This window comes from Cupressus sempervirens, chromosome 11 (genome assembly GCF_028749045.1).
Source record: "Cupressus sempervirens isolate cs-2001-9-10 chromosome 11, ASM2874904v1, whole genome shotgun sequence".
Taxonomy (NCBI): domain Eukaryota; kingdom Viridiplantae; phylum Streptophyta; class Pinopsida; order Cupressales; family Cupressaceae; genus Cupressus; species Cupressus sempervirens.
This window is the reverse complement of record NC_143128.1, coordinates 147,041,195-147,185,373: the sequence shown is the minus strand read 5'-3', so window position 1 is coordinate 147,185,373 and position 144,179 is coordinate 147,041,195.

Below are 144,179 nucleotides of genomic sequence, written 5' to 3'. Positions count from 1 at the left end.
AGAGGAGGAAGAAGATGATGAAGAGGCAGATGATGATGAAGAGGAATAGGGGCAAGGGCCACTAGCATTAACCCAAGGCATGGGTGAAGATGCTGAAGAAGAAGAAGGTGTCGAGCAAGAAGAGGGAGCACCTAAGGTAGAACCCAAGAAGAGGAAATCACATAAATAGCCTACTACAAAGCCAAAAGAGAAAAAGAAGGCTAAGCCAAGCCCAACCAAGCCTACCACAAGGGTACATACAAGAGCTACACAAAAGGTATCCAAGGAACAAGAAAAGAAGAAAGCTACACAACAAGGAGGGCTAGTAGAGAAATAGAGAAGAAAATATGTGGCACTTCCAAAAATAGATGAAGAGAAGATAGAGTCTGATGATAATGAACAATTTAGAGTGGTAAGTAACACCACTAATTTTGACTTCTAAAATATTTGTGATGATATTAGGGATAATGCAAATTTATCTAGATTGAAAATTATTGATTTCAATAAGTTAAGTAGAGAGGAGTAGAACATAGTGGAAGAGTCAATTTACACTATGATGGCCAAGTTCAAGAATACTCCACTTGAACTAGATAATACTATGAAAAAGGAGCTATATTCAATTGTAAAAAATAAATGGCATTATTGTCTAAATATGGAAAAGGAAATAAGAGAGTCAACGTTGGCTCGTGTAATGCCTAAACTGACAAAAGGTCAAATAAGTAAGACAAGTAAGAAACATGGGAGTAAGATTGCACCCAAATATAGAGCCTTCAGCATACTACAAAATAAAATTGAAGATGTTGAAAAGAAGTCCTCACAAATGTGGAAAGTGATTTATGGCCTTCAAATAGTAAAAGAAGGACAAGAATATCCCTTTGAGGGAAGAAATAATGATGAGGAAGAAGAGGAAAATGAAAAGGAGGAAGAAGGAGAGAAAGAAAAGGAAGAAATTACAATGGAGAAGGAAACACAAAAAGGTGATATGGAAATAGCTAAAGAGAAACAATAGGAACAAAGTGTGCAAGACACACAATTGCCACCATCTAGTCCTCCACATGAAACACCTACATTTTTAGAAACAAATATTGTAAAGTATGTTCCTGACACCTCCAGTCAGAACATTAACCCATTGACCACAGAGGATCTCAATAAGATCCTTCACAAAACTACTTTGCAAACATAGTTGTGTACCAATCCAGTCTTGGTGAGTGTAGAAGAACTTTAGAAGATAGTAGCTAAGATAACCAAGGAGAAGATGAATCCACAAGAACCACCTTCACAAACTCCAACAACTACAAGTGGACAACCACAAGAGCAACACACACAAGATGAATTTGCTAAGGTTGATTCCACAGTCATAGTAACTTCAACTATTGAGGACAAAGAAAAAGAGAAAATAGGATAGAAGGATACCTCTACTCCTACAGCACAAAGTTAAGGTGCACCTCCTCTGATCACTATTATTGATCAAGAAAGAACTAACGGAGACAAGGAGGAGAACCCTAAGGAAGAGGAACAAGAGGAAATTTAAGCATTAGTCAATTTTCCTACTAGAGGGACTCTTACTAGAACTACATAGTGATCAGGCATTGATGTAGTACCACTACAAATATCGACACCAAGCTCAAGTTCTACCAAGGTAGCAAGGGTACTTCACTATGGAGACCCTGCACTTGATGAGGAGATAGTCATACTAAGCTATGACTATAAAACAATGAACATAGAATAGATCAATGAAGTGCAAGAGACATTGGAAAAGAAGAAAAAGTAAGAGATACGCAAGAATGAGTATAGGAAAAGGCAAGCATTGATAGAAATCAAAGATATCTTTCTCGATGCATTCAGCTTGCTAGTACCTAATGAGATAAAGCCCATCATGGAGAAATTATCCAACATAATGGACCAGGTACAAAATGAAGACCTAGATGCCAATGCTAAATTCCTTGAATGGTCTAAGAAGAAATTTCAAATGAAGGTAAATGAGAAAATATCTAGTGAGATAGCACTATCTCAAGTTGAACTAGCTAAAAAGGTAGACAAGATGAAAGTAGTACTTGAGAACATATTCTCATTATACTCCAAATTGTGTGATTCCTAATACTTCACACAAGAAACAAGCTAGAGGATATTGAGCTTGGAGAGGAACCTCAAAGTATCCAACACACAGCTGCCAAAGGACCCAGCTCAAAGTGAGAAGCATTTTACCACAATGCTTCACACTCAAAAGGAATTAGTTATACACATAGTAAATGAGGCTAATACTAAGGCCAAGTTGATATAGATACAGTCTACAATAACCCCACACATGAAATTTTTGCACAAAGAGATGGCCTATGCAGAGAATGTTTTGAAGAAAGATCCCAATCTTTCTACATTGGAAGGCTTGGTACACCTTGCAATAGAGACAACCATCTAGCATAAAGCACTAGAAATTTCATTAGACAATTGGGATGCTACTATGAAGATTATTATGGAGGCAAATAAATTTTTTTGGCTAAGTATTCAATTCATTCATAGGACCCTTTAACATAAGTGTCCAAAAAGGGGAGAATTAATTAACTGGTAGAGAAATACATTTTGAGCCAGATAATAAAGGGAGAGATACCCAAAGGGGAAGATAATAAACTTTTGAGTTTTGAGGATAAATAAGGTGATAGAACCAAAAGGATACAAAAATTACAAGGAGATGTGTGAAAGGGGGAGCAAACACAAAGTAGAAATAGAGTAGATAGAAATAGATTAGACAAGAAAAGGAATGACAAGGCTGAGATAAAGAGTATCAAATTAAATAGCATGAGACAAATCCAGCATAAGGATTTTGGATACAAAAATTACACATCAGCTCAGGGGGAGTTACAAGTTTTTAAGGTATATAGTCTTCTACAAAATTTTGAACAAGTTTTTGAAGTTTTCTACATATGTCGAATAAGTTGTGTATTATACTCACAAAGATCAGATTCATAATGTTTAGTTAAGTATTTTTGACACTCATGTCAAAGAGGGAGATTGTTGGTCTCAGATTAGTTTTGACAATTGAATGTCAACACACTTAAGAAAATTCTAAGGGTGATGTCAAGTATAATATACATGTCGAGCTACAGTATGTGCCAAGCTAGAAATTCAATAGGTGCCAAGAAAGTTTTAAGTTTCAAGTGATAAGTGATGGCAAGTTACTATAGATGCTGAAAAAGATAGAGTTACTATAGATGTCAAGCAAGACAATTACTATAGGAGTCGAGCATGACAAAATCCTATATGTGTCAAGCATCAATAATTCGTAAGTGTCGAGTAATATAGAATCAACATATGAGTTTGTACCTTCACAAACTTAGATGTAAACCATTTTTGAGCTGAATCAAGATGAATCTCAATGGATCTAAAAGATAAGATTGAATCTATTACATTTATTATGAAATCAGCATGTAACCAATCAGAAAAATGGAATAAGCATGCAACCATTAGGAAAAGTGTAAAGATTTGAGTGGGAAAAGATGGATGAATATTGATTGTTGATTCATACCTAACCCTAAGTCTTGAAGCCTTTATAAGGAGGTCAAAACCCCATAATTTGTGTGCACAAGAGTTGGGAGGAAGGGTAAAAAGTCATGTGAGACTGCATGAAAGAATGCTAGTGAATTTTTTAAGGAAGAAAAGGGGTGTAAGGACTTAGGGGAAGAGTAGCAATATAGAATCAAGTTGATCAGAACAAAGTATGAGCACTATGAATAGAGATATATAAAATCAAGAAGGATCAAATTAGATTGAGCAGAAAAAAGATCTGGAATTAGCAATTGAAGATTGTAAGTTATCAAGTCAAGAAATTCTACTATACTTTCTAACCATTGTATTAGGAGAATGAAAATCCTATGATGATAGGTTGGTTTAGCATCCATATTGTAAATCCTTAACAGGGTTGTGAAACCTTTAACAAGGTAACATTCCAAGTGAGTGTTTGTCAATCCTCTAACTAGGTCATTTTTAATATGGTGAAATGCCTTTAACATGGCAAGCCTTTCATAGGGTAGACCATTGACAGTGGTCAAACTTTATAATGTTAACTAGTTACATATTGTTGTAGTGATAATTTGTGGGTGTCATCCCCACCCCAGTTTTACCTTCTCATTTTGGAGGGTTTCTGGGTGGCCAAAATCTTGTGTTATCTATTTTCATGCATGTCTTTACTTTCATGATAATTAGAGATGTTAGATGCATGTGATTGATCTCAGTTAAAAAGTTTTAGAGGTTAAAGTTTGTTACTTTTGATTCACAACCCCCCCCCCCCCACTTCCTCAGAAGTAAATCTTTCCACTTGTAAATTTCAACAATATCAAATGTCATAAAATTTGGATGAATTTTGGAAATATCAAAAAATCTCTAAAACCTGAATCTCATGGATGAAATTTGATGAATCCTCTAACATAAGTTGATTCTCTCCTCAACCCAAAATAACTTGTGTTTGCATTACCTAGATTTTCCACATTCATGCTTGACTTCTCACCATTCAAAGATCATAAAATTAATATTCTCATTGAATACATCAACCTTACAATCTGGTCAAAGTACTCAATACCATCCTCATCTATCACTTTGATTGACTCTTGCCTATTAACTACCCATTTACTACCAACTTGATGTATGGGCTATCAATGTTAATTGTAACATTACTCTAGCCCTAAAAAAGACTCAAACCCCATTGGTGCACATTATAACTATGTGAATACCCTCCATTTATTTTAATATAAATTTGAATATCTTCATTCCAAATGTATGAAATCAAATAAGGAATCAAGATGCTTGTCAGGACTGTGTCTTTCATTATCGTTGATAAGTTTTTATAGTGATCTCAAAAAAAAAAATTCTTAGCCAATAAAGAAACCTTTTCTCATCTTCCAAAAGGAATATTCAAATATTTCTTGAAATCATAGAACTCCTTCAATAATTAAGGGTCTCAGTCTTGATCAATTCATTAAAAAACTTTCACAATCATAGGATGATAGACAGACCAACACCTTCTTCAAAAAAGAGAAAACTAGTACATATAATTGATGATTAATTGAAATGAGTTAATAAGTCTCCCTTACACTCTTATTTGTAATCACAAACACTTATGAATATAACATTGAGTTTAAACAATTCAAACTCAATTTTATATGGATCAAGGCACCAACTGTGATAGTCATTGTCATAAAAAAACTACCAATAATCTATTACACGATGACTTATCTCATTTTAATAGAACTTTGTGATGCAACAATAGTTGAATTTGGATTTTTTAAGACCCTATCCAATCCTTAGCACATTGGGAATCAACCAGATTAAGAATTATTCAAATTAATAAAGTAGACTATCACCAATGATGAAAACTTACCTAGTAGCCTTCCTAGAGCATCACAAATATTCTTTAGGAAACCAACATTTAGTCCAAGAACATCACCATTTTGAATAGATCTCAAGGTTCTTCCATAATTCTAGAGTTGTGCTAATTTTGGTTTGTGCATTTAATAGTAATCACATTTTGATTGATCAAGCTCTTGGTGTAAAGGATTATACTAATTTTGAAAGAAATTACTCATCCTCCCTTCATATGGAAATATGGACCCTTAGAATAGTCCCAAATCAAAGTTGATTCATTGTATTTCGATCATCAATTGGTTTTTGAATGCATTAATCCATGAGAGAGGGAAATAGGCAATTGATCAAGATAGAAGACAATAAAGTAATATGAAATTCCTCATTTTTTTGAGTGTCTTCATATCAAACTCACTCATCTAGCTACCCTCGACCCAAAGAGGGTATCTAAAACTTTATTAATCAGATACAACCAAATTTTACTAGTTGATCAATTTCAACATAATTCACAACTTTAACATAAGTTGCATAAGTCATCAATGTAACATTTTTACACCTTTTGACATTTTGATACCTTGACCATACCATGGATATTGTTACATCATATTTTTATCAAAGATATCTTAAATAACTCAAGGATACCTTAAATGAAACAAGAATACCATTTCCATGTTGTTCTACCCCATTTGACTCATTTTCTACTTTGATACATTGTCTTCTAATTGCTCATACAATACAAAATTGGATTATTAGCCTTACAGAATGTCTTCACTTGATTGCAATGAACATCTAAGTGATCCCAAAAGATCTTATTACATATTGATATAAATTCCAAATTTAAAATCACTCATATTTCTTATGATCCATGGGTTCTCCTGCACTTGCTACCCAACCTTTTGTTGGGGGGGCGGGGATACTTGACATTAGTGGGGGAGTTTCTTCTATTAGAATGATGTCTACTAGGAGTCTCTCTTGGATATCTAGTTATGGGATTACTATTATTAGTAGATGTATTTTTTTTCATGTCACCAAATGTGCACCTCTAATGGATATATCTTGACCTATTGATGAAGGTTACTCCCCTTATCAACACTAACACACAACACAATAGAGAAATAAAAACAAATTGCAAGAACAAAAAACTTATTTTCTATTATCTCCAATGAAATGGAATTAAAACGTTTAGAAATATAAAATGCACAACCTTGTTGGCAATTTTTATTACAATATTCTACAATCTAGAACCACTATATACATCCTCAAGACTACCCTAGGTTATCTACATGGCTTATTTATATAGGGGCATTTTAACCACCCAAGAAGGATTTAAAAATTCTAGACCCTAATTTGGAGGCCTAACATTCCTAAAATATATTATTGATCTTTTCTTATATTAGAATTGGCCCCAAATAACTTCTAGGACTCAAATGAGTATTTGAAGGAATCTTATTTTTCTATGTTATGTAGTACAACATCTTAAAGCCATAACTCTTCACTTGTTGACCTAATTGACTATTATAACCCCATTTCAAAATGTATAGGAAACATTCTAGAATGATCTTATAGTGAATTGCTTGTTATATGAGGGTTGAACCCTTTTCAAAGTCTCTAAAACCTTTAAAATTAAGTCCAAAGTTTGTTTATCCTTCATCCAAAACCAATTTTTTTCAATATCTTCAAAATCAAAGTTTGATCATTCGATGAAACTTAATTTAGTATTAAGATTATATAACCAAATTAAAACTCTAGGGAAGAAATTGAAACATTTTGATCTCCAATGAATGACTACTAAAAATAATAAATCTTAAAAAATAGTAAGAATATATATAAATAGAACTTATTAAACACTAGACAATATTTGTGATTGATGTAAGATTTCCCTTACACTTAGGATGCTCCTACATCAGACACCATTGAAAAATGACCTTGTAATATCTAAGATGTTCAAACAAAAATCATGATGATTATCCTCCTCCCTTGAAAACCACAATAGACCTTCAACATGCACTCTTTTCCATTAGACCATCTATTCTTCATATGCCCTATTTCTTGTGCTTATGGCAGCATGTCTATCTAAGATGTCTTCAATCTCCTTTATAGTTGAAGTAGTTGTTGGAATATCCCACTATGCTCTTGTTATCTCATCCTCAACACTTCATTTATGATTCTCTATCAAATTTAAAACATTAAAAACTAGTGAAATATTATGTTCAATAGGAAACTCTACTTCAAAATTTTGCATGATTTGACTTACTTCAATTTCAACTTATTATATGTTTCTACTGAGAATATCTCTTTTCTGAAGTGAGCCATTAATTCATGTCCAATCTAAAATTATTCATGCCTCCTTTTATCATCTATCTTAGCCTTGTATTAAGTATTCATTTTGTAAAAATATTTTCTCATTTCATGTAAACACTTCAAGTGTTCTAAAAAGTCTTATTCTATACCACTACTTGTTTGTTCTTTGTCCAAGATTCTTATTTCTAAATAACTTCTAGAACTACTTCCATACATCATATAGAATTATGATTTAATAATATTCCTATTGAAATAATGATTGTCTGAAAAAAATTCTTATAAAATTAAGTCCTATCCTTTCAGTTTATCTACAACCAAATATCTCAACAAATTTCCCAAACTCCTATTTACTTCTTATGTTTGTCCATCAGTTTGTGGATGATGTATTTGTTGAAAATAATTGATCAATTGTATATTGTCTTTGATGTTGCAAAAAATGTCATATTTTTACTAGTGAGTGTATGCCAAGCTCACTCAGGTGATGAAGATAGTTTCCCATGTCTATCAAGCATTCCAGTATTTCCCAATTTCATAATATAATGTATGTTGAGTTATCTCAGGCATCAAAGAAAAATTAGTAGAATTTGAGTATTAACCAAGCTCACTTAGTTAACAAAGGAAAGTTAGATGGAACTAGTACTAACTGAGGTCACTTGATTACCAAAGGAAGTTAGTGAAGATGTAGTGTTAACCAAGTTCACTTGGTTAACACAAGAAAATCATTTCTAAGTTAGTGTCTACTAAGCAATGTCAGCTAATGAAGGATTTTCTTGTTTTGGAATATTGAGTTTAATGGATTTGTTTGTTGGTTCTAGGTGACTGAAGAGATGAATATTAATTATTCTAAGATTTATTCAAGTTGACTTGATAATATATATGATATAAGTATAACGTCAAGTTGAGGATTGAGTGTGTGAGTGTATGGAAGAATAGAAGATGCTTAGAGGAAAAAAATTTGAAGGATAAGAAGAATATCCTTGAGGAGCTACAAAGATAGATTCAATCAGAAAGAATCAAGTATTCAAGCCAGAATTGAAATATGAAATCAACATTTCAGTTGCATCAAAAATCAAGTCATGTCATTATTACTCTCTAACCATTGTAAAAATGAACTAAATCTCTTAACAATGTTGGCTTAACAACTATTTGTAAATCCTCTAACAAGGTAACATTTCAAGATTGAATTATTTGAAGAACTCTAAAAAAGCCACTCCTAATAGGGTGATTAAATCATCTAATAGGGTCACACCTAACAGTGTATTTTGTAACCTTTAATAGGGTTGGCTTCTAGTAGGGCTCACTTTAGAAGAGTAAAAACTAGTAACTAGTTGCAACTGGTGGTTTTTCCTAAATTGGGTTTCCACGTTAAATCATGGTGTCACTTGTGTTCATGCTATTTATTTTACGTGTATGCAACAAAGTTAATTAAGACTAATCATAGATAATATGTTAAGTTTTGCATGTTCATTATTTGTTGAGTAATAGTTATTATTTCAGTGGTTATCGAGTTATAACATATTGTTAGTTGTAACCAAGTGCCTGTGTGTTAATTGAGTAATAATAGTTTTAGAAGAGACTGTGTTTTATATTGACATCTAAGGGATCTAGAATTTATTTTAGTGGTAACTAATTCACCCATCCCCTCTTATTTACTCCTCTTATATTTCCAATAGTTTTGAGATGAACTTAAAACATATATTTGAATTCTTCCATATTATCCTCCAAAAGTATCCAAAAAACTTATTGTCTTAGTCTAAAACTAAACTTATTAGTAGACCATGTAGTCTCACCATCTCTTTGAAAACTATTTTTTTCATATGAACAACATCATTATTGTTCTTGGAAGGAATAAAATGTGTCATCCTTGAAAACCTATTTATTACCACAAAAATTAAACCATGCCTTCTTTGAGTCCATGGAAATCCAAGAATAAATTTCATACTAATAACCCCTATGGTATCTCTTGTACATGAAATGGTTGATAAAACCATGTATTCTTCTTGGCTTCTTTTTCTATCAATATATTCTACAAATTTGCACAAAATTCATAACATATTATTGTAGTCATGGCCAATAATGTTTTATCTCAACCAAAATGTCCAACCAATCCTCCACTTTTATTTTGTTTGATTATGTTCTCCCTCATGTAACTCCTTGGAATACAAAATTAGTTGGCTTTGAATAAGATAAGATCATGGATTATAAATTCCAATCATCCTGACTTGCCTAAATTAATAGGTTATATATAATCTCTCCATACCTCACCAAAATCAAGATCCTTAGGGTAAAAAGTCTTCAACTCCTTGAATCCAATAACTTCAATCTACACTTTTGTAAAAAAATTATCTCCTACTAAGGGAAATTGTAACCCTATTAGACTTTCCAAACTTGTACTTTAAAAAAAGTGCAACTGTACAAAAAAAATCAACCCATTTCAATTTCCTCTAATTCAACTTTATTATTATTATTCAAATATTGTAAAACTTGATGACTAGTAAATAAAACACACTCTATAGGAAAAAGAAAATGTCTCCACTTCCTCAATTCCTAAACTATAACATAAAATTCTTGATCATAAATAAAATAATTTATTTTAGCATCATTCAGCTTATCACTGAAATAAGAAAGGGGTTTACCTTCTTGACTCAAAAAAAATCCAATAGTATTACCAATAGCATCATAATCTACTTGAAAGACATTGTTAAAATCTAGAAGTGCTAAACTAAACTTATCTATAACTTTTCTTTCCAACAATTTAAAACTCTTTGTTACTCTTGCACTCAACTTAAACTCTTTCTTATCTATAAGAATTTTTGTAAGGCAATAATTCAATGACAAGATCAAGAAGCTAAATAGATAGCACAAGAGAGACAAATGATAATCAAATGAGAATGGATATTAGACAATTGGATTAATCAGATAATTGGATGAATACATCATAGAAGAGCCTTGTATATAAAGGCAATCAAGATGACCAGGAGTCATGCAAAGAGATAATCATCACAAATAAGTACATGTCCACCAAGAGTGGATTATTCTCCATTGTTAATGAATGTACATGAAACAATGAGAGGATGAGAATACAAAGATTTATCTCATAAAGAGATGTAGTAGACAACATGTGCTCAATTGAAATGCAAACAACTGTCTTGTCTACATGACAACTCATATGAATATGAAAACTCCTAGGTGTCTACATGACAACTAATAAAAATGCATTATCCTAAGTAAAGTGCAAATAGTAAATACTTATTTACACCAACACTATCCCCTTTCATTACTTCTGTCAAGGGTCTAATTAGCACACACAATTTCTTTTTGATTTTTTCTCCATGTAGTATATTTCAAGTTTATAATGTTTTGGTAAATCTTTTTCGATCTATCTTTTTCTTCATATCATTAGTCTATAAATTATGAGAGTGGTTGAGATATATATTTTGGTGAATCCATAAGAATAGTTAATTATGGATTGTGCATATGTAGGATTGAATCAAAGGAGAAATATCAGTTGGACAATACATATGTGAGGTGGCTCTGGAAAATTGACCATTAGTTGGACCAGTAAGGTTTAACATTAATACAAGGTAGTGAAACCATAATCTTTGGCTTTTGAACCATATTGATAGAGTACAGATATAGTCATATCAATGGCTTTTTGTATTTTTAGTGGGAGTCATCCAAATAAAGAATTAATAAGAAAAGAACTAGAAGATGATCACAATAAAATCTAAGAAAATAAATGTATGAACCATATGTATGAAAATGACTTTAAAAAAGAAATAAAGTACCATTTATTGACATAGCACACACTAATTAGATTCATCTTTAAAAAATCTAGTAGAAAAATGAATTTTGTGTTTTACTGATAGCCGATTAGGCTATTGATGAAATTTATACCTATAAGTATTCAAATATTGAAAATGGTTTCATAAATGAGGGTCATAAGGATAACTAAAGTAGTCAAAATGCAACAATTTGAGTCCCAATGATACTCAAGAAATACATAAGAGTGACAAAGGGTGATACAAAATAAAAAAGGCTATTGTCAGTGTTGGAAGTCTTATTGGGAAACTAAGATACTAAGGGGGGGGGAGTGAATTAGGATCAATAAAAAATTTACCCTTTAAAGCAATCTAACTACATTCACAACATTATCCATCTTAATTCTAGATCATGCATGATATATAACTTCAAGTGCTATAATAGATCTAATTATGAATCACATCCATCATGAAAATGTAAACACATAACCAAAAGATTTTGGTTACCCAAAAAACCTCCAAGGTGAAGGTAAAACTAGGGTGGGGATGACACCCACAAATTGTCACTATTGCAGTAACAAAGTTACCCTATTAGGACTACAAGTTTTATCACTTGTAATGATCTACCCTATAAGGGGTCTACCCTATTAGGAGCTTTACAATACTGTTAGGTGTACCTTGATTAAAGGATTTAACACGTATAATGGAGTAAGGACTCTATTAAATGATCTACAAAGGCCTATCAAGACCACTCTATTAGGATATTTACCTTGATTCAATCTACCAAAATTGATTCAGTACTTGATCCTTTGGTTTGCACTTACAATGCTAATTACAGATCTCCTCTTTCCAATCTTTGATCTGATCACTTATTTGATATATCTTCAATCTGTCCTTCACCGCTTCATTAGGTTGAAAACTCTATTTCTTCATGAATTTCTCTTACAACCTTCAAAACCTAACTCCTTCACACAATACTTTGCTTCTTGGCTCTTCTTATGCACACACTCTATAAAATAGGGTTTGGATCTTCCCTTTTAAATATATCTATAGAATCTACTAGAATAAGATCAATGATCTAGATGTTTCCCTCTTTGCCTCTTTTATTTGATTGGTTGTCCTCCCTTCGTAGAGATCAATGATCCACATAAAAGAATGTAAAAATCATTGTAAAAAACTCTACAATCATTAAATATTATTTGCATGTTGGTTTAAAATAGTTTATCTCTAACTTTGAACCATTTAAGATATTCTTGTTCACTTAGTGTTACTCGACACATACTATCTATGATGCTTGGTCATAACTATTCTTCCTTCTATTACTTGGACTTAACTAACTTGGTTACTTCTGTATGACTCAACATCATATGCTCTATCTTGGCATTTACTAAACTTGACTTATATAGGAATACTAAATGACAAAAGAATTTCTTGGCTCCTATAGAGCTTGACATACACATGATTATTTACAAGTATTTACAAATACATATCTTGACCTATGTAGACTAACTCAGTCCTAGTGATGACCAATTGACTCTACCTTATATATGACTACATGTTTGACATTAATATACAACAAAACTTAGATTGCATTTGATCTCCTTTGATTATTTCTTTCTTATCTATGCCCCTTGATTTTGACACTTATGTTTGTTATTAGGGTTGATCAGATGGAATCAAACCATATTTGTCAATGAATGGTAAGTGTGTTTAGATAATCATGGAAAGAGCATGATCCCATGTGGTTCTTACTAATTCCAAAATGTGAATCTTTATCTCCAAATTTGTAGCTAAGTCAATTACACTATCAACAATAGAAAGATTATGATCTTGTTTAACTAGATTCTTTAATGAAGCCAAGTCTCATTGGATAACCTCTAAATGAGATATCAATATTGAATGGATGGACATAAGCTTGGACCACAATTTGCTATCTATTGTATGTAGCTCAACCAACCTCTCTTGTGCAAAAAATAATCTATTGTAGTGCATGGAACTTGATTTAGCTAACCAAGAGATGGAGTTTACTGATAATTTCATATCAACCTAAGTTTTTTGAATGCTAGTTTGAAACTCATTTGTGAATCTGGGAATGTCACAAAGAATATTGTATAGATCTTGTATTTTCTTCACAATTTCTTCTAGATTTTGTACCAGTGTCAACAATTCAACCTTCCTTACTGCAATCATAGTAGAAAATTTCTCCAATACTTTCTCAAACTTTTTCTCTAACTAGGCCATGAGTTTTTCATTTGCTTCTATATCCTCACTATTGAATTTTTCAACAATCTACACTAGGTAAGAGATAATAGCAGCCTGATCATCAATGTTTTGAATATAAAAATCATCAAAAAATATATCTTTGATATCATGTAATATTTTTCTTTGTTAGTGCTCTCTTCTCATTTTCTCTTGTTGTTTCTTTCTTGCCAAAATGTCTTGCAAGATTATAGTCTATTCAAATGTGAGATTCTTCAATCTCAATCCATAATTTTAATAATTCCATCCAATGTAACAATAGTACTTGGAGAACTAACCTTCTTCTTCTTCATTTGTCCCTTCTTTGGAGTATTGTTACTTGATACAGCTAGGGCTAGAGTAGGTGAAGGGGTTTCACTACTCGGTCTAACTTGTGTATCACTACCAAAAATAATAGTAATAGAAATTGACATGAATTGATTAGTAGGTGCTTGTGCTTGATGTGTAGATGTAAGATCTGATATTGCTGAGAGTGGAGTGTGAACTAGTACACTTGGCATTGTTGGTCTAATTTTTCACAGTATAAAATAATTCCTGATAGTTAGATGAAGGATGATTTAAATCTTCAAATTATGTAGTTTAGGGTTTTTATCTCAAGTGATTTTGAAAGTTTTTAGATTTCTCTAATTGTGCCCTGTTCCATGTGTTGTATTTTCCTATTAAATTCTTAGGGTTTGTCTCTCAAGTCATCCATGAAAAAACCCTAAGTATGTGAGAAACCCTTATGCTTGTGTTCTGTGTTGCCCTAGTCTTTGAAAAATTCAAAAGGGTATGATTTCAAATATATTTTGGCGAGGCATGTTTATCCTAAAGGTTTATTTATGACAGAATAACCTTTTAATCTTTTGATAAACTTTATAGAGTTGTTTTAATTGCTTCATTTTATTGAAAGAGAGGCCAAGTCGCAGTATTTTTCAGCACCATAGATCTTCTCAAGATCAAGGTTTCCTGCATTCCCGCATTATGAAGTTGCAAGGTTTTTAAAAAATGTGAGGAAATGCATTTGTGACACATAGCCCCTGCTAATGTTCAATACTCAGTATGCTGCAAAAGTTCTTGTTTGTCAGAATTGGTCAGAAACTTTTACGAATTGGTCAGTACCCTATGCATGTTTTATTTTCTTGCACTGTCATTGGGTGTTCAATTGACAAAAAGTTTTACCTTATGATCAAAGTTCACCAACCATGGATCTTGTCTAGATCTACGGTTACCACATTCCCACATTATGAACTTGTGCAATATTTAAATAATGCAGGGAAGCGGGCATTTGACATGTTGCACAGAGTGACATCATGAGCTTGCCTTTCTCAAAAAAGTAACATCAGTGTATCTTTCATGGCAAGCTGTCAGATGACATGGAACATAGAGGAAGTTTCTTATTGGTCTGATCAATTGACTAGATGTGTAGTCATTTCAAGATTTGATCACCGTCGATTAGGGTAAGATAAAAAAAGCTCACATTCCTGCAATATGGAACTACTCGATATTTAAATAATGTGGGAAAGTGGGCATGGTGGGACTTGGACTAATCTTTAGAAAATATGCTAACTCATGCCATGCTAGAAAGGATTAAATGTAATGAAGCACGCTCATTGGTGGTGGGTGACAGGTGTGCCAAGTGGAAGTGGCAATGTCATGGGCGCAGAAACTTTAATTACTATCAGAATACATGGGCTAAAAGGTAATTTTTCATTGGTCAAGTTAGTTTAGTGGGCTGCCAAATAAAGAGATCTTGGTTCACCATCGATCAGGGTAAGATTGACAGTGCCCGCATTCCCACATTATCAAGATGGGAGTTTGATATTGGAAAATTAGTAGTCCCCACAATTTTCTTCGATAGTGATTTATTAGTGGATTTGGCCAAGAAGTATGATCCAATTAAAGGGTGGGTAAAGAATCATGCTAGAGTGAACCTCTTTAGGGTTTGCCCTAAATTAATTAGAGAAGTCTTCAATCTTAACCCTAACCATGTTGTGCATGAAACTATTAACATGGGTGACTTTCAAGCAAGGTATGATGCATAAAAAATCTACTTGAAAAAGGGGCCACTATAGGAGCATGCTGCTAAAATTGGTACTTTGTCTATGATTACTACTGGCACCCCAGAGCCACTATTGAAAAGACATTTTAACACTAGAGCTCAAGCATTATATATTTCTCTTTGTAAGATTTTTGGAGTGGATGAAGTATAACAAATCCCTGGCTCAATTGTCCTCATAATGGTTCAAACTCTTCAATTTGGAATGAGCACTATTCTGAATTTTGTAACATTTCTTGCAAAAGAGATTCACAATGGCTTGGTGGGGATAGCAAGGGGAAAAGTAGATAAACCTTTCTGTGGGTATTCAATCCTTATGCATATATGTTTTCATAAGGGACTTTCCTTCTTTTCTAGGGGTACGGAGCTGGAGACAACTAGGGATGGAAAAAAGAATCTAGTGTAGTTGTGGAGTGTGGATATGACCTTAGAAGCCACAGGTGCTAGTTATGTGAGGTTTGATAGGTATTTTGCATCAAAGCTTAGATTTTTCTTGAGAGAAGACAACCCTAGAATTCCACAAGCATTGTTAGAATTGGTCAGACCCAAGGATCATGCTAAAGGGCTACTTGTCAGTCATAACTGGGGGGATATAATTCCCTACAATGTTTCAACAGTGATAAGAGTATATGGATTTTTGGGAAAGCCTCATGTGCTACCATTTCATGTGCCTTTGAAGATAGGAATAGCTGAGCTGTTATGGCAAATAGGCACCATAGATGAGAGGGAGTTGACTAGGAAGGGCACATTTTTTCCAATTGTTATTGTGACCCATGATTTTGTCTTTGTAAGGAAAGGGTGGAAGCATCTGAATTTGTTTTTAGATAGATATAACATGGCAAAATATCATGCTAGATTTATTGATCCTGAAGGATTCTATGATGTATTCAGGGAGAGAATAAAAGCTTCCCGCATGGTGCAACAAGTTTACTATCCTGAGGATGTAATTAGAAATGTTCTTACTTTACAAGAACAAGAATTGAGAAAAGAAAAATGGATAGTATTTAGCAAAACGCTTGAATTCATTAATGCTTTTGACCCCCACTATGATCCATTAAAAGAAAAGAAATATTGGGGAGCCAAGATGTAGGCCTTGATGAATAGTTTTGCTGAGATAATACAAGCTATGAATGAAAAGAAGGCTACATATGTTGAGACATATCCAGATAGGGTTGCAGAAGTGCAGAGGAAAATCAACAGTAAAAACATAGTAGCTCCTAGCCAATATACCTTACAAAGAAGGTTAGGATATGTGATGATTCAGAATGTGCAACAGGGTCCTCTTCATCAAAGACAAAGGCTAGGAAGTCCACCTACAACTAGTACTCCAAAAAGGTAGAAGTTAGAACAAGGGTCTTCTTCTTCTCAGCTAGAACAATACTCCTCGAGCCAGTCTTTAATCTGGATAGATGATGAAACATCTTTAAGGGAATGACTTAGACAAATTGGTGGAGAAGGGGATGTAATAGTTACTTCCACAAATCTGGAGATTGGGGAACTGCAAGAACCCCCTACACCTTCCTTGGAGCTCATTTTTGCTGATTATCAAGATAAGAAAATTGATCCTATACTTGCCCAAGCCTCTGAGAGGTTTATAAATGATGAAAATTTTGTGAAATCTAGGGCATTTGCACAGTTTTTGTGGAGGTTAAATATAGGAAATTTTGAAAAGGCTTGTGAAAAGATAAGAGCAGAGCAACCCGATAAACTAGACTTTGTTATTAAACAAGAGGTAAAATCCAAGTTTTTGAGTCATTTTTCTCAATTTACACCTGAGGTTGGGAGGCAATTAGTTAAGCAATCAGGAGTCCTTATCTTACCTGAATGGGATATAGTGAATGCTATGGTTTTTTATTCAATAAGAAAACAAAAGAATGTCTAGTTAAAAACTGAAGAAGAGATACTACAGGCTCATAGAGGAGTCAAATTTAGTGATGACCACCAAGCCCTTGTAATATGGTCTATTGAGAAAAGGGATAAAACAAGGATACAAGAAATCTCTACTACAGAGCATACTGGCGCATTGATAGTCTTCAGGGCTAGTGAAGTTGGTAGTAAAAAGATAATTGGGATGGCTTCAAAAATGCTAAAATTTGGCAGTGTGGTGTCTGGCCAAGAAGAGGATAGATTTTCCTAGCTAAATGCTAGATTTAAAGAAGTACTAAAGGCATATGAAGAAAGGGGAACATAGATACAAAAACTGGAGAATCGGGTATCTCAAATGGAGAAGATGCTGGGGAAAAGAAAAATAGAAGAGTCCAGTAGACCCATAATTGTATACCCTTCTAGTCCACCTATTGAGCCTTTCAAATCCACTCCAATTATTGAGGTACCTAATATCCCTGAAAGGCCTCAATTCTATACCACAGAGGATTTTGAAGAGGAGAAAACCAAGCTTTATGAATTGCATGTAGACTTAAAAAATCAATATGAAGAAAAATTGAGGTAGGGTGTGATGTATTTAATGGATAGGATAGAATGGTTAACCTTTTTTGATTAATTGGCAAGGATTGCATCCATTAGGGATGAATTGCAGAGAGATGAGGATAGGTTGAGGCCTCTTGTGCAGAAATGGAGGAAAGAAACAATGATATTACAATTATGTGCATATCTGTCATCCAACTGCCTTGTCATCAAATAGAGAAGATTTTTGATTTATTGAATAAATTAGAAGGTTTTGATGACAAAAGAGATGCTTTTTAGAAAATATTAATAAATTGTTTTTCCAAATATATGGTTGAAAAATTTAGTCTATTTCCTTGTGCTTTAAAGACTATTGACAAAATAAAGGAAGAAGAAGAATTGAAAAAGGAATTGGATGAGATATCTTGTGAAAGAATGAATAATATTATTAATGAAATTGGCTATTGGCTATGGGAAAAAACAACTGAGGAACTGGTGAAAGTGAAGCTATTTTATAATGCCATCATAAAGAATTTTGTTGATTTAGAGGTAGTTGCAATTTCTTTAATAATTGTACAAAGAGAGGCACTAAGTTTTGATTGGCAAGAGGATACTGCTTATGATCAGTGGAGAAACAAATTTATGTCAGAAGAGCAGTTGTTACAGGATGATGAAGTGGAAGAAGAGGAGGAGGAAAATGCAAAAGTAAAAGTTACCTTCATGATTAATGACGAAGACAAGGAAAATCCCCAGATTAAAGTAATTTTGCAGGTAATCACAGATGATTCATCACTTTCAAATTTAATGACCACTTACTCTGAGGATGAATAATAAATAAAAGAATTAAAGCTCTTGTCTCAATCAATGAAAATATAATAGAAAGGGACCCACCAAGGAATGTTCAATGTGATAGCCTTTCTGTTATGCACAATTTTGACCCTTTCTTATAGATGTATGTAAAAATCATTTGAAGGACACATGTCAGTCCCAATTGCCCTTTGCTTGTTGCAACTCATGCTATATAAATGAGTTTTCAAGGCATTGTGAGGGTCTGAGACTTGTATAATTTTTGTTTTCTCTGAAGAAAAGTACATTGAGTCAGTCCAATAGAGTGTAGCTAATTTGAGTTTTTTTCCATTGTACTTTCTAATAACATATTGAATAATAGAAATAGCAATCTATTATGGGCTTTCAATTGGTTTTCTATTGGTCACTATATTAGTCATATGAAAAGGATAATACAAAAGGGTATTTACACTATATTTGTGTCATCAATTTTTGTCTCCAATTTATGGGTTTGTTTACTTTGAAGTCATTTAAATAAGGTTTAATTGGTTGAATGCAATCTGGATGGGTTGTATACTATTTTCATTGTTTCTCTTAATTCAAGAAATTATATAAATGCTTCAGTGAATCAATAGGGTTTGTGAATTCATAAAGGGATTTTTCATAAGAATGGAGATGGGTGATTACAATTGATTAATTCATTTACACATTATTTGAATTAGATCTCCCGCTAATAGCTAATTCTTTGTCCAATGGATAAGGCATTGGTCTCATAAATTAGAAGCAAGCAAGGGTGAATTCTAAAGCTGCATATCAATTCATTTTATTATAAAATCAAAACCATATTTCCATTTTGTTCAAAGTTATGAATGTTGGTCAATACTTATTTATATCTATTCTCTGAGTCTTAGGTAGCTGCTATTTCCAGGAATATTTGTAAATCTTAAGAGAATTAGGAACATATCTGCAAATAAGGGATACATACAAGTTTGAAAATATTGAAAGAGTTGAAGTAAACTGCACATATGTTAGTGGGTAATAGATGAGAATCAGAATGAAACTAAAAGAATCTCTACATAGTAGTTTGCACTAAAAATTATCCCTAGGTACACCCAACTTGGTTTAGCAGAGCCAAAAGAGTAGGAAGCCATCCTTTGGTTTTGTTGAAGTTGGGTCCAAATGGTTTACTCATGTAGCTAATAATGGGAATTAGTTGATCCTCAGGTTGTATGAGTGTTATCATTTTGGTATTGAATAGTTTTTTGTTCAATAGTTTTAAAACACCAACAGGCACTATCTATGAACCTTTTTTCTCATATTTTTCTTTGTATTTTTCTTTTTATCTCTATATTGTCTCTTATTTCCCTCATCTAGATGTCTTGAGACATGTGGTCCTTCTTGACTTATATTATATTGGTCTACATGTAATTCCTTGTCTTACTTATTTTGTTCTAACTCCTTTTCTACCTCCTCATCTTTTATTACTAATGGTTTGGTTTGTGAGGCTTATTGGAGTTGTTGCTCAATCTATTTTACTTGTTCATTAAAATCAACAACTTGTTTTTATATCTCTCCTTTATTTTTTGAATCATAGGAGTGTCTAGTGTGGTAGAATTAATATGAGATATATTTCCTAGTGGACTCGACACACCTATATATTCTTTATTATTTTGATTGTCTTAAATAGTTACAATGTTCTTTTCTTTCTCTCATTCAACTCCTTTACCTTTGACATATGTAGTTAGTCCAAAAATACTTTGTCACAATAATTCATTTTACTATACAACAATGTCAACTTCATTTTTTAAAATCATGAAATGTTGTCTTTTGCTTAGGTGTAAGCTCAAGCATAATTTTAGCTAATGCACCTTCTCTTATTTTATTTTGAATTGATGTTTCCTATTTCCACTTGACATCAATTCTATTATAGAATTTAATAGGAATCTTATTTTCTATCCCTATAGGTGTTATTTTGTACTTATCCTTGATCTCTAACATGGCCTCTTCTACCTTAATTTTGTTAGTAACACTTAATGTTCCATACTTGATAAATTTGAAACCTAATAATCATGTATAGTTTCTAATGTTGTCACATACCTCATCAATATTATTAGGCTTAGTATGCATAGTGACTCGATGGTGAAATGGTTGATTAGATTTAGCCCTGTCTGCATCTTCCTCTTCAACATCTTCTTATGTTTTGAATTTCTCCTCTTTGTCTCCCTTGCTAGCTAGAAAGTTTCCTTTTACTACACTTGTGCCACTAGGTTTGGTAATATTTACAAAACCCTTTTTTAATGGTGGCTTAGCACTAGCTATTATTTCTGCCCTAGTTCTTGATCTTAGTGGTGTAGGAAGAGAAGGGCTTGGATGTTACCTTCTTTACATTCTTCCTCACCTCAAGCTTAATTATTTTTATTATTTTGGCCCTACTTAGCTAGTGGGGTGACAAGTGTTAGTGATTTTCCTTGTTTCTCTACACTTTCTCTCTCCACCTTTGCATCACCTTCACTTTCTTGGTCTTCTCCAAGTCCTTGTGTAATCATCAACTATTCTTTTCCTTTAGTTTATGTTCATAGCTTCCCTTCTAGTTCTTTAATTATTTTCTTTCTCTTCTTTTCAGTAGAAGCAATCATAAGATCCATAGTTATTCTTTCATTTACTTGTTCATATTTTCCAAAGGGCTCAGCCTTTGCATCAACTTCTTCATTGAGTAGTGTAGTAATTTCTACACTCACATCATCAATATCAATTTCATAACTAAAAGTTTGGCTATCCTTGACTTAATTGCCTATACATATGTGTGTATATGAGCAATGTTAGTATGCTAATAGAAACCAAATTTAAATAAAGCTTCTACAAACTAAAAAAAATTCATAAACTTCAAGATAGACTAAGATGAGCTCTCAATTGAGAATATGATCCATTAATGGACTCTCTCAATAAGAAGCTCTCTTGTTGAGTGGCTTTGTCTAAATAGATAGGATATATGCTCAAGCTTATGCTTCAAAAAGGGCTTCAAATGGAGTTGAAATTTGGGTGTGAGTGTATGGTTTTGATGTAAAATGGCTTCTTAAAATAGCATTATGACTTTACTTCATGGATTGTGTTATTTTGCAAAAGGGAAAGATCCAATTTATAGGCAAGAGGCTTGAGGGATTGAGGGCTAAGATGAAAGGATGGGAAAAAGCTCATGGAGGGATCAAATTGCATGAGAAGAGAGCACATGAATTGTGCTTCCTTACATCCAATCAGGGAGTGACACATGTCACAGGGTGAGAGGATGGAGGAAAGGGGAAGGATGAGTCAACAAAGGAGGCTCAAGGGATAAAATCTTCATAAAGACCCTCATAATGGCTTGTAAGAGCAATAAAAGGGCTTGGAAGAGTCATTTATGGCCTAGTGGATTTCATAAAGTTTTATGGTTGAGATATTTTGAGGGAGATGAGAGAAATTTTTACTTGGGCTTGATTAGGAGGGTTTTAAGCGTGCTTAGGCTTGTGCAAATGATTAGAGGATGGATTAGGATGGTTTAGGATTAGCTTAGAGATAGGCAAGTGGATGGCATTTAATGAGGGTGGGTGAAGGAGGAGATATTTGTTAACTTTGGCTTGGGTTAGTAAAGTCTTAACCCATTTTTAGAGAATGTGACAAGGTTAGGAGGGGATTAGGATTAGGTTTAAAGACATCTTCTAGAAGAGTCTAGACTTTGGATGAGGATAAAGACTTTCTAGAATAGTCTAGAATTTTCTAGGATGAGGATGAAGACTTTCTAGAAGAGTCTAGAACTTCTTAGGATGAGGATAAATTAGATTTTTAGGAAATAAATAAAGTTTTATTTATTTCAAGGGTTTGGGTTGAGGAGATATTTATTAAAACTTTTTTAATAAACATGAGGATTAATATTTAATCTTAATTAAATATTTTGAGTTGGGATTAGGGGTATGAAATGATGGGATTAGCCTTTAATCAAAATTAAAGAAGGATTAGAAGATTTTGGAAGAGGTTATTGGTCTTAAGGAAATTGGCCAAGTTTTGGGCAAAAAATAATTTATTTATTTATTTTGGGTTTTTTGGTCAATTTATTAATTAAATAATTAATAAATAAGGAAATAATGTTTAAATAAGATTTAAACATTTTTGGGAGGGATTCCTTAATTAAATATTTTTTAATTAAGATAAAGGGATTTAATGGCATAAAAATAAATTAATTAATTAATGATGATGTCATCAGGAATTTTTCAAAAAATAAAAATACTTTATTTTCTAAAGGTTTTTAGGTGTCTACATTTTGCCCCTCTTTGATGTGATGCCGCAAGTGGCATGGCATCAAAGATAAGAAAATAAGATGCCCAAGGCTAGAGCAGAAGAAAAGAGAATGGACTTCAAGATGCCCCCTCAAGAAGGCGGCAGGGAGAAAAAGTGAGGCTCGACGACTTCTTGAAAAGTACAAGAATCCAAGATGAGCAAGAAGACTCAGATTGGCTTAAGAGAAGAGGTTTAGTTAACTCAAACTCTCACTATGGGAGAATGATAAAGGAGAAACAGAGGCACAAGAGGAAGCAAGCTTAAGATCTCAGGGATTGCAGAGGATGAAGGAGTGAAGCACTATAAAAGGAATCCAGGATGGGGAGATGGATGAGGGGATTAAAAAGCTGATGCAACAGGATTTCAAAGAGTCAAATTGGCGAAAGATGGGTTTTGGAGATCCCTAGGACTAGGATTGTGGATCTCAAAAGATGAGGCTTGGTGGATTGATTTGGATTGGTGGATCCCTAAGACTAGGATTGTGGATCCCTAAAGCTAAAGGTGAGGAGTGATTCAAAGAGATATAAATGCATAAGCTGGGGTAGGAGAGACGGATGCTGGATATGGATGGGGGACAATGGAGATGAAGGAAAACCATTGGAGCTTTTTGAGCAGGGGGATACTTCAAAGAGAAGTACCACCATGTAGTTGAGCACTAGATTTGCTATAGGACTATTGGTTAATTGCCAAGGTTACCAAGAACATCAAGGCCTTTTCACCAACTGTCCAGAGGACTGACAAACTGACTCAAAACAAACACACAAGGATTGCCCCAGTATCACACATGAATCCCAGAGGAAGCAATGTGGAAATGACACTAGGTAACCCACAAGCAGAAAAGAAAACAAGAAAAAGACATGATCAAGACCTTACGCTCTGATTGCCCCATTCACAGTATACCATGATATGGAAGATCATGGCAACCTTGAGGAGGGAAAAAGGAGATTGCTTGGAAAAGATATTTCAAGACCCAACAGGGAAGAGTCCAAATCAAAAGAAAGTGAAAATCCAAAAGAGAACCATTTGCCAACGAGATGGGTAGGACGAGGTACTAATGGACCAAGATCAGACATGAGGAAAGCTATATCCTACAAGGACCTATTGGAGGGCACCTAAGCTAGTGGATTTGGATGAGTGATGCGTCTGGCAAGCTGAACTAAGAAAGATAACACTTTGGTGATAGGAAATCTAGCTAAAGGATGCATTGGAATAGCTAACCAAGATGTGCAATGGGTGCAAGATGCTGATCAAGGATGAACTAACACAAACGCTGGATAGATACAATGGTACTAAGCTAAAGAGAATGTACAAGCTGATGGACCAAGATATGTTACAAATGTACAAGTTTGTTCATGTTTTGGTCTTTGTGAGATGGAAATATTTTTGAAGGATGGGATGTTTATAATAGGTGATAGGTGGATAGGTAGATGGTTTGCGAAAAGCTTAAGTGAAAATGGGGTTTTGTGTGTGCACGTGATAGTATACAAGCTAGGATACAAGATTATTTACAGGCTGGAATATGGTACAAACTTTGGACAAGATTTAGATATACAAGGTATGGTACAAGATTTACAAAGTATAATACAAGCTTTGGTACAAGATTTTACAAGCTGAGGTACAAGATTTTACAAGCTGTACAGGAGGTATTTACAAGCTCCATTAGATTTTGGATATTTGGTTGGAACACCAAGGGAACAAGTAGGTGTTTTATGGGATGGTGGGTGAATGGATGAGGGATAGGATAGTGATATATAATGGATTAGTCTTAGTACACAAGGCACTTGAATTACCAAGTTTTCACCAAGGTACCTATCCAAGGCGCTTGAATTGCCAAGTTTTCACCATTGCACACTTATTTCTCTTTACTATTTTTTTTTTTTTTTTTTTGTATTTTTCAAAAGCTGGGTATACTAAGGAACTTCAAGCATAGAACTTCTTGAGATGAATGATGTTAGTAGGATCATTCAAGAGTTCTCCTTCTAGTGTAGATAGCTAATAGGCTCCGGAGCCAAAGGAAGCAGTGACAACATAAGGACCAAGCCATGTAGGTTCAAACTTGCCTTTCTTTTCTCGATCTTCTTGGACTTTCATGTTTTCTTTGAGGACCATGTCACCTGGCTGAAAGTATCATGGAAGCACCTTCTTGTTGAAATTCCTTTTGAGACGAGTTTGATAGACTGCGAGATGATCATAGGCTTGTTGTCACTTCTCGTCTAAGAGATCTAGTTGGGTGAGTCAAGCTACTCTGTATTCTTCATCTGATATTTGCCCTTGCAAAGATATGCACAAGGAGGGAAGTTCAACCTCTATAGGTAGTATCGCTTTGCACCATAGACTAGGGAGTATGGAGTTGTTCCTGTGGATGTAAGGAAGGAAGTTCGAAGGGCCCATAGGGCTAGATTTATTTGTAGGTGCCAATCATGGCCGGAATCATTGACAACTTTCTTTAGGATTTTGAGGAGGGTTTTGTTAGTTGTCTCTGCCTGGCCGTTACCTTGTGGGAAATATGGGCTAGAAAAGTGGTGATGGATGCAGAGGGAAGTGCATAATTCTTCCATGTTGAGATTTTCAAAGTTACCTCTGTGGTCAGTGAAGATGGTGGATGGGATGTTGAAGCAGCAAACAATGTGGTACAAGATGAACTTGGAGACCTGAACTCCTATAGCTGAGACTAGTGGGACTGCTTCCACCCATTTAGTGAAATAGTCTATAGCTGTTATTATCCATTTATGTCCATCAGATGAGAGGGGTGTGATAGTTCCAACTAGATCAAGGCCCCAACAAGTGAAAGGCCAAGGTGGTGCAATAGGCTGTAGATCCTATGTTGGAGTGTGCACAAGATTTGCATACTGTTGACATGTGAGACACTTTCTAACAAAGTCACAGGAGTCTTCTTCAATGGTAGGCCAATAGTAGCCTGCTCTAAGGATTTTTCATGCTAGGACAATACCACTCATGTGGGCACCACAAAGTCTAGAGTGTACTTCCTTTAACACCATCGCGGCCTCATTTTGGTCTAAACATCAAGAGAGAGTATCGTGATAACCCCGATGATACAGGGTATTGGCTATGATAACATAGCGGGATGATTTTTGGATGAGGTTCTGGCGTTGGGTATGTGTGAGGTGAGGGGATATGATACCATCGTTAAGGTAAGCGTGAATCTCATGGTACCAAGGGGATTGGGGACCAACCAAGATACAAACACGATTTGAATCCTCATTCGCATAGGCGGGTGTGAGGAGCTGCTCCACTAAAAACTCATACTGTGTAGCTACTTGGGGAATTTCCAAGAGTGAGCCTATAGTAGCCATAGCATCTGCTGCTTTGTTCTGTATTCGAGGCACTTGTGTAAACTGAAGCCTTGTAAAATGCTGGGTTAGCTGATCAACTAGCTCTTTGTAGGGTAATAGCTTTTCATCTTTGGTTTGATATTCATTTAGGGCTTGCTTGATGATGAGTTGAGAATCGCCAAAGATTTGTAGCTCAGCAATGTTCCATTCTGCAGCTATCTTTAATCTTGCTATGAGGGCCTCATATTCAGCTATATTGTTGGTGCTAGGGAATTGTAGCTTGAAGGCTTTTGGAATGTGATCTCCTTGAGGTGTGACCAAAAATATTCCTACCCCTCATCCATGAGATGTGTATGAGCCATCAAAATAAAGTTTCCATGGGGGTTGTTCTTCAATTAGACAAATATGCTCATCTGGAAATTCTATGATCAATGGATAAGCATCTATTAGAGGTGCATCAGCTAGGTGATCTGCTATAGCTTGCCCTTTGATTGCCTTTTTGTCCACATATTGGATGTCAAATTCGCTAAGGAGCATAACCCATTTGGCCAAACGGCCTATAAGTGTTGTTCTGGAGAGCATATACTTGAGAGGGTCGATCTTGGAGACTAGTTGGATGGTATGACTTAGCATGTAATGGTGAATCTTTTGAGTTGAGAAAACAACTGCCAAACAAGCTTTTTCCATAGGAGTGTAATTGAGTTCATAACCAACTAGGGTTCTACTGATGTAGTAGATGGCTCGTTCTTTGTCGTAGTCATCGAGCTATGCTAGAAGCACCCCTAGAGTAGTAGGTGTTGCTGATATGTACAAAATCAAGGGACGACCAAGAACTAGTGGAACCAAGATAGGGGGATTGATGACATACTGCTTGAGATGGTCGAAGCTATGCTAAGATAAAGGATCCCACTTGAAGTTCTCATCCTTCTTCAGTAAATGTGAAAATGGTGTACACTTATCTGCAAGTTGGGAGATGAAGCACCAAATAGATTGAAGCTTTCCCTGAAGAGAGCAAAGTTGTCGCAATGTCTGGGGAGGAGGCATGTCTAAGATAGCCTTGACCTTCTTAGGGTCGATCTCTATACCTCGTTTAGACACTATAAAGCCTAGAAGCTTTCCAAATGTGACCCCAAAGACACATTTCTTGGGATTCAGCATGAGATGATATTTGGCTAACCTATCAAAGACTTTCTCTAGGTTAGCAAGATGATCCATGAAGGTATGCGATTTGACCAAGATATCATCCACATAATCCTACAAAATGCTATGGATGAGATCATGAAAGATGGCTGTCATAGCTCTTTGATAGGTAGCCCCAGCATTCTTTAGGCCAAAAGGCATCATGTTGTAGCAAAAGGTTCCCCAAGGGGTAGTGAATGTTGTCTTATGTTGATCCTCTTCTACAATCTTGATTTGATTATACCCAAAAAATTCATCCATGAGGCACAAAATTTCATGTCTAGCTATAAGATCTACAATCATATCTATGTTGGGCAAGGGAAAATCATCTTTTGGACAAGCTTTGTTAAGATCTCTGAAATTAGTACAGATTCTGATGTCACCAAAAGGCTTAGTGACGGGGACCATGTTGGAGATCCACTCTGAATAGTCGATAGGTCGGATAACCTTAGCAGCTAACATTCTTTCTAACTCAGCTTTGACCAGTAATGCCACCTTGGGGTGCATTTTTCTAAGCTTTTGTCTGATGGGCTTGATTTGTGGATTGACTGCAAGATGATGAACTAAAAGCTTTGGATCAAGCCCTGGCATGTCTTGATATGACCATGCAAATTGGCCAATGTTCTCTCTTAAGACCTCAAAGATGAGATCAGCTTGGTCTTGTGATAGGGATGCAGCAATGTGAACAAGCCTAGGGATCTCTGAAGAATCAATGTTGACTTCCCTAGTATCCTCAATTAGAATAGAAGATATCTCTGGTTGATTATCTTGAGGAGGTAATGCTAAATCCTCATGTTCTGCTTGTGGCTCTGGATGTTCTTGTTGAGGGGTTCTCTTTGCTCTTCGCTACCTTAGCTAGTCTCAGATTCACCTTAGTTCTAGTTTTGGGTGTATCAGAACTTGGTTGGGGATTTTCTCCAAAATACCCCTTGGGATCTAGATTATAGATATAGGCAGAATCTGGGTTTGTTTTCTTGTGAGGTGTTTCAGCTCCCATGAATCTCAGAAGCACTTCCTCTGATGTTAACTCATCAATGTGTATGATGCTTGGTTGGTCCCAATCTATGAGTTGTGGATGGGCGAGTAGTAGGTCAATGAGGTGGATGGATAGTTCTTGGAGAACAGAGTCTCCGAGGGAGATTTGGTCTAAGATATCATTGTAGGCTCTCTTTTCAACTTCCTTAGGAATGTCTTCAATTTTGACAAGGTCATGGTGAATGTTCAAAAAAGTGTGACCATTCGTATTGGTGCCCTTAGTTGTGGGTATGCCAAAGCCAAGACCTGACTTCGATTCCCACTTGTGTGCATCGATGGGGCACTGCATGTCTCTTTCTTCTGGCCCTAGACCACCACCTTGATAGTTCCATTTGTTAGTGATGAGATTATGTTCTTAGGGATACTTCTGGCTGAAGTGATCAAGGCATGCCTGATTCCTTTAAGGTGCATCCTTATGTAACGAATTGTTGATATTTGGAGTGAGCTCCTCATGAAGAGGGATTTTTTAGGATACAAAGGTTGTTGGGCCAAACTGTTTGTATCGAGGAGGTGGAATCTCCTTAGCTTTGTGATATGTCAGTCGTCCATGGGCATGTGGATCAAGTGGGAGTGCCCTGACAACAAATGCATCCGACAGACTATACTCTCCATAGCCCTTGTTATTGATCTTCATGGTAGACAGTGTAGAGGTGAGGATGGTTTTTGGGTCATTACAAGTGTGGGATGAGCTGGCGATGGATGTTCTGATATCAATTCTAGGGCAATGGTTTGTATATGAAGCTTCAACTGCATTGTAGTAAGCAAAGGGTTCTGGATCGGCATGGATGGTTACCTCAGTGCCTTGATGCAAAAATTTGATGCACTGATGGTAAGTGGATGGAACGGCTTTCATGGCATGAATCCATGGGCGACCAAGGAGGATGTTGAATGGTAGGTTTAGATCAATAACATGGTAGAGTGTCTCTTGGATGATGAGCCCAACCTTGATTGGAAGCAAAATAGTTCCTTCTGTGGTTCTTTCCAAGTTGTCATAAGCTTTGATGGTGATAACCTCATTGATGATATCTTCCTCAGTATACCCAGCTTGTTTTATGAATTTTAGGGTGCAAATATTCAAGGCTAATCCATTATCTATCATTACTCTTTTCATGGAAAAATTGGATACCATGATGGCTATGTGAAGCAGAAGGGTGTGATCTGGCTCGACCATGGGTATGTCAGTGGGTTTGAATGATAGGGCACATGAGGATGAAAGGTGTCCAACAAGATTACAAAAATCAGTAGCATTGATATTAGAAGGGACATGGGATTCTATGAGAGCACTATCAAGGATGTTCTTGTACACAGGACTAGTGCGAAGAAGGTCTAAAATGGAGATTTGGGCTGGCATGTTCCCAAGGTGTTCCAAGATATTGTACTGGCTTTTTGATGGAGATGATGGTGCTGGTGAAATGGGTGGGCCTACGATGTTAAATCAGGCTCTTCGAGTGGTGACTGCACACTCATTGTTTGGTCCTTGGATATTGATAACATTGACAAAAGGCTCTTTCTTGGATATACAACCTATAAGGCTACCATAGTCTATATAGGATGAAGTGTGGTCATTGTTCTTCCCATGCTGTTGGTTTGGCTAACGGTTGTTGGTGTTGTTGTTATTGGTTTGGATAGGTGCTTTTCCAAGATTTTGATTGTTGTGAGGAGGAAAAGCATTTTGAAAGATCTGTAAGCTTGCATTGGGAGAGGTTTGGGCACCAATAGTTATTTCCTTCCGATCAATGAGGTCCTGCACATAGTCTTTTAGTTTCATGCATCTGAGGGTAGTGTGACCTTTTACCCTATGAAATTTGCAGTACTCATTGTCTTTGTACCATGCAGCTTTGGACTGGCTTGGGTCAATTTGCTGGGTAGGAGAAAATTTGATGAGATTTTCCTTGACTAATTTCTCAAAAATGACATCCAATGGCTCACCAAGGGGTGTATAGTTTCTAGGTGTAGGTTGGAATCTAGGCTTTTGTCCTACAGCTACATTGATGGCATTAGCCTGATTGCTAGACCCTTGAAAGTTTGGTCTTGGATTGTGGTTTTGATAGCTATGGTTATTCTGTTGTTGGTAGTTGATAGCTTGCTAATTGTTTGGTTGATAGGGTGGGTTGGACTGGTTGTGAGAAGGACCAACAATATTCACATGTCTGGTGTCAGTGACGCCATCTATTGCAACATGCTTGTTTTTGTACCAATACCTAGACTTGTCATTGGAATGTCATTGATTTTGGTTGGCTTCCTTGTAAATCTTGACTGCACCATCTTTAATGAGTCCTTGCTCAAGGATCATTCCTTTCTCTTTCATATCTTCTTAGGTCTGCAAACAATTCATGGTCATGTGGTGAGCCAAGCTAGGATGGGCATTATCAATAAACATTTTCACCAAATGGCACTCTGGCAAGGTGCAAGATATGCGGGTGGTAAGGGTTTTCCATCTTTGCAGATATTCGGGAAGGCTTTCTCCACCTTTTTGCTTGGTGTGGACAAGATCAACTACTGATAGCTCTGTTTCAACAAGATGGGCATATTGGGCTACAAATGCCTCAGATAATTCAGCAAAAATTTTAATTGTGCCATAGGGGATTCTATAAAACCATTCAATAGCTGGTCCAGCCAAGCTTTTGGGAAAGAGACACAAGAGGAAGGCATCATCGTATGCCATTTCTTGGCAGTGCATGTAAAATTCTTTGATATGTGTGATAGGGTCTCCTTTTCCTCTAAATTTGTCAAATTTGGGTGTCTCAAAATGCTTGGGGAATGGTGTCATGGTAATGGCTCTATCAAATGGGTAAGGGCACACATTCTCAAACTTGAAATTTTTTGGATCATTTCCCTCTTGGATGTTCTTCAAAGCTATTTTCATGGCTTCCCATTCCGAATTGATAGATGATGGCTGGGGTGCCCCCAATGTAGGAGTGCCTTGAGGTAGGTATGCGCTAGATGGGGCCACTGAATATGGATGGCTGTGAGGGATTTGCTGATAGGGATTGTACATTGTTTGGGAAGCTACATGGTGGATGACAAGTTGTTGAGGGGGATGTGGCACATATTGCTGCATGTGCTATGAGGCTTGCTGTTGATATGGGATTTGAGGTTGGGATTAAGGAACATAAGCTGGCTGTGGGATAAATGAATGGCTTTGTAGAGGTAAGGTATAAGATGGTTGAGAAGCTTGGGGAAATGATCAGGGGGCTTGTGGGGTTTGACCAAGGTATATGGGCTATGCCCCCATTTGGGATGGTACCTGCAAATAATTGGTGGTTCGCTGGATTGGTGGGTTACCTCCTAGAAGTGGCATTGAAAAGTAGTTGGTAATAAGAGGTAATGGATTAGTTGGTGGTGGAGGTGGTGGGAATTGAAAGCTAGGAAATGGAATTGATGGGGTTTGATAGCTTGGTGGCTATATTTGGAAGCTTGGTAGAGTGGTGGTGGGAGCTTAGGTCACTTGAGATCTAGGCAAAACATTGGTAGTAGCTTGTGGGGTTTGATAGCTTTGTGGATTGAGGGTAGTAGCTTGTGGATTTGTGGCTGATGACACTGAGCTTCCAAGACCTAATGGAAATGATGGGATTGTGCTTTGGGTTGTGGTGAACAAGTTGGGGGTGATGAAAGGTTGATTACTTGGCCCCATGGGCGGCATCCCTATTGTATATTGCTGAGGTTGGCCAAAGATGCTAGCACTGATTTGGGAGATGGGTGGATTTGGAAGGCTAGGTTGGGGAGCAGTAGCAGCAATAGTGAAGGGGGTGAATGGTGAGGTGTTTTGGGTAAAGGGGGTTTGGAGTGGAGAGGTATGAACCAAGGATGGAGTGGTGGTGGCTGGGTTGGCTTGCAGCATGGAGATTTCAACTTGGGTGGATGATGCTATGTTTGGGTCTGTTGGATCATATGGATTGGCTAGAGGCTCTTCTTTTGGCATATATTGAGGATAATTTGGATCATAAGAGCCTATGGGTGGTGGCAACTGCCCAAACAATGGGTGAGATGGATCTGATAATGGAGGGGGTCTTCCAAAGTCAAAGGTTCCTACATTGTCCCTTTGAAAATTAGCCATTATTGTCTCTTTGTTCTTGTCTATAATGGCATTTACCAATACTACATTTCTTGGTTGGTTCATGAAAGCTTCAATGTCATTAGATGATGGCATAGCTTTCTCTGGGTTGAAGGATGGCTAAGTGCTCAAGGGGGGTGATGCTGTTCGATCCAAATGATAGGGCTCCATTGTTTCTTTCTTCTTCGCTAAGCGAGTGATGGGTGGCATGAAAAATGCTCCTAGGGATGAGATGCAACAAATGCTGGTGGATGCAAAAGGGAGGAAGGCTTTTCTATGAAAATGATTTCCTAGGTTGAGACAAAGCTATATGAAAAAACCTAAGGAGGATTGGGTTGGGGATTCTAACTTCAAAGATATGTTTCCAAAGCACAAAAGGTCTACTTTCCTATGTGCAAGCTTGGTGGTGATTGTGTTAACTTAAGGATAGACTAATGATCCTTTAGGAAGAACATGAGATTGACCACTTGTGGATCCCAACCTTTAGCTCAAGGTGATGAGGGATAACAAGTGGCAAAGCTAGATTACCCTAGAAAAAGCTTTGTCAAAGGGATAACTTTGGTGAGATTGGTGGTTTTGAAAGATTTTAGGAACAGCAAACTTTTAGCAAGGTGACAACAATTTTTGAAGGCTTGGATGTGAAGACTTTGGATTGTTGGCTAGATGGTTTGGTCCTAAATGAGATGGATGAGCTAATAATGCTTAAGGGGATAGCCTAAGATGGCTGACTTTTCTACAAAGATGACTCTAAGGTGAAGCTTATCCAAGAAGGTGTGGAGAAACAAGGGTGTCTAATCATAGAAATTATTCCTAGTTGGTAAGGCATAAGCAGGATTAACTCCTGGATGTTTGCTAAATTTGATGGTGCGCTCTAACTAGGCCTCTTGAAGTGCTTTGTCAGCAGCTTTGTCCTCTACTTTGTGGAGTTTGGCAATTCGTGGGCTTGGTGTTATTTCTTTTCTCTTGGCTGAAAGTTCTTGGTATGCCTGAGATGGCTTGAGTTTAACTTTGTGAAACTTTTGTTTGGGTTTGGGTTGCTCTGACATGAATTCTTGAATCTGTTTGGCTTTGAGAGACCTCGGTTATTTTGCTTCAACTTGTTCAACTTCTGGAATAGGCAGTGACTATGTTAAGTGTACCCTAAGCTAGGATTGACCAATTTTGAAAAGCATTCATTCAATAAGTAAAAGACCAAGCAATAGATAGAAACAACCAAATAGAAGTTTTGATTCCCAGAATGTGATACTTGTGCAAAGGAGTGTGTGTGTTCTACAAATATTTCGATCAGTCACTTTAAGTACATTAACATCCTAGATGGTTTTCTACAAGGCTAACAGTTGGTTTAGTTAGGGAGTCCTTGATATACCCAAGGTATGTGAGGCTCAAATCCGTAGATGAAACCAAAAAGATGTCACATAGCCGAGAGGAGTGGTAACCCACTTCTCCTCTTTCACTTGTCAAGGGTATAAAGTTCCTTGAGGCTTAGCCCGAGTGACAAAATCTTGATCCCAAGAGAGGTGTCTTTCAATTCACCTCCCAGTTCTTATACTCCATCAAAACATGGGAGTTGAGGTCGTCCAAGGGGTGATAAAATCCCCAAGTAGGCCTCCTAAAAAGAAACAAGGTTTTGGATCCTAATCTTATTCACCCAAGATGGCCTTGAAAGATGAAAAAGGGAGAGAAGACTTGAATGACCTTGGGCTAAAAAAAACATGCTTTTTCTTTTACCAACTGACTCTTATGTGTGCTAATCTAGACTTTGCAAGCACTCATGTTTAAGAGACAATGTTCAATTCCAACTTGAAGCACCAACAAAAGTAAATCGATCGAAGAATGCAAACAAGAAGAAGAGTTAGGGTCAACAAAAGAAAACTCGTGCGCTCGGAGGCCCTCCACGTCAAGTATCGATTAATTTCCTTTAAATCATTCAAGAGTTGGTGTGATTTTGTTTTAAGCTCAAAGCAAAGATGTGTGAGACTCGATTTGTCAAGCGCGCGCCCAGAGGCCCTCCACATCAATAGTTGTTCAATTTTAGTGCCCAAACTTGAAGTGTGATAAATTTAATCCAGAGTTTTGGTCATTTAAAATTTTTGATAAAGTTAAAGCAAACGTTCAAAGACCAAGTGAGTGAGTTAGATTGTGGAACATTTAACACCTTTTTCAAGTAGACCCATCCCGATAAATGGCACTGAGATTGCAACCAATAGTTGAATTTATGGGTGATTAGAAAAGAGGTGAGTCCAAGGAACTACTCAAATTGATTTTTGTAAATTTATATTTAACTTAACAAAGTTTCTTAAATGTCCAAAAATCAAACTTTACCTAAATTGCATGTGGAAAAGAGATTTGTTTTATTCAATTTTAGAAGCTCCAAATGAAGTGTTTGATATTGCAATGGTTAATTGATCCTTGGCATTCAAGATTGGATTTGTTGTTTTAATCATGCATTCATAAAAAAAAAAACTTGATTTTAATCCATGGCACTCAAGAGTGATTTTAGCAACATGAATTCAAAGACAAGTGATTAAACGTTCAAGTTTTTTCCTTTGAGCATTCAAGATTGAGATTTTGTGTGTTGTTTTAAGAACTTTGAAGTGCTTTGTTTAAACCTTAGATCATTCAAGATTTTTTTGGACTCAAAAGTGAAAATGACTCTTTGGACTTTGGTTTTCATTCAAGATTTTGTGTTCTAGTTTGCATATTTTAAGCCGAAAAATGATATTCCTAGATTGTTTTGATGCATGAAAAACCTAAGAAACATTCAAGATTTTGCAGCAAGACATTTGTTTGGAACAAATAACAAAGCTTTTAGGACAATTTTTGGCAACCATTTAGGACTCTTAGTTTTCATGAGATTTTTAAAAGAACTTTAAAATATTTTCAAATGAGGTTCATTTTATCCTTGATTGATGCTTTGAGTTTGATTTAGATTTTAGTGTGCACTTAGTGTTGATTTTGAACCTTTTGAAATGGAAACTTGAAGTTCTTTTTAAATTCTCAAAAATGAAGTGTTCCTAACTTTGCATGAATGCATCTAAAACCTTGATGTTGCAAGGATGCAAATGATTGGATTGGTTTAGTTTCACTTGTTAAAATATTTTTTCTTTTTTGAAAATTTTTAATTTTTTAATGGATTTAAGTATGATTTGGGGGTTCATTTTAAGCACTAAAAAGAAGTGTGTATGATTTTGCTTCCTTAAAAAAAAAAATGGCCAAGATCTCCCACAAGAAGAAGAAGAAGAATTAGATGGAATAAGAAGAATATAGACAAGAGGAAGAAGAATTCCAAGTGCTTTGTCCACCTATAAGCTTGAAAAATCTGCAAATACTATGAGATAGACTATGAGTTCCTTTGTCTTCTTCATGCTCATGTGGACCTACAAAACCAATTTATACAATCCTACCAATCACAAAAACAAGAAAAATTAGCCAAAATCAGCAAATGACATACAAAACTTGACTAAAAAAGCTAATGAAGATGATCCATGCGGGGTCCCACCGGGCATGCCAAAATGTATATGAGCAATGTTAGTATGCTAATAGAAACCAAATTTAAATAAAGCTTCTACAAACTAAAAAAAATTCATAAACTTCAAGATAGACTAAGATGAGCTCTCAATTGAGAATATGAGCCATTAATGGACTCTCTCAATAAGAAGCTCTCTTGTTGAGTGGCTTTGTCTAAATAGATAGGATGTATGCTCAAGCTTATGCTTCAAAAAGGGCTTCAAATGGAGTTGGAATTTGGGTGTGAGTGTATGGTTTTGATGTAAAATGCCTTCTTAAAATGGCATTATGACTTTACTTTATGGATTGTGTTATTTTTCAAAGGGGAAGGATCCAATTTATAGGCAAGAGGCTTGAGGGATTGAGGGCTAAGATGCAAGGATGGGAAAAAGCTCATGGAGGGCTCAGATTGCATGAGAAGAGAGCACATGGATTGTGCTTCCTTACAGCCAATCAAAGAGTGACACATGTCATAGGGTGAGAGGATGGAGGAAAGGGGAAGGATGAGTCAACAAAGGAGGCTCAAGGGATAAAATCTTCATAAAGACCCTCATAATGGCTTGTAAGAGCAATAAAAGGGCTTGGAAGAGTCATTTATGGCCTAGTGGACTTCATAAAATTTTATGGTTGAGATATTTTGAGGGAGATGAGAGAAATTTTGACTTGGGCTTGATTAGGGGGGTTTTAAGCTTTCTTAGGCTTGTGCAAATGATTAGAGGATGGATTAGGATGGTTTAGGATTAGCTTAGGGATAGGCAAGTGGATGGCATTTAATGAGGGTGGGTGAAGGAGGAGATATTTGTTAACTTTGGCTTGGGTTAGTAAAGTCTTAACCCATTTTTAGAGAATGTGACAAGGTTAGGAGGGGATTAGGATTAGGTTTAAAGACATCTTCTAGAAGAGTCTAGACTTTGGATGAGGATAAAGACTTTCTAGAATAGTCTAGAATTTCCTAGGATGAGGATGAAGACTTTCTAGAAGAGTCTAGAACTTTTTAGGATGAGGATAAATTAGATTTTTAGGAAATAAATAAAGTTTTATTTATTTCAAGGGTTTGGGTTGAGGAGATATTTATTAAAACTTTTTTAATAAATATGAGGATTAAAATTTAATCTTAATTAAATATTTTGAGTTGGGATTAGGGGTAGGAAATGATGGGATTAGCCTTTAATCAAAATTAAAGAAGGATTAGAAGATTTTGGAAGAGGTTATTGGTCTTAAGGAAATTGGCCAAGTTTTGGGCAAAAAATAAATTTTTTATTTATTTTGGGTTTTTTGGTCAATTTATTAATTAAATAATTAATAAATAAGGAAATAATGTTTAAATAAGATTTAAACATTTTTGGGAGGGATTCCTTAATTAAATATTTTTTAATTAAGATAAAGGGATTTAATGGCATAAAAATAAATTAATTAATTAATTAATTAATGATGATGTCATCAGAAATTTTTCAAAAAATAAAAATACTTTATTTTCTAAAGGTTTTTAGGTGTCTACAATGTGTAGTCAATATAAACTAGAAAACACACATCATTAAAATACTTTTCAACTAAGGATGCATGAATCCTCATCCTTTTCCTCATTTTTTGTTTGAACTCATCAAAATATCCATCTAACACTTTCTCAAAATTGTTTCCCAAATTAGTTATATACCCATTTATTTTCCTTTTGGCATGTTTTCCTTGTTCCCATACAACATTTCCAATAGTAGGAAAATAATTAAGAGCATAAAAGAAAATACACATAATCAATGATCCAAAATTATGTATAGAATTCTTTTTTTCTAATTGATACTAGGTTCTTTTCCTATTGTAAACATTGGAGCCTAACAAGAGCATATTCATGATCTTTTATCACAATCTTCTAATCCTGATCTACTACCATACACAACACACTATTCAATCATCTTGATTGGTAGAATTTATATGAAATTACTCTCACTATAAACTCAATCAATGGATTAGTAGTGGTAGAAATAGACATGCCACATCCATTGTACTTGGACTTGGTATTTTCCTTGATAGCTTCTTTACTCTTTTAACACATTGTCTTCTTTTTCTCAAATGTTGGATAACCAATGGTAGTTGAATCATCTTCTTTGTAATATTGATCAACCCATTCTCTAACCTTAAGTCCATATCATGAATTTGGCTTAGCACAACCTTGATCCATTCAATTTTGAAGTTTCTCTAAAAATATAGGGCACACATTAAACCTTTCCTCTCAACAATCTTGAATTCATCCTTTAGTACTCCTTCATTGCACAACTTCTGATATGCCACATGAATTTGATAATCTCCAACTTCACCAATTTTGAACATAACAAATTTATACATCTTGAATCATAATAATCTTAGGTGGTATCAATGATAACACGCCCATTGAATCACCTTTCATAGCAATTTTAGGAATAACGTGGTATTTAGGTAGAGGACAAGTGTCACTCTTCACCGATTAAACATTGCTTACCTATTCTCCTTGATTCTTCACCACTGATGATGATGATGATGCCATTTTCATATTAGGGTTTTGAGATTTCACTTTCTAAATAACTTGATATAACTTAAGATCAATACCCAGTCATACTTTAATAACAAATATTCTTTCAATCACCTTAAAAATTTCTCAAATTACTTTTGACTCTCAAAATTTGAATGCAAGATGTGTAAAATACTTTCAAATTTTGTATATATACTTTCATTCATTCAAACTAGGTTTCTCATAAATTTCATGTCCTCTATTAAGTGGAATCCATCTATCTCAATCATTACTACATTTTTAACTTGGTCTCCATTATAAAAATTGGTCAATACCATCTAACTTAGCCTTTACATTAGTTTGGTCATTGTGGGTACTCAGTCCATATTGCAATGCCTGGTCGATACAAATAAAATTACTGAGTTTTACACTCAGTAATATAAATGATTCTATTGCACTATTCTTTCCATGAATCTATTCTAATTCATATTTTCTCATATAGATATGAACTTTGACACACTTTATGTTAGGAACTTATGTAAAATAATTCATTAATTATAGAGTTCCTCACATATCTTTCTTGATCAATTTGAGGTGGTGTAATCACCTTATCCATTGGAATGGGTGATATTAACTTCATTTGTTCCATTGATTCTAGCTTCTACCTTTTTCTTCCAAGTTTGATTCATCTCCTTCTTTATTTGTTCAACATCCACTTTGCCTTTACCTTTGATGTGTTCATTGTTTGCTACTGGTGCTTGGGTCCTATAGTTCTTGGTCAAATATCCAAGCCTCTTGTTGTAGAGGTTCTCCTTTCTAAATAATTTCTAGGCCCCTACAATTTTATAGGACCCCACATTAAATAGGGAATTTTCCTTTAGAATATTAGGGCACAACAACTATATGAAGTTAGGAAGTTCTAATTTCTGAGATGCTACAACACTATAAATGAGTTATGGAACAGTGTTTCCCCTCTCATTCTTGTGACAACTAAAAAGAACTATGTTTCCATTGAACTATTTCTTGTAATTGCCTCTAAAATACCATGTATTGTAATCTCAATTGTAAGAGTTACCTTTCTTAGGTGCATTGTCTTGCTTTTTGGTTGTCCAGTTAGACTTTGCCTATGATCTACATTCATGTGCTCTATGTCCATGCTTTTTGAAAATAGTAACAATATCCCTCAAATATAGGTGTAGTAGGTGTATTTTTCACCTTTGATCTACATTCATGTGTTTGATGACCTTGCTTCTTGCAAATAAAATAGTAACCAGATTATTTAGGTTTAGGGTTTTGTATATCATTCTTGCTTATACAAATGTTTTCTATGCACCCAAGTTTACCACAATAATAATATGTAGGTTTTTCTTTTGAATTTTTGATTTATTTTCTCTCCACTCTTGGATAATTCTCCTTCTTTAGGTGATGAATGGTTCTTGAGATGATTTAATCTAGAAGTGTCACTAGATAACCTAGATGATCTCATCAGTTGTTTAAAATATCTTATTGCTTCACTAGGCTTGTTCATCCTTTCTACAAGTTCCTTTTTAGATATTAGTTAATTCCTTAGTTGGTCACTTTGTGATCTCATATTTTCTATCTCCATGTTTTTCTTGTTCAATTATTGATTTGTAGGTATCAACTAATTCATCATGTCTAGATGAGTGTTTGTGAGATTTTGTACATCAAATGACCTTTCTTAAATTTTGATAGCCATTTGTCTTTTTTCTTCTTCAACCATAACTTTGTCTTCTTCAAATTATTTCTTTTTATTGGTTACTTCACATAGCCTTACTGACTAGATTTCATGTTCTCTTTTTAATCCTCCAACTTCTTAATCTAGAATACTATTATTTTCTAATAGGTCTTCAATAGATACATCACTTTCATTGGAACTTCCATCATCAAGAAATCTTTGAGTATCAACTATTAGAATTAACAATGGAAAAGTAAACTCTGAGAGTGGGGGGGCTGAATCAACACTTCAAAACTTTAACCATAAAATATTCACCACACATCCATCTCAAAATTTGCATGTAAACTAAAATACCAGGCTAAGCATATTCATCCATAACATGAAATAATTAACACATATGACACAAGATATTTGGTTACCCAGAAACCCTCCAAAGAGAAGGTAAAACTGGGGTGGGGATGACACCCACAAATCTTTACTACTATAGTTGTAAAGTGTAGCCAATTAAGGTTACAATAAGTTTGATCATAAACTATGATCTACCTTGTGAAAGGCTTGTCCTATTAAAGGCTTACAAATACTATTAAATCTTACCCTATTAAAGGATTTCAATACCTTGCTAAAAGTATGCCTGGTTAAAGGAATTTAACTTACAATAAAGTAAGTACTCTGTTAAGGGATTTACAAAATCCTATTTGGATTACTTAGTTAAGAGATTTTTTATTGATTTAGCTATTAGAATGTTTTACCCTTGATCCCTTGGTTAGAACCTCTTTTCTAGATATCAGATCTCCTCTTTCTTGATGTGTACTTGATCCTCATAATCAAATATATCACTTTTGTCCTACCTCTACTTTCCATTATTATCTTTAACTAATTCTACAATTCATATCTCTATCACATCTCCTTAGTCACCATGAATGCTCTCTCTACACATGAAAACCTCTCCCTTCACACACAAACTCTTTTAGGGTATGTACTCTTTAAGAATACTTAGGTGACCTAAGGTTAGGTAGGAATCAATAACTATGATTCACCCATTTTTCCCCTCAATTCATCCCTTTATTTGATTGGTTGCATGTACTGCATAGGGATCCTCAATGCATATTCATTCTTATCTTTTAGAATCATAAAACAATCCTTAAGTTGGTCCAAAAATGGTTTATATAGGAGTTTGTGTCATTGCAAACAACTATGTCCAAAAATATTTACTCAAAACTTAAAGCTTTTGATGCTTGACATCCACTATATCTTCAATGTTGTAACTCAACCTTTGAATGACTCAACATCCACTATTCACTTGACATCGAAATCACTTGGCATGTATTAGCTTTCTTGTCACTATAGTCACTTGGCACTAACTATCTACTCAACACATATTTGTGCTCGACACATACTATATATTTTGTTCAACATGCATTATCTGGCATCTTATGCTCGACATACACTACTTACTCAGCATGCACTAAGTACTATTAAGTAATGACTTAAGTGTATTGTCACTCATATGTCAAAACCAAAATGAGATCAACAATCTCCCCCTTTGATATGAGTGAAAAAAATACTTTGTCATGCATATATAGCCTTAACTTATGAGCATAGCTTAGATAATCTATACTCTTTACTTGGTTCATATACAAAATTTCAAAATGTTAAAATTTTGCAAAAAAAAAAGGCTTATCAATCATATCTCAAAACTTCATAACTCCCCCTGAGTTGATTGTTCTTTGTTGTATTTGAATATGATATTCGTGTTGAGTAAATTTGTTAAACTATTATCTTCCTTTGTTTCTGCATTTACTCCCCCTTTGTGTATTCTCTCCTTTTTATCACAATCCTCCTTTTTTGATACTTATGTCATAGGTGGTACACTAATAGTGTGTTTGTCCAAAAAAAATTTATGGACCTCCATTATAATCTTGAGTGTTGTATCCCAATTGTTATACACTACCTAGATAGAGATTGATACTAGATGTCTAGTTCAAAAACAAGGTTAACTAGGCCATTATGAGTGGAAAGATCAGAATGTTTCTTCATCAAGTTTTCAAGAAAGGCTAGTTCCTTATGTAACACTTCCATGTGTGGGGTCAACAGGGCTTGGATGTTGATGAAGGTAGCACAAATTTTAGTATTTTATGCTTGTAGTGGTGCTAGCTAACCTTGAGTAGAGAGTAATCTTTGAAAATGAGTCTGGCCTATTTTAAAGTTGAACCTATGGATTGTATATCTCCTTTTACCTAGTCAATAGCCCTTTTTACTTCTTGTGTGAATAAATTCATATAACAAAGCATTGTGTATAGAGAAAATACATTCTCTAACACCTTTTCCACATTGTCCATCTTAGTTGCTAACTCAACCTGTATTAGTGCAATGGCACTAGATATTTGTCCAAGAACTTTCGTCTAAAACTTCTTTTTTGACCACTCTAGAAGTTTAGTATTTGTATCCAACTCTACATCATTGATCTTATCAACTATATTTACCAATTGCTCAATAATAGGTTTTTCCTCATTAGGTGTTGGGAGGCTAAATGCATCAAGAAATATTTTTTTGATGCCATGTAGAACTTGTCTTTTCTTATGCTCCCTTATGAGTAACTCTTGGTGCTTCTTTCTTTCTAAAGCTTCCTGCAATATGCTCATTTTTTCCATGGTGATTGTTGTAAGATCAAACTTTGGAAGTTAAATCACCTCATCTAAGTTAAAATCTCCATAAGATGTTCCTTATCCAATATTAGATATATCACAACTAGGCCTTGATGATTGTTATGATGTAACATCTGCACTCAGCCTATGAAGAGTTTGACTAGGAATAGGGGATGCAAAGATTGGTAGGGTAACTAATCTCTAAATTTCTATTTGTTCATCTAGTTTCATATTCAAAACTAACTCTTCTATCCCATATTTCTCCTTCTCTTTAATTTCTTCTTCATCTTGTATCTATGATATGGGTGTAGGAATTATTTCTTGACCTAGTCTAGTTTCTATTCCATCCTTCTCAATTATGAGCAAGGATTGCTTGTGGGACATAAATGGCACAAGAGGTAATGCAACTAGTGTTGTAACAACACCTTGGTATTCTATGCTTTCATTTTTGTCTATTGTAATATTTACCTCTAGGGGTACATTGGATGTGTCTATTTTCTTTTCCCCTCTTGTTTCTATTCTAGCCTTTTCAATTTCATCTACTCTCACCAATACATGATTTGAGCATAATTGTTCTGCCATGATAGAACCCTGTAATATCCTTTTCAAGTCATCCTCCATCAAAGAATTGATGTTTTGCACTACAATATCAAAAAAATCATTTATCTTTACTATGTCTTGTTGACTTGCTTGGTCCACATGAGGGGGATTGGCACTCGACATATGTACCTTAGGTATATTTTTTTCATCCTACTACTCAACTTTAGTTGTAGCTTCATCATCTAATTCCTTCTCTATGCCTCCCTCATGTCCATCCTTGACAAATACATCCTTATTAATCTCTTCTACCTCTTGATCATATTTTTCTTCTCCAACATCCTCAGGTGCTTGTTCACTTGCCTTTTTTGTTGTCAACCCATAGATGACTTTCCATATTTGGATGCTTTGTTTGATAACCTCTGTAATATTATTCTATAAAATATTGAAAGCTCTATATTTTGGAGAAAATATCACCTTATATTTGTTTATGGCCTTAGTCATTGTTTCATAGACTTCTTAAAGTCTTCAAAATAACTTGTCATTACTGACTCAAAGTTATCCCCAAGTTGCTCTATGAACTCTCCAATCTAAATTGCAATAGACCTATTGGTCTTCAAGAAACTTTTCCAAATTAAGGAAATGTGTTTTGCACATAAAATAATAGAAAAACTAGTAGTGAACCAACTTTTAATCATGCACTATTTGTCTTTCTTATGGTGTCCAAGTTTTCTAATAATTGCTAAAGTTGCAACTTGACAAGCTCATAAGTGTGCTCCTTCTTCACTATCTCATAGCCTAAACCCATTGCCATACAAGACAAACTATTCACTCTACTAGATTGAAAGAACTTGTGAGTAATTATTCTCACTAAAAATGCTATTAAGGGATCATCCATTTTTTCTACACTCATTACTCTCTTTTTTCCATATTACCCCTGTATTCTTCTCTATTATCTCCTTAGCATCACGTTGCATGGTCTTGGGTCTATCTAGGGTAGGATACCCTATTACTCAGTAGATGATCCTTTTGTGATCCTAATAGGACCATTTTCCAACCATATAGAGTGATCATGTATTCTACTAAGTACAATCTTAATCCACTCTATTTTTGATACATTTGGAAAATCAAGGGCACGTGTTAACCCTTTTCTCTCTATGATTTTATTTTCCTCCTTGAATACTCCATATACACATAGTTTTCTATACAAATCTCTAATTTTTGATGTCTCCAATACTTTCAAATTTATAATTTTAGCAGCATATAACATCTTGTATCATCAAAACCTGTGGTGATATCATGGATAACACACTAGAAGGATCTCCTTTATATGTTATCTCAGGAATAACTGAAAAGGGTGATTATATAATCTCATTACTTATTAATTAAACATTCAAAATTTATTTTCCTTCCTTCCTTACAACACTAGAATAGCTAGACACCATTTTTCAATAACTAGGGTTTGTGATAATTAATAAATTATAACTCAACATACAATTAATACCTTGTAAATCTAATGATTGGTGATGAGTAGGAGCTAAATCCAGTTTACAAATGATTGAATCTTTCTCCTCAATTCACCTTATACTCTTCGTTATCTCTTCGATATCAAATGAATGAAAACGAGTCAAAAATTAACTATATAACCTTTAAAACTCAACAATAAATGCTCAGTGTTTACACAGTTGTAAGCTCTATTACCATAGAAATTTCAACTCACTCAAATTACACATTATTTTGACTATAGTTAGAAACCACATCAAGCTTGACCAATACTATCACCCTTAATAACTCAACATCAGCTAAAATTTCATTTTCCCTTTGTAACAACTGTGAAACTATTCATGCTCGACAACAACATGAAAACTAAAAAAATTTATTGATTTCTTCTAGGTTATAACCAATACATTTCATCTTAATTCATGCATATATAATATTTTTACAACTTATATTCTTGGAACTAATGTAAAATATATCATTGAGATATCAGTCCCATATACCTTTTGATTTCCTAGTTGGGGGTGATATGATCACCTGATCCATTGGATGAAGTGACCTCATTTGAACTTTATGTTCTACAAAATTCCTTTTTCTTCCATGTCTTTTTCATCTACACTTTGAATTTTCCAACATTAACCTTCTCTTTGCCTTGATTGAATTCACTATTTGGTGCTTTTGACCTTGTTGGACTATTTCTACTGATGTGACCAATCTTCAAACTACTAAAGCATGTAGTTTGACTCAACCATCTATTATAATCACTTCTAAAATGTGTTCTAATGAAATTCTTAGGAACATCTCCATACTCTTGATGATAGTGACAATTTTACCTTAATTGTAGAATTTTCCATTATGTTGCACCTTTGTCTGCTTGTTTGATGTCTACATGGCATTAGATCTATATTCATATGCTTTATGTCCATACTTCTAAAAATTATGGAAATACCCTTCAAATATTTGTGTGCTTAAGGTCTTGGTCCTATATTCATGTGCTTTATGTCCTTGCTTGTTTCACTTATGACAATAACCCATGAATTTCTACTTAGGGTTCTGATTTGCATTGTTGCTCCTAAAAACATCTGTTGTATGACTTAACTTTTCATAATTATGAAAGATGATTCTCTTTCCTTAGTATTTGTGTCCCAATCCAATAGTATTATTGTTAGATCTAGGAGATCTCATTAGTTTCTCAAAGGATTTAATGGCTTCACTAGGTCTGTTAAAACTTTTAGTAATTTTCTTTTCTTTTCTTAGTCCATTCCTCAGCTATTCATTTTGTAACTTTAGGTTTGTGATCTCAATTCCCTTTCCATTCAATTCATGATTGACAATCATTACTTAATTCATTGTTTCCAATTGCATGTTATCAATCCTTTGTACCTCTAATATCTTCTCTTCTAGTATGTTGGTTAATGTCCTTTTGTCATCTTCAATCGTGACTTTTTCTTCCTCAACTTTCTTTTTCTTCTTGCTCACCTCACATAGAAATATTTATTGGACTTCTTATTCTATCTTAAGATCTTTGACCTCTTGAGTTAGGGCACCATTCTTTTCCATCAGATTTGCAACTACTATATCAAATTCACTTAAGTTTCCATTTGTAAACAATTCATTAGTGTTTTCCTCTTGGTAATGTGTGTCATTTTCCTCAATAGCTATCTCTTTCCTTATCTTTAACAAGCACTTCAAATCATCTCTTTCATCATTCAACTGATGTAGAGCAAGTTGGATTTCAATCTTCTAGTTCTCAATAGTCTTTCCCAACTTGTGGATTTCCATCTTCGAGATCTTTCCTCAAACCTACAAATCTTTCCTTTCTAGAGAACAAAGCTCTAATACCAATCGTTAGAATTAAAAATGGGAAAGTAAACTCTAGGGGGGGTGTGAATCAACACTTCAAAACTTTAACCATAAAATGTTCACCATACATCTATCTCACAATTTTCATGTAAGATAAAATACCAAACTAAACAAATTGATCCATAACATGAAAAAATTAACACATATGACACAAGATATTTGGTTACCCAAAAACCCTCTAAAGAGAAGGTAAATTTGGGGTGGGATGACACTCACAAATCTTCACTACTACAGTTGTAAAGTGTAGCCAACTAAGGTTACAATAAGTTTGATCATAAACTATGATCTACTTTGTGAAAGGTCTACCCTATTAAAGGCTTACAAAGACTATTAAATCTTACCCTGTTAAAGGATTTCAACACTTTGCTAAAAGTGTGCCTAGTTAAAGGACTTTAACTTCCAATAAAGTAAGAACTCTCTTAAAGGATTTACAATATCCTGATAGAACTACTCAATTAAGATATTTTTACTAATTTAGTTGTTAGAATGTTAGCACCTCTTTGCTAGATATCAGATCTCTTCTTTCCTAATGTGTACTTGACCCTCCTGATCAGATATATCACTTCTATCCTCTCTTTTCTTTCCTCTATTCTCTCTAACTAATTTAACAATTCATATCTCTATCACATCTCCTTACTCACCATGAATTCTCTCTTTGTACATGAAAACCTCTCCCTTCATACATGAAATCTTTTAGGGTTTTCCATCTTTAAGAAGACTTAGGTGACCTAAGGTTATGTAGGAATCAATGATTGTGATTCACCTATTTTTGCACTTACTAGTACATTTGGGTTCATTTTTTGACCTTTATTGGTCAAATTTTTGACCCAATTTCGACCAAATTTTGACCAAATTTGACCAACCCATTGGTCACTATTTTTTTGGTCAAAATTTCAACCAACTCCCTGGTTGGTCAAAATTTTGACCAATCTATTGTTCAAAAACCTTTTGAAGCCATTGTCTAAGTTCATTCAAGAATTGGTCAAAATTTTGACCAACAAAGGTAGAAAAAAATTTAGGCGTTGGTGGAAATTTTGACCAACAAAGGTTAAAAAAATTTAGACATTGGTGGAAATTTCAACCAATGAAGGTGGAAATTTTGACCAACAAAGGTAGGAAGAAATTTAGGCATTGGTGGAAATTTTGACCAAGAAAGGTGGAAATTTTGACCAACAAAGGTACAAAAAGATTTAGGCGTTGGTGGAAATTTTGACCAACAAAGGTAGGAAAAAAATTTAGGCGTTGGTGGAAATTTTGACCAATGAAGGTGGAAATTTAGACCAACAAAGGTAGAAAAAGATTTAGGCATTGGTGGAAATTTTGACCAACAAAGATATGAAAAAATTTAGGCATTGGTGGAAATTTTGGCCAATGAAGGTGGAAATTTCCACCAACAGCTACGTGTAAATATTTTTCAGGCATTCTATAAAACAATTCACATGCCTTACCTATGATATGACATTTTGCATGCATCCTACACTATCTCATCTGACTGATGATGGATTACGTAGAGTGATCTGAAACCATAATTCTAAAAAACACACACAATCAAATCCAAAATGAACTTGCATTGCAAATAGATTGTGGAAATCTGATATTGTTAATTTTGCATGAATGTCTACCACACCAAATATATGTTTAAGTTGTGATTGTCCTGGTAGATATGCATGCAATTTTACCAATATCAGATTTCCACAATCCATTTGTAGCACAAGTTCATTTTGGATTTGATTGTGTGTTTTTTAGCATCATGGTTTCAGATCACTCTGTGTAATCCATCATCAGCTGGATGAGAGAGAGTGCAAGATACATGTGGCATGTCATATCATATGCAAGGTATGTGAACTATTTTATAGAATGCCTAAAAAACGTTGATAGTATCTAAATTGATTAGAAAGTTTACCTCAAAGTTTTGCAGATCTATCTCCGACCAAGTGGAAGCTATGTAATAGACCATTTAGAGCTAAAGCAAGCTGCCATATTAAGATGTTGAGGAAGATGTTGTACTTCTATCACTGGGAGCTTGTATGTCTTCCTCATTACATGCTTGGCCTAAATATGTGATTGTAGAATCACATGTTTCACCTATTAAAAAAATATAGTACATTAGCATGGCAAGAAGGCTTCCATCTTCCGAAAATGCATTTAATGAATTGAACATCTCAATTGCAACCAACATAGTTTTGAGGGCTACGTCCCAAATGATCTAGCTAGAACTTGTGTTCCAGGCCTAGATGCTGCAAATAACAACCTATGATGCCTTCATCTATACACAATGTCTTTCTAGTTTCTTTCTACTCACACACCCATTTCATTTCATATGATCATCTAAAAATTGTGTCACTCTAAGCTCTCAACTATTTCCTCTTGATTGATCATCTAATAACTATTGAATGAGAGCTTTGGGATAAGCTATAGGCATCCATCAAAGCATAAAGAATTTTTTCAAATAGTGTAGATGAAGTAGTAGCATTTGTCTTGGGAGACATGCTTGCAAAGTGGAAGCATAGATAAGTCATATGAACTGTTTGACAAGATGCCTGAATGTAATATGGTCATCAAAAGTCATAGTTGTTGGATATGCACAAAATAGACATATTGAGAGAATATATTTGTTTAAGTTGCAACTGCCCTAGTAGACATGCATGCAAAATGTGGAATCCTAGACGAATAGTTCAACTGAATCCTCCTCTTGGAGGAAGGCTACAACAAATACATAGTTCAATTGAATGGTCTATAGATACCATCAGGATTATCATTTTGAACAATCCATCAGGATCCTATTATGTATTGGTCACTATTCCTAGATGATTTGAAGTCATATGTGTCATGTTTATGGCATCACATCTCACCACACTTATCATTGTATAAAGTTTTATGTCTCTACCAGTAGGCATATTCAACCTGCAATAATTTTGTGATAGCTAATATTGAAAATCTCTTACTACAATTTTGAAATAAAAGCTCCACTAAGTAGCCAACAACATTTCATCCATCTTTTATATAATATTGAGCACCACATTTATCATATGTGTTTTCTATCTCAAGGAGCTTAACTAGACTAGTATTAGGTTGATGATGGCCTAACACTACCTTGTTAAGATCCTCAAGACAAGACACATAGACTCTGAGCAGAAAGAATCCTGATAAATTCAAATTAAGTGTGGAATAATTAGCAAAGCTAGCATTCAAGTATTAAAAGGGAATGGAATAAAATGTTTAATCTCTTACCAGTTCATGTTTTCTAATTCTACACTGTTCTTTAAAATCCATTTTTCTACTGTCTCACAATCAACTTGACGATGAGCTTCCTCAAAGCACTGAAGAGATTTTAGTCAAAATTTTAAACTATTTAAGTTTAATACAATATATTAAAATAAAGAACAATCTATTGGAAAACAAAAGCACCTGCCAGAAGGACTATAACTAAGCACAATATAATACAACTTACATTATACCAAAATTTATGTGAACATTTGTAAGGGATATCATAGCACCCACTTCCAATTACGAAGTCAACACCATACTCAAAGCTAGGAGCTAGACACCATTTGGTCTACAAGTACATCCAAACAATAGTTTTAAGCAAATTACTTATTTCATACTCTCTAAAACCCCAAAAAATACTTCGGAGATGGAATAAAGATAAATCTATTAATAAAAAACACAAGACCACAACGCGAAGAAAGTTCTAAATTGATAAACAATAAAACATTTAGCACAAAAGGAACAGATAGTCTAAATTATGTAAACAATCAAGAACAGAAACTCTGTATATGCTCATATGTGTTCCTCTATAACATCCTATCAAATAATATTATGTAAAAGAAGCATCAAAAATTAAATTATCATTATTATCCCAATATAGGGAACATGGAGTGCTCTTCCTAAAGATTACTAAGACTTGAGAGAGCCCAATGTCCGAATATTCTAAGAAATGTTTCACATCTTGATGCAAGAAACCCAAAGCCAGACTAGAGTTGAGCTCCTCGAAGACTATAAGTAGCCACAGTTGTTGTGAATAGAGTTGATACTTATAGTTCTATCCTTTGGGAGGATGTTGATATCTTAGGGAGAGTTACGGCCAAAATGATTTTGAGATTCTATGAACTTCAACTAGTGAAAAAGGGTCAAAAGAGAACTATTTGTGGTTACAAAGCTAGAAGAAATGTTTCTTGATTTAAGATATATAAATGTATATTCAAACATTCTCCACAATGTTGTTCCCATCAACTTGATGATTTGAACTATCCTTAAAGAATAATTTCTAGATCTATGTGCAACCTAAAAAATAAACACAGATAGAAAGCATGGAACTCTTAAACAATAGTAAGGAATAAAGTGTATTCCCTTAGTTAGCAACAATCAACAAATTATGCATATTAAATTATGCAGAATTCAAAATGAATTAATAACAATTTAATTTGTCATATGAAATTATGCAGAATCCAAAATGAATTCAATCCCAATTTTTTAACAAATCTATCTTCCAGATCTTACCAAACTACTTTGATTATGCTTACACAATATTCACCTTAGCTTATATTTGTCAAATCCAATGTCTGGTTGATTAATTGTAATGGGTGCAGCATCACTCTACACATTTTTATCTTTCAGCATCCATGAACAATAAAATGAGTTTTGTTAGTAAAGTCTTATCAAACTAGTGTGATTATGCTTATGTAATATTCAGATCATCTTCTATTTGTCAAATCCAATGTAATTAACCTTTTCTGAAATTCTTTTGGTAACAATTCAGCTTTTGGCATGTCTTAATTCATAGTGTAATAATTTGACCATTGTAGTTACTTAAGGGTGCAATAATTGATATTGTTCTTCCATCATTGTTTTAGGTAGAGGATGTTGCTAAACAAGCTTTGGGCCTTGATGGAACAAAATTGTAAGGGTTTTGCTTTGGGTTGAATATAACCATTATTGGTTCAATCTAGTTTTAAAAAAATTCACTAATTGAATGCAAAAGAAATTTTATTTGTTTCTACTTTTGTATTTAGGAGGGGTAGATCCATGAAAATTGAGTTGTAAGGTTAGACCAAAGAAAAGAAGTCCACCAATTAAAATTAGTGGATGCAAAATTGCATATATTGGTAACCTTCCTTGAGTTGTTAAGGAAGATGATATCAAACAATTCTTCAAGGACTCTAAAATAGAGTCAGTAAGTTTAGCATCATATAAAATAGGGCTCCGCCACTGCCGTGGTTTTGGACATGTATTCTTTGATGATGATGAATCCCTAAAAAATGCCATGAAAAAAAATAATGTGAAATTATATGATAGGCCAATCAGGGTTTCTTATCTAGTCAAGAAGTATACTAAACCAAGGAAAGAGAAAAAGAAGGTTCAAGATGTTTAAAAGATGGGCAAGAGTTCAAAACTATATTTAGATGAGTAGCACTCTTGTGCATTGCAAAGGCTAACAATGATATTAGACAAAGCAATTGGTGCATGATTGCTAGCATCAACCAAGTGTTTGGAAATATCAGGAATTGAAAACATTTGTACAAAATTAAAAGTTTTTGATCGGGGCTACAAGTCTTTATGGGTACAAGGGTTTCAAAATAATTTTCAATCTTGCATAAATCTTTTGCGAGTGACCCTCAAAATGTGTTTTTCTGGAATGATTATTAAAAAATTGTGTTGACATCTTTACAAGATGTTAAATATTTTCACTTAGCTTTGATATATTTCACTAGCATTTTAATTAGAACTATGACTTGTGTGGGATTAGGCTCATGGTACCTGAATGATTTTATTTCCTCATTTATATTGAATAATAACTAGATTCATGTAATGTGTTAAATGGTGGATGTAGTAAGCTATTTGTGTTGCTCAAGAAATTCCTTTGTGTTGTAAGAGAGGAATTGAAGGAAATGTGACATTTAGTTTTTGTCACAAGTTTTCTATATTCCAATTCTGGCCATTTAAATCCTTGAAAAGCCCAAACATTGTTCAACTTGAGTAGATTTTGTGTCCTTTTGAAATCAAAAGGGGAACTATTTCCTTCAACTAACACCTATTTATTGGTACCAAGAAATAGTATATTATAACTCTTGAAGTGGCAACAATTTATAGCTGTCTGAACTTACAGGTGCACAAACTAAACTATTGTATGCAACAAGTTTTGCTACACATGCTTTTAAGGTGCATGTAAATGGAAACATCTAAGGAGAAAATTAAATGCATGCCTTATGAAGGGGAAACTCATGCAAAGGGAAACGTCCAAACAAAAAATTGAAACACATGCCTTACCAAGGGGTCATTTTGTGTTTTTTAAAGGTTGTCTTTAGATGAGGTTTAGTAGTAAATCTTTATACAAGGTTGAGGTTTAGTTTTTTGGATAGTCATAGGCCATGTGGAAGGGATATATTTTTTTGACTAGTACCTTTAAGTTGAGTTCATATAGGGAACTTTCTATTGACTTGTACATTTATGTTGTAGGCAAAGGGTATCTATTCATTTGGATATAGAAACCAAGACTCCTAGGAACTTCTAATAAAATAAGTTTAAGCTGATCAAATTAAATTCTTTCTTGTAAAAGTATTATCACTGGCCAAAGTTTAAAAAACCATCTAGATGAAACTAAACAAATGATGGGGACACAACCCAAGCACAGAATGGACACAACAAGAAAGTGAAAATTTTATTAACTGTAAAAATATGCTAGTACACTTAGTGCAGAGAAACAGACTCCAAAACATGCCCTATGGGCTTACAATAGCATAAATCTAGAGATAAATTCTTCTCCCAATACCTTCTCTCAAACTCCACTCTGAACTGCCTTTTACAATGCCAGAAATGTTCTTAAATAGACCCCAAAGGGTTAAGGATTAGGAATACATTCTAGAAAGTGCTAGCTGGCATCTACTGACCAAATAGAAGGCTCTAGAAGTCGCATTAGAAGTTGGCACAAAATTAGAAGAATCCAAAAATAGTAACCGAACATCCGGGAGGCATAACTTTTGAATTGTAGCTCCGATTGATGAACCATTTACATTTCTAAAAAGCTCTCAAAGTGCTCTATAGCCCTATGGACCAGCTTTGCTCATCCCCCATTTTTTGGACCAGTTCAAGGTCATTTAATGCCCCTAACCTGACTTTGAAGCATTCTTAGGATGTCTCTAGAAATCAAAAAATTGTGATAACTTTCAAACCATGGGGCCTTTTGACCTGGTTCTTTATTTGGAATGCTCTAAATTACAATTACATTCATCTGGCCAATTTACACCTTCTAATTCACCAAAATTATGGCTCAATTACATACTCCTATTTTTTTGGCATTTACACGTATCCCAAGGTGCTCAAATACTCTATCCTAGAACACTAATAGTGGAACTATGAGAGTTGGAACCTTTATTTGACCCAAATGGGTATCCAGAAATGAAAACACATGACACAGAAACTAAGTCTAAGTACTTTTTTTTTTATTACACAGGATTGCCCTTATACCTCTAGATGCTCCTGCATCAACAAAATTTGGATGTGGGCTGCAATTTTTCTAGATGAGATGGCAAAAAATCTTTTATGTATTTACAAGTCTGACAATAAGTTCTATAGGTGAAGCATTGTTGTAATAATTGTTGTATGTGTTTCAAGCACTTTATAAAAGGATAGATAATTTAATGACCAACCATAAGAGAGCACAAGAAGCCAAATACCGTTATTGCATGAGGTGTTGTGGTCTCAACATGGCATATTAGACCAACAAGAAAGTTACATTGTGTGTTTTCTAGGGACGAGACAATAAAATGTTGTTTCTTGGTCTTCTAAAGTACTTGGAACTGTAATTATGTTTGTCTGAAGGCTTAGAATTAAAATCCTTACAGGTGTTGTTAGGAGTTACAGTTGAGACATTTGGCATATGTAAAATGCTTTACCTATATTTCCAGATCTACAAATCTCTTTACACTAGCTTCAATCTAAATTATTTAAGTATAATTCGTTCATTATTGGAGACAATATGAAGATTGCACTAAGAGAGGTTATTCTTTGTATAACCCTAATACCCAAACTAGAATTGGTGTCTCCAATGAAAGCTAGCATTTAAAATGATGACAATGTTTCAACATAATAACTTACAAAGGGCATCCTAGTATTTTAGAGTTTTCACTCATTTCAAAAAGAATTGTACCAAATTCATCTCAAAACTAAAACAATGGATTCCAAATGAAAATCATAAAGAGAAAATGTAACTTACGAAGCTGTATTGACAAGATGCATCATGTGCTGCTTGTAAGTATGACATTGTCCAACAAGATCTATAATCACTTCTTGCTTCAGACCCTACATATTGTAGCTATTCCAATTACAAATCTAAGCATTGTAAAATAGCTTCAATACTACTAATGCATGTATGAGCATATTCATTTTTTTTATGTCCTTGAAAATCATCATGTTGGTATTTAATCCAAAAATATACCCTCATATTATAAAGTAAAAAAAGTAAAATATGCTCCCAAATGTTGCAACATATACTAAATGGAAAGCATCTACAAAAGTAGCCCTCAAGAAAAATACCATGCAGCTAGAAAAATATGCTCAGGATTGAAGTAGAGACTTTGAGTAGCATAACAGCTATAAGGAATTCAGTCTTAACACGAAACTTAGTAAATTAGTTACAAATTTATCTAGCTAACTATCCAGGAGAATGAGAGAAACTTGCAAATTAAATCTAATTTATAATAGTAGGCTAAGCATCTGAGAGAACTAAAGAGAGACTTGCAATTTAATTTAAGTTACGGTATTTAGCATTCCAATTGATAGATTGGACTTGTGAAGTTATACTAGTAATATGATCCAAGGTATCTAATGTTTCAAAGATTTTTTATAAAACTTGACTGAACACTTCAATTTTTTATAAAATTTGACTGAACTTTGTTAAACAAAATTAGATTGCACACATTTGTTAAATATTAAGAACTTTCAGTGATGCAAAAATATTTGAAGAAAGTTGAAAGAAAATTCAATATTTCAAAGAATAGAAAATCTAATCTGAAATTGGATATTATAGTAGAAAGAAAACAAAATCTCCATAATATTTACCAGTATTTGGGTACAATTTTTATTGGCATTACTACTTTAGATACATACATCAGATATTTTAGGAAATTCTATGGATCTTAGAGAATAGAAAATTGAATGCTCCACTTTTGATGAAAAAAATGACTTTATATGTTGTACAAGAATTATGTGTTGGATGTTTCTACGGATGGTAAAGTAAATGTTCCATTTTAAATTTCCTTCCAGAAAAAGTTAACTAAAAAAGCTTTTATTTTCTTACTATGTAGAGCAATTGATATCAAGGACTTATAGAATAGTCATCCAAGGTTTGTGAACCACTTTGTTAATTTGAGCATCTCTGTATCCCCTGCTGTAGGTGGACTTGATCTCTGGCAAGCTTATTTTAACTGTATCTGTTATTTTCAACAATACCAATATTTTTAACTTGGCCTAGCCCCATCCTATTAGATGCTTGATCCATGTCACTCTGCCAATAATGAATAAGAATAGCATGATAAATCACTTGAGCTAGAAACTGTATCCATCTTTATGAATCTAAAATACAGCATAGCAAAAAGTGGAATAGTTTTTATGGAGAAATATTATGAATGAGCCAACTTCAGCATCAAATTCCTAAATAACAATCAAATTATACCTCAAATTCATAATATTTACAACAATATAGAGACCTTCCTCTTTGTTCACTATCTACGTTAGCCATTTGATTAGATGTATTTTGAGAATTAATGGAATGGTTTTGAGACACTAAACATCCTCTCCTCTGCCCACATACAGCCTCAAATTGATAGTTATTGACATCATTAGGTCTAATACAAGACAATGATTTCCCTCTTCTATCACTTGAGTCCACCTTGCTTTTCTCTATGACTCTGGAGGCTTCTTCCAGTATTGTGGATCCTCTAAAAAGGGGATTAACTATTCTATTTCCAAAATCCATTTGGCCATTCAAAAAAAATTCTACTAATGAGGAGGATTGAGAATAGTTATTTGAAGAATCGTTGCTCCTTGATCTCCTATGGGCTCCATTTTGAGAGGAATCTTATTTTCCTTTGTCTGTTGCAGCTACACTCCTATCTTGTGACCCAGTCAAAGATCTTTTAGAAGTTGATTTAAATGTTGCTACAGTCATCACTAGCTTGAGCACATGCCAACCTAATTGAAAAGAAACAACCATATAATATTAGCTTACACATGAAATTTGGTAATCAACCATTTGGTAAAACAAAGCCTAGGAAGCTCTAAAAGAAACTCTTAATCAACCATTCAGACCACAAGCATGGATTTGCTTAGGATTAAGTTTGAACATTAGCTCTTCTACCCTTGCTACTTCAAGTTTTTGTGTAAATATAGAAGGGTGTTTTATAAAAAGGTTACATGTATCAATTTATATATGGTCATTAGCAGATGCATGGCTATCACTATAGGGACCCCTTCTTAAGCTTGCATTTCTAGTTGAGCAGCAAAAGTCAGGGTACAATCTGGGTATGTCAATGCAAGACATACATTATATATATATATATATATCTGTGTGTGTGTGTGTGTGTGTGTGTGCGTGTGTGTGTGTGTGTGTGTGTCTATATATATATATATGAAGCCTAAAACTTCTATATCCATAAAAATCTAGAACCATATTAATCTTTTAAAACTATATTAATAAAATATTGTGTCATTATTCATATTAAAATGGTAATGTAACCTTAAAATAAAATTTAGTGCCATGAATCCTAAGGTTGAATGTAGATGGTAGAATGAATAGTTTAGCTTGAAGCTTTGAGCTAGATATATTGACCAAATATATGGCATATATATAATATACACTCAGGGTCCTTAGTCTTGTCATATTAGGGCCTACACTTGACATATTGGGGATAGGGTCTTTGGTATTAATGAAGCCCTCTAATTCAACAGATTTGTAGAATATTCACAAAAAATTCACAATTTGATCTACTTTGTATTATGCTATAACTTATTGACCTAAATATTACCATAAATTCTTAAACTTTGATAAAGCTATTATCACATTCTGAATAAATACTATTTTTGATGTCAAGGGCAGTTCAAATAAAAGAAGTTCATCATCAGCACATTTAACAAATGAGTTAAAACAAACTCTCTACATTGCATCCACAATAGTTTAACATTTTCAACTAGTTATCCAAAATATAACCAAGGGAAACAATCTCATGAGCAGGACAATTCTAATCAAAGATTTTAAATAGACTTGGCCTATAAACACAATTCACCTCAACAACTGAGCTAACATCAAGAGGAAAAACAAGAGACATATAGCTATAGAACCTAGCTCACTCACAAGCAAGCATGTGCCCTCATCAGCAATCCTGCCAGCATGCTTCTGTGAAGTAAAAATAAATAAATTTAACTTTGTAGGCTCATTCTCATGAAGAGGGAACATGAATACTAGAAATATCATTAGAACCAATTTCATTGGAGCTAATAAAATAAGCACATTAAGATCTAAACGTTGTTTGTGTTCCTCAAGTTAAATGCTTGCAAAACCAACCTTCAATTCACCATGTTTAGGCTGCATATAAATGTCCATGGCAATGTCCTCATTTTCCTTACTAGCATAATCATTTTTCAAGGGTGGAACTTATTTTTCATTTCATCCTCGTGTGCACCTGCTTGCAATAGGATGAACAGTGACACAACATTCCTCAATAGAATAAAAGCCTTGGAGTACACATCCACTAGATGCTAAGTTTTAAATTTTTATTCTTTGATTGAAATTTTGCTTCAGTACCATTGTGACCTTTTCACACCTTCATAACCATTGTAAATAATTCAATAGAGAAGTTATCAAATTCTTCCCCAAAGACGGAGATGAATCTTTCATCAACCATTTCTATTAGAATGATATTGTAGTATTTACCCATAATGGTCATTTAAGTCACCTAATGCACAATTCAGAATATCATTATTGACAACTATTGCTGAGGGGAAAAAAAAGGGTAAATATATAAAGGGAACAAAATGATCAAATATCAAACATTGTAGGTAGCCACACATAAATCCCATATCACATTTTCATTGTATGTTATAGGCAGCAGTAGTTGTGGATCATTTTAGACCTACGACATGCAAAGTGTCCATTTTATGTTAGTTTGAGCTTCACTTGGTTTCAAGAATATTATAATATTCTCTACTTAACAAGGCCAACTACATGAAGGTGGAAGCTCATTTGGCCTCACACTCCTCCCCCTAACATCAATCTAAAGTACCCATTATCATCTAATTACATACTTCATTCATTCATTTATCTATTTATGAACTATAACATTCAATCAATACAATCACATAACATTCATTAATATGATATAACATTCATTAATACATAATACTAATCAAGACTTCATTAACACATAACAATATTCATTAACATAAAATAAAAATCTGTTTTAATATGCATCATTCATACATAATTACTTAAAACGAAGTTCTTTCATTATCCAACAAGGTTTATCAAAGAAGATTTTTAAAACATCACTTCTTTTTTTTGTTTTTCTGAGCTCTCTTAAGAAAAGTGCTCATAGGAGCATCCATATCTACATCATTCTCCTCCTCTTCTAGCATGTGTAATGTCAAATTATGATGGCTCCTTCTCTTTGGAGGAGCAGGAGGTTGCTGCACTAAAGGGGGCTCTGTTGCAAGAACAAGTGAATGGGATAAATTGGCATACTCTTTTTCTTTTTCTAACTATTACAAGTTTGTAATTAAGTACGAGTACAACTTAAAATGCATTTTTCTTACCTAACAATGCCACATCATGTACATTAACATTTTGATCTGCCACTGCGTCAACATGTTGAACACTTGGAACATGGTCCACTCCTTCAACATGATGTTCAACATGCTCTAAAATATTCAAAAAAAGGATACACATCAAATTCCAATTGAAGATGTTAAATTGTATTCATAATTGCATAATTAATTTCTAATAGAAAATTAATACCTCCACCACTATAATGCACATCATAGCCTTCGTCATGAGCAGGTTCTGTGGTAGGATATGAAGGTTGCAGTAAAATGTTATGCACATTGTTATGTAGTCAATTTATGTTTAAAACTAATACCAAAAAAAATCTTCTCAATTATTTAATTTCATTTACTTTTCATCTGACCAATTTACTTGTGAGATATCATTTGGTGCACTAGATTCTTGGGCAAGGCTTATAGATTCTTCGCGTAGGCATGCAGCCACAACTTTATAGTCTTCCTTCAAGGAAATTTTCTATCTTCATCTGTGACCTCCACATTGAAATCTGTGCCCTATGTTTTTTGCTTGGTAACGTCAATTTTCCATGTATGGTTTCATTAAACAAAACTATTTGCAACATTATATTTTTAAAAAAATGAAATTTCATTGCTCTACTTACAAGTCGAGACTAGAGATTCATATAGCCATCAGAGCCAAGTTTGTGTTGGCCAACCTTTTCTACTCTCACTTTTGTAGCCACAGATGTGTCCTACAATCTATGAACAATTTCAAACATCTTAGATTATATATTAACAAATATCAATAATTAGTGCATGATTAAAATGTACTTAATACTATAATGACATACCTCTTTTTCCCCTATGCTGCTTCATTATCTCTATCTTCACATAGCCTTTTCTCCTTTGCATCTTCTATTATTTCATTCCACTCCATCAGTGGAATCATAGGAGGATGGTTGTACTTTGGGTTATCCTTAAGAGCCCTTCTATATTTATCCCTCATAGTCTTTATATGCTTTGCTGCTCTTTTCAGAAGTAGGCCAATGTCAAAAATGTTTTTTCCAAATTTCTCCTCAATAGATGCAATCAACTAATTTTTTAATTCCACAACTTGTAAATTCCACCTTTTTAAAAACAAATAGATTGTTAGATCAATAACTTTAATATATTACAATAAATAGAAGAAAAAGAAAATTATGTAGCAATAATATGAAACTACATACCTTTTATGTATGGTGGGTCCCAATAGTCTCAATGTCATATGAAAAAGATGTTCAAAGAAAGCATTATTAACTACAAAAACATAAAGGATTTATTAGTCCAAAATGAGTAATGTAAAATTAAACTAAATTTACACTTTAAATAACAACAATTTTAAAGCACCTGGAAGCTTTTGTTCTTTTAATGGAAACATAGTTTTCTTATTCAGCAACAATGCCCCTTCATACGAACTAGTACTAATCACACGAACTGCTCCAGAAAATGGATCAGCATCAATAGTACTACTCTCTGTTGATCTACCTCCCTATCTATGTCCATGTCTCTATATGTGTGGGTATATATGTATGTATGTATGTATGTATGCGTGGTGTGTGTATGCATGTGTTTGTGTGTATGGAAGCTTCTGTAGACATCATTTAAGCACTGATATGCTACTTTGTTGTTCATCAACTTGTAGAAATACATTACAAAATATAGCACATTAAAAAATATAGCAAAACAAGGTTTTACCAGTTCTAGTGGGCATAGATGATGATGTTTGCATGGTCCTTGTTGCCGACAATGTAGTAGGCAATACTGGACCACCAATTGAAGGAGGAGTCCTCACTTCATCATGAGCTGAAGAATAGAATATTATTAGCAAAGATATTTGCAATGGATAAATATCAAATAGGATACTAGCGAGAAACATCCATAAAAAAAAGGTAAGTGTTATAATGTTGATCAAAACAAACAAAGTGTTACTTACATGAAGGTTGTGTGCAACAACCCTCACCATGTTCACCATGTGATGTCACAACTAGCACATATGTCTATACAAGAACACATAAAATTAGAGATCATTATCCATAAGATACTATAAAATATTAATATCTATTGAACTTCTATTACTGCTTTAGTCGAATTACTACTTACCTTCAAAGATTGGATTCTACGGTCCAATTCTATTCTCAGTGCCTCTTTCTCCTCACTTCTATCACCCTTGATGATAATGTTAACAAGTTCATCAGTGTATCTTTGCTTAATTTTTTGGGTGATGAATACAAGGTCAGTACTAAGGTCAATGTCGTGTAGATATGACTGCCCGTATTTCAAATAGCATTTGATCAGCAATCATTGTAGCTTTTTCTTATCATTTGTGACATCAAATATCCATAAAGAAAAGAACATAATAATATGACATTTTTTTCTATATTAACATTAAAATTTACAATAATTAATGTTTACCTCTTTTGAAAGTGTCTAAGATGGTGCATCCATATTGCCCTATGAAAAAAATTAGTAAGTCTTAGAAATCAACAGTGAAATTAAAGTAATAGACTTACCAATAAAATATTAATAATAAAGTAGATTGTATATGTAAATCATTTGTCTTAAAAATTTAGTGTAACTAATGTTTATATCTAAAAAAATATTTGACATGTTCTACTTAATGTTTATATGTGCACATATGGTTTGGAAAGAAAAATTTGGTCATACAAGACCCCATCATAGTTGACATTGATCATCATGATCTTCATCCATGTCATCATCATCATATCATCATCATCATCGCCATCATCATACTTTTCACTTTGATTGTCATCATCACCACCACCATCTTCATCACCATCATCATCCTCTTGATCATTATCATCATCATGACCATCATCACCATGATCATGATCGTGATTAGCATCATCATCATCATTATCACCATTATCGTTAGCATGACTAAAATCATCACCATTTTCTTCTTCATCTTCACTGGGTAAATGTCGTTCCTAATAATCATTTACTTCCTCTTGTGCTTCTTCAATATCTTCTTTTTTTATCACATTATATTTTACCAGCCTTCCTCTTGGGTCATGTCTAACTACAAATGACCAACCTGGTTTGTGTGGAACACTAAAGTAAAACACTTTCTTGCATTGTCTTGGAAGAACATAGAGCTCATCTCTGACTGGCTCAAATGACCTTGTATTAATCATAGTAAATCCACTATCGTGTTCAATAACAGTCCTATTAGGATCATTTCAATTCAATCATAACTTGAACTATTTGATGACAAATAGAACTATTTTGAATGAATTAAATTCACACTCAAGTATATCATCCAAAATGCCATAGTATCAATTTTCAGATTGTTGAGGATGTATGTCAGTTCTAGATGAAATATCGGTGACTATGAAGACAGCACTTATCTCAAAATCACATGTTTTCTTCATTTCATCTAACTTTTTTGTGTGGAATTTATAGCTATGATAGTACATAGCTTTGTGGTGTTTGACTTGCAATTATTCAAACATGTCAAAAATCTTCTCATTGATCTATGAGTTTAAACTTATTCTCATGATTAGTAATCTTATATGTACCTTTGTATCTCTTAAGCCATATATTAGATCAAGTACCATTGGCGTAACATTGAGATCTCCATTATGATGAGCTTCTTTAACCAATGATACAACACCATCCCATGTTAATGAGTGACCATTTTCTTGAGACTGTTCAATCCATACTGTCATACAATCAAGGTTGTTTGCAATATACAATGTACTGCATCCCACTCATGACCAACTATAAAGAAGACAATTACACCAATTAGAAACAACTTATATATATTGATGATGGATAAGAATTGTTAAATTACAAAAAAAAAATTATAATTACCTTTCATCCTCCTCAATCTACCTTTCCCCATCAGGTACTCCCCTTTGAATTTGTCATTACAATTGGGATCCCAAATGCGATCTACATGGATACCTGTTGCAAACTTTGGAAGATATTCACTAATATACACCATGATTTGGTATATCATATATCCCTCTATCATAGAACCCTCAAGACATGCTCTTTTTCAAACCAAGCCCTTCATAAATTTCAACCTCTCAACCATCCACATTGATCTAGCTTGTACAGGTCCACACAATTCAATCTCCTCAACTTGATGTATGAGGTAGTGTTCTTGAGCATTGAAAAATGTTGGAGGTAGACACTTTTTCATTTCACACATAAGCTATGGAATTTTTCTCTTCCAATATTTTATATCTTTTTTATCAATTTCTTTAGATGATAACCACCTAAAAGAGATTCAACACGCAAAATCACATAAAGGATATTTCAAATAAAATTATACAATAGATTTCAGATAAAAAGCTACAAATCTAAGAAAAAACACTTCTAACCTCATGTATTTTCCAAAATCATATATAACTTGTTTAATACTATTTTCAAGCTGTTGTGGAAGGGATAGAGGGGGGACAAACTACAATCATTAAAAAATGATCATTTCAATATATTATTAAATAATGCAATTGGTACTACATTCAATCTTACAAATATACTGTAAATAGAAAACATGACTTACGTTGAGGAAGGTATGCCAATCATGTGTTTTCAACCTTGGCCCAAAATCCCCTTTCTTTGATAGAAGAATGCTTATATTTGCAGCAAATCTTGTAGAAATTTTTTTTTTTTTATGACTTCTTTTAATGCATCACTTTGTTACTCCGTTAATAACCAAGGAAGAGCACTTGTATTTATGCGGTCTCCATTGCTATTTGATTCAATAAAAAATTTTAGTGCATGATTGGATTCATGAATGTCAGTACAAATTTTAGCAATTTTTTCTCTAGCATTCCTTCCATCCAACATTTTCCATAGTGTCTCTGTTACATTCTTTCCAATATGCATAGCATCAAAGAAATGCGTAATTGAAAGATCCTTGTAGTATGGTAACCTACTAAATTGAGTAGGATAACTTTTCATTCCTCTAGGAAGTTGGTCGTTGATGCCTTGACGACCTTCATGAGCATCAATCATAGCATTAGTAAATAGAAGACAATATCAAAATACAAATTGTAAACTTCAGACGACAAATTGGACATTACCTCGATGATTTAGTCGACCGTATTCCAACTTCCATAAATGAGGTGTCATTCTTTATGGCCTTGATGATATCTCTTCTTTCCCATTGAAAAGATGTTTTTTGCTAATTTGATACCTATGATTATTGTGGAGAAAGTGTCTAAACTCATCAAACACCTGCTTTCCTAAACTTCTCAAATGACAACATTTTATCTTCGAACCACAAACTAGACATGCAAATTTTCCTTTTGTCTGAAGACCTAAAAAATCATGTATAATTGGATCATGTACAATTATCATGTGCAACTTAAGCATTCGATAGTAATGTGTAAGCACTATAATAGACCAAAAATATGTGATCTTAACAATATACCATACCACAAAAATGAGTTAGCCTAGGGGCATCATGTATTGTCCATACAAGCATTGCATGGAATTGAAATTGTCAATGTCCTATTAGTCTAGAGATGTCATACATAGTGATGTCATTCCATAACTTTAACAACTCATCAATTAGGGGCTTTATATACACATTCATATCTTTAACTTGGTATTTATCTAGCAATTGAATGAACATAAACATTACATAATTATTATAACCATTTTCATGCACTATTTATAAATTAATTTAGATAACTATAAAATAAAAAAATACCTAGCACAATCATTGACAACATTATGTGCTCCCTCTTTATGGACATCCAAGGAGGAATTTTATTGTTAATAACAAAAATAGGCCATACTGAGTAAACAGATCTCATATCTTCATATGGATTGACACCGTGCGCCGCCAATGAAAGTTTTAGATTACGTGGTTCTTCTTTAAAGTGTGACCATGTTTCTTCTATCTCTTTAGATGTAGAACCATTAGTAGGCATTCACATAATGTCATCCTGACTTCTATTGTGTGCATGGTAATCCATAAATTGTGCCAAGCTAGTGCACCTAAATAATCGTTCAAGAAGTGGAATAATGGGAATATACCGAAGAACCTTGTGCACTTTTTTTGTTATTTGATCTGACTGATATCTACTAACATGTCAATTAGGGCATTCTGTTGCAAATTTGTGTTGTTTATGATATAGAATGTGATCATTAGGAAATGAATGTATTTTCTAATACTTCATTATAATTTGGTCCATAATGTTAGATAATTCTTGGTATGAACGAGGCAAAATGTTTGATGGTGGTAACAAAAATTCACTAATCAGCCTACAACAACAAATATGCATCGTTAATATAATGAATAGTAATTGTATGCTAACATTGAAGATGAAAAAAATGACATACCTTAGCATACATGACATTGCTACATTGGATATACTATTCATAACCTTTAAGTTCACCAACAACACTATAGCTGAGAGTAGAGTTGTTTGGGAGCCTTCATATAAGGGTTCATGTGCCTTCTCAAGTAAAGGTATATGAAGACCATCTTCATCATCATTATCAAATTTTCTAGTACAATCATTGTGAGCCTCTTTATCACCTACCCCAATACCATCTTCTTCAATCATGTACTCTGGCACATTATTATCTTCTTGCATGGGAGTGTTATCCTCAGCTTGGATATTCACACCTCTATGTTCCTCTAGTAGGAAATCCACATTCAGCAATGGAGGAAAATTGTGGCCCCCTTCAACATGACCATATTGCCTACAATGACTCTAGGTTGTTGTGATTAGAATTCTTTGATTCTTTAAGCCCTTACAATTTTTTCAAGGACAATAACATTTATCAAGTTTTCTTTGGAACTGAGCCCACAATGCAACCATTGCCTCATTATTTTGTTCTGGGTTCATATTGTCCGGCGTGGTCTTTCTTCACAAGAAAATATACCTCCAAATAAATTGGACATGTTGTAGTTAATGTTTATATCTGCACATATGGAAATTGTTGATTAATATTTTCAAATGTAACTAAAATGATCCTATAATATCTAGAAGGCCTAGATGTTTGTAAAATGTCGATTTATAGACAATGTATCTTAGTTATTTGCAAAATGTCTCAAAGAGATGTCACAAGCTGAAAGTTACTTAGGTGCTAATAGCAACATGCCATGACTAATCCTGATAGCAATAAATAATAAGATTAATGCATCAACTAATGAAGATGACTAAAAGATTGAAACATATTAATGCAATCTTCAATCAAGAACATGTGAGCTCCAAAGATGGGTAAATGTCAAAAACTCGTGATCCTAAGATCATTACAATTTCAACCATAAAATAATTCGAATTGAAATTTATTGAAAAATAGGCCTAAGTGGGTTGGCCTAAGGGTCAAAAGAACAATTCAGATTTCACTTAATTACAAATCAATTAGTTTATGCAAGTTTGGCCTCATGGTGGTTGTACAATTTTTAAAAACTTAATCCTTAGACCATTTGGGCCTAACATCAAGGGACATGAATTTAGGACTCAAACATCTATAAAGGTTGGATGTCATAGAACTAATATCAAATTTCTATTTCTAAAGCAAAAAATGCTCTAAATAAATGTTTGTTGTTAAATGTGATTAAACTACAATAATAGCATCCAAAATAGTACCATTCGACATGCATGCATTTAAGTTAAGGTGTCAATGCTTCCCAAATAAAGCATTTAGAACTTACATCTATAGAACCCTCGTGATCCTATGTGAATAGCAGGAAACTCATAGCTCAACATCAATGACTTCATATGAATTGATACAAGAATTAATAATGTTTCACATTGAAGGATGACTTCAGACCAAGATTAAAAAGGGACACAACCCCAAGATTTTTCTAACTCTCCCTATACTTGTTGCATTTCAGAGACATGGTTATGCATCAAAAATGCCCCTGGGTCATTCCTAATCACCATTGCTGGTCCAGAAATGGCACTCAATGATCCATAAATAAAATCAATAGTAAAAAAAGATCAAGGGTTGGCTGACCCTCCCCAAGACAGCTGATTCCATCAATGATGTCCCTTAACCATACCAAAGTTAATCCACCATCCTTGGTATCAGCATCATTTTAGAAAAGAAAAAAAAATTCTTCCCATGTTGAATAAAAATGATCTTAGGCTTATAAAACCATGCATATATGTTGAGGGAGAGGAGTATATTTTGTTCGCACAGAGAGGAATGGAATACTGTTTTTATTAAGGATAGAAGATTATCAAAGATTTTGGCAAAATCATATAGGCATTAAAAGAAAATAACACAGAAAACAATATTGTGTTGCTCCATCCAAAACAAAATATAAAGTAAAAAACATACTTTGTACAATTTTCACTTATTCTAGGCTTGGTGAGTTGTTAAAACAACTTGTAACCAAAATATAATTGAGCACTTAGATTTCCCAACACTCCCTCCACCCCCCCACCCCACCTTAATGTGAACAGGGTAGAAAAATATTCACATAATCCTCTGCAGTACGCTTGCCCCTTTGGCATGCCATTCTTTTGGCTCATGACCTCAATACAAAAGAAAACCTCTCTCCTTCCATGGTTTTAAACAGGCTTACCACAAGCCTTGATAAGAAGAAGAACCCAACAACTATCCACCTCATGTGGTTTTCGGGATACTCCTACCCATAGTTCATAGACTTGAATCCAGAGAGTACTCTACAAGCCCAAAAATTTCAACTCAAAGAAATTTTGGCATATACTCAACAAAAACTTGGCAACTTAGAAAGTACTAAAAATGAAAATCTGTTAAAAATATATATTTTTGTTTTGTAAAATTCAATTACAAAATGTACGATATTAGATATTGACATCTCAATAGAAAAAATGCATAGTTTTATAGCACTAAAAACATGTAAAAAAAGAATTTTAACCAATTTTTTACCTGCATCAACATTTTTAACTACATTTTTTTTACATTTACAAAAATGAGAGAAACTTGTGAGTACTTGCCCAGCAAAAAAAATTGAGAGTACTCACAAAGTTTGCAAACTACGCTCTCACCAACCCTTTCAAATCCTTGAACTAACTACTTTGGTGCTTTTGTTTTCCATTATGCTTGTACAGTAGGGAATTTATATAGAAGTCAACATACATATGACAAAATATGAAAAACACATTCGCTAAAAGCACAATGTTCTTAATTGTAGTCATTGTTATCAATTGATGTCACTCAATCTAAAATAGCATAGACAATTGTCACTGCCATAGGAAGTTGCCATTGAATTTAGTCCTTTTGGCACCAAACAAGAATGGAACATTGGTAACTAGTACCCCTCCCCTCCACCCCTCGCAATGAGGCATGTCCACTTATTCACACAACCAAGAACACTGAAAAGAAAATCATATCATGTTGCATACTATTGTCTAGATCTTTTTGTCTAGTTATTGTTACACATGATCACCATTGCCAATGAATTCATTCATTGAACAATTATCTTCCAAAAAAGTATGGGAGTTAGAGAATCATCAGAACTAGAGGACCTCTATAGTGATTTGTTCTTTAACACAACCACTTTTCCAACATTCGCATACCATAGCAAAAAGAATAGAAAATGATCATTGGTGACTAACGAGAGGACATCGATTGTCCTCTTTCCTCTATTGCCTCTTGCCTACACTAATTTGCTACTCTAAAAATTTGACTTTTCAGCTCAATAAAGTCCCCCTCAAGTTGGATGCCAAGTACACACAATAACACATCAAGTTGCAACTGAGGCAAAAAAAAACATAATCTTTGACAGTTTTACATTCATCCATATGAAAATTAAAGTTCCTAAAAATAGAGTAGGACTTGCCTTGACAATATCCCAACTTCAAACTAACATTCATCCATATGACAATTAAAGTTCTCGAAAATAGAGTAGGACTTGCCTTGACAATATCCCAACTTTAAACTAATGCACAAAACAACTTTAAAATAAGATATTTTAAGACACTATATGAACAATAATTAAACAAAATACTAAAATAATAATAATAAAAATCATGCATTGGAGAAATTCGCCATTCAAAACAATAAATATTTAAAGGACTAAACATCCTTTGCATGGTTTGTAGTATTCTCTCATTCTAGACTTAGTGAGTTGTTAAAATAACTCATAACCACAGTATAACTTAGCACTACAATATAACTCGTAACCCATGTCAGTCTTCTAGGTGTCCAAGTAGCACAAAGAACTTTTTTCCATCTGCAATAGGGATGTCTAAAACAAATATAAATCTAAGTGTTAAGCTCCACTTACGAGCATATGCTCCTTATTTTCAACTTATAGGTTATTGCTCTCATTTTTTCTAACATGTTGTTTTATAATTTATTCATTCATTCTTATGGAAGAACAACTTTTTTTAAGTTATTACACACTCAAGTCTCAACACTAAGGATAGGAACAAACATTTTTATTTTTGTATAAAATTTATTGATTGAAATTGTCTGATATGTGTGTGTACTGCAGCATAACAAGATCTAGTGTCAAACTCCACCTATTAGAATATGTCCTCATTTCAACCCATATGCTATTGCTCATGGGTTTGATTCTGAAATATTGTTTTACTATTCATTCTAATGGAAGAATAAAAACTTTCAAGTTATTGCACTCTCAACATTAATGAAAGAAACAAAGTGTGTCCCACTTCTATGGACATGCACAATCTGCATGTGTGCAAGTGTGGGTGTAATGTGTACATATGCATGCATTTAGGGTGTGCAGGGGGATCACGATGTGGGTGTGGGTGTGAATGTGCACATGTGTGTGGTGTGTGTCCATGGACCAAAATTGAGGGGACACTATGAGAAGGACCTAAATATCCCCCTTTCAATAGAATTTATATTCAACCTGATTAAGATGAAAAAAATAAGATGACTGAACATAGGCTAGAAATTTTGGTGGCTTTCTTTTATGCACCAAGTTTAAGCTTCTATATTTCAAGATGTCAAGTTGAAACTATTTTTGAGTCTACTCTATTTATCCATACAAAGATTAAAGCAACCTTTTTTGATAAACAAGATATCAATTGAGAAATTTTTTTCCTTGTTTTCTTTTGGCTACTAGAGATTTGAATTCATCATTAATGATTTTGGAGTTGACGGAAAGAGTGGACTAGGGGACGTAGAGCTTAAAGCTGCTAGGTTTCCTTTCATTCAATAGAGAGTAATGTTGGAAGTGGAGTAATGTTAAAAGTTGTGATTTTTATGTTTTGATTGAAGTTCCACTAACATGTATGAAATGTCTTCTTGTATGGAAGAAGAAGATGCTCCTCTTAGAAATGAAGGGAATAAATTAGCTTTGATTGGTTTATACTTAGATGTAAACTGAAAGCAAAGAAGTGTTATTTTTTAGAAGATTGCTCAATTTAATTTTCAACATGCTTTAACAGGCTCTAAGGATAATTCTATTGAATTGCCTTTGGCATCATTTTTTAGTTTAGGGCCCATAAATAGCTTAGTTTTCTTTCTTTCTCAATTTAATGAGTGTGGAGGATGATAGGAATGGGTTAGTTTTGGCTTATTGCCAAGTTCTTTATTTTTCCAGCTCATTCAGAATAAGTGGAAGCTTCGGGTTTCTTAGTTGGGGAAGCATATAAATTGCTTGGACCCAAGGAATAGGATTCAAATACTACTTTTCTTATGTAAGATTTAGGAGCCATTTATATTTTATTTAGGAGCCATTTATATTTCATCAAAGAGAGGGATATTTTCATCACTTAACTCTGTCTTCTTATGCCAAAGTTTTGCATTACTTCCATAACTAAAGTCTAATAATTGATGAAAAAAACTCTTACAATTTGTCACAAAATCCTTCCACTTTTCAGCATATTTCCTAACAATAGATGTAGTACTTTCTATAATAAAAAATAATAACAAAAGAAGCCAAATATAACCATTTAACTTACCAAAGCCAAATGTATAGGTCGCAATTCAACTTGGCTTTGGAATAATATTATAGATATTATTGTTGAACAACTCAGGGCAATAATATCTTCTAGATGAAAATAAGCAAAATGGCCTCTATGGCCAACCTTCCTTTCTCCCAAATATCTTTGTAGTCATATGGTTGCCATCAGATACTTGCTTTGAATCTTCCCTCTCCTATACATCTACATACCAAGGAATAATTTTGACTAGATGAGCTTTAGTGTTAAACACCCAGTGGTCAAGGGAAATGACAATGGATGGTGAGAAAAGAAGATACAAGTACTTCAATGTTTATGCCAGAAAAAAGCTTTGCATAATATCATCTAAAAAATTGCAAACTCGAGAGAGTGTATATTAGATTGTATAAGGGAAACCACTAGGGTAGAAAATTGTGCCATTTCTAAAGTCATGGATGAGATTTTACTCAGAAAGATTCTTTAGAGATTTAATTCTTCTAAGGCAATCCCATTAAACATGCTTTAGATTTATCAACTACTCATGAATACGGTCAACAGTGTTTGTGGTGTAGACTCCAATTATAGGGGGTTTGAAGCATTTCTTAGGGGACAATAATTTAAAATAGAGAGGATTTTAAAAATTTATAATACAAGACATTCACCACATTTATTATATAACCATACATATCTATGTTCTAAGTTTTGAAAATAATCTCCCCATATCATTTTTCAGTCCAATTTAGGGCTGGACAGTCTGGGTTTGGTCAAGTTGTCTGGATTTTCTCTGTGTCCACTCCCAAACTAATCCAACCCAAGTAGGACCATAGACCACCCTATCAAAAAGTTGAAAGAACAACATTTTTTAAAGCATATTTTTTTAAAAAAACTCTGAATTTTCCCAATTATACCTTAAAGTAGGGAAGTTTAACCTCTTTGCCTCATTTCACAAATGCAAGTGAGTAAAACAACATTTTTGCTTCCACGCTAACATTATTTTTTCAAGGTCGCTACATTTTTCTTAAGGGTGAGGCAATTAGAGAGTGACATACCAAAAGGGCACATTTATCTATCAAAGGTGAATGAATCCTATCAGAAAAGAATTCAAGATTTTTCAAATTTTTGTAAAACCCTTTTATAGATACTACAAGAATTATGTCAATTTTTGTGTTTATTTTGAAGTTACAAGATTGTGAATTTGTCATGTCTTTTCATGTTGTGTTCATACAAGATGGTAGAAAGTTTTTGTTCAGTTTCCCCATGTGTATAGATCATATAAACTTAATGCAAAATCACCTCTTTGGCAACATACAACAATTATTGACTCATTTCAATGTGGCAGGGATTCTTGTTGGCAACTCTAGCTAATGCAAGAATGAATATAAGAGCTTCTACAGTGAAGTGAAAAATCACCTATGCACCATTACCAAATCAAGAATGAGATTTTATTCAAAGCCAAATTAAAAAAATGTTTTGAAAGAAACAAGAGTCAGAAATATTAGAAAACAAAAAGATTTTGACATGGTAATGTTGGGCGTTCATTTTGCACGAGGTCAATGGCAGGAATCCATAGTGTAATTCCTCTCTTGAAAAGAAAATCTTTTTAAGGATCCACTCCAAGGTTCAGTATTTGTCTTGCGACGTACCAAAATTTTCTCAATAGAAGATAAATGTGAATGTTCATGAGGAGGCCTTTGCTAGTTCCAAAAAGTCTTTTACCTTGGAATGAAGTAAAATCTGTTCGCTGTCTCAAAATATCACACCAAAAGAACAACATTTTTGTATTTTCTATTTTTCAATGAATGCAACTCTAACAATGCAGCTACTATGAGGTCCTACTCTAACAGGGGGGTTAGCAAAGCAAATAATGAAACTGAAAGCAAATAACATGAAATCAAATAACTTGAAAGTGAAATTCCTAAACGGACATAAGCTACAGAACACAACACGCTGCAAGTTAAACCTTTGAAGAAATCAATAGGAAACCAATGAAAATAGGAGTAGCACTTCCTAAAATCCACTAATGCAATCATCAGTGAGAATCTGTAACAAATTGAATGATGTTTCACTCTTCATCAAATTGGAAGGCCACGAAAAGTGCGCTCATGCGAGACAAAAAGTTATGTAGACACAATCGGGTGATTTCTTCTCAAGCTCATTACATCAATGGAATTCATATATCTATAGCAAACACCAAAACTAAAAGATCGCACAACCAGAAACAACGCAATAAACCTTTGGCTCAATCACAATCTCATGAATAAAATCCACAAAACAATGACTCATTCAGGCAAGAATAACTACACACCAAATGCTAGCACCAAAAGCATAATTTTATTGCATAATAATGGCGGCCCCTTTTACATTTTACAATGGGGTATTTATAAAAAATTGTCTCCTCAATTTGTGTTGAGAGTGAGAGATATCTTAATGCAATAAAATGCTTTTAAAACATTAAAACAAACTAAATATATACAAACTGGTAATCTAACTGGTGCTTAGAGGGACTCCATCCATATTTTATTCATTAATTAGATGCATGAGCCCATTACATGTCAAAAACAATGAAAGCATGAGAGAGAAAGTAGGAGGAATCCATCAGTTGAAGTAGAAGTGCATGGAGACATCAAAAATAGAAGTTGCCCCTTTACTAGGCGTGTGTCAGTGTTAAACTTGCCATCAGAATGTGCTCCCAAAGCATGGACAGTGATATTTTTGGAACTGGCAGTTGACTGTCGGCATACCTCTGAATTATGGAGCTACATGAAAATGTAGAGCTACATAGATGCGGAACTGCATACTTGCGAAGCTGTGGAGCTGCGGACCTGCGGATTTGTGGAGCTCAATTCGCTAAAAAATCAAAGTTCTCAATTTTGAAAATGGTTTCTGGGTTTTTCTCAAATGAGGTTTTAGATCACTTTTTGTATACGCTCCATGCCCCTTTTTGATAATTTACACCCTCTTTATAGCCAATTACTTTCATAAACTTGCACTCGCTCTACTTCTTCAATCGAAAATCTCAAGGCACCTGTATTGAATCTTGTCCCCAATAGCTACATAAGATGAGGAACCTGATTTGCTTTATGTGTCCAACTCTGTATCTTTGACCTTTGTCTTCTCTCCACCTGTCCAATCCTTCCTAGCAAGAAACCATGTGATCCAAATTATCCAAGACGATCAAATGTTTGCAACTTCTCATATTTTTTCACAAATTTTCTAGGCATTTTTTAAATGACATTTTTGGAGGTCTTTCGCTCAAAATTTCAAGTCAGAACCTTCATCGATCCTTAAAATTGGGCTACCAAAGGCTCACTGTTTTAGGGACTGAAATTAGATCTTCAATTCTTATTTCCAACGGTGTAAGCGATTTTGAATTTTGAGGCCTGAGTCAAAAGTTATGACCTCGACAAGTTGAGGACGCCATTTTTACCTACAAAAGAAGCAAACATTAGTCCGTAGAGTTAACAATGCATAGTAAAGACATACTAGCCATTCAAACAAAACAGGGGGTGAATCCTAAAATCTGGCTAAGTCTGAAATCTTGAAGCCCTAAAATTTAGCTAAGTCTAGATTTCTAAAGCCCTAAAATTTCCTAGAATCTTTACCTTATCTTCGCGAGGTCTGAAACCTATCTCAAAAGATTCGTCACATATATTAAAATATATCTTAAGTATAAGAAATTAAATATATGTCAACTTATACTTAAACAATATATTTTAAACCCCTCTCATGACTATTCAGACAAAACTGAAGGTGAAAAAATAGCTTGACAAGCACACAAGGCCCTTGGTCATGCGCGCACGCACACATAAAAAATGCATCAAAGCGCGCATGCAAGGCACAAACCTGGTGCATGGAGACATGCAAGCGCACATGTGCATGTGTGCTCGTGTGTGGCGCACGAGAATGACCACGTGAAGCGCTGCAGTGAGGGCGAGCATGAGCGTGTGCAGTGCTGCGGTGTGGGAGAGTACAAGTGCGTGTGACACTATAGTGCAGGCACGTGCGACACGCGAGCATGAGCGCAAGCAACGCGGATGGTGCTAGGTGCGAGCATAGGCACACGGCGTGAGTTTCATAGCCGCAATACGTGGCACTTGCTTCTTTTTATAAAAAAAAAAAAAAATTATTATTATTATATTTTTTTCCAACTTTTTTTCTTCTTTTTTTTTATTTTTTTCAATTTTTATTAGTATTTTTTTTTTTGGTGATTTTTGGACTCAACTTTCAAACAAAAATTCTTCTCCTAACTCGAATTGTGAGTTTGAGAGTCGAAAAAATATGGGTTCCCCATTCCTAGTGAGGAATGGGGCCTGTATTGTGGACACCACAACAAATAGCTTCAAAAAAAAGGAAGAAATGACCAAGTCATTTCTTCATTAGCAAACATTCTTCCTTTGTGTGTTAAACACTAACCAAGCTTCAAACACCTCGAGCATATTTCAGATGACTTTATAGTCAAAATCTCAAAAGTTGAAAACCTTCAAACTCAGTGTGTGCATTGTATTCGTTCTCTTTGATGTGTTAAGCTGCAATCGATCAGAGTTTTCTGACAACTCAAAACAATCTTCCACTCCTCCTAGCTCATTCATTTGGAATCTCTACGAAGGCTCTTTATCAATCAATTGCTTGACCAGATGAGAGAATCAGTTCGAGGGCTCTTGGCAGGATGTCACATTCTTTTAATTTCTAACCTTTTGTATAATTGCTCCATGTCATTCAACACATTACTTTTGATGAAATAGTACTTTTGAATACAAGACACTTTGTTTTGTAACGTATCTTTAGCCATTTCAAATCTTTAGAATCCTTCAGACTTAACACTATCTTTTCTTTCTTTCTTTCTTTCTTTCTCTGTATCCTAACTACGCTTAGACTTTGTAGTTAGAACATTAGTTTCATTTCTTGGATTCGATCTCTTATGAACATCCCTTGCATTCCTCTTTTGGAACTTTTTAGGAAACTCTGACACCAAATAATGATCTTAGTAACCTTTCGAGGAGACCCCTCCTGCTTGAACTAGTCAGAGTTTGGATCATTTCTCATCATCTTCGACTTGAATTCAACAGCAACCAAAACAATCAAATTTTAAAATTTTCAAGGTGTTGAGAGCTTGTTGGTCTAGGCTTCTGATTTCCAAACTGAAAGTCCCCTAATTCCACAAGAAATGTATGTTGCTTGGTTGGTATAAAACACACAATCGTCCAAATGTTTTGACAAAGAAATACCTCCTCCTAAAATCGGACCAAAGAGTGGTTAGTAAAATTTTGAGAAAAATCCCAAGTACACCTTACCCCCTAGGACTGACATAACTAAATTAAAAATTAAAAAATGAACACATGAATGAAAACCAACATGCAACACCTAACTAGAAAGACTAAAAAAGACTAAGAAAAACAAAAACAAAACAAAAAAAACTTATCTACAAAAAACCTTGAATAACAAGAATGTGGGGCGGTTGTCAGTAGATTTCTTATTACATGCAATAGTAATGAACCACCCCATATAGTTCTCAAAAATGCTAACTTGTCTTTGTACTCAGAAAAATAAAATTTGGACAATCTTGGTTCAAATACAGGGCACAAACCACACAAAATTAGAAGTTTTGGTAACTCTTTATGGCCATGATTAATCCACAAACAAGTTCTCTTACCTTTAGCATCATATTCAAATTGAAAATCATCAAACTGAGAGGGATAATGGAAAGATATCACCTGATCCAGCAAGTCCCCCACCATAGGGGTACACTCACACATTGTAATTTCTCCTTCTGGTGGTCTCATCTCATGGTACACCACTTCACATGCACATGGAGACACTTTATGTTCCACCCTAGGCTCCCTTGGACTAGAAAAATCAATCACCAACCTTCCTTTCACATTACAGGATTCATCACCATCATCGACCAAGATGTTTTTTGCCTTATATCCCAAAGAAGCTTGTTCAAAATCATATTTTCCCTCAATTGCAATCTCCCAAGCTAACAAGAAATTGGGGCAACTTTCTTCTGAATGGAACCCAAATGGATGGATCCTACATGATTCAGTTATTGCATGGTTTGATATGTGTGTAGAATACCCACAAATAGACATTTCCTCAGTCAAACTTGAGACCAAATTGAACACTCTATCCATCTCTTCTAATGACATATCTTGTTTTGAAGGAGGCAACTTATCATTATCCAATGGGGAATCAATATCACCACAGGAAGAATTGGTGTCTTCTTCTTGGTGACTTTGTGATTTAAAAATTTCACCAACCTCAGGATCTTCTGCATTTCCATTAGCTTTTGCAACTTCATGGAGTTTTGGAACTTCAAAACTTCCCGTGTCCTCAAAAATTCTTGGCATATCCACACTTGTTGCGACATCAATACTTGGAAGAATTTCTTCATTGAATGGGAATTCAAACTCCTTTTGATCATCTTCATCAAATTTTCCTCCTGTGGACTTATCCTATGAATCAAACATCATTGCACTAAACTGCAAAGGTTGTTTCTCCATGATTTGGGGAGGCTGATCCGAAACATCATTGTGCCCATACCCATTTTTACTTGGACTCATTCCTGTAATACAATTATTCTCATTGTTGATGTTGTTGTAGAGGCCAAAATTTTTGCTCTGATTTTGAGAATACTTGTTTTGAGCATAAAGTTATCTTGGATGATTGCCTTGGTCTCTTGAAGAATTTGACTTTATTTTGATGAGTTCATTGGATAAAAGAGACATTGTCTCCTTCATGGCCTTAAGCTCTCTAGCCACATCATTTCTACTTCAACGGATGCAACTGCCTTTTTCTCAAAGAAAGCGGTCTTTTGAGACCCATATCCAGAATACGTAATTGTTGGCATTGGAGCAGCAGTAACCTGATTTGTGAATGTAACAGTCTCTTTGAAAACCTTATCAATGGTATCAATGTCTCTGGGTGGGAGCCTTCTTAGAAAAATAGAAGTTAATGAATCCATTGTTCCAAAGTAGATCTGGATGGTAGCCTCCTGTGGTACAGTGTATGGAAACTCCATTCTTTAATACATCCTATAGAAGTGATGATTAAACTATGAAATAGTCTCATGGGGATTCCTCTTAATCGAGATGAACTGATGATATAGAAGAGCTGGATCAACATAGATCTTGAATTGTTCAAAAAAAATTCTCTAAAAAGAGTTCCAATCAATTATTGATGCCGGTGGAAGATTGAGGTACCAATTGAATGCCATTTCCTCCAAAGTGTAAGGAAAAAGATGGCATACCACATCCATATACTGAATCTGGTTTTGATTATAGATCTCCTTAAAGATTTTGATATGATCTTCTACTGTTCTTAATTTTCCATAGATAAACCATAGGCAAAAAAATTTAAGATTTTTGGGCAAGTCATGTAATGGTCCAGTTAGGTTCAAAGGTGAGCTTTGGGAATTGAAGAAAGACATGGTGCATAATGATGGAAATGTGTGAAGTGGAATGTAAAGGGAATGATGACAATGAAATATGTAATGTGAATGGGTGGAGTTCTTGGAATCCCTTTATCACTATGATGCTTATGAAAGTGACTGAGTTGTAGGAACTTGTGTTTATTCTGGAAAAGCACACCTCTGGAGAAGCACATTTTCTCAAAATAGTGCACCACAAAATTTTGTAGAGCTATGGATCTACAAAGTTGTGGACTTGCGGATCTACGGACCTATGGAGCTGTGAACCTATGGGTCTGTGGATCTGCAGAGCTACGGAGCTGTGGACCTACTCACCTGAATTTCTAAAAAACTCAAAAAAAAAATTGAACTTGTGTGAAGTGCAGATTATTGCAAGACTGTAAAACTTTCGAAACTTTATCAATTCTTTCTTGTTTCCAAGAGTAGGTTCTTTTTTTTTAGTCCCTCCTTCTAGCGCCACTTCTATTGGGCATTCATTTTGCATGAGGTCAACGGCAGGAATCCATAGTGTAATTCCTCTCTTGAAAAGAAAATCTTTTTAAGGATCCACTCCAAGGTTCAGTGTTTGTCTTGCGACATACCAAAATCCACTCAGTAGAAGACAAATGTGAATGTTCACGAGGAGGCCTTTGCTCGTTTCAAAAACTCTTTTACGTTGGAATCAAGTAAAATCTGTTTGCTGTCTCAAAACATCACACCAAAAGAACAATATTTTTGTATTTTCTATTTTTCAATGAATGCAACTCTAACAATGCAGCTACTATGAGGTCTTACTCTAACAGGGGGGTTAGCAAAGAAAATAACATGAAATCAAATAACTTGAAAGTGAAATTCCTAAACAGACATAAGCTACATAACACAACACATTGCGAGTTAAACCTTTGAAGAAATCAGTAGGAAACCAATGAAAATAGGAGTAGTGCTTCCTAGAATCCACTAATGCATCGTTGGTGAGAATCTATAACAAATTGAATGATGTTTCACTCTTCATCAAATTGCAAGGCCACAAAAAGTGTGCTCATGCGAGACAAAAAGTTATGTAGACACAATCGGGTGATTTCTTCTCAAGCTCATTACATCAACAGAATTCATATATCTGTAGCAAACACCCAAACTAAAAGATCGCACAACTAGAAACAACGCAATAAACCTTTGGCTCAATCATAATCTCATGAATAAAATCCACAAAACAATGACTCATTCAGGCAAGAATAACTACACTCCAAATGCTAGCACCAAAAGCATAATTTTATTGCATAATAACAGTGGCCCCTTTTACATTTTACAATGGGGTATTTATAAGAAATCATCTCCTCAATTTGTGTTGAGAGTGAGAGATATCTTAATGCAATAAAATTCTTTTAAAACATTAAAACAAACTAAATATATACAAACTGGTAATCTAACTGGTGCTTAGAGGGACTGCATCCATATTTTATTCATTAATTAGATGCATGAGCCCTTTACATGTCAAAAATAATGAAAGGATGAGAGAGAAAATAGGAGGAAGCCATCAGTTGAAGTAGAAGTGCATGGAGACACCAAAAATAGAAGTTGCCCCTTCACTAGGCATGTGTCAGTGTTAAACTTGCCATCAGAATGTGCTCCCAATGCATGGATAGCGATATTTTTGGAACTGGCAGTTAATTGTCAGTGCACCTCTGAATTTCAAAGCTACATGAAAATGCAGAGCTGCAAACCTGCATACTTGCGGAGCTGTGGGCCTGCGAATCTGTGGAGCTGCGGATCTGTGGAGCTCAATTCGCCAAAAAATCAAAGTTCTCAATTTTGAAAATGGTTTCTGGGGTTTGCTCAAATGAGGGTTTAGATCACTTCTTGTATATGCTCCATGCCCATTTTTGATGATTTACACCCTCTATATAGCCAATTACTTTCATAAACTTGCACTCCCTCTAATTCTTCAATCGAAATTCTCAAGGCACCTGTATTGAATCTTGTCCCCAATAGTTGCATAAGATGAGGAACCTGATTTGCGTTATGTGTCCAACTCTGTATCTTTGACCTTTGTCTTCTCTCCACCTGTCCAATCCTTCCCAGCAAGAAACTATGTGATCCAGATTATCCAAGATGATCAAATGTTTGCAACTTTTCATATTTTTTCACAAATTTTCTAGGCATTTTTTAAATGACCTTTTTGGAGGTCTTTTGCTCAAAATTTCAAGTCAAAACCTTCATCGATCCTTAAAATTGGGCTACCAAAGGCTCACTATTTTAGGGACTGAAATTAGATCTTCAGTTCTTTCCAACGGTGTAAGCGATTTTGAATTTCGAGGCCTGAGTCAAAATTTATGACCTCAACAAGTTGAGGATGCCATTTTTACCTACAAAAGAAGCAAACATTAGTTCATAGAGTTAACAATGCATAGTAAAGACATACTAGCCATTCAAACAAAATGGGGGGTGAATCCTAAAATCTGGCTAAGTCTGAAATCTTGAAGCCCTAAAATTTGGCTAAGTCTACTTCTTCTTTTTTCTTCTTTTTTTTCCAACTTTTTTTCTTCTTTTTTTTTTTTTAATTTTTTTTTTTGTCTTTTCAACTTTTTGATTTTTTCTTTTTTTTTGTGATTTTTGGACTCAACTTTTAAACAAAAATTCGTCTCCTGACTCGAATTGTGAGTCTGGGAGTCGAAAAAAAGAGGGTCCCCATTCCTAGTGAGGAATGGGGCATGTGTTGTGGACACTACAACAGGTAAGTACTAGATTAAAACAAAAAGTACAAGGATTCAGGAACATAATACTAGCTTTGAGCACAACTTGTTGGCCACATCCTTTCATGCTAGCAATCTCTAGTACAGGAAAAAGAAAATGGTGAGAACAGAGTTGCAACAATAGGAAATAGTGTATGTTTCCCAACAATACTTCAGGTACAACAACTTCAGGAGCAAGTGACATCCTACAAGAATATGTAATCTACAACTATCTACAATTACACAAGATGTTGAATAGTAGTCAAAAGGGTAGCTGTTAGTCCAGAGGTCTTATCTAGATATCAATTTTAGATCATTGTAATGCTATCAACAATAATAATAACTAAGTCCAATCATGATACTAGTAGTTTCTTAATGGCTACTTTCATTGTAATGGTCATCATGATAATGAATTAAGCTTATCACATTGTGATTGTGATTACCCACTAGGAAGCTGTCTCCAACCATTTTCAATTAGAAGCAAACATCAACAAAAAAATAGAGAATCCCTCATCAAAATTGAAATCCATCATCATGAAAGATGATTTCCTACCTCTCGCTTGTGATCATATAGATATTCCTTGACATTGGTTAAATAAACAATAAAAAATTACAATTTTTTGCATAGCTACAATGTTCACTATGCTCTGTGCATCATAATGTTTTCTTGAACTTGTACATGTCAAATAAATGTCATTGGAACATTCTTTTAAGTCAAGTAAAATTGACTAAGCTCAAGCAAGGAAAATATTTCATGTGAACATTGAAAAAATATGTATAGAGGTAATCTTCTTGTAAACTATGAATAGAAGTAAACAAGTACTTACTTCTCTTAGTCCTACATATCCAGACTCAACACGAAAGTTTTCCTCAAATACTTTAAATATCTCCCACCCCCAATCTCGATAAGTTTTATTTCCAGTTGTCTCCAAAGGTACATGAGTGTATGTCTAAATTTTTATAGGAAATACACATCACTATTAAGGTGAAACAAATAAACAATGTGGGGAACACTGTTTCTTATGCATTCAATCTTTCTTTGTTATCTATGTATACATTTCCCAATGAATTGGACTAGGTTTTAATTGAATAAGTTTTTCTACATACATATGCACTTAGTCTATTTATTATTTATCTTATAACAATAATGAGTCATTTAAATTTTTAGTGCTTTCTTTGTGTAGCATCATAAATTCTAACCTTGTACATTTTACACTATTTTATGAGCCCTTGCCTTAGTATGTGGTATCTTGGCTCTTATCAAAGCCCATTTTTTATTAAACTATTGCAAATCCAATTTCATATCCTCACATGATGATCCGAACCATTATCCTCAAAAAAGGATATTTGACCTCCCACTTGCTTCTCTTTTTCTGGAAGGTTAATGGTGCCTAGAGTGCTATTGACTAACAAATTTGGGTCCATTTTCAAATATGTTAATTTCAGGTTATATTCAATAGTTTCTGGTCTCTGACCCCATTTATTAAAATGTTTATCCTACAATATTGAGCTTATCCTACACTAAAATCCAAGAAAATTTAAATGCTTTTACTTTGAAGGATATTAAAACTGATGTTATACCAACCTGCATATTAAAATGTTTATTAAAACTGATATTTAAGCATTCCCCATATGGCCCCAGTCAGTTATTGTAGGATAAAAGCTTTAATATCCAATTTGAAGTACCAATCAGCATATTAAAACTGATAAACATTTTAAATCCTATAACTGATATACCAACCCACATATCCTACAATAAAATCCAAAACAGTTGAATATTTCTATGCTAGAATGAATATTGAAGTTGTGAAGCTCCCATCCCCCAACATAGCTTTGGACTTGGTGAAGCTCCCATCACTTATCGAAACCAATAAGAATACTAATTATGTAACATGTTCAAGTCCTATCTCAATGTAACATATAAACTCGACGTAAGATTAACTACCTACGAATATTAAAAACCATTGAGATAAAATGGAGACCTCAATTCTTGAGAATGTATAGGTTTTATTTTTTACATGAATCCAAATTAGATAAAACAGTCATGGAACCAAAAAAGCATCAAAAATATTAAAAAGACCTGATCCATGTTGTTATATTTATTATTATTATTTATAATATTGCATGTAACGACTTAAGCTAATGACGGATCATTGATTCAATTCTTGCAATAAGTGAAACAGAAAATCCTCTTTAATACATCCTCACCATGCCTAGTAGAGTAAAAACCACGCTCAATAGAGTAAAAACCATGCCCACCACAAAGCTTCGGAAACTTCAAATTGGTAGAGTAAAAACCATGCCTTAAACTTCAATTGATCACTGGAAAAACCCTTACAGCTCCTGCGCGTGCGTGAAAGAAAACAATGAAAGAGGTAGAAATTGCCCTTTTCACATGTTAAGCTCATGTTGGTCAAAATTTTGACCAACACGAACATGAAATTTTAAAAAACCATATTTTTAATTTCCATATTTTGACCAATCTAAAAAAATTTAATAGATGGTCAAAAATTTTGGCCTAAAAATACGATCAAATGTACTTGTCAATCTCTTTCTCTAATTGGTTGCATGTACTACATAGGGATCCTCAATGTAGATTTGTTCTTATCTTCTAGAACCATAAAGAAATCCTTATGTTGGCTCTAAAATTGTTTACAAAGAATTTTGTGCCATTACAAATAACTATGTCCAAAACTATTTAGTTGACACTTGAAGCCTCTGATGCTCGACATCAACTATATCTTCAATGTTGTAACTCAACCTCTGAATGAATCGTAAAGCCTTTTGACCTGATTCTTTTTTTGGAATGTTTTAAATTACAAGTACAATCATCCCTCCAAATTACACCCTCTAACTCATCATAATTTTGGCTTTGTTACAAAATAACCCATTTTTTGCATTTACATGTATCCTAAGGTGCTTTAAAACTCTAACCCAGAAAACTAATAGTAGAACTATGAGAGTTGGAACCTTTATTTGACCCAAATGGGTATCCAAAAGTAAAAACACATTAAACAGAAACCATCTCTAAGAATATTTTTGGGTGATTCAAGATTGCCCTTACACCACTAGACGCTCCTACATTAGATACCCAAGGTAGATTGAAAAGTGATCCAGTCACTTTATGGTAGAGGAAAACCCAAATGAGCAACCTTTGCTAATGATATCCAAGTCAATTCCTCTATTGATCATCCTTTCCACTTCACCAAGTACTCTTCATACTGCCTATTTCTGGTACTCCTACCCACATGACTATCCAAAATCTCTTCTATCTCCTCCTTCTTAGAAGTAGGGATTGGACATGGGTCTAGCATCAACCCCTCATCTGCACCATCATCATGATATTCTGTTAAGTCTACAATGTTGGAGCTAGGACAAATGTGAATCCCATCTGGCAACTCCTCCTCATATGCATTTCCTACGTCATGCTTCTTCAAAACTTTACAGGGGCCAAATTTCTTCATCTTCAGCTTGTTGTTAAGTACCCATTTGAAATCGTTCCTTTCGTAAGTGTACCATAACTAGATCCCATACTTGGAACTTCTTATGTCTCCTCCTTTGATCTACCCTTTCCTTATACTATTGATTCATCTTGTTGATGTGTGCATGGACCTCATCATGTAGGCTCTTGATATGTTCAGCAAATTCTTCTGCCTCGGCACTTTTCCTCTCCCCTTGCTCCATTTTCCTTAATTCTAGTGCAGTCCTTGGGCTACTTCCATACACAATTTGGAATGGTGATCTACCAATACTCCTATTTATAGAATTATTGTAAGAAAATTTTTCTTGTGGCAAAATCAAATCCCATCCTTTGGGCTTATCTCCCACTAAACACCTAAGCAAATTGCCCCGACTTCTATTTACCACTTTGGTCTATCCATCAAACTATGGATGATGTGTAGAACTGAACTTCAATTCTATCCTCAACTTCTTCCATAAAGTCTTCTAGAAATACCCCACAAATTTAGTATCTCTGTCAGAAAAAATACTCTTTGGGAGACCATGTAGTCTCACCACCTCTCTAAAAAACAAATCTACAATATGTACAGCATCATGAGTCTTGTGGCATGGGATGAAATGTGCCATCTTGGAGAACCTATCAACCACCACAAATACTGAGTCATTACCCCTTTGTGTCCTCGGCAATTCAAGAACAAAATCCATACTTATGTCTTCCCAAGGCTTTGATGGAATAGGTAATGGTTGATAAAGTCTAGTATTGTGACTAAATCCTTTGGATGCTTGACATACTTGAAAAATTTGAACAAATTTCTTCACATCTTGTGACATTTGAGGCCAAAAATAATGTTCTCTAAGAATGGCAATGGTATTATCTTGACCAAAGTGTCTTGCCATTCCCCCACTATGTTTCTCTTTGATCAAGTTTTCCCTCATGGAACCCCTTGGAATGCATAATTGACTACCCTTAAACAAAATACCATCCTAAATCAAATAATCTATCCACCTGGTTCTGTCTACAGTAACAGGTTCTTTACAAGCCTTCCATGTTTAAGCAAAATTAGGATCCTCTAGGTACAGATTCTTGAGATCATCAAACCCAACCACTTCAACCTAGATTTCTGTAAGCAAAAATTGTCTCCTACTCAATGCATCTACAACCCTATTAGACCTTCCACTTCTATGTTTCAACACAAATGTATAGCTCTGCATGAACTCTACCCACTTCATATGTCTCTGGTTTAATTTACCCTAGCTATTTAGGTACTACAATGCCTGGTGATCAATATACAAGACAAATTCTTTTGGAAATAAATAATGCCTCCATTTCTTTAAGGATTGAATGATTGCATAGAACTCCTGATCATAAATAGAATACTTCTTCTTTGCATCATTCAATTTTTCACTAAAATATGCAATAGGCTTACCTTATTGGCTCAATACAATCCCAATAGCACTACCACTAGCATCAAAATCTACTTGGAACACTTTACTAAAATCAAAAAGTGCCAACATAGGTTGTTATTTCACCTTCTTCTTCAACAATTCAAAACTCCTTGCAGCCTCTATAGTCCACTTGAACTCTTTCCTATCCCCCCTTATTGTTTCAGTCTAGGGTGCACATATGCCACTAAAATTCTTAATGAAATTCCTATAAAAAATAACTAGACCATGAAATGATCTCACCTCAATAGCAGACCTTGGAGTAGGCCATTCCAAGATGGCATTTACCTTCTCTGGATCCATTTTGAGACCTTCAAATGATACAACAAACCTCAAGTAGACTAACTCTTTTTTTACAAAGGTACATTTCTTCAAATTAATCAACATTTTCTCTTCCCTCAACCTTTCAAGGACACTATGAATGTGCAATAAATTTTCATACAAAGTCTTACAAAAAATTAAAATATCATCCAAATAGACAATAACAAATTTTTCCAAGAATTTCTTTAGTACCTCATTCATAAGCCGCATGAAGGTGCTTGGCACATTGGTTAGTCCAAAGGGCATGACTAACCACTCATATAGACCTTCCTTGGTCTTGAATGTAGTCTTCCACTCATCTCCCTCTCATATTTTTATCTAGTGATAGCCACTCTTGAGATCTATCTTTGTGAAGTACTGAGGTCCACTGAAGTAGTCCATAAGATCATCCATTCTTGGCAAAGGAAATTGGTACTTGATGATTATTCTATTTATAACTTGAAAGTCTATGTACATTCTCCACTCTCCATCCTTCTTTAGCACCAATACTATAGGTACTGCACATGGACTTAAGCTCTCTCGAATCAAACCCTTCCTCAATAGCTCCTCCACTTGTCTGTTTAACTCCTCAGTTTTAGTAGGAGTCATCCTATGAGCAACCTTGTTAGGAAAACTAGCTCCAGGGATTAAATCTATCTAATGACATATTTACCTTATTGGTGACAACCCTTCTAGAACATTATCAAAGATGACATCTCCATACTTACTTAATAGGCCTAAAACTTCAAGTGGAATTTCACTACTACCTTCCTTATCTCTTCTAGGAATCAAAGCATAACACATACGCTGATGTTTCATACCATCCAAAAAAATTCTTCTGTCAACAACACATATCCTAACACTATTGCATACCTTTTTTCCTTCCTTTATCAAGGGCTTTATTTTGTGGTGAACTCCATCCTTTGTCAGAGAGTATGTATTTGCATAACCATCATGTATATCATGTCTATCAAATTGCCACGATCTTCCCAACAATAAATGGTAGACATCCATTGGGATAATGTCACAGAGAACTTCATCATGGTAACTCCCAATCTTGAACTTCACCAAACACTATTCATTCACCAGGACCTTATGATCATCCTTCACCCAAGCAATCCAATAGAGTTGGGGGTCTTTCTCCCTCTTGAGCTTTATCTTAGAGACCATCTCCTCAGACACCAAGTTGTTAGTGCTGCCACCATCAACAATCCCATCACAACACTTATCCTCAAACTTGCACCTGGTACAAAACAAACTCCTCCTTTATCTGAGCTTAGTCTCACCACTTAGTAAGACCCTTTCATTTACAAGAACCTCTCCTCTTTCTACATCCTTAGAATGTGATGACTATGCATCCTCATCCACATGAGCAACCCTTGCTTGACTATCAACTCTCCTATCTGTACTTCCTTGTCATTGAGGGTATTCAAATGCATGATGACCTTCTTCATTTCAATAAAAATAGGTACCATGAAAGCCTCCTCTTCTTGAACCTTTTCCACGTCCTCTAACTCTTCCTCTTTGATCTCCAAAGTTCTGATCATAGGAGCAGTTGAAACCCTCATTCCTCTGGTTCCTGCTAGTACCCACATCTTCATTTTTCTTTTGGGTCTCATTTCAACCTCCAAATGACCTACCACTACCCCTTCCTCCTTGACCACACCCTCTTTTCCTTCTATCAAACTTTTTTTTTAACTTCTCTTCAACCTGTAGAGAAAATTGATATGCCTCTTCAATGCTAGTCATTCTAACTAGACTTAACTCCTCCTGAATGCTAGGTCATAACCCACTGAGGTAATGGGAAACCTTCTCCTTATTAGCTTCTACATGCCCTACCCTAATAAGAAGTCAATAAAATTCCTCTTTATATTCCTGGACATATTTTCCTACTTGATTTAACTGTTGCATTTTCTTGAACAAATCAATCTCGTAATCAACAAAAATGAACTACTTCTTTAGTTTTTACACCATGTGATCCCACCTTGTGATTTACTCTGTAACACCCCACCAAGGGATCCAAAAGAGTTAACCCAAATTTTTACTAAGTTTGCCAAACAATTTTTATTTTTTTATTTATTTTTTTAAAATCATGAAAGATAAACCATTCATATCAATCACATAGTAGCAAAATCAATAACATGCAATCAACTGAAGTATACATAACAAGTTACATTCCTTAAGGATCCCAAGACATTGAGTCACATTTAATCTAACTAATACTAAGTCTAACAACTACCATATCCACATGAAATAATAATGAAAAGTCCAACGTTCTTAAACAATATACTTTTGTTCCAAATGTCCCTTAGTAATTTAGTTTATAGAATGCTCAATCATCCACTATACATTTCATAGGGTATGAAAGATATAAAAGAATATACATATGTCAAAAAAAAGTACATCCTCCTATTCTAATCCATGATGCAAGTGCAATAAAGTAAATGAAACCATAACATGCATGATACATCCATCCATCAATAAAGATATAAAAACCATCATAAAAGATAACCATCCATCATAAAACACAGCTAACTAAGTGTGTGGTTCCTCCCAACCATCAATAGCATCATTAGACCATCATGGGCCCCAGCCATCCCTCGTGTGTAACATCCCAAATCACTAAAGAGATCATCAGTATTATCATAGTAGGAATGTCACTCCTAAGACATACTACAACTTATGTAGAAAGAAATCTAACATGCTACAACATATGCATAAAGAAATCTAACATGCAAAAATTAAGCATAAGATGATCCTACAAATTAGATAACATCATCTATCACATGCTAATCATCAATATAAAGAAATGTACTAGTAAATAACATCCATCATAATGGTCCATGAAAAGAATGAAGATAAATACCAACAAAGAATGCTCCAACCATGGTGTCTACAGACGAATCTGAAATGGTAAGAGTGACAAAGCACTACCACCTGATCGTGTGGAACTTAAATGGCCCACTCCCACCATGCTGAGGAGATAATCTCAAGTCCCAAATAGAATATCAAATCACATATCACAAATACTCTTTAAGTCTAGGAAATCCTAAAATTATACTAACTCAAAGGTTCCAACACATAGATCAACATCTACACCCAGAGCCACAACAAAGACATGTAGGAAACCTACTATGTAAGCAGGAAAGTGTCATCGCACGAATCACACTAGAGTTACCCTGGTAGTCTCTCAATAGACCCTAGCCCCCTAGTGATCCCTATGTAGCCACTAGTATCCTCGCGTACTGATGAGGCATACTACGAAATGCAAGGTCGCAACCAAGTGTTCTCTCTACTCCCATCCTAGTTTGTACTAGCACTCAAGGCATGGACAAGAACATACAATTATCTTATTAGGTTCATTTTAATCCCCATTTAGTGTAAATTTTTTCACTTATTAAATAACTTACAATGAGTTACACTAGCAGCCACTTAGGGCCCCAACCCCCATTGCAAGCCACTTCCCAACACTACAAGAAGATAACCTACCCTAAGTTCATGGAATCATAAATCATAAAATTATGGTAAAATCACCTCAATCCTATACAAGTGACTAAAAAGCATCAAAAGATAATCATAATAACCACATCAGTTCTCCATGAGCAACTGAAAAGCATCCAATGATAATCATAATAATCACAACAGTTCTCTATAAGCAACTGAAGGCATCAATAATAAATCAAAAATATCCATCAGTTCTCGACAAGCAACTGGAAAGTATCTCAAAGTAATATTGATCGAAAACTCCAAAATGGTCCAGTCAAAAAATGTCACAACATGACATCATCAAGATCAAAACAAACACTTCAGTACCATCAAGGCAACTAGAAAGTAATCCAAGTATAACTAATCGATGACTTAAAAATGGTTAAGTCAAGTGTCTCATACACATACATCTCAGCTTCACACAAGAAGATTGGAAAGCAATAACAATTTAGTAAATACAAACATCTCATAGAGCATACCATCACATAATCATGGTTGGGTTATAAAAAGATCGAGATGAAATAACATCAACATGCCATCACATTGGCATAACTCTCAAGCCTCTGGTAGACGTCCTAACTGGTCAACACTCTAGGACCACCCAAACCCCAAACATATCGCATAAACAAAACAAGATACAAACATATGATTCTAGTTTTCCTTAAGCATTCACATGGTTAAGTTAAATATGAGGTTTCAGATTTTGTTTCAAGTATATTTCAAGAGTACAAGATTCTTCATTTAACCTCCAAGTCAACCAATTTATCTCTTTGAATAAAACATAGAATTATCCCTCCATTATTTTAAAAACAATTTTCTAAAATAATATAGAAGATGATAGCTTACTTATCTAAATCATTAAACTAGTTCCTAGTCACTTCTAAGAAAATCATTTTACTAAAATCAATAAAAAATTCCTTAATTCCAAGAGCATCTCCCATTATTCAAATCATAAGAATAATACTTATCAACTTTTGAATAATTAGTTTATAATTTCCTTAAAACACTTCAAGGACAATCATTTATTTAGAATAATCTTCATTGATTTTAACTAAAATCAATCTCATTAATTATTTAATTCCACTAAACACTTATTAATATCTCTTTTCTTTTAATTTGCCCTCATTTAAAAATCTATTTACTAAAATTGACTAATAATTAATTAGACTCCTTCTACTATTAACTAATCTTAATTAACTTTAATTTAATTAGATTAGTTAATAAATCATATAAAACTAATGCATAATAATAAGATTCTTTTTTAATTCAAACCCAAACCCGAATCAATTTCCAAATCTTGATTCTACTAAGGGAGGATTGCAATAATATTTTTAATTCCCATAACTGGATGAAACAATATGCATGCCCAAATTCCAAATTACAAAATTGAAGATTCATTCATAGAGAATTATTCAAACACACATAATAGACACGATGAAGATAGGAAGAGAAAAAGCGTAATAAAATATGTGAAATAATCACGAGTGCCTACCTAGACACTAATGCTAATTCACTATACCTCAGAAAATTTGTAGAGAAGCTCCTCCTCTTAGAACCTTCTCCTTTCTAAAAATTCTTTCCTTCTCCAACATTCGCAATTCCTCCAAGAACCGAAACCCCCAAATGACTAGAAGCATGTAGAAGCATATAAGCATGTCAAAGCATACAAGCTTCTAGAAGCATATGAGTATGTTCATACACACAAGGAGAGCCTCTATATAAAGGCCTCTAAGATGCATCTGGAATGTGTCTAGAAAGAACTAGGAGATAAGCATGATAACTAAGACATAACTTCCACAATAAGAAGATAAACATGATGAGGTGTCTAGAATGTTGTAGACACCATGTGCTCAAATAATGTGCTAACTCCTAAGTGTAGACAACACGTGCATAATTAGAGTGCAAACTCCTGTGTTGTCTACATGACAACTCCCGAGAATTTGCAAACTCCTATGTGAATAAATATTAAAATAATGCACCTTAATTTATTTAATAATCACTTTACTCTTTTTAATTTAATTTATTAATTTTAAATCTCATGCACTCACTTTATTAAATCCACTTGTTTTACCTTAATATATTTTAATCACATGCATGCATCATGCGATCTAGAATCATTTAATAATTTTAATATCTTTTCCACTTTAAATTTATTTTTGAAACCTTATTGATAAAATATTTATTAAATTAAATAATAATATTATTTAGCATTTATTTAAAAATGAACTCTAAATATATTATTATTAAATTAAATAAATATTATCACATTCTAAATTTAAACTTATAACTTTTATCTTCAAATTTAATTCTTTTTATTAAATTAATTTTTCAATTAATTAAATAAAATAAAATATTAAAATATCATAATAATTCTCCATTTAATTAAATCTTTTAATTAGACTTAATTAATAGAAAAATAGACCAAAGACTCATAAAATAAAATACTAAAACCCATCATAGCAAAACACATACAAAATCAAACTAAGGGGTTATAATCACGAATTACATCATCTGACACATTCGAAGGGTACTCGACTTAGATACTAGTCCTAATTTTTAATTAGGACAAATGGCTTAAAGGGTTGGGATTTGGACTTGAGAATTTATCTCCCCTCTCTTACCATTAAGATAATGCAATAGGGTACGCTCATCCTAGCAATTCAGGAAATTTGATACTCGATACCTGCAATCTACATAAAATCCATACATGTACATACACACTATATACTAAGCTAAATAGGCAATGGTAGGAAGTAGTGCATCATCTAGATCCTGACTAGAAGGTGACTACGACTCCCTTCCTTAACCACATCAGAAATGCCATATAGAAAGAAAATAAACACACACACCATGCACATGCAAGTATGGGGTAAGTATCCATAAGAAAACATATATGATAATAAACCATCTAAATATTCATCATCAATATCTAAAATCATTTAATAATCATCATGCATACATGAAATATAAAGTACCAAGTAATCTCATCATATATCCACTAAATCTGAAACAATGTCTGATAATCTCAAAATAATGCTACTAATCATCAAACATAAAACTATCCTAAAAGAGTTCGACAATGATAGCAAAAATGCAAACTAGGGCAGGTCATTTAGTGCCCTATACAAAGCCATTTAGTGCCCCATATCTAACTTTGAAGCACTCTTAAGAGGTTTCAAGGAAAATTAAAACTGTAATAACTTTCTAACTATAAAGCCTTTTGACCTGATTCTTTTTTTGGAATGTTTTAAATTATAAGTATAATCATCCCTCCAAATTACACCCTCTAACTCATCATAATTTTGGCTCTATTACAAAATTACCTATTTTCTACATTTACATGTATCCCAAGGTGCTTAAAAACTCTAACCCAGAAAACTAATAGTGGAACTGTGAGAGTTGGAACCTTTATTTAGAAATAAAAAAACATTAAATAGAAACTATCTCTAAGAATATTCCTATGTGATACAAGATTTCCCTACACCATTGGATGCTCTTGCATCACTTCTTATGCACACATTCTGCAAAATAGGGTTTGGATATACTCTTTTAAAGACATTTGTAGAATTTTCTAGAATAAGATCAACGATCTAATTATTTCCCTTTCTTCCTTTTTTATCTGATTGGTTCTCATCCCTTTATAGGGATCAATAATAAACATCAAAGTGTGTAATAACTATTGTAACAAACTCTACAATCATTAAATGTTATTTTAATGTTGGCTCAAAATGGTTTACATCAAAGTTTATACCATTTCAGACATTCTTGTTCACTCTATGTTACTCAACACAATTGGTCTTTAATGCTTGATCATAACTATTCTTCCTATTGTTACTCAACCTTAACTAACTTGGCTCCTTCTATATGACTCAACATCCATATGCTCTATCTACTCAACATTTACTAAAATCAACTTATATAGGAATACTTGATGACCAAATACTTGATCGGCTCATATGGAACTCAACATACACATGATTATTTAAAAGTCTTTACAACTACATGACTTGGCCTATATAGAGTAACACAGACATAGTTATGACTAACTGACTCTACCTTATATATGAGTAATTATCTGACACTAATAGGAAAAAGACCTTAGAGAGATCAAAAGTAAGGAGAATGAGATCAGGCCAACATATGTTGATAGAGTGAAAGTGATGACATAGGAGTATGATATACACATGACAATTACACAAAAGGCACTAAACGTTGATATAAATCTACAAGACTTAACCTAATGAAGAAGTTTTATCACAAAATCTTTCACCCTTTCCTAAATTCTAACCTAAAGGAAAGCTTGTGAAACATGGAAACAATCATCAAGCTATGGGACTTGAACTATGAGATTAAGTCTTTAGAGATGGCCAGCTTCCTTACTATCATAGTGCACTACACTAATTCTTTCAAGGAAAAAGGGAGTAGAATTGTCTAAGTCTAACCTAAATCTAGAATGAAAGGAGTTGATGCACCAAATAGTATGTTTGATCTTATCTTTTCCCAAGACTACACTACACATCAATATGGCTCCAATATACACAACTCCCCAAACCTAATTACCTCTCACAACTCACATGCTACAAGGAAGTAGCTTCACAAGATTACATTAAAAAGAAAAGTAAATATAGCATATAACTTGAATAAATAAGAAGAAATACTAAAAGATGGAAAGAAAATATGCACAACATTAGTGGTGGAATAAGGTAAACCAGGAGATTATATTTATGCAAGCCAAGGGAAATTACAATTTTAGAGCATAGAATGCTACTATCAAGAATCAAAGAAAGAGACCAAACCTTTAAAATTATTTACCATTTCCTTTCAAAGGTGTAGGCATAACCTAGATGTATCATTGAAAACCCTAGGCCTATCCACCCAACTAACTTGTAGAGAGAGCAATAACTATATATCAGAAAGAAATCTGATCATGGAGTGTCCTACTGCTAGTGTTGGAATTGCAAAGGGAAAGAGTAAACTTCAAAGGGGGGGGGTGTGAATTAGGAGTTTAAACTTGGACCCATAAAACTTTCACCATTCATTCATCATATGCATTCAATATGTAAACTGAAATAACATGTGAAACATATGCATCTAAATCATGTAAACAGGTAAGCAATCACACACATAACACTAGATATGATTACCTAGAAACCCTCCAAGTGAGAAGGTAAAACTGGGGTGGGGATGACACCCACAAATCTTCACTACTATAGTAATAAAGTGTATCCAATTAAGGTTACAATGATTTGACCATGAATCATGGTCTACCCTATGAAAGGTCTACCCTGTTAAAGGCTTACAGAGATTGTTAGGTCTCACCTTGTTAGAGGATTTCAACACCCTGTTGGAAGTGTGTCTAGTTAGAGAACTTCAACTTACAATTAAGTAATCACCCTGTTAAAGGATTTAATATAGCCTATTAGGACTACTCTATTAAGAGATTTAACTAAAATTACCTATTAAAATGTCTCAACATAGATCTTATGATTGGCACTTGCTTGCCTGATAATAGATCACCTCTACACAATGTCTAATTGATCCTTCATGATCAGATGTCTCAATGCTATATCCTTTTCTCTATCCTTTATGCTTCTTTAACTAATTCTGTAATTCACTCTCAATTCTAAGTCACCTTGAAAGCTTTGCATGCAAACTATCTTTTTTGCTCCTCCAATTCAATCACTCACTCATTGTAAAGAGTTTAGGGCTTCTTCCTCCTTAAGAATACTTTGGTGGCTTAGGGTTAGGTATGAATCTATGGCTCAGATTCATCTATATTGCAACTTAAACCTTCCCATTTTTTGATTTTCTATATGTAATTGCATAGGGAATCCAAATATAGATTCGTCTGTATCTCCAAAAGATCATAATTTATCCTTAAGTCGGCTCAAAAATGGTTTAAATAGTTGTTTGTGCCATTACAAACAAATATGTCAAAACTATGTCACTTGACATATGAAGTCTTTGATGCTCGGCATGTACTATTTTATATACTATGGCTTAGCACTTGCATTAATCAACATCCACTATTTACTTAGCTCTTGAATCACTCAGCATGGTCTATCTGCTTGGCACTTGAGTGACTCAATACATGAGTGACTTGACATTCATTGAAACTCAGCATGGTCTAATATTTACATGTTGTACTCAATATGTATTACTAGTTTGGCATGAACTAAGTAAATGGCTTAAGTGTGTTGACACTCACCTGTCAAAACCAATCTGAGATCAACCATCTCCCCCTTTGACATGAGTGTCAAAAACACTTGAATATTCATCATCATCCTTAATCCCTCGAGCATAACATATCCATGACTCAACATATTTACAAAACTTCAAATTTTCAAAATTTTTTAGTAACCTATATACCTCAAAATTGTTAACTCCCTCTGAGTTAATGTGTCTCCCTTGTATCTAAAATATGTGCTCTTCTCTGACTTCAATGTGTTGTATATGATACTCTTTCATCTAATATGCTTTGTCTTAGTTGATATTTATATCTGTTTGTTGCTTTCTCTCCAAAAATGTATATCACCTCAATGATATAACTCTTCTACTATGCTCCCCCTTTTTTATTTCTCTTCCTCTTTTTCATACTCCCCCAAATATGTTTCTCATATTGTATGTCCCCCTTATATCTTTAAAATCTCCCCCTTTTTGACACTTATGTCAAATGGGTTATACACCTATGGTGTATTTGTCCAAAAATTATTATGGACATCCATTATTATCCTTAGAGATGCATCCCAGTTATCCCATGCAACATATAATGACTTAATCTAGATTGTAAGCTCAGCTACAAGGTGCACTAGACCATCTAGAGTAGAAAGATTGGGGTCTTTCTTCAGTAAAGTCTCAACATAGCCTATCTCCTTGTGCATTATATCCATATGATGGGTAAGGGTAGCTTGAATACTTGTCATTTTGGCTCTAATAGTAGCATCATCTTCTGTTAAGATAGCTAACTAACTCTATGTCTAAAGCAATGTTTTGAAATGCTTCTCACTCTGAGCTGGATTTGATGGTAGTCTTTCACCTAATGTAGATATTTGACTTTCCAGACTTAGAATGTGACTTTGGGTCTCTTGGGTGAAGAGTTTAGGGTTACACAGTTTTGTGTATAGTGAAAATATATTCTCAAGTACCTTCTTCACATCCTCAACCTTTGTTGCCAAAGAAACTTGTTATAGTGCTATCTCACTGGATATTTACTCATTCACCTTTCCTTAAAACTTCTCCTCAAACCATTCTAAAAGTTTTTCATTTGTATCAAGGCATTCATTTGTGACCTTTCCCACCATATTAATCAGTTGTTCTATAAGTCTCTTGGTCTCTTCAAGAGTTGGTAGGTTGAATGCATCTAAAAAGATTTCCTTGATATCTTGGAGTGCTTATTTCTGCCTATGTTCTCTCCTAAGAATTTCTTCATGCTTTTTCCTCTCTAAGGCTTGTTGTAAAATGTCTATTTGCTCTAATATCATAGTATCATAGTCATATTTTGGAATCACAATTTCTTCATCAATGCTTATGTCTCTGTAATGAATTACCTTTTCTACCTTTGATGAGCTATGGCTTGGCACTAAAATTTGCAATGGAATGGCTTCTATGCCTAGCCTCTGAAGAGCTTGTGTAGAAGGAGTGGCAGATGCTAGTAAGGCTACCACTACTTGGATGGTCACTTGTTCCTTCACCTTTGGTGTGAGCTTATTCTCTTTAGGATTTCCTTGGTCTATCACTATGACTTGAGTAGCACCTTGTTTCTATGTTTTAGGTATAGATGAATCTATATGTCCTATTTCTTGTTTTTGACCTATAGTAGTATCCATTTCTTTTGCTTGCTTCTTCACAATAGTATCAACCTTAACACTCGTATCAACCTTAGTAGATGTATCTACTATTGTTTGAACTGAAGGTTGTACATTAGTAACTAAAGCGATGAAAAAAGGTGGTTCTTGTGGATTCATCTTTTCCCTTATGATCTCAGTTATTGCATTTTACAATTCTTCTACACTGACCAAAACTAGATTTTCCTAGAGTTTAGCTTGGATTGTAGATTGCTCTAAAATCTTCTTCAAGTCTTCTACAGTAAGTAGATTGATGTTCTGAGCTAAAGCATTAGAAGCATCCTTAACAATTATGGTCTTAGTTATCACACTTGTGTCATGAGGGGGACTGACACTCGACATTTGTGTATCTTGTACACTCTATTCATCTTGTTGCTGCTCGGTTGTTGCCTTGTTATCATTTTGTTTTTCCATTTCTTCCCCAACTATATTATCTTCCTTATCATCAATTTTATCCTCTAAAGGGTTGGACTCTCCTTGTTTCTTAGTGGTCAAACCATGGATAAGTTTCCATATTTGAGTTGATTTCTTGACCACATCTTCAATGTTATTTTGAAGAATGCTAAAGGCTCTACATTTAGGTGTAAATCTAACTACATATCTCTTGATAGACTTATCAATTTATCCCTTTGTCATCTCTAGCATCACTTAAGCTAGTGTTGTTTCCCTGGTCTATTTTTCCTCATTCAGAAAATGATGCCATTTTTGCTCAACAATATCATATAAACCTTTTGGTATTGAGTTGGAAAATTCTACTGGAGTGTTCTTAAACTTTGACATCATTGCATATATTGCCTCTTCCACTTGATTTTTCTCTTCTTTCCCAAGTTTACCAAAATCAATTATATGTTTCAAACTAGATAAATCTACATTGCCTTTGATATTTTCACATAAGTGTTCAAGATCAAATACAGGATTTTGACTTACCACTTTAAATTGGTTATTTTGCATCTAATTTTGTCCTACCTTCATTAGAATCTGGCTATGCCACATATTTTCTTCTCTATCTTTTTTTCTCTTGTCCTCCTTGCCCTATTTTCTTGGTCTTTTGTTTGATCTTTTGAGTGGTTGCATGTTTGTTGGCTCTAGTGGTAGGTGTGGTAGGGTTGGTTGGACTAGTTTTGACAACTTTATTTTCCTTTACCATTGGTTGTGCCTTAGGCTTCCTCTTCTTTGGCTCCACAGGAGTAGGTGCTTCCTCGAATTCTTCTCCCTTAGCACCTTTAGTTTCCTCCTCTTCCTTGTATTCTCCCATGCCGTGGGTCAATGCAAGAGGTGCTTGAGTTTGTGTTTCTTCTTCTTCATCATCCTCTTCTTCTTCTTCTTATTCCTCTTCTACACCTTCTCCAAATTTGGCTTTTAGTTTCTTCACAATCTTAGCTTTCTTCTTAATGGCTGATGTATTTTTCAACTCCATGGTAATCTTTGATTTTACCATCTCATAGTTTCCAAATGTCTTTTCACTTTTATCTATTTCCTCTACTATTAGTGTAGTAATGGTTGTTGAGGCTTCATCAACATTAATTTCATACCCAAGTGGCCTTAGACATCTTACCCTTGTTATGGCAACTTGCACCAAAGTGTAATTAGCATCAACAAGAAAACATATGTCATTATAGTGTTATTCAACCAAAGAAACTAGTATCCTCATTCTTTCCTTCATTGATTTCTTGAAATCTGCAAACTAACTTGTCATCAAGTTTTCAAATTGTTCTCCCATCTACTCAATGAATACATTGATCTATATTGCAATTGATCTATTTTTTTTTCACCCTATAGTACCAAAAGAGGGAAATATATTCTGTACATAAAAGAATATACAAACTAATATTGAGCCAAACTTGCATTGTGCACTCTTGTTTTTCTAATAGCTCCAAGATTCTCCATCAGTTGTTGTAATTGTAACTCTACCAAATCATAAGTATCATCTTTTTTTACAATCTTGTAACCAACATCCATAGCTATGTAGGGTACACTATTCAATCTACTAGATTGATAGAATTTGTGTAAGATTATGCTTACAACAAGTTCAACAATGGATCAGCAATAGTATATATTGTCATGCCTCTCTTATTCCATTTTTCTCCAGTGTTCATCTCAATTACTTCCTTGGAATCACTTATGAGTGTCTTTAGCTGATCTAGGGTTGGGTAACTAGTAACTCTATAAATTATTCTCTTGATAATCTTGATCCTCTATCCATGAAGAACCATCATGAATTCTACTTAGAACAATTCGTATCCACTTAGACATGAATACATTTGGAAAATATAGGGCTTGTGTCAAACTATTTTTCTCAATGATTTTGAATTCTTCCTTCAAGACACCATTTTCACACAATCTATTTTAGGCATCTCTTATCTCTATGTTTCCTATACTTTCTATCTTGCAATTGTAGCACTTCCTCACATCTTGCACCATAATTATGTTTGGAGGGATCATTGACAGTGAGCCAAAAGGATCTTTTTTATAGGTGATGTCAACAATGGCTTTAAATATGGGTTGCTTAACTTGATTACTAATAAGCTAAACATTCAAAACTTCTTTCCCTTCAACATTTTTTGAACTAGATGCCATTTTGTCAAACTAGGGTTTATGCAAAAGTAAACTATGTAGCTTGGCTTGTGATAAATACCTTGTGAAATTTGTTGATTTGCTGATGAATCTCTACATAAATGTTCAATAATTTCTTCTAACAAATTTGAGGTTGCTATTGGCTCTTCTTGCTCTTTCCCAATTTCAAAATGATGAAGAAATAAGCTCAAATTGATCATATACCCTTCAAAAACCTTGCATTTAATGTTGAGTACTTACATAGTTGTAAGCTTATAAATAACCATTTTCATGTTCACTCGGCATCCATTAGAGATTTCCACCACTCAGTAGCTACTACACATTTAGCATCGACTAGATAATCTGACAACTTGACATCAACTAACACTCTACTCAACACATATAGGTAACATTTCATACTTGGCAACAACATGAAGGATTTAAAGATTAAACTTGAATTTTAAACATCTTACATCTTTAATGTAGTATTTTTAATACTATCTCCTTTTGGAACTAATGTATGATATAACACTTGAATATTAGTCCCACATACCTCTTGATTTCCTAGTTTGATGAGGTGTGATCACCTAACTCATTGGGTGAAGTGATCCCTTCTCCATTTGATGTGCTACAAGAATTCTTCTTGTTCCATGTCTTGTTCATCTCATCTTTGATGTGTTCAACATCTGCCTTGCCTTTACCTTTATCAAATTCACAACTTGGTGCTTTTGACCTAGTCGAACAATGCTTACTGATGTGACCAGTCTTCAAATAGCCAAAATATGTAGTTTGACTCATCCACCTTTTGTAGTTACCACTGAAGTGTGTCTTAATAAAATTCTTAAGAACATGTCCATATTCTTGATAATAATTATAGCTATATCTTGTATTATAATTCCAATTGTAAAAGTTTCCATTGTTTCTTACCTTTTTTGGCTTGTTTGATGACCACATGGATTTGGATCTACATTCAAAAGCTTTATGTCCATACTTTTGATAATTGTAGCAATATCCTTCAAATCTTTGTTTATACATGGTTTCGTTCTGCATTCATGTGCTTGATGACCTTGCCTTTTGAATTTATGACAATGAGTCATATTCTTAGGCTTGACATTCTAATTTTTATCCTTGCTCTTGCACACATCATCAATATGCCCTTTCTTACCACAATTATGACAAGTAGGTTTGGAGTTCTTACCTTTGATGTTCCTTTCTTTAGCAACTTTGGATGATTCTCCTTCTTCAATGCTTGTATAGCCCAGTCCTAATGTATCATTGTTAGGTTTAGAGAATCTTAATAAGTTCTCAAAGTATTTGATGGCTTCATTTGTCTTATTGAAACTTTTAGAAAATTCCTTTTCCCTTTTCAAGTCACTCTACAATTGTTCATTTTGTAACTATAATGTAGTTATCTCAATGTCCTTGACATGCAATTCATAGTTGGCATTCATCATTTGACATAGAGTATCTAGTTGCATGTTGGAAATCTTGGTTAGCTCTATTTACTTCTCTTCCAATCCATTTGCCAAAATTATTTTGTCTTCATCAACCATGGCTTTGTCTTCTATAGCCTTCTTCTTTTGTTCAGTCAACTCACATAGTAGTATAGCTCATGATTCTTGCTCTAGCTTGAGATTTCTAATTTTCTCAGCTTGGACTCTATTTTTTCCATTAGATCTACAACTATTGCATCAAATTAATTATATTCACCATCTTCAAATAGCTTGGCAGTTTATATCTCTTTGTATTGTGTGTTATTCTCCATAATAGCAATTTCTTTCCTTCTCTTCAAGGGTTTCTTTAATTCCTCTATTGCTTCATTTAGTTGATGTAGTATGAGATGTATTTCAATATTTTGGTTCTCAATATTCTTTCCTAACTTTTAGACTTCCATTTCAATATCTTTCCTCAAAGTTACAAAGCTTCTCTTTCAGAGAACAAGGCTCTGATAACAATTGTTGGAATTGCAAGGGGAAAGAGTAAACTTCTCCCGGGGAGGAGGGTGAATCAAAAGTTTAAACTTGGACCCATAAAACTTTCACCATTCATTCATCATATGCATTTAGTATGTAAACTAAAATAATATGTAAAGTATATACATCTAAATCATGTAAACATATAAGCAATCACACACATAACACTAGATATGATTACCTAGAAACCCTCTAAGTGAGAAAGTAAAATTGGAGTGAGAATGACACCCAAAAATCTTCACTACTATAGTAATAAAGTGTATCCAATGAAGGTTACAATTATTTAACCATGAATCATGGTCTACCCTATGAAAGTTCTACCTTGTTAAAGGCTTACAAAGATTGTTAGGTCTCACCTTGTTAGATGATTTCAACACCCTATTAGAAGTGTGCCTAGTTAGAGAACTTTGACTTATAATTAAGTAAACAACCTATTAAAGGATTTCATACAACTTGTTAGGACTACTCTATTAAGAAATTTAACTAAAATCACTGTTAAAATGTCTCAGGATAGATCCTATGATTGGCACTTGCTTTTTTGATAACAGATCACCTCTACACAATGTGTAATTGATCCTTCATGATTAAATGTCTCAATGTTGTATACTTTTCTCTATCCTCTATTCTTATCTAACTAATTTTGTAATTCACTCTTAATTCTAAGTCACCTTGAATGCTCTACATGCAAACTATCTTGTTCGCTCCTCCAATTTGATCACTCACTCATTGTAAAGAGTTTAGGGCTTCATCCTCCTTAAGAATAATTTGGTGGCTTGATGTTAGGTATGAATCAATTGCTGAGATTCATCCACATTTCCACTCAAACCTTCCCATTTTCTAAATGGCTACATGCATTTGCATAGGGAATCCAAATATAGATTCATTCTTATCTCCAAAATATTATAGTCTATCCTTAATTCCGCTCAAAAATGGTTTACATAGTTGTTTGTGCCATTACAAACAAATATGTAAAAACTGTGTCACTCAGCATATGAAGTCTCTAATGCTTGGCATGCACTATTCAGTATACTATGACTCAACACCTACATTACTCGGCATCCACTTTTTACTCAACTCCTAAATCACTCAACATGGTCTATCTACTTGACACCTGAGTGACTCAACACATGAGTTAGTTGGCACTCATTGCAACTTGGCATGGTCTAATATTTACATGTTGTTCTTGGAATGCATTATGAGTTTGGAATGAATTGAGTAAATGGCTTAAGTGTGTTGAAACTCACTTGTCAAAACTAATCTAAGATCAATAGCTAGAAGTGATATGAAGAGAAAAGAATGATACGCATAGCTGTAAGAGGTCAAATCCTCAAAGATTTGATAATTTCATACATTAAAGAGGCATGAAGGGAAATGAATTCATGCAAACAAGGCTCAAGAAGTCACTCAACATTGAAGAATAGGACCTAATAGTGTGCCATGGCCACAAAAGTTTGAATCATGCCATTGAAAAAAAATGTGGATAGGGATAACATGATATTTTATCTTCTTGAAAAATGTAGGCTTGACTGCCCTTGGTGGGGAGGTGAATCTGATTTCCCCAAAAATGAATGTTGATCATCAATGTAGATCTTCCCTTTGAAATGGATGGGCCAAATGGTAAGGAAATCTCCCTAATAAGAAATTAAGTCACCACCATCAATCAAGATCCTCCCTTTGAAATAGATGACTAAGATGTCATAGGAAATCTCCAAGATGCACTCAAATTCAATGATTTTCATATTTTCATAGGAGGTCAAGGAAAGGACACAAAAATATGAGATTTGGTAGATCAAGGTGAGCCAAAAAAAAAGGGAAAAAGATAACGTAGGAAGTGAGATCCTCTGCCATGTGGTGCAATTTTGGGTTCTAGAGCATTGAAGAAACATTGCAACATGAAGAAACATTTGAATGAAGATACATGGTAGCATGATGTTGGATGGTGCATCGAGTCAACCACCCATGTAGACAGAAAGACACAACCACCTAAAGACACATAGCAACATCTCATGTTCTCGTGAGGATGTTGTGATGGTACACAAAAATGTGAGAGCCATCGGATCTACAAGATAGTCATCTAGGGAGAAGAGGTGAGAAAACATGAAACTCTATCTACCAATAAACATGATTTTATCCCTCATCATGTGGCACAATCTTGCATTTTCATGAGATGAAAAGACCATCTGACAAAAATGTGTTGGCTATTGTTGTGTGCAAGTCTAAACCAACTGGGGCAAGGATGACTGAGTTAATACATGATGTGAACACCTAAAAAATGTGATGGTAACACATAACCAACACATGATACCAACCCAAAAATTAGTCTTATCCCTCTGCAAGGAATCTAGCCTAGTAAAGATCTCTCAGATTGGATATCACTACTAGGCTAAATTGAGGTGAAAATAGGTCAACAATCTTGGTGACCTAGATGGGATGCTTGCCTACTAAGCATGGATTAATGGCCTTAGGTAATCCATTTGGCATGGAGTCACCAAAAGAGAAAGATTCCATCCCCACCTACAACTCCACAAACTCTAACTCTGCAACAAGAAAACCACAAAATTTTCTATATCTAGGAGGGAATAGATGTTCTCGTGGACTTCTTGGAAAGATGGAATATACCTACTCTACTATGTATAGGTATGTCTAATCTTTAGAAGAAGGTCTTAAGATGAATCCCATTGATTGGGATTGGAACCAACTCACCATTAGGTCTAGGTAACTAAAATGTATTGGCTTGCTTGCATCTGGTGATGACATAAGGTCCACTCCACATGTCATGAAACTTGGAGTGCCTACTTGGCATATCTCTATTTGCATCCCATTTAAGGACCAAATTATCCATATGAGTAGACTCTAGTAGTGACCTTCTTGTCAAAAATCCTCTTAACTTATCATTCATAAACTTCAAGCATATGCATGTCTTGTTGTCTATTCTCTTCCAACTCCATCAACTTTTCTATCCTAACTATCATGGCATCATCTTATAATACTTCTAATCGATGGGTTAATTCCAAGGATGGAAAATCCAGAGAAATAGCAAATTTGGATTCTCTCCCATATAAAAACATAAAGGGTGAGTTCCCAATGGCCCTCTTAGGAGTAATTCTATTAGCCCAAAGAGTAGTTCTTAGTTTGGTATTCCAAATCCTTTGATTATCTTAAATGGTCCTCTTCATGATCCTAATACAATTCTTGTTAGAAGACTCAACTAGGCCATTACCCTTGGGGTAGTAGTTGGATGATGTGCTTGAGTAGATGCCATGATCTACTACTCAGGAACATATATGAGTTCCAAAAAAGGACTTTGCATTATTTATATGATGGTGGAGAGGACACCAAACTTGGTTACAATCCCATCAAGGAACTCAACCACTAGAGTCTTTGTGGCATCCTTCAAGGCTACTACCTTTGTCCACCTTGTTAAATAGTCTATAGTAGCTAAGATCCACTTTTGACCTAAGATATAAGGTGGTTTGATTGGTCCAATAAAATCCAAACCCTACTAAGCAAATGGTTGATCAACTTGAATAGGGTGAAGGGGGAGGGTAGCTAGTCTTTGCTTACCTAAGAAGAAAGCACACTTCTCACACTTCCTCACCCACTTGTGGGAGTCATTAAATAGAGTTTTCCAATAATAACCATCCCTCATTATCTTCATGGTAGTTTTCCTAGTAGATAAATGACCACCATCAAGGCCATTATGGAATTCTTTCAGTATTCTTCTAGTTTGATTAGGACTGATGCATCTCAATAGAACTCCATTAGAATCTCTCCTGAATAGAATCCCATCCACTAGGGCATAAGGAATATACTACAACCTGAACTATCTTCTTTTATCTTTGTCTAATCCTTGTGGATATCATTCTCCAAAAAAGAAGGTTTTCATATCATGCATCCAACTACTCTAATTATTGACCTCTATTGGTTTCTCACCTTGTAGCATTGGACTGACTCTTAACTAGAATCATAAGATGAATGCATTTGTTCACACAATCCCTTACCTCTCACAAGCTTTGTGATCCAGATGTCAATGTCATATTCCATGACCTTGGTGATCCATCTAGACCTCTTCTCATTGATGTCTTTGTTCAAGAGGAACTCCTTCACACTTGCATGTAGAACTAGGAGCTAAACCTTGTTATGTGATAGTAGCTATCTAAATTTATTTAAAGCTCTTATAAAAACAAGAACTTGTCTCTCCACATAACTATACTTTTCTTCATAATCCTTTATCCCTTTACTAAAAAAAAATATAGGTTGTTCTATATTTTTATCATTTAATTGTGTCAAGATAGCTTATATACCCGACTCACCTCCAAGGGTGTAGAGGATGATATCTTTGTCAAATTTTGGATCAACAAGGGTAGGAGTTGATGCTATTACTTATTTTATTTCTTCAAAATTGGCCCTTCCTTTGACTATGTGAAAAACCATATTCTTCCTTAGCATGGCTATGAAACTTTGCAAACCCTTCTTATGGCTAGGAAGTGGAAGAGTGAGAATTGCCTTTATCCTTTCTAGATCAATGGTTAAGTCATCCCTTGACATAATCTATCTTAGAAAATTTACCTAACTGGTGGCAAATAGACACTTTCTTGGATTCAGTGATACACCATATTCTCTACACTTGATGAACACTTACATTAGATGACCAAAGTGGTCTACCACATTCTTTGAGTAGACTATTGTGTAATCAAGGTAGACCAACAGAATTTTTTCAAGCATACTCTTGAAAGCCATTTCTATTTCTTTTTGGAAGGTAGCACCTACATTGGTTAGTCCAAAAGGAATTTTACCATAGGCATAAGTAACACATTTAGTAGTGAATGTTGTCTTATATCTATCATATTCTTGGACTAACACTTGGTTGTAACTCGAAAAACCATCTAAGAAGGAGAATCTTTTATAGTCATTGACATTGGAAAAGATTTTCTCCATGTAAGGGAGAGGATGTTGACCTCTAAGAGAAGCCTTATTGAGATCTATAAAATATACACACAGTCTAATCTCCCCACTCTTCTTCCTAATTGGAACAAGGTTGGCTACCCAAGAGGAATATTTAATAGGAGAGATGACATTGGCCTCTATAAGCTTGGATAGCTCTTTTCTCATTAAAGGTTCAATCTTAGGATTAACTAGTCTCTACATTTTCCTAAGGGTTTTACATCAACATTTAAATCTATGGTATGTTGAAACAAGATAGGTTGAAATCCTTTTAAATCTTCTTATGTCCAAGAAAACACATCATTGAATTCCTAACATAGTTTAATGAAATATCCTTGTTCAACTTTAGAGCATACCTTTCCCAAGTTGAGAGTCTTTCCTACAACAATGGTAATAGGTATGTAGTAATATTTTCTTGCAACTAGGTTTAGACCTTTCCTCTTTACCCAATCATCAGAATTGAAGATGCACTCTAAGGTGATTAGACCCTTGGGAAACTTGTTGGAACTAAGTTTCATGATCTAATCTCCATATTGACTTTTAATATTTGAAAATTTTCTATAAGAGAATTCTGCTTCACCTTGCATAAAGTTGACACTTTGTATATTAGAATCAAACACCTACCAATTAGTGTGATTGTTTTGAATTGCAAGCCAATACAATAAGTTGATGTCTTGCTCTCTTTTTCCTTCAACATGCTCTAGTATATTATAGTGAGCACCTATTGTTGCAAGTCTATCAACATGTTTTTTCTCTCTTCTAGGGATACTTTGGATGTTAGAAGCTTAGAATCCTTCAAGAAAATCCCAAACTCTATGTTTGTTTGATTTGAGAAAATTATTCTATGATGTCTTGGCTTCTTACTTGGTTAACAACTAGCTCACTATCCCTAAACACCTTTAAGGACTTAATCCTTCTTTTTTGTACAAGTTGGAGACCTTGAATAAATGCTTCATATTTTTCTATATTGTTAGTGCAATTTAATTGAAGCCTATTAGAGAAATATTATCTTTCCAAGTTAGGGGAGAAAAGCATCACAACAACACTTGAACCATTCTTGTTTCTTGAGCCATCAAAAAACATGATCCATAATCTACTGATGTCTTCCTACATTTTCATGAGATTAGGAAACATTTTCTTTAGATTAGGAATAGGAGAATTGTTTTCCAATATACAATAGGTGCCAAGACCTATTTCTCTAGCTTCTTTTACTGGATCAAATTGAAAAGTAGTATCCCATTCATCTAAAAGATAATCAAGCACCTTTGTTAGGGAATTGTAAGGTTCACATGTTATTCCCTCATCATCTATCCAATAAATTGAATAATTCATGTTTATAAGGCTAGGTGTGTAGGTCTCTATGTGGCTAAGGGCTAAAGTTTCTACCCTTATGGAGGCTTTTGTCTCATATCTTTTTCTAAAGAACATATTGTAGGACCTATAAAATGGGCTAATGTCTAACATACTATGAGAAAATAACAAACTCAATAATCATATGCTAACACCTTCTAGTCTACCATGAAAGCCAAATGAATCAAAAGAAAACAAATCTAAAACTCTCTCTTTCATTTGTAGCCCCCAGGTCCTTCTTTCTTCTCCATGTGATGTAGCTCAAAATTTCCTATAATGCACACAATATTGAAGTAAAAGCCTATAGTGATGATAATGCTATGAGAATACTTGAAGTTTTGATTTTAGTGCGAGAGATGAAGCAAAAATACTCCAAAACTAGGGACTAGAAATGAGAGAAAGAATGCTCATTTTATAATCAACACACAAGGTGAGAGCATTGTATTTTCCACCCTTAGATATGTGACTTGGCACAAGATTCCTTTGAGAATCCATGACACATATGACACAAGATGCCAAGTGTAGGATTCTATGATGCATGGAATTCAAACTTGGCTAAAGATGGTTGAGAATCTATGACACGTCATATGACACCTCAAGCCCACTTAAAGCCAAGAATCTATGAAAAAGGAAGCCAAATATGGATGTGCGTAAGAGAATAAGAATATTAGACTATGAAATATCTTAGCCAAGTGTCAATGAAGAATCCAAAAGGAGTCACACCCATGTGTCATGATGATGTCAATATTTTGTTGAGGTCAAGAACCATCAGTGGATTGATTGACACCATACTGCTATCCTACTACTTATTTTTGTGTGGTTAGTACTTGAGATGGTTCTACCATCTAGCATATGAAATGCTCATATAAATTAGTGCAAGAAGGACAAAAATCTTTCTATTGAGCAAGGTATTTTTGAGGAACCAATTTCCTTACTACATTTGTGTTTGTATTTGTAGCCAGGGTATTACCCATAGGTTTATTTTGCATCCATGGGGCTTGACCTTGATCTAGTGGTCTATTATATGTGGGGTTTTGGTAACAAGGTTGTAAAGGTCTATTTTTTTGAGCTTGTTTCCTTTCCAAGGTCACCAACTTATTATTCGTATTTTGAACCACTAAGGAATGGTCTTGAAACTTCTTGTCCATATCAATGCTTTTATCCTTGATCTTTTCAATATTTTGCATCAAAGATTGTATCATGTTCTTCAACTCTCCTAAATTATTAGAAGATGTAGAGGCTATTGGATCTATGGAAAGAGGTTGAATTACAAATGTGGTAGGAATAGGGGTTATTGAAGGTTGATGAGTAGGCATATTAGGAAATAGAGGCTTTGGAGGTCCTAGGGATAACTTCCCTCCTTGAATCAAAGTATTCTCTAGTCTAATGGAGATCTCATATGTAGTTGGTAAGGTATCCCCTCCCATGGCTTGTAAGGTAGTAGCTATTGACAATTGGCTATATGTAGATATGTAAATATTTTCATTAATGGAAATATATGATGTACATGCTTGTAGAAAACCTTGAAAATAAAGATACTTAGCTTTTTGGTACTCAAAAAATTATCTAAGTATGAAAATGGTTTACAATAGTGTATTGTTTTGGAAATATAGATGGAGTAACTAAGGGGGGGGTGAATCAATTTCTACAAAAACAAGTCCATAGATCCCTTAGATGCCTTATAAAACTAGTTACTATTGTCACTCGGTAGCCACACACAAAAATGTTGTAACTCAATAGATGTATTGAGTATTAACTTATTACTAATCTTTAAGCATTCACAAAGATTTAACATGCATGCATAAAAGAAATAATATCAACACAAGAGATACCAAATTTAATGTGGAAACCCATTATGGGAAAAACCACCAAGTAACTAGCTACCAATTTTCACTCTTCTAAAGTGAGCTCTATTAGGAGCCAACCATATTAAAGGTTACAAAACACATTATTAGGTGTGACCTTGTTAGAGGTTTTAATCACCCTGCTAGTAGTGGCCTTTCTAGAGGACTTTAGAACAATTTAATAGAACTATCCACCTTGTTAGAGGATTTACAAGAATGGCTGTTAAACCAACTCTGTTAAGAGATTTAAGAATCACTGCTACAATGATGAAAAAGTAACAATGAAGTGACCTAAATGAGATGCAATTGAAATTTGTTGTTATAGATCTCTATTCTACTTCACTAGATCCTCTCTGATCAAATACACCTTTGTTGCTCCTCAAGGATTTCTGATCCTTCTTCAAAATTTGCTCACACCTTCCTCTTCACACAATTAATTCACTTGCATGCTTGCTCATTACAATTTAGATTTCAAAACTAGACCTTTTATTTATACTATACAAATTGTCCAATTGGCTCATTTACAAGTTACAATTACCAATAATCATTACATCAATCAACTAGAAACTTTACATGAAACAATTAAACTTTATTTCCCAAAACAATGAGATCCTTCATTGGCTGACCCTACTTGGTAAACACTGCTCCAAAAATGATTTCTAGTGTTAACCAAGTGAAGTTCGGTAAACACTACAAACTTTGTGAAATCCTTTGGAGACCAAGTGAGCTCAGTAGACACTAACTTTCCTTCGCAGACCTTTTGAGCTCGGTAGAAATTAACTTCTACCATAAAATCCTTCAATGCCCAAGTGAGCTCAATAGAAACTATCTCCATAGTGTAATAGTTAGGATTGCTCAATAGACTCTATAATTCACTTTGCTGACCATCTAAGCTCAGTAGACTCTATCTTTTGCTTTGTTGACCAATTGAGCTCGGTAGACTCTGTCTAATAACTAATATGACATTTGTGTAACATCAAAGACAACACGCAATTGAACAATTGTATCCAACAACAACCTATTTTTTACATCATACTATGACTATCAAGGTTACATGGAGGAAGAATGAAGTGAACTCAACATGTGCTTAATGTTGCTTGTACAAGAATACTAACTCAGACACTTGTTATTCAAGTTATAGGGAATACAGTTATGTATTTATTAGATAGGAACAAAGAACACTATTTGAAGTATAACTTGTTTATATGATGTTATTTTTGAGAGAGAATTTATATGGAAAGAGTATATATGTTGATGATGATGTGTATAATTGCAGACATTAGTACAAATAGCACAAAAAAGAGATATTTAAGATTTACTAGTATAACTATGTACATAATAGTGGAATAAAAGCTAAAGGAATTGTTTTTTTTACAAAATAATTACTTGACCAATTAGGGATGACATCCTAGATGTTTACTCTAAGTTGGAAAGTTTGTTTTGGTCCTAGCTAACCTAGCATTATGAATGTGAAGTTTTGTATCATATGCAAGAAGCAAGTTTTTGATAACCTAATTTTGTGACCTAAGATTTATTTAAGGTCACAAATCAGTTGGAAAGAAGTTAAAACATCTATACTTCTATATTTGAGGAACTTAAAAGATAAAGTGCATGTTTCGGCAATGAGCTCTTCTTGCATACATTATACCACAACTCCTAATAGGGTTGGAATCTCCTAACAGGGATTTAAAGTCTCCTAATAAAGAATCTTATGTACTAAATGTGTTTATATACTCCTAATAGGGTTCATCCTCTAACAAGGAATATATATATTAGTATATCTTTGTGGGCATCATTCTCGCTGAGGTTTTCCCTTGGCCAGGGTTTCCCTAATTAACAAAATATGGTGTTATGAGTTCTCTTTATGCATGGTTACTCTTACTAATCAACATTACTTGTTTACTTTCTTATTTATGGTTCAAAGCAATAAATAATATCTAATTGGTAACAAAAGTTTGTATACTAATTCACCCCCCTCTCAGTATTCCTTATTTCTAAAAATTGGTATCGGAGCATAGTTACTCAAAAGAGGCTTAGCAAATTGAGTAAGATACCTATGAATATGGAATAGTTGATGAAGAAAATTGAAGAGGCAATTGAGAAAATTGATCTCCTTACTGATGAAAGAGATAATTTGAGAAATGGATATGAAGACTCCAAAGTGTACATTGGACAACTGAAGGACAAGATTGAACATCTCAAATCCAAGCTTGAATCTACTGAATCTAAAATTGGTGATGGTGAATATTCAAAGCTGAAAACATAGTACAAGATCTTGAAGCATGAATTGAAGATTACCAATCTAAAGCTAAGAAGAGGACATCCAAACTTGAAGCATTAAAACTAGATCATGAAGAACTTCAAAATTACACCACTATTGTGAAAGTTGAACTAACTCAAAGCAAGATACAACTTGAAAAGCTTTATTCTAGCATAGAAAATTTTGATGAACAAATGTTAGTACAAAGACCTAAGTATGATAAGACTAGTCTTGCTTACCTATTTAACATGTATGCAAAGAACCCTAAAAATGGATCAGATCTGAAAGAAAAAAATAATTAAGAAATTTGATGAACCTAAGCAAGTTGAATCTCCTAAAGAAACTAGGTATGAATTTAGAGATAAGTGTTTTATGTAATGAAATAGGTCATATGAAAATAGATTGTACAAATAAGTCATTTAATCATGTTATGAATTTTTATTGTCATAACTGTCATCATATTGATCATAAAGCAATTGGTTGTAATAAACCTAATTATGATAATGGTAAAAGGAATAGTAGAATGTTTGGAAATACTAACCCTGTAGATAAAAGAAGATCTAATGAGAGGACATCAAGAGAAAAAAGACCTTATAAAGAAATAAAATAGATCATGTGTTATAAGTGTAACAACTTTGGACACATAGCCCAAAATTGTCAAGCACCTATTGATCAACAGAATCCTAGAAGTAGAACCCTAGTATGTCAATTATGCAACAACTTTAGACATATAGTGAAGTATTGTAGAAAGGATAGAAGGAACAATGGAAGACACTTTGGAAATAGAAGGAACAATGGAAGAAACCTTGGAAATGAAAAAAGGAATCATGGAAAGAACTTCACAAATAACAAAGATAACAAAGATCAAAGAAATTTAGTTAGTGAACTTTGAGAACTTGATGAGACATGTGTAAATGGATTAACTATTGGATCTAAATAAAAGTTAGATGATGTAGAAAAAGGAAGATTGAAGTCAGTAATCGAGTTTGATTCAACCATGTTGAATTAAGCTTATTAATAGCACCATAATTTGAAACTTCATTTAGAGATCAAACTATGAGTAGCAAGGTTTGGAAAAGATGTATCTAGATGAGTTTAGACTATAGGTAAGATCACTTGCAATTTGGAGCTTATCAGAACATGTTATGAAGGAAATAAAAGTTACTATTATAGCAGAGAAAGTTTATTCTATGACAAAAGATGAAATCTATGTTTTCATAGAAAATTTCGCGGAGAAAAGTTTTTTTTGGGATTTACAAGTGGGAAGTATACTTCTGAGGGGGGGGGGGGGGGGGAGTGAATCAGAAGTACTAACCTTTAACCAATAAAACTTTTAACTTTAAAACATTGCATGCATAAACATATAGAAATAACATGTCAAGAAAATGCATCCACATAAACACTTGACACCATATATGATTACCCAGAAACCCTCCAATGAGAAGGTAAAACTAGGTTGGGGATGACACCCACAACTCTTCACTATTGCAGCAATAAAGTTCACCTATTAAGGTTACATATTTTGATCATTCTCATGATCTACCCTATGAAAGGCCTACCCTGTTAAAAGCTTACAAGGATTGTTAGATCCTACCCTATTAAAGTATTTTAACACTCTATCAAAAGTGTACTTGGCTAAAGGATTTACAAAACATTCACTTGGAATGTTACCCTGTTAAAGGCTTTATAAAATGGTTTTTAAATCAACCTATCTCCATAGGGTTTCATTCAGCTAATACAATTGTTAGAAAGTATAGTAGAATGTTTGACTTGATTAATTGCAATCTACTATTGCTGATTTCAGATCCTTTTTTTGTCCAATTTGATCCTTCCTTATCTAGTATCAAACTATTTGTAGCACCAATACTCTATTCTTCTAACTGATTTGTAGTTATGTCCTTCTTCTAAGTCACCTTCAACTTGATCAATTCATCCCTTTCACTTCCTTCAAACTTTGCTAGCATTATCTCCTTGCATACATTCTTCCTTTCACTTTGTAAATTATGGGGCTTTGACCTCCTTAAAAAGATTTTGTGACTTAGGGTTACGTATGAATGTATGATTGAGATTCATCTAACTTTCCTACTCAAATCTTTCCATTTTTTTGATTGGTTGCATGTTGATTGCATAGGTAATCCAAATAGATTTTTTTTAATCTTTTAATCCTTCAAGATTTATCCATATGTCCTCTCAAAAATGGTTTACATCTTAGTTTGTGAGGACACAAAATCATATGTTGATTCTGTGTTACTCAGCACTTGTTGATTACTAATGCTCAAAACATACTAAATTCTATCTGGCTTGGCACTTGGACTCGCTTGGCATCTATTAGTCACTCAGCACTTGAGACTTGCTCAACACCATTTGTTTGCTCGGCATCTAAATGACTTGGCATCTATATTATACTCAGCACTTGAAACTTAGAAAATTTATTAAGTGTGTTGACACTCAATTGTCAAAATCTATTTGAGATCAACAATCTCCCCCTTTGACATGAGTGTCAAAAACACTTAACTATACATGAAGAAACTAATCTCCTCGAGTATAATATACATTATGTTTGAAATATATACAAAACTTCATAATTGTTCAAAATTTTTTGAATGACTATATACCTCAAAAAAAATTATCTCCCTCTAAGTTGATGTGCCATATCCTTGTAACCAAAATATCTCTGAATAGATTGATGTGCCTCAGCCAATAGTCCCTATCTTCAATCATGATACTCTTTATCGGATGTGTTCTTGTTATGCCCTATTTCCTATTTTTCTCTTCTTTTTTCTTTTCTTAGTTTATTTTATCACTCCCCATTTCATTTTAGCTCCCCCTTTCACATGTTTCCCCTTGGAGTTTAAGTGTCCTTCTCACTTTACAATTTCTCCCCCTTTTTGACACTTATGTCAAAGGGTCTAGACACTAACTAAATATTTGGCCAAGAAATTCTTGTTCACTTCCATTACAATTCTTAGAGCAACATCCCAATTTTATATTGCAACTTCTAGGGATTTAATTTGGATGGTTGTCTCTACTGCAAGGTGAACTAAGCTATCTAATGTAGAAAGATTTGGATCTTTATTTATCACATTCTCTACATAGGCTATTTTCTTTAGTAAAATTTTCATGTGAGGGGTTAGGGAGGCTTCTATTTGCACCAATTTGGCTCTTGTGTTAGCCTCTTCTACTGTTAATACAGCAAGTTCCTTTTGTATGTGAAGCATTGTGTTAAAGTGATTCTCACTTTGAGTTGGATCTTTAGGTAGTTGCATGCTTGATATCTTTAATTTCCTCTCCAAGCTCATGATTATTTGGCTAGTTTCCTATGTAAAGATGGAAGGATCAAACAATTTTGAGTACAATGAGAAGATATTCTCAAGTACTATCTTCACCTTTTCAATTTTCTTAGCCAGCTCTACCTATGATAGTGCTATCTCACTAGATATTCTTTCATTCACTTTTTCTTGAAACTTCCTTTCTGACCATTCCATCAATTTTGTATTAGTATCATGGTCTTCACTTTGCACCTAGTCCACTATGTTTGAAATTTGCTCCATAATGGGCTTTGTTTCATCGGGTGCCTACAAGATAAATGCATCTAGAAAGATGTCCTTTATTGCAATTAGTGCTTGCCTATGTTTATACTCATTTCTAAGTATCTCCTACTTCTTCTTCCTCTCTAGTGCCTCTTACACTTCATTGATCTAATCAATATTCATGGTTGCATAGTCATACTTAGGAATGACTATTTCTTCATCTAGTGTAGGGTCTCCATAGTGAAGTGCCCTTGCAACCTTTGTAAAGCTTGAGCCTAGTGCTGAAATTTGAAGTGGTATTGCTTCAGTGCTTGGCTTTTGTGGCATTCTTGTTGGAGTCCCAGAGGTTTGCAGATTAACTAAAGTTTGAATTGCTTCTTGCTCCTTTTCCTTTGGGGTCTCCTTGTCCTCCTCTGATCTATCTTTATCAATATCTATTATCTATGGTGGTGCACCTTGTACTTGTGGAGTAGGAACAAAAATATTCATTTGTCTTGTTTGGTCCTTTGTTGGCTTCTCAATAGTTGTAGTGATTTTGACTATGGAGTCAACCTTAGCTAATGTATCTTGTGCAGATTTCTCTTTAGGTTGTCCACTTGTAGCTATAGGGATGATAGAAGATGTTTCTTGTGTTGTCATCTTATCCCTAGTCAAGTCAGCTACTACTTTTTGCAACTCATCTACACTGACCAACACTTGATTACTACATAATTGGGCTTGTAGAGTTGTTTGGTCAAGGATCTTCTTGAGATCCTCTATAGTCAATGGGTTTATGTTCTGACCAAAATTGTCAAGAAAATCCTTTACTTCTATTATTTTTGCAGGTGTATAAGTGTCATGTGGAGGACTTGGAGGTGGAAATTGTGTGTCTTGTACACTCTGTTATGTTTTCTATTCTTCAGCAATTGCCATATCATCCTTTTGACTTTCCTTCTCCACTATATCATCTGCCTTTTGTTTTTCACCTTCACCTTCCTTTTTACTATCATCATCTTCTCCATTGTTTCTTCCCTCAAAGGGATCTTCTTCTCGTTCTTTAACATTTTTTAGGCCATAGATTAATTTCCACATTTGAGTGGACGTTTTAACATCTTCAATCTTATTCTAAAGAATACTAAAGGCTCTATATTTGGGTGCAAATTTTCTTCCATGCTTCTTATTTGCTTTCATTTTTTTCCTTTTTGTGAGCTTAGGCATTACTCAATCCAATGTTGACTCTCTTGTTCCTTTCTTGATATTAAGGCAATAATGAAATTTATTTTCAATAATAGAATACAAATCTTTGGGCTTTGAATTGTCAAGTTCAAGTGGAGTTTTCTTTAACATTACCATCATGGTGTAGACTAATTCTTCAATCATGTTTTTTTCTCCTCTACTCAACTTATTAAAGTCAATTCTCTTTAAGCCAGCTAAGTCTACATTATCTCTAATATTATCACATATATTTTCTAAATAAAACTTGGTGGTGTGACTTGCCACTCTAAATTGGTTGTTGTCATTAGATTTATTCCTTTCCTCATCTGATTTAGAAGGTGCAACATATTTTCTTCTTAGCTTCTTCTTTGTTGGTCCTTGCTACTGAGTAGCCTTCTTGTTCTCTTGCTCCTTAGTCTTCTTTCTTGTAGCTCTTGTACTTGCCCTTGTAGTAGGATTAGTTGGACTTGGCTTGGCAGTTTTCTTACCCTTGGGCTATGTTGTAGGCTATTTTTGAGCTTTTCTTTTCTTTGGCTTTGGCTTGGTAGGTGCTTCCTCATCTTCCTCTTCCTCCTCGACACCTTCTTCCTCTTTATCATCTTCACCCATGCCTTGTGTCAAGGCAAGTGGCCCTTGGCCTTGTTCTTCTCCTTCTTCATCTTCATCATCTTCTTCTTCTACTTTTGTTATCCCTTCACCAAATTTGGCCTTGAGATTTTTGACCAATTTATCCTTCTTCTTTAGGGTTGAAGTAGTTTTCAACTCCATCTCTAACTTGGATTTTACAACATCAAAAGTGCCAAAAGGTTTTACACTTTTATCAATGTCTTCTACAAGCAATGTTGTGATTACTATTGATGCCTCATCAATGTTAATGTCATAAACAAGTGGCCTTAGCCATCTCACCCTTGGTACTGCCACTTGGAAGTAAGTTTAGTCAATGTCAACTAAGAAACAAATGTCATTGATATGCTAATCCACTAGAGAAACTGGTATTCTGAGCCTTTGCTTCATAGACTTTTTGAAGTCTTCAAAATAGCTTGTCATTAAGCTTGCAAAATTAGCTCCCATCTGTTCTATGTACTCATTTACAAGTACTACTATAGACCTATTTTTCTTTGAATTCAACTTATTTTACCAAAAGAGGGGAATTCATTCTAAACATAACAAAATATGCATATCAAAATTAATCCAAACTTACACTGAGCACTCTTGGATCTCCTTATTGCTCCCAAATTCTCCATAATCTATTGTAGTTGCAGTTTTGCTAGATCGTATGTATGATCCTTCTTGACAAGTTTGTATCCCATGTCAACTACAATGCATGGTACACTATTTAGTCAGCTTGACTGGTATAATTTATGGGATATAAACCTAATAGAAAATTTTACAAGTGGATCTCTAATTGTATCAATTGCCATGCCCCTTTTGTTCCACTTTACCCCAATGTTCTTCTGTATGGCTTCTTTTGAATCACTCCTTGCGATCTTTATTCATTCTAAGGTTGGGTACCCCATTACCCTCTATATGATTATCTTTGACAACTTGATAGGTCCACCCTCTAACCATAGGCATCTATCATGAATTCTACTTAGCACAATTCTTATCCACTCTATCTTGAAAACTATAGGGAAATCTAGGGCATGGGTTAAGCCTTTCTCTCAACAATCTGAAATTCCTCCTTTAATACCCCATTCTCACAAATTTTATAATAGGCTTTCCAAATCTCCATTTCACCTATTGCTCCAACTTTACAATTATAACATTTTTTGACATCTTGCACCATAACAACCTTAGGTGGAATAATAGATAAAGTGCTAGCAAGGTCATTTTTGTAAGCCACTTCAGGAATTGACCTAAAATCTGGTTGTTTGACTTCATTGTTGATCAATTGAAGCTCAAATGATTCCTTATCCTTGGGATTCCTAGAGCTAGATGTCATTTCTTAAAACTAGGGTTTCAATATAAAAATTGTGTAACTGCATATTTCGGCACTTGAGTAAATACCTTAGATTGATGAAACAATGTTGAATCTTTGCTAGAATCTTGGTAAAAGGATTAATCTCTGCTTGGAAATCATTTTTGTGCACTTCTCACTCTCACTCTATGTTTGCAATGATGATAAATGATTGAAAACTTGACCTTATACCCTTTATTACATAGCATTTAATGCTTAATGCATATATAGCTATCCACTCGGCTCCTTATGCAATTCTGCTTTACTTGTCTTCCATTGATTTTCCAACACTCGGCATCCACTAGAGTTTCCCTTACTTGGCTTCAATAAGAATTTCTCTTTTACATGGTAGATACTACTAACTTAGCTGCTACTGACTTTGGCAAACAACTCAACATATACTAGGATTTCACTCGACATCTGAAGGCAACTTTCCTTACTCAACAACAGTGTAAAAACTTTGAAGATTTAACCTTGCATCTTTATTCATGCTGATCTATCCCTTTTTGTACTAAATTATTCTAGGAAATAATGTATGATAAATCATTTAAATATTAGTCCCACATACCTTCTTGCTTAGTTTGATGAAGTATGACCACTTGACCCTTTAGGTGAAGTGATCCCTTCATTTGATGTGATGCATCCATCTTTCTTCTTCCATGTTTTATTCATCTCTCCTCTAACATGCTCAACATCTACCTTGTCTTTCCCTTGTTTGAGTTTGAGTTAGGTTTCTTTGATCTTGTTGGATAGAGCTTTTTGATATAACCAATCTTCAAACAACTAAAGCATGTAGTTTGGCTCAACCATCTATTGTAGCTTCCACTAAAATGTGTTCTTATGCAATTCTCAAGGATGTATCCATACTCTTGACAGTAGTGATAGCTATGTCTTGTATTGTAATCCCAATTATAGGAATTTTCATGGCTTCTTAACTTGTTTGATGACCATGTGGTCTTGGATCTACATTCAATGGTTTTATGTCCATACTTCTGACAATTGTAGCAACATCCTTCAAATCTTGGTGCATGCATGGTTCTAATTCTGCATTCATGTGCCTGATGACCTTGTTTGTTACACTTGTAACAATGTGTCATATTCTTTGGCTTAGCATTCTAACTACCATGTAATTTATTATGTCACATCCAATGTATGGTACAAAAGTAATGTAATAATCAGAGAAAAGAAAAGAGAAAATTACAAAGGCTAGAGTTGTATATAAAGCAAAAAAAATTATCTATCATAGCAAGGTGATTTCTACACTTATAGGAATCTCATTCAACAAACCAAGTTGTAGATCAGAGATCAACTACTACTTCATCCTAACAGGCGGATTAGTCAAATTCTTTAACAAGGTAGACATAATAGTCTTGTTTAAGTCTCTCTACCGAGTGCATACTTCATTGTATGTTTGTAAATCCTTTTGCAAGGTGGACCTAGCAGTCCTCATTGCTCCTAATAGGGAAGATCATCAGAAGTGATCATTGTAAGCCTTAATAGGGAAACTCTATGCTACAGTACTAAAGCTTGTGGGTATCATCCCCACCCCAATTTTACATTCTATTTGGAATGTTTTGGGTCACCAAATTCTGTGTCATAAGTGTTATGTCTTAATGTTTTCAATTTCTCATGCATGTATATAGATCAAAATTCACATGAAGGATTAATTACTAATTAATAATTAAGTTTTATAAGTTATTAATTCACCCCTCCCCTCTCAATAATTTAGCCTATCATAATATTTCCAACTACAACAGATAGTAAATTATATTTCAAAGAAATAGAGAATGATTTTTTGATAATAGTAATATTTGTTGATGACATAATAGTTGGAGGTAATGATGAAGCAAGTGATAAGTTTTCCAAAGAAATGAAGAATGAGTTTGAGATGAGCATGATAGGAGAAATGAAGTTTCTCCTAGGTTTAAAAATTATGCAAAATAGTAATGGTATCTTTATATCACAAGCTAAGTACTTGAAATATTTTTTGAAGAGATTTGACTTGGAAAGTTGTAATCATGTTTGGACACCAATGATAACTAGTCACAAGTTATCTAGCAAAGATGAAATGCCTACACTTGAGCAAAAGAAGTATAGATCAATGATGGTGGTTTGTAATATTTGACTCACACTAGACTAGATATAGAAAATTTATTTGAGATTGTAGCTATATTTGAAGCTAATTCTAAGGAGTATCACTATGCAACAGTAAAAAGGATATTAATAAATTTGAAGGGAACATCTAGTTATGGAATATGGTATGATAGATTGAGTGATTTCACTCTATGTGCATATACTAATAAAGATTGGGTAGGCAGTATGGATGAAAAAAATAGCACCAATGGTGGAGCATTCTTTCTTAGAGGAAGATTTGTTTCTTGGTTAAGAAAGAAACAAGATTGTATCTCGCAAAGTATAGCTAAGGCAGAGTATGTGGCAGCAACAAACAATTATAATCAGGTAATGTGGATGATGTAGATATTAAAAGACATTAGGATAGAATTTTTAGAATCTATTATCATATACTGTGATAACACAAGTATAATGAGTATGTCTAAGAATCTTGTATTGCATTCTAAGACTAAGCATATATCTATTAAGTATAATGTTTTAAGAGAGAAGATAGTAGAAAATGAGATTAGATTGGAGTATGTGAGTACTAAAGATCAAATTGTAGATATCTTTATGAAGCCCTTACCTAAAGATACATTTGAGTACTTGAGAGGTATTCTTGGGGTCATGCCCCTACCTACTTCAGACTAGATGATGCAAATATTGCATCAGTCTAATGGTACAGTGCACTATTGTTTTAGTGGAGTGAATGTTGATGGTTCTTGTATGGGGAAGTATTTTTGGTAAGAAGAGTCATTAAGGGCTCTTGGTATTTGGTATTGAATAGTGTCTTTGGACACTTGAGTTGGTTAAAGTCTTTGAGAAACAATTGACATAATGAGGTATTTTTCATTGATTTCAATGGGGGAGAAGAGCGCATGAAAAACATCTCCTAAGCATGTATGGGGAGAAGAATGTCCTAAGTATGTATGTGGCAAAAGAGTGCACAAAAATCTCTATTTTATTAGGGAAATTTAGAAGGATTCATGAATATCTCTAGGGGGAAAATGTAGTGCTTCTCCCATTTGACTTCTATAAGTCATCTCAGTGGATGCAACTTTGTTGATCTCTCCTTGAGAAGGGATCATGATTGTGACCATAAGTGGTCTACACCATTGAGGTGATTTAATTTATGTTTTGTATTAGTTGCTTTTATTATGCTTTGGCTAATTTCTAATATTTTTATGTGGTTTATGATTCATTGAGGTTTGTGTTAGTGGTTACCAAGATCGATGTGGTATCATGATGTTGTTTCTTGATTACCCTAAGATGTGTGCAGAGATTGCATTGTGTATTATTACCCTGCTACACTAGACTGGGTTTCTGTAGCAATGGTTAGTCATGTTTATGACTATGTTCACTTATGTGTTTTAAGTGCCTTTTAATGTTGTTTATAAAACCATTCTTAAATTATTAGAAATGAATTGTCTATGTTAGATTCATTGGTTATGTGTTGCAGATATTTACCTTGTTATATTTTGATCTAAGAGATATTTGTTACTCATGCTATGTGTACTTTTGAGATGACCTAAGGGTTGGATGTCATACCTTGATTTAGTATCATAGATGTTATACTACAATGTTGTTCAATTGATCATATTGCATGATGATGCTATTTTGAGATGACAGTGTGTTTTATGATGATATTTGGTTATCCAATATTTGGACATATCTCTAATTATGTTATGTGATGGATTTAATGCTATGCTTATTTACTTCATTCTTGCTTCATTATGCTATATGCGAATGTGAGTGATGTAAATAAACTATTTCAATATAATTAAATAAATGGTTAAATTAGTCATTTAATACATATATTTCTTTGGCTATGTGATTATATGCAATTGCACTTGATCATGTGTTTTAGTGTGCAAGATTTATATCCCTAGTAGTGGCACATGGAGGTAGTAATTCAGCTATTCATATTTAAGCAATGTCATCCCTGTATAGTTGATGTATCCTTATTTTAATTGTTTAATTAATCCTTTCAGTGATTTGTTAAATCTGGACTCATTTTCTTTATGTGATTAGACAAGTGAGCATGTGTATGCATTTAGAGGTTTGCATTGTCGCAGATTTTTGTGTTTTTGGGTCTTTGGGATTTAATTTTTATTGGATTTAATTTCTGGCAATTTTACCATAGATGAATTCATATTACTAGAAATAGCCTATTTTTATTTGGGTCGATTTGGGGTTTAACTAGGTTGGCTAGTTATTTTCCCTAATCGATTATTCACTCATAAAGTGAATAAGTATCCAAAAAGAAATTCAATTCCTCAGTTCTAACTTTGAATTAGAAAGTTTGAGAGTAAAACCCAAAATCCTCTTCATGAGGATTTAATGTTTTGTTCATTGTGGGAGTTGTAGGTGTGGGATCGTCATGAGGTTGGTCTCATTGGATCCAGCTCAAGGAGACCTTGGTTTGTCATGATTTCTAGCTACTTCTGTGGGGGTTTTTTATTTTATGGTTTAGATTCCCATTTTTCACCTTTTGGTTTTGAGGTAGGGCTCTCTTATTTTATTTTTTATGCTATATTTAAGCTTCTATTTTTGGTAGCTATTTGTTAGGAGCCTGAGAACTAGTGCTTCCCTCCATTTTTGTTTGTTGGTTTTGCCCAGTTGGTCAAGTATGAACATTTTCCCTATTTTTTGGGATGGGGGTTTGGGGTTTCATGCCATTATGCTAGCCATTTTTTCATAAGGTGTCTGAACCCAAATTTTATTGGCTTTTTGGGGTTTTCGTGCCCAAAGACCAAACGGGTTTTAATTTCAAAGTTATCCAATTTTTGGGGTTTTTACCTCATTTTGTGTGCTACCCTATTTTCTTAACTTTCCTTGGCGTCAGTTTGGTTATGGACCTGGATCATCTATTTGGATGTTAGGCAGATCATTATTGCACTTTTATGTTTGCCTTGGGATGTGTGCCACATTCATACTCCCAACTTTGTGTTTGGTTGTGTGATTTTATACTTGGTGTTATTGTCTCTTTTGGACCCTTGTTATTATTTTGTGGATGATAAGATTTGTATAGAATCCATACTCCTAGATTAAGGCCAATTAAATGAGTTTATGATGTTTGGTCTTGTTGCATCATTGGGACTCGTAGAATCCATACTCCTGGATTGAGGTTGATTGAGTGATTTAATGATGTATGGTTTTATTGCCTTTGGGATTTGTGTAGAATTTTTCCTCCCAATTTTTTTTGATTGACTCATATTTTTCTTGTGTTCTCATCTAGTCCTTGTGTTATGATCTTCATGATGGTGGTGTGCCACACACAAGCACATGTACATAGATTTGTCGGGTGACTTGCAAGGCTCGATCTTTTGTGGTACTTCTAAAAGTTATGATCATTGGGGTTGGGTTGAGAATTTGCATGTCTACAGGCACTTACTGCTAGATGAGCATGGGTAGGTTAGGGTAGCATATGGAGGGAGCTTCTATTTTGCATCCTGGTGATCATGGTGCCATAGGTTAGCAAAGGGAGTTTTAATTCAATGATAACTAAATAAAATGTGTGTGTGGTAATAAAACTTAACATAATAAAATGTGTGAGCACCCGATTAAGTTTGAGGACACAGTGCTAGAGCTTTCCATTGAGGGATTTGAATCTGTATGATCTGAGTTTGGGCTTGTTGATGCCAAGTGACTCTCCATGATGTCATCTCCTACTTAGTAGCAATTGAGTTTTTGAATAGGACCTATTGTTTATGCATTGTCTATGTTCTTGGTTTTAGTCATCATACTATCTAGTGTGAGTGTTAGCCATGGACATTGTGTTTTATGTGTGTTTGTGGTTGGATCATTATCTCCATCAGCATGGTGAGAGTGGGCCTATAGGTTCCATGTGGCTAGGAGGCATAGCTACCTATAATATGATTGGGGACTAGAGTACAGAGATGGTCTTTTATCCTAGTGCGACCATTGCTAGATGTTTGGTTATTTGGGATCTGGAGTATTTTTTATTGTGATTTATGCTTTCATTGGAATGCTTGGATATCATTTTTAGATAATGTTAGTTTATTTGATGCATTCCTATATTATGATGTTAGAATATGATTAGATCATGTGAATTTATTTGTTGGAGTATCTATTGCTTATTGTTTTAGCATGTAATATTTCCTATTTGTATGATGTTTAGCATATGATAGATGATGTAGTTGATTTATTATATTATCTTATGCTTTACTTCTAGCACGTTAGATTTCATTATTCTTATGTTGTAGCACATTTTAGTAGTGATTTCCTCATAAGATAACACTAACGATCTGGTCAATAGTTTGGGATGTTACATGCAAGGAATGGTTAGGACCCACAATGGTCTCATGATGCTATTAATGGTTGGGAGGAACTGCATACGTAGTTTTGTTGTTCAATTATTGTGATGTTATTTCTATACATTGTGATGTCTCTTTTCAGTACATCTTTTTGACTGCTATGATTTATATGGATAGATGTTCCTCTTTTTTGTTTCATGGCATCTTGTTGTTTATGCACTCGAGTGTTCATTCCTCAATCTACATGGATCTAGTACTCCCCGGTGTGGAGGTTCTAAACTTCATCTTACTCTTTAGTTTATCCTTGGAGCATTTTATGTGTTTCTTGGGCAACCATGTGTCAGCATGGGGTGATACTATAAAGTTTCGCATGCCCAAAGAAGTTTTTTCATGTGATACTAGAAAGTATTGCACCTCTTAGGAAGAAATATCATGTGATAGTAGAAAGTATCACATCCCCTTTGAAGAAGTGTCATACAATACTTATAAAGTATCACATGTCCTCTCGAGATGTGTCACCTAAACCCTAAAAGTGTCGCACCCCTTTTTTAGAAAGGTTGTATGATACTAGAAAGTATCGCATAGTGCTGATTTAAAGAATTGCCTGGTTTTTGTAAAAAACTTGTCCAAGCAGGTCTAGCAAGCACTTTTTGATTTGACCCAATCTTATTAGGAAGTATTTTGGCCACCCTCTTAGGTTTTCTTCAATCCTTTGGCATTGCATTTTGAATCAAGGATGTTTTGATTTGAATTCAATTGTGTGTCTTCTGTAGTTTGTCATTTTTGTTTAATTGTAGCATTTGGAGATTCATTGGTTGCTCGGATTGTTGCAAAGTCTTCCATTGTGATCTTTGTGATCCTTGTATGATGTTTTCATGTGCACTCATACTTGTAAAAAAAAAATCTTGGATTGAATTGAATCCTTGTTCCAAGGATCTCTAGGTGGGGCATTACAGGAGATATACAGCCTAAAGATACAAAATAAGTAGTGTTTCAGAGGATTCTCAGATTTGATTGATGAAGAGAATTTGAAAAGATGAGAATAGAAGTAGCAGCAGCAATAGAGTAATGTTTGGTATTCTTGGAACTTAGATGTTTTTTTATCTATGTTGTCATCAATGCCAAAAAGGGGGATTGTTAGCATGAACGTTGATGGTATTCCTTTAGGGGAGTATCCTAAGAATTGGAGAGCATTGACATGTTGTATTCATGATTGTGTTTGTCATTGATGTCAACATAGTAGTAGGTCTATGAAGACTAGCAGAGTAGTAGATAGAGATTGTACTTGTACAGATAGATTTTTGATGTACAAGTTAAGTGTGTTTAAGGACATGTTGTACCTTGTGTCTTGATGACAAGGTTAAATGTGCAGAGTCTAAGTCAAATATGTAGCAAAGCTATAAGTGATTTACAGAGAGTAGGACAAAGATAGAGTACATGGAGAGCAGTTTCTGATGATCCTATTATATCTTCTAGCAAAGATATAATATAGTGATGTGTGGTCAACCAATAATAGATGACAATTTGATGGTGACATCAGAGAGTGTGCAAGTCCTAAAGTCACACATGTGAAGTTTGTATAAACTGTGAGCTGATAGTGCTATTGTAATTGCAAATTAATAAATTATCTTATTATAATTAATTGGGAAAGCCTCAAGGCCAACTCAAGGAGTTATTTTGAAAATAGGGTATAAAGGAAAGATATTTTCCTTATTTTAAAGAGGTAATTAAGTGTATATGTGAAGTTTGAAAAGGAGCAAAGTGTTTAGTGAATGTGAGTAAGTGATCCAAGCGATTATTCAGTGCAAGATTTGTGATCTAGTTACAAGATCAAAAGGAGCAAAAGTTTGGTTGATAGGACAAAGAAAGAGGAAGGAAGTACAATTCAATTCTATTATTCTACAAGGAATAATATAGAGATCATTTGGATAGTGGGTTCATTGGTCTTGTCCTTGAAGTTGTTTGGACAGTGGGTCCATCTGTCTTCCACTACTCCTAATATGGAATCTCCTAACAAGGATTCTAAGTCTCCTAACAGGGACTAATATGTATTGAATTCTTTTATAAACTCCTAATAGGGTTCATCCTCTAACAAGGAACATTTATATTAGTACATCATCTTGATGGTATCATCCCCATTGGGGTTTTCCCTCTAATCAAGGGCTTCCCTAGTTAACATATTTGATATTATTGTACATGAGTATCTTGTTGTGGTTTCTAATTATATTGTTCACATGGTTAAGTGTTATTAACGTTGATCATTGTGATAATAGTTGGATAATTTATTCACCCCCCACCCCACTCTCAATTATATTGGTAGACTATATATTCTATCAATATTATATTATATATATAGTATACAAATTATTATTATTAAATATATATTAATTAAATGATGATTGAATCTTAGAGACATGTCTCTTAATGAGACATATCTCCTCTCGTATTTATATGAGATCCAAATCTGCATTTGCAACATATCAATTACAATGGCTATATTAGTACATTTGTAAAAAAATGATCCATGTTATTCGACATGGTATCAGAGCATCAGGCTACAAATGAGAGATAAATAGTCAATAGAAACACACTCATAGTGATTTATAAACATTCATCAATAAGAAGATAGAAGTGGCATAAGTATGAATCGCAAAGAAATATATATTATACATTCAATGTTCTGAAAGTGACACCGAGCAACCAAATCAATGTCATGACGTGAATTATTTTTTGTAGTGGCCAAATCAATAGTAAAGGAATTAATTATTTATCATGAAGGAGGAATTCAATAATTGTTAAATAAACTCTTTAGACTCCATAAAAGATCTAGAAATTAAGAGAAGGATTGTTTAATGGTAAATTCAATAAAATTTCCACTTGAAGGAATGATGCGATAATTAATTCCATACACAAGAATGAAGACCTTAGCAATTCCATAGGCTAATGATCTGATTCTTTGCTCAAGATTGGAATTTTTAGCTATTATAAACTAATATCTTCTCCTTTTTATGAAGGTCATTGTCTCTAACATACAAAATCAAGGATCTCATTTAAATATGTTATTGGGAGTTGGTTGATTCAACTCAGGCAAGTCCCTCAAAAATGATAAAATACTATTATCAAGGATGTGTCCAAAATATCCTAAATAGGATTACAAGAAAGTACATATAATAAAGGAGTTAATTATACACCCATGATGGGTCATATGGTAGTCAAAGGAAATATGAGAAGAGAAAATAAAAATGGAAGCAAATAGGAAGGAAAGGATGAAGACAATAAAGTAATGTACAAAGGTATAAAATAAAATATATAAGAAAGTAACCCGATGGGATCAAACCATTGTGAATGATGTAAAATGGAAGATATAAACATAATAACGAAGCAATTATGTGAAGGAATCATTCTAATCCACTGACATTGTTTCCACAATTTAAGCAACTTGATATTGTATGCAGGAAAGCATAAATTTGATATATATTATTTAAGTGGGAGGAAAACATACTATTGGTGGCAAGAAATTTATGAACATCTCAATCTTCCCCTAGAAACAACTCAAAAGGAGAAATACAAGTGCAAAGGAAAATTTTTGAGATCAATTCTTTTCCATATTTTATTTATTAGTCATGGCTCTCTATGAAGTTGACAAACGGAAAAAGAAATCACTCCCATGACAAGGCACAAGATAGAAACACCCGTCGAGGATCAGTATTAATAGAAACATAAAATCAAATCCATTAAGATGCTAAAAACTTAAGAATACAATTTAAAAACCACTATCACATAGTAACCTAAAAAATTATTTCTAACTTCATGATAATTAGATCATAAAATGACTTGTCATTATCTAGATTTGGCATCAGGGATAATCATGTCTGAAGAAGTTCATCATAAAATTAAAAATAATAGAAACATTCAAAAAACACCAAACCAATTACAAAAGGAGCATGAAAATAAAAACTTTGAACAAGATAATGATGTGAAGAAATAATATTGACATTAAGAGGGAGAGTTTCACATAGGCAAGGAAAAACATGGAGTAAGAGTTAATATTTATTCGTTGGAAGATTGGAGACATTATCACCTAGTAAAGACCATAGGTGGCTCTCTGAACATAGTCTAGAAAACTAGTAAAATTGCAAGTCATTTGGAGACATATCCATAAGAAGATTGAAAAATGAATTTAAAAAATTAAGTTCATAATCTTCTACTCTACCACATTACTAAATTTCTAGAACTCATTGAGCCATATGATGTCTTGGCCACATCAGCCCTACAGTATCACACATCACACACTTGAGACATAAGACCATGGTAAGATACTTATTGAGCCACCCCATCCATATTTTTTAGATCATAATGATGATAAGTAGATATGACAAATGAGATTGATTTGTGTTTGACCTTTATATAACCTTGACAGGAAGTGGAATTGGGATCATAGCAATTTGGGAAGTGTAAAACATTCCTTTACTTAGAGTTTTGGATCAACTTTAATAGTATGTCTATGATGAGAGTTTATTGGAAAATAAATAACAATTGAGAAATACTAATATCAAAGAAATTTGAGTATAAGATGATAGATTTCTTTTTTGATAAGAGATAATCATAATTATATTAAAGAAAAATCATCATTATTACACAAATTAAAAGTAACATCAAGAATTTAGATTTGTAAGAATTTGGTTAATTGCCCCTAAATATCAAGGAAGTCTAATAGGGGAGACCACAAGATTAATTTTCTTGCTAGCATCCTCCCAACATATGGTTATGTGATATTCTCTATGATAATTATGATACTAAATTGGGGTCGATTATAATCAGTGGTTAAAAGTGAAAGAAAATAGTGATATTATTTTCTGGAGAAAATAGTATATTGAGCAATCCCATGACCTACTTATATTTTCTAGATAGTGAATAACTAGCCTTGTGTTTTGATATCCATTGTTATTAGGAATACTTATCTTATCTTCTCAACTCACAAGAGAATCCACATCCATGTCTATGGGTGTGAACATTCCTTGTGATGGTACTAGTGTTGCAATCCTTTGTGTTTCTTCTAAGGTCAACAATGTGAAGAATTTGGGAGGAAGAGACTGAGTTGTTATGTATGTATTTCATATTTTCTTGCAAGGCATTTCCTTACCAGTTCATCACAATATTCAAAACCACCAATGATAAGGCCACATTATTCTTGAGTGTAGCAATTATAGATTTGTGAGGATTGAATTACTTGGGCTAAATCAATTGGGCTCATTTGGAAAGTATAATGTCCTTCTAGAGTTGTGACCCTTATCTATAGAAAACCAAACTTATACATAATTGACTTTAATGAATTTGAATGTTCTAGAAATAATTTTTTCATATTTGATGTGATATAGAATTGTTCAAACAATATAAGATTGGAAATTTCACATTGTCAAGGGGAACAATAACCAATGTTTATATTTCCACTTGAACAATCTTTAGAAGAGGAGATGTTAGGGAAGGGACATCATTAGAGTTTCAAATCTAAATTATCATTTGATTCGATACATGTATGGGCCTTCATCAAGGATAACTTTAGTGGCTACTATTTTCCAATTAGCTAATCTCACTCATCAGAGACCCTAGGTTTGACAAATTTTGCTTACACTTTTGGGGTGTCCATGTTGCCTACACTTTACCAAAATTGGGTCCCATGCTTAGCCTAATCACCAATAATAACACAAAAGTACTTATTTTTTCATGATGACTTCACCAATGGAATCTAATTTTTCTATGTAGTAATTTTGATGCAGGAGCATCCAGAGGTATAAGGGCAATCCTGTGTCACCCAAAAAAAATTGTACTTAGACTTAGTTTCTATTTCATGTGTTTTCATTTTTGGATACCCATTTGGGTCAAATAAAGGTTCCAACTCTCACAGTTCCACTATCAGTGTTCTAGGATAGAGTATTTGAACACCTTGGGATATGTGTAAATGCCAAAAAAAATAGGAGTATGTAATTGAGCCATCATTTTGGTGAACTAGGAGGTGTAAATTGGCCAAATGAATGTAATTGCAATTTAGGGTATTCCAGAAAAAGAATCAGGTCAAAAGGCCCCACGATTTGAAAGTTATCGCAGTTTTTCAATTTTTGGAGACCTCCTAAGAATGCTTCAAAGTTAGGTTAGGGGCATTAAATGACCTCAAAAAGGGCCAAAAAATGGGGGACAAGAAAACCTAGTCCATAGGGCTATAGAGTACTTCAATAGCTTTTCGAAAATGTAAACGGTTCATCAATTGGAGCTATGGTTCAAAAGTTATGCCTCCTAGAAGTTTGATTACCGTTCTTCTAGATTTGCACCAACTTCTAACGCAGCTTTTGGAGCCTTCTACTTGGTCGGTGGATGCCTACTAGCACTTTCTAGAATGTACTCCTAGTTCTTAACCCTTCGGGGTCTATTTAAGGATATTTTTGGCATTGTAAAAGGTAGTTCAGAGTGGAATTCGAGAGGAGATACCAAAAGGAGAAATTATCTCCAGTTTTGTGCTATTGTAAGCCCTTAGGGCATGTTTTGAAGTCTATTTTCTTTGTAATAAATGTAATAGCTTATTTTCATAGTTAATACAATTTCCCTTTTCCTGTTGTGTCCATTCTGTGCTTGGGTTGTGTCCCCATCAAGTGGTATCAGAGCATACCTTTGTTAGTGGTAGCAGAGCCGTACTACATTAGTGGTATCAGAGTTAGTTTTCTTGAGTGTGTAGACAGAGCGCCGACTATGAGGCAGTTTGCACTAGAATTGTGTGGTTGTGAGTTTGAGTTAAGAAGATGCCTCCATGAAGATAGCGTGGTGGAAGGGTCAGAGTTGTTAATCCTAAGGAGGTTAGAGCCCTTCAAAGGCAGGTACAAGCATTGCAGGAGGAGCTCCGTAGAGGAACAAATGTTGCCGCAGATGATGACAGTGAGGATGACAATGAAGAAGAAGAAATTGGACTAGAAGGGGAATTTGACAAAGAAGTTTTGAATCAGGTAGAGGAAAGGCTTTTTAGGGCCATTACTAAATTTGGGAAAAGACCTACAATTGATGTGGGTGTATTTTCAAGAAATCTAAAACCAAATGAGTTGATCGACTAGATCAATGAACTAGAAGAATACTTTGAGTATGAGGATATCAGGGACCCAGATAGGGTTAATTTTGCAAAGGCCAAACTGAAAGGCCATGCCAAAATCTAGTGGCAAGAGGTTCAATTGGAAAGAAATAGAAGAGGAAAGGAGAAGATCACAAGGTGGGATCACATGGTGGACAAATTAAAGAAGCAGTTCATTCCTGTGGACTATGAGCTTGATTTGTTTAAGAAGATGCATGGGCTAAAGCAAGCAGCAAGATCAGTCCAAGAATATATAGAGGAGTTTTATCAACTTTTGATTATAGCAGGGCATGCAGAAGCAAATAAGGAGAAGTTTTCTCATTATATCAGTGGGTTGCGACCTAGCATCTAGGAGGAATTAAGTCTGGTAAGAATGACCAACATTGAAGAGGCATACCAATTTTCCCTACAAGTTGAAGAGAAGCTAACTAAGAGGCTTGAAGGGAGACAAAGAGGGCATGGTCAAGGAGGAAGGGGAAGCAGTAGGTCATCTGGAGGTCAAAATGAAACTCAAAAGAAAAATGAAGATGTGGGTACTAGCAGGAACTAGAGGAATGAGGGTTTCAATCGCTCTCGTGATCAAGACTTTGCAAATCAAAGAGGAAGAGGTAGAGGACGTGGACAAGGAAGAGGATGCTTCCATGGTACCTATTTCCATTGCAATGAAGAAGGCATCGTGCCTTTGAATGCCCTCAACGACAAGGAAGGATAGATAGGAGAGCTGAGGGTCAAGCTAGGGTTGCTCATGTGGATGAGGATGCACAGTCATCACATTCAGAGGATGTAGAAAGAGGAGAGACCTTGGTAAATGAAAGGGTCCTATTAAGTGGTGAGATTGAACCAGGACAAAGGAGGATTTTGTTTCGTACCAGGTGCAAATGTGAAGAAAAATGTTTTGATGTGATCATTGATGGTGGTAGCACTGACAACTTGGTGTCAGAGGAGATGGTCTCTAAGCTAAAGCTCAAGAGGGAGAAACATCCCTAGCCCTATCAGATTGCTCAGGTGAAAGATGATCATAAGGTCTTGGCAAGTGAACAATGTCTCATGAAATTCAAAATTGGGAGTTACCATGATGAAGTTCTTTGTGATGTTATTCCAATGGATGTTTGCCATCTATTTTTGGGTAGACCATGGCAGTTTGATAGACATGCAGTACATGATGGTCATGCAAACACATAATCTCTAACAAAGGATGGAGTTCACCACAAACTAAAGCCCATGAAAAAGGAAGGTGAAAAGGTATGTAGCAGTGCTAGGACTTGTCTTGTTGATGGAAGAAAGTTTTTAGATGGAATGAAACATCAACATATGTGCTATGCTTTGATTCCTAGGAAAGATAAAGAAGGTAGTAGTGAAATACCACTTGAAGTTTTAGATTTACTAGGTGAGTTTGGAGATATTATCTCAAATAATGTTCCAAAAGGATTGCCACCAGTAAGGCAAATTAGTCATCAGATAGATCTAATTTCAGGAGCTAGTTTTCCTAACAAGGCTGCTCACAAGATGACTCCTACTGAAACAGAGGAGCTAAATAGACAGGTTCAGGAGCTATTGAGGAAGGGCTTGATTCGAGAGAGCTTGAGTCCATGTGTAGTACCTACAGTATTGGCACCAAAGAAGGATCGAGAGTGGAGGATTTCTACAGACTCTCAAGCTATAAATAGGATAACCATCAAATATCGATTTCCTTTGCCAAGAATGGATGATCTTATGGATTGCTTGAGTGGAGCTCAGTACTTCACAAACATAGATCTCAAGAGTGGTTATCACCAGATATGGATTTGAGAAGGAGATGAGTAGAAAATGGCCTTCAAGACCAAGGAGGGTCTTTATGAGTGGTTAGTCATGCCCTTTGGATTGAAAAATGCCCCAAGCACGTTCATGCGGCTTATGAATGAGGTACTTAAGAATTTCTTGGGAAAATTTGTTATTGTCTATTTGGATGATATTTTAATTTTCAGCAAGACTTTGGAAGAACATTTATTGCATATTCATAGTGTCCTTGAAAGGTTAATGGAAGAGAAACTGTTAATTAATTTAAAAAAATGTATCTTTGCAACAAGGGAGTTAGTCTATTTGGGGTTTGTTATATCACCTGAAGGTCTCAAAACGGATCTAGAGAAGGTAAAAGCCATCTTGGAATGGCCTACTCCAAGGTCTGCTACTGAGGCAAGATCATTTCATGGTTTGGTTAGTTTTTACAAGAATTTTATTAAGAATTTTAGTGGTATATGTGCACCCCTAACTGACACAATAAGAGGGGATAGAAAAGAGTTCAAATGGATAGTAGCAGCTGCGAGAAGTTTTGAATTGCTGAAGAAGAAGGTGACAGAACAACCTGTGTTGGCACTTCCAGATTTTAGAAAGGTGTTCCAGGTGGATTGTGATGCTAGTGGTAGCTCTATTAGGGTTGTATTGAGCCAAGAAGGTAAGCCTATTGCATATTTTAGTGAAAAATTGAATGATGCAAAGAAGAAGTATTTTGTTTATGATCAAGAGTTCTATGCAATAGTTCAGGCCTTAAAGAAATGGAGGCATTATTTATTGCCAAAGGAATTGTTTTTGTATACTGATCACCAGGCATTACAATACCTAAATAGCCAAGGTAAATTGAGACAGAGGTATATGAAGTGGGTAGAGTTCTTGCAGAACTATACATTTGTGTTGAAATATAGAAGTGGAAAATATAACAAGGTTGCAGATGCATTAAGTAGGAGACAGTTGTTGCTTACAGTAATGCAGGTTGAAGTAGTTGGATTTGATGAACTCAAGAATCTATACCCTAAAGATCCTAATTTTGCTGAAGTGTGGAAAGGTTGTAAAGAGCCTATTGTTGTAGATAGAACTAAGTGGTTAGACTATTTGATTCAAGATGGTATGTTATTCAAGGGCAGCCAATTGTGCATTCCAAGGAGTTCCATGATGGAAAATCGGATTAAAGAGAAACATAGTGGAGGCATGGCAGGACATTTTGGTCGAGATAAAACCATTGCCATTCTTAGAGAACATTACTTTTGGCCTCAGATTTCACAAGATGTGAAGAAGTTTGTACAAAGTTGCCAGGTTTGTCAAGTTGCCAAGGGATTTAGCCACAATACTGGACTATATCAGCCATTGCCTGTTCCATCAAAGCCATGGGAGGACATAAGTATGGATTTTGTTCTTGGATTTCCAAGGACACCAAGGGGTAATGACTCAGTATTTGTGGTGGTTGATAGGTTCTCCAAAATGGTACATTTCATTCCATGCCACAAAACTCATGATGTTGTCCATATTGCAGACTTGTTTTTCAGAGAAGTGGTAAGACTACATGGTCTTCCAAGGAGTATAGTTTCTGATAGAGACACTAAATTTATGGGGTATTTCTGGAGAACATTGTGGAAAAAGTTGAGAATAGACTTGAAATTCAGTTCCACACATCATGCACAGACTGACGGCCAAACAGAAGTGGTAAACAGAAGTTTGGGCAATTTGTTGAGATGTTTAGTTGGGGATAAGCCCAAGGGGTGGACTTGATTCTACCATAAGCTGAGTTTTCTTACAATAAATCTATAAATAGGAGTACTGGTAGATCACCATTCCACATTGTATATGGAAGTAGCCCAAGGACTATTCCAGAATTGAGGAAGATAGAGCAAGGGGAGAGGACAAATGTTGAAGCTGAAGAATTTGTTGAACATATCAAGCATCTACATGAGGAGGTTCAAGCACACATTACCAAGATGAATCAAGAGTATAAAGCTAGGGCTGATCAAAGGAGAAGACATAAGGAATTCCAAGTAGGGGATCTAATCATGGTACACTTACGAAAAGAAAGATTTCCAGCCGGTACTTACAACAAGCTGAAAATGAAGAAATTTGGCCCCTGCAAAATTTTGAAGAAACATGACTTAGGAAATGCATATGAGGTGGAGTTGGCAGATGGTATTCACATTTCTCCTATTTTCAACATTGTAGACTTAACAGAGTATCATGATGATGGTGCAGATGAGGAATTGATGTTAGAGTCGTGTCCAATTCTTGCTTCTAAGAAGGAGGAGATAGAAGACATTCTAGATCGTTGTGTCGATAGGAGCACCAGAAATAGGCAGTATGAAGAGTATTTGGTCAAGTGGAAAGGATGGCTGATAGAGGACTCAACCTAGATTTTAGCAGCTGAGGTTTCCCATTTGGGATTTCCTCTACCATTCATAAAGTGACAGGGTCACTTTTCAATCTACCTTGGGTGTCTGATGCAGAAGCATCCAGAGGTATAAGGGCAATCCTGTGTCACCCAAAAAAAAATGTACTTAGACTTAGTTTCTATTTCATATGTTTTCATTTCTGGATACCCATTTGGGTCAAATAAAGGTTCCAACTCTCACAGTTTCACTATCAGTGTTCTAGGATAGAGTATTTGAACACCTTGGGATACATGTAAATGCCAAAAAAATAGGAGTATGTAATTGAGCCATCATTTTGGTGAACTAGGAGGTGTAAATTGGCTAGATGAATGTAATTGCAATTTAGAGCATTCCAAAAAAAGAATCAGGTCAAAAGGCCCCACGGTTTGAAAGTTATTGCAGTTTTCTAATTTTTGTAGACCTACTAAGAATGCTTCAAAGTTAGGTTAGGGGCATTAAATGACCTTGAAAAGGGTCAAAAAATGGGTGATGAGTGAAGCTGGTCCATAGGGCTATAGAGTTCTTCGAGAGCTTTCTGAAAATGTAAACGGTTGATCAATCAGAGCTACGGTTCAAAAGTTATGCCTCCCAAAAGTTCGGTTACCATTCTTCTAGATTTGCATCAACTTCTAACGCAGCTTTTGGAGCCTTCTACTTGGTCGGTGGATGCCTAATAGCACTTTCTAGAATGTACTCCTAGTCCTTAAACCTCCGGGGTCTATTTAAGGACATTTTTGGCATTGTAAAAGGTAATTAAACTGATATATTTCTGGATTCGATTGTGTAAAGATTTTTTACCATCAACGTTTCGAATCACACCAAGTGATCCATCATCAGGATGAAGAGAGCAAGAGATGTCAAACAAAATGGGTTGCAAAAGTTGAAAGACTCAAAGATATAGGGACTAAGGGAGGGGGATTGCATGCACACCAAAAAAGCCAAATGGGGAGATGGTAGGATAGAAGACCCTAAGTGATAGACTCCCAATCAACAAGGGTGGCAAGAAAAAGAGAAGTGAAAAGGAAACTAAAGAAATGGCTAGGTGTAGGGCATGTAGCAAAAAATGCACGTCCCCACTAAGAACAAAAAGCAAAAAAATAAAAATAAAAGTCAAAAAATGAATAAAAATGAAAATAAATTACTAAAAAGTAAGTTGGAAATACATATAACAATGCATAGAAAACACCACAAGAACAAACTGCTAAATAAATATATAAATGAACATCCACCCTAAGAACAAACCACATAAAAATTAGAATTAAAATTAAAAATACCAATAAAAATAAAAATAAAAATAAATAATGATAATAAAATAAAGAAATTGAAAATATGAATAGGAATAAACATGTCTAAAGACAAAAACATGAATAAATATAACGTGTTGGGTAGAACACATGCAAATATAGTATATAATGAGTGTATGTGTGTATCATTTTTTGATATATCTATCTATATATATATATATATATATATATATATATATATATATATATATATATATATATATATATATATATATATATATATATATATATATATATATATATATAATTTTATGTGCGTGTGTGTGTGTTATTTTAGACACGATATATGTATAGACACATATACATAAACATGGATGAGAATTAGATGTGGGCAGATATGGACCAGCGAAGGGAAAAGAAAATCTATATAGATGTAAACAAACAAATATATATATAGTATTATTTATATTTATATATAAATATGCATATAGTGCATCAACTAAATACATACACATAAACGAGTAAATTATGAAAAAAATATAAAGAATATATACACCTAATACGAGGAAAAAATAAATAATAAAAAATGAAAAATAAAAATAAAAAATATGTATGTATATATATATATATATATACCGATGCACACACACACGTTATAAAATAATTTGTTAATAAAAATAATGGATTGCGCAAATGTCAAACTGAACATACAAATATTAAAAAACCCAACCAAATAACTAAAACCAAAGCACCAGCTGAATGACTAGTGTATGTGTGTGCATGTGTTGAATTTAACACACGTACACACACACCAACACACACCCACAATAGCAATCTAACCCTAGAAGCAAGGAGGCAAGCTACTAAAAACAAAGAAAAGAGGCAACCGAGGGAAAGAAGGAAACCTAACCGGTGGAGCAAGAGCGACCAAGCAAGATGGGAGAGAGTGGGAGGAGAGAGGTTACTACTCACAATGATGGTCTCTGCACCTAGAGGTTAACATTGGCTGCCATGAGGGGTTGAGGGTCCAACCATCATCATGGTTAAGGTTGATGGGGTGGTTGTTGATTTCAATGGCTTCTTTAAGCTTCCTTTTGAAATAGTTGTCCTCATTGGCTAGGATTTGCGTGTTTTCCAAATAGATGTGATGCTTGGTAGAGAAAGAATGCTCAGCTAAGGCTGATTTGCAAACCCTATCATGCCTAATGTCTGCAACGTGCTCTTTGATCCTAGTATGGAAAGAGCGACCCGTTTCACCAATATACGGTGTCCCACAAGAGCAAACTACTTTGTAGACTCCTGAGTTAGAATACGCCTCTCTAGAGTCTTTTGAAGGCGGGACAAGGTTTCTAAGCTTGGATAAGGGTTTGAAAGCTATTCGCAAACCTTTTTTGGTCAAGATCTTGGAGTTTTTTGCAAAATTCCTTCCACAAAGGGGAGAGAGGCAAACAAACCGAGAGGGCGAGGGGAGGTTTTGGTATCACACGAGGAAAGGTGATGAGGACCACTTAGGCCTTGAACTCAATCACCTTCGACAAGTCTTTACGCTTAATGGTTACTCTCATAGACATATATCCAAAGCTTTCAACCAAGCCCAGTCCCTCCACCTTTCCTCGTGTGATACCAAAACCTCCCCTCGCCCTCTCGGTTTGTTTGCCTCTCTCCCCTTTGTGGAAGGCATTTCGCAAAAAATCTCCAAGATCTTGACCAAAAAAGGTTTGCGAATAGCTTTCAAACCCTTATCCAAGCTTAGAAACCTTGTCCCGCCTTCAAAAGACTCTAGAGAGGCATATTCTAACTCAGGAGTCTACAAAGTAGTTTGCTCTTGTGGGACACCGTATATTGGTGAAACGAGTCGCTCTTTCCATACTAGGATCAAAGAGCACGTTGCAGACATTAGGCATGATAGGGTTTGCAAATCAGCCTTAGCTGAGCATTCTTTCTCTACCAAGCATCACATCTGTTTGGAAAACACGCAAATCCTAGCCAATGAGGACAACTATTTCAAAAGGAAGCTTAAAGAAGCCATTGAAATCAACAACCACCCCATCAACCTTAACCGTGATGATGGTTGGACCCTCAACCCCTCGTGGCAGCCAATGTTAACCTCTAGGTGCAGAGACCATCATTGCGAGTAGTAACCTCTCTCCTCCCACTCTCTCCCATCTTGCTTGGTCGCTCTTGCTCCACCGGTTAGGTTTCCTTCTTTCCCTCGGTTGCCTCTTTTCTTTGTTTTTAGTAGCTTGCCTCCTTGCTTCTAGGGTTAGATTGCTATTGTGGGTGTGTGTTGGTGTGTGTGTACGTGTGTTAAATTCAACACATGCACACACATACACTAGTCATTCAGCTGGTGCTTTGGTTTTAGTTATTTGGTTGGGTTTTTTAATATTTGTATGTTCAGTTTGACATTTGTGCAATCCATTATTTTTATTAACAAATTCTTTTATAACGTGTGTGTGTGCATCGGTATATATATATATATATACATACATATTTTTTTTTTTTTTTTTCATTTTTTATTATTTATTTTTTCCTCGTATTAGGTGTATATATTCTTTATATTTTTTTCATAATTTACTCGTTTATGTGTATGTATTTAGTTGATGCACTATATGCATATTTATATATAAATATAAATAATACTATATATATATTTTTTTGTTTACATCTATATAGATTTTCTTTTCCCTTCGCTGGTCCATATTTGCCCACATCTAATTCTCATCCATGTTTATGTATATGTGTCTATACATATATCGTGTCTAAAATAACACACACACACGCACATAACATTATATATATATATATATCAAAAAATGATACACACATACACTCATTATATACTATATTTACATGTGTTCTACCCAACACGTTATATTTATTCATGTTTTTGTCTTTAGACATGTTTATTCCTATTCATATTTTCAATTTCTTTATTTTATTATCATTATTTATTTGTATTTTTATTTTTATTGGTATTTTTAATTTTAATTCTAATTTTTTATGTGGTTTGTTCTTAGGGTGGATGTTCATTTATATATTTATTTAGCAGTTTGTTCTTGTGGTGTTTTCTATGCATTGTTATATGTATTTCCAACTTACTTTTTAGTAATTTATTTTCATTTTTATTCATTTTTTTACTTTTATTTTTGTTTTTTTGTTTTTTGTTCTTAGTGGGGACGTGCATTTTTTGCTACATGCCCTACATCTGGCCATTTCTTTAGTTTCCTTTTCACTTCTCTTTTTCTTGCTTCCCTTGTTGATTGGGAGTCTATCACTTAGGGTCTTCTATCCTACCATCTCCCCATTTGACTTTTTTGGTGTGCGTGCAATCCCCCTCCCTTAGTCCCTATATCTTTGAGTCTGTCAACTTCTGCAACCCATTTTGTTTGACATCTCTTGCTCTCTTCATCCTAATGATGGATCACTTGGTGTGATTCAAAACGTTGATGGTAAAAAATCTTTACACAATCGAATCCAGAAATATATCAGTTTATTTTCTATGGATTGTGGAAATTTAATCTCTTTAATTGTAAAAGGTAGTTCGGAGTGGAATTTGAGAGGAGGTACCAAAAGGAGAAATTATCTCCAATTTTGTGCTATTGTAAGCCCTTAGGGCATTTTTTTAAGTCTATTTTCTCTGTACTGAATGTACTAGCTTATTTTCATAGTTAATACAATTTCTCTTTTCCTGTTGTGTCCATTCTGTGCTTGGGTTGTGTCCCCATCAAGTGGTATCAGAGCATACCTTTGTTAGTGGTAGCAGAGCCATACTACATCAAATTTAAATATATTTGCCTACAATTTTTAAGGCTTGTCTTAATTGATGGTCATATTCGCCAATATTTGGTAAAAAAATAAGTTGCACTATAGACTAAGTATGTAGATTTGATATATGTCTCTATTCTGAAGACTTTTTCATGAAACTTTTTATCCTTAGACACTTTGCCACAAAATAGATTTGATTGGGGACACATGTCTTTACTTTGGGAACTTTCTTTAAAACTTGTTATCCTTTTGAAAGTTTGGCTTGAAATAGGATTTAGGCCATTGATCTAGAATCATCCAATGTTTAAAAATAATAGGGGTGCTTCCCCCAAACCACCATTCAATAATTTGGAGGGATTTTGTAATGATAAAAGTGGGCTAAGTTTAACCTTAAAGTTTGATAAAAAAAATTAGGTTCCATATAATAATATAAAAATCATTATTTCTAGGTATGTGTACTTTTTTCCACAATTTTCATCTATAATGAAAGATTCTCCAGGATTTTACAGAATTTTTATATGATTGAAATATAATTGCAAATAAAATTTAAAAAATTCCTACTTAAAAATAAAAATTTGCTAATAAAAAATAATTTCTTCCCCCTGAACTAATGTTTGATTCACCAAAATTTTATATTTTTTTCTAAAGGGGGGTTTCTTAAAGTTATCCTTGGGGCCCTTCATTAAAGAAACTTGTATCAAGGATGTATAGATAAGTATTCATTAACTTTAATTGTTGCATTTATCTACTCATTGTACTCTCTCTCTTAATTGTATTTCCATATGCAGTATAATATTTATCTGCCTTGATATTTTCCTTTATGCCTTGGGATTTTCTTGCAAGAAAAGAAGGCTTTTACTTTATGCATGTTACCAAATATTGTACAAACCCAATCTTATGATAGTAGCTCCAAAGAAGGTATAATCTAGAATTCATTTTCATTTGATGATTAGGATGGATAAAGTGAGGCTCTTGAAGAAAATATCTTTGATGATTGAGATTATGAGTATCCTTCTACATTAAGAGGGAGCATGACACTTCTTTGAAGGCAATGTGGGAACTTAGAAGATTAATACATAGAGGGAGTATAGAAATACATGTGTGTGACTACATGATTTTGATGGGCCTATTCTTGAGTGCATCATAAATATTGACTTATCACTAGAAAACTAAAAGATTGATATCAGATTTAGAGTGAGTCTGACAAGAATCCTTGGAGGAAGAGAGCCACTAAGGGAGTAACTATTGGACTTGGCTTCCCACGATCATTGTTCAAAGGGAAAACTTTAAGGTGCAATCCCTTGTAAATGATATCTTCTCTATGAGGAGAAGTTCTAAGTGAAATTCCTTGTAGTGCATTCTTCTCTATGAGAGAGAATTAAGGTTAAAGCCTCTATACCACCCTCTACCTTGGTTCATTTTGGTTACTATTTTGCATATGATATGTAATGAAAGGTGACGATCTTTCATGTGTATAAGGTCACTATTGTAAGGAGATGAACTTATCAATAGTTTGATCTCTCTCCTAGATACACTACATTAACTTCTAGTACCTAAACGTGTTGAATGTCTAGGAGCAAGTGTTATCATGGTTCTTTGGGCTAGATTTTGTTGGAC